The 110,132-nt window shown below is 40.5% G+C and overlaps 8 protein-coding genes and 2 long non-coding RNA genes across 15 annotated transcripts; 6 read left to right on the forward strand and 4 right to left on the reverse strand.

Annotated features, from left to right (window-relative positions):
* Positions 1 to 3,522: 3,522 nt before the first annotated feature.
* On the reverse strand, positions 3,523 to 8,266 carry LOC117401383 (uncharacterized). Of its 2 annotated transcripts, XR_004544339.3 has the most exons (4): positions 7,746 to 8,266; positions 6,666 to 6,738; positions 6,211 to 6,454; positions 3,523 to 5,434 (listed from the first exon to the last, which is right to left on the reverse strand). It is a non-coding gene; the product is annotated as an uncharacterized LOC117401383 (long non-coding RNA). The 2 variants fall into 2 exon arrangements; XR_009319848.1 differs by having other exon boundaries at positions 6,666 to 8,266.
* An 11,615-nt stretch (positions 8,267 to 19,881) lies between these two features.
* LOC117966162 (thromboxane A2 receptor-like) lies at positions 19,882 to 30,423 on the forward strand. 2 transcript variants are annotated; one of them, XM_034911693.2, is made up of 4 exons: positions 19,882 to 20,076; positions 24,233 to 24,300; positions 26,387 to 27,265; positions 28,995 to 30,423. In XM_034911693.2, exons 3-4 carry the CDS (start codon positions 26,465 to 26,467, stop codon positions 29,253 to 29,255), a joined length of 1,062 nt encoding a protein of 353 aa, XP_034767584.2. In that variant the 5' UTR covers positions 19,882 to 20,076; positions 24,233 to 24,300; positions 26,387 to 26,464; the 3' UTR covers positions 29,256 to 30,423. The 2 variants fall into 2 exon arrangements, with proteins under 2 accessions (XP_034767584.2, XP_034767583.2); XM_034911692.2 differs by lacking the exon at positions 24,233 to 24,300.
* Positions 30,424 to 32,068: 1,645 nt separating this feature from the next.
* Positions 32,069 to 47,429, reverse strand: LOC131721059 (PDZ domain-containing protein GIPC3-like). The gene is made up of 6 exons (XM_059014173.1): positions 47,119 to 47,429; positions 43,258 to 43,443; positions 42,710 to 42,890; positions 38,571 to 38,683; positions 37,744 to 37,825; positions 32,069 to 34,998 (listed from the first exon to the last, which is right to left on the reverse strand). The coding sequence occupies exons 1-6, from the start codon at positions 47,416 to 47,418 to the stop codon at positions 34,847 to 34,849; spliced, it is 1,014 nt and encodes a 337-aa protein (XP_058870156.1). The 5' UTR covers positions 47,419 to 47,429; the 3' UTR covers positions 32,069 to 34,846.
* Positions 47,430 to 50,488: 3,059 nt separating this feature from the next.
* LOC131696510 (GRAM domain-containing protein 2B-like) lies at positions 50,489 to 74,538 on the forward strand. Of its 2 annotated transcripts, none has more exons than XM_059014115.1 (13): positions 50,489 to 50,678; positions 66,307 to 66,444; positions 66,842 to 66,938; positions 67,126 to 67,201; positions 67,854 to 67,957; positions 68,051 to 68,149; positions 69,111 to 69,182; positions 69,518 to 69,589; positions 69,758 to 69,833; positions 70,349 to 70,441; positions 70,707 to 70,806; positions 71,406 to 71,513; positions 72,147 to 74,538. In XM_059014115.1, the coding sequence occupies exons 1-13, from the start codon at positions 50,587 to 50,589 to the stop codon at positions 72,160 to 72,162; spliced, it is 1,143 nt and encodes a 380-aa protein (XP_058870098.1). In that variant the 5' UTR covers positions 50,489 to 50,586; the 3' UTR covers positions 72,163 to 74,538. The 2 variants fall into 2 exon arrangements, with proteins under 2 accessions (XP_058870098.1, XP_058870099.1); XM_059014116.1 differs by lacking the exon at positions 50,489 to 50,678 and adding an exon at positions 60,374 to 60,503.
* Positions 74,539 to 79,962: 5,424 nt separating this feature from the next.
* On the reverse strand, positions 79,963 to 88,527 carry LOC117401195 (fizzy-related protein homolog). 2 transcript variants are annotated; one of them, XM_059013977.1, is made up of 14 exons: positions 88,389 to 88,527; positions 86,907 to 87,024; positions 86,309 to 86,434; positions 85,862 to 85,925; positions 85,463 to 85,593; positions 85,153 to 85,235; positions 84,592 to 84,775; positions 84,422 to 84,487; positions 84,142 to 84,244; positions 83,819 to 84,003; positions 83,252 to 83,485; positions 82,563 to 82,667; positions 82,276 to 82,368; positions 79,963 to 82,014 (listed from the first exon to the last, which is right to left on the reverse strand). In XM_059013977.1, exons 2-14 carry the CDS (start codon positions 86,973 to 86,975, stop codon positions 81,973 to 81,975), a joined length of 1,485 nt encoding a protein of 494 aa, XP_058869960.1. In that variant the 5' UTR covers positions 86,976 to 87,024; positions 88,389 to 88,527; the 3' UTR covers positions 79,963 to 81,972. The 2 variants fall into 2 exon arrangements, with proteins under 2 accessions (XP_058869960.1, XP_058869959.1); XM_059013976.1 differs by having other exon boundaries at positions 88,234 to 88,526.
* Positions 88,528 to 88,565: 38 nt separating this feature from the next.
* On the forward strand, positions 88,566 to 91,720 carry LOC117401343 (uncharacterized). Its single transcript, XM_034001947.3, has 2 exons — positions 88,566 to 89,115; positions 89,619 to 91,720. Exons 1-2 carry the CDS (start codon positions 88,951 to 88,953, stop codon positions 90,732 to 90,734), a joined length of 1,281 nt encoding a protein of 426 aa, XP_033857838.3. The 5' UTR covers positions 88,566 to 88,950; the 3' UTR covers positions 90,735 to 91,720.
* Positions 91,721 to 92,774: 1,054 nt separating this feature from the next.
* Positions 92,775 to 97,623, forward strand: LOC117401250 (deoxyhypusine hydroxylase). The gene is made up of 5 exons (XM_034001806.3): positions 92,775 to 93,075; positions 93,621 to 93,982; positions 94,449 to 94,525; positions 94,842 to 95,082; positions 95,752 to 97,623. Exons 2-5 carry the CDS (start codon positions 93,709 to 93,711, stop codon positions 96,069 to 96,071), a joined length of 912 nt encoding a protein of 303 aa, XP_033857697.3. The 5' UTR covers positions 92,775 to 93,075; positions 93,621 to 93,708; the 3' UTR covers positions 96,072 to 97,623.
* An 855-nt stretch (positions 97,624 to 98,478) lies between these two features.
* On the forward strand, positions 98,479 to 103,129 carry LOC117966186 (small integral membrane protein 44-like). 2 transcript variants are annotated; one of them, XR_004661640.2, is made up of 2 exons: positions 98,479 to 99,652; positions 102,708 to 103,129. XR_004661640.2 is itself a non-coding variant. In XM_059013978.1 (2 exons), exons 1-2 carry the CDS (start codon positions 101,175 to 101,177, stop codon positions 102,956 to 102,958), a joined length of 441 nt encoding a protein of 146 aa, XP_058869961.1. In that variant the 5' UTR covers positions 101,125 to 101,174; the 3' UTR covers positions 102,959 to 103,127. The 2 variants fall into 2 exon arrangements, 1 of the variants encoding a protein (XP_058869961.1); XM_059013978.1 differs by lacking the exon at positions 98,479 to 99,652 and adding an exon at positions 101,125 to 101,364 and having other exon boundaries at positions 102,708 to 103,127.
* A 226-nt stretch (positions 103,130 to 103,355) lies between these two features.
* Positions 103,356 to 105,228, reverse strand: LOC131721035 (uncharacterized). Its single transcript, XR_009319826.1, has 2 exons — positions 104,985 to 105,228; positions 103,356 to 104,790 (listed from the first exon to the last, which is right to left on the reverse strand). It is a non-coding gene; the product is annotated as an uncharacterized LOC131721035 (long non-coding RNA).
* LOC117966153 (small integral membrane protein 24-like) lies at positions 104,168 to 106,984 on the forward strand. The gene is made up of 3 exons (XM_034911642.2): positions 104,168 to 104,625; positions 105,446 to 105,581; positions 106,177 to 106,984. Exons 1-3 carry the CDS (start codon positions 104,559 to 104,561, stop codon positions 106,262 to 106,264), a joined length of 291 nt encoding a protein of 96 aa, XP_034767533.1. The 5' UTR covers positions 104,168 to 104,558; the 3' UTR covers positions 106,265 to 106,984.
* Positions 106,985 to 110,132: the final 3,148 nt, after the last annotated feature.

Raw genomic sequence — 110,132 nt, forward strand, 5'->3', positions numbered from 1 at the left:
TCTGCGACCTCAAAGGTCACGCTTTGAGAGGATTTTTTTTTTTTTTTTTTAAAGCGAGTCTATTTTCAGGCATATTAATAATGTTTGCTCAGAAGGTTAAGTAACAGAAATAGCTTTAGTTTATATTTTACAGTTTTTAAAAAAAGCTGGATATTCAACCCTTAAAAGACATCGTTAAAACAAGATTGTCTTTATGTTGATGTTTGTGTTTGTCAGTGGTTTGGGCAGAGATAATGGGATTGCATTCAATTGCATTAGCCATGTACCTGCAGTTATATCAATTCCCACAGCCTTGCAGCAGGGTCCTGTTAGCTTCAATAAGCTAAACGGGAGCAAATCAGAAGGAGGCTGGTGTTTAAATTGCCCTGCTGTGTGACGATTCCCACACAAGCCTTATCTCTCTGGCCAGAGAAGCTTTGCTTTACCACCTGCAGCCTGACAGAAAACCCTGCCTCCTCTGCCACTGCTCCCTGGTGCTGTAGTCTGAGAGCCAGGCCTATTGAGAAAGACGCCCCCATCTTACTCGGAGAAGACACTCTGATGGCGACGTCATGACAGAAGCCTTGTCATTGGTCCATTTGTTGAAATGCAGAACGCCAATCACAATGCTAATTCCATGAAGAACCCTACCTCACATATCTCGTAACCCTCCAGGAAGATTGAAATCAACATACACCACGCTGCCTCCCCCTTTAGTAAAGCGTGCATGTTGTATATCCTCGCTGTAGCGAATTTACTCTTCAGCCAACGCAAGCCCTGTTCTTGGGATAAACTTCGAAATCATTTAATTATTCAAGAACTCTACAAATTGCTTTAATCAATTCATCTCTGTAAAGCTGCATCAACTATTACAACATTGCTCTTTACGGGTGAGTGGTTTTAATCGGAGTGCTAGAGTAGAGAGAGTGGAAGCTAATGGATTTGCAATAGCCCGGGATGTAAATGTCACCTCTGTAATTATCAGAGTGATTATTGTTAACCAGCAAAGCTCTGTGCTTATCTGTCACCGGGACGCTTGGGAAGAAAACTAATTAATGGGAAATGAGAGGAGGCGGGCGAGTCAAAACCCTAAACATGTTCCTGAGACTTCAGTCAAGCAGCTAATCAATGTGTTGGGTTCAAGTGATGGCACGCCGAACGTGTTACTGGCGACTGCAGAGTTGCAGCGTTCGTTCCCTCAACCCGAATGGGGACGGGGTGAAAAAAATGTATTGGAAAAAAAAAAAGGATGTGGCTATGCTCGCGCCTGTCCATTCTACCAGTAACCTCTGACTGTAATATTAGAGCAGCACCAGCAACTCCCTACCTTCTCAGACCTTGTTGTAACTGCATACTTCAATAATTTGCACTGTACAATTGATAGGGTACCAGTACTGAGATCACAACAAAATACTTATGCTACCCATGCCAGTACAGAGCCATTCCACTACATTGCCACTGTAATATCCCAAAACAGCCATTTAAGAGCATTGAACAGATCTTCAAACTAATGTGGGGCTGTCACTTCATGGTTAAAATACTGTGGGGGGGGGGGGGGGGGGTTGTTGGGTGATTTTGGTTGAATTAAGCGTGTTTCCTAATTTCTATTCATTCCATCCCTCTGCTAAACAAACTAATTCACTACTTCTGTGCATTTCCTTTCCGCTCTCATTGAAGAGGAGATGGGAATGCTGGCAAGCCAAAGTGTCTCTGTAAACGCTAGCTGGCATCATCATCATTAGATCTAATCCAGCCCAAATGCTTGGCACATCTGTCTCTACAAAATGTTTGCTCGCTCACAGCTGTGTCTCCAACGCAGGGTTTATTTCAAGCCCCCTCCATGCTTCTTACGATTCAATGTGATGAATTAGGAAGGATTGCATTAGTCAGGTTTAATTTTATCCACTTGAAGTACCTCAAAAAAACAAATTAGCAACAAGCTTTCGCACATTGCACCGGCATGCTGGCAGTAGATTCCGTTGTCTTCTTTTGGGTTTTACGCAAAATAGCTGGTAAATTGAAAAGGCGATATTTATTTAAATATGACATATTAAAATGTGGAGCCCGGACTTAATTTACTAAGAAATATTACAATATTACTGCTTTGTACCAACATTAATGCTACCTAAGTCAGGGGTGGCCGAAGCTGGCTCTTCCACTCCTGGTCTTTGTTCCAGCCCTGTTCTAACTTGTTTAACTGAACCAATTAAACCCCCATCCAGACACTGAAGTAGTTCATTATATCACATTACCTGGAGTGGAATGGCCCTCCTGGACCGTGATTAGACACCCCTTACCTCCTGCCACTCAAAGGGACATATTCAAATAAAGCAGTTTATACCCAGTAGCACTGTACAAGCTCAACCTCTACCCATAAGTATATATTAACACTGATGTGATCTACTGAAAACTTGCCTGCCCCCTTGTGGACACTCCGGGCATTACCACAGCCCAGCAGCAGAGCTGGTGACTGCTGCACACAATTGGGGAAAGCTGTAGTAAAGTGCCAGGAGATGGATTCTAATAACATTCTGAGAACTTCCATTTATGGGATTACACTGCAAACACCAGATGACCCTTTAACTTTCAAATGCAGGCATGTGTTTGTTTGTAACATATGCCTGAAAGAGACGCTGGAGCCTGCAGTTGCATCAGCTGAGTACCAGACTCTTAAGTCTTAGCAGTGCCGTTTGCAGACCCCAACATTACCAGAAATAGCAACACAATGGAGTGGAGCGTATATTACACAGTAGTCTAGATATTGTAGCGGTACCACCATAACAGTATGGTACTGCACAGGGTTATAAAAATACTGTTAAAAAATTCTAGGTGCAATCCTCCCTGTATTTCATACCAGTACTGGTGTTCAGAATCTGTGCATTGCCACTGAAGAGCATTCGGGAAAGGTTACATTAAAATCATTCAAAATAAAAAGACATTCGTTAGAGGAAAGAAAAGGGTTACAGGTTTTCATGCCAGTCCCTTTGGAGTTTGTGCTGTTATAGCTGTTGTTTTTTTAGTGAGTGTGAGTGTGTGGGGGGGGGAGGTCATTACAGCTCATGGGATATATTCTTCACAGATCTCACTAAAAAACAACTAAAAAAGTGCGATTCAATTTCAGGATTTCACTGCTTTGTTCTGTTAATGATGGCGCTCTAGTGGAGATGAGAGATAACAGTAGATCTTGCAATTATTTTTAGGCTCAGCCCACCGCTACCACCCCTGCGCTGACTCGGGAGGGTCGAAGATGAACACACGCTGTCCTCCAAAGATGTGCCGTCAGCCGCCCGCTTCTTTACACACTGCAGACTCACCATGCAGCCGCCCAGACCTACAGCGTCGGAGGACAACGCAGCCTTGGGCAGCTTACAGGCCAGACCACAGGGGTCGCTGGTACGCGGTGAGCCGAGGATACCCTGGCCAACCAAGCTCTCCCTCCCTCCCCCCTTCCCCCTCCCCCCCCCACCCGGGCAGCGCTTGTCCAATTGCGCACCGATAGGAAATGCCAGTAAGACACACTGTTGTGAAAAATTCTTTCAAATATATATATATTATTTTTAATACAGCACAAAACATTGTAAACAGGTATTTCAGTTTATTATATAATAAGCCTGTACAGATATAAAAACAGATAACACCACAACATGCGGTTTTAATACATTGTATAATTTACAATGAATATAGAAATGTACTTTCAGTGCCACTTTTTTTTTCATGTGTATCAAAACATAATTTTTCCTACTTTGCATCCGGTTTTTAACGTGAGCGCTGCTCTTGTTGCCATGGCACCAGCAGTTCTCCGACCAGAACGGTCACTTCGCTTTAGGACTACCAGTTGTAATAAAACAGATCAAACACAAGCCAGTTTAAAAATAAATGAACACGGGTGCCTGAAAGGGTTCAATTTATGGGTATCAAATCGCAGCCTATGCAGAACAAAGTGAAGCACATTACACAAAGGAATGAAGAGCAAGCCGTTTTTACAGAAAACAGCTGGTCAGTCTGGTACCAGGCATCATTTTTATTTATTTGTTTATTTAGCAGACGCCTTTATCCAAGGCGACTTACAGAGACTAAGGTGTGTGAACTATGCATCAGACGGAGCACAAGGAGGTTAAGTGACTTGCTCAGAGTCACACAACGAGTCAGTGGCTGAGGAGGGATTTGAACCGGGGACCTCCTGGTTACAAGCCCTTTTCTTTAACCACTGGACCACACAGCCTCATAAAAATGCAAGCACCCTAGCACACCTGAGACCTACACAGGTGACATTTAGGGAATTGTTAGGTTTCACCATTTTAATTGATTTAAGGGGAACAGAAGAACTAGGTAGAGAACAGGTGCAGCTAATAACGTACAAGCATTACATTGCATAAACAGTGAAATAAAAGGTGCTTTCAAGTAAAAACAAAGGAAAACAAAACATGCCCGCTGTGGGTAAACATGTCAGGAGCTTCTCTCCCGTTCATGATTCAGGTGTAAATGAGACCTCCAGGGGGCTTGACTGAACCCATGCTAACTGCACAGGCAGTAAACCTCAACCTCAGCGCATTAGCAGCTCAAGATTAATAGGCGATAAAGACATTGTTAAGTAATGCAGAACCTCCTCTTTACAACCAGCGTTTATTTCTCAGCTCATTTAACTTTCAGCAGCTGGAGCACCCTGTTCTGTTTAGTCTGTGCTTGTCCTGCCTGATTCCTTGTGCTGGCGCTTCAAAGTCCCACAGCAGAGTTTACACTGCCATCTTGTGGTGCTTTGTGTGAATTGCACCCAGAGCTTAAAATAAAACACTGCTCTTTCCTTGCATAGAAGTGGAATTTGGACCCTGTTTCCTCCGTTGTTTTATGGAATTCACTCTTGCGCATCATTAAAATGGTTGTAGCGAACCAAATCATTGTGTTGCACTTTCATTCTCTGTACAGGTCTCAAATGTGCAGTTTTGAAAGATGAAAAAACGACAGCACTTGGTAAACAGTATCATCTCAGTGGGGTCTTCTTACTGGCTGCAAAGCACGTCAGTTATTAAAAGGAAGCAGCTGGTTGGTTCCTGACAGGAAAGAAGGTCCTGAAGGGGTGGAGACCGTTTCCCTGATGAACAGGACATTAATGGAATTCATTTTTTCAGTGAGATACAATCACTATAAGAAGATGATAGTTCTGTACATATTTCATGTCTCCCAATGTGTTTGCAGGGCTGGGTGCAGAAGGTATATCCTGGTGCTTGTGGCAATTGATGACATGTTATTGTTATTAATAGTGTTCTGAAAAAACAACTAGGTGGTTTACAGCAAAGTGAATACCTGGCATGGCTTCACTTTAGAATGGTAGCACAGGCCTGTTTGCATTCCAGGACCCCTAGTGCGGCTTCTATAGCTGTCCACTTCGTGCCTGAGTGAAACCGAACGCCATTTTGTTCGCTTCTTCCTCTCTAGGACTTCTTTGCAGCCCCCAAACCTATAAATGAAGCATCTTTTATTTTATTGTATTGTTATGACACCTCAAAAGCATATATCACACTTTTGGAACATCATTATAATTATTTCCCAGAAGAAATGAGAGAATTACTGGCAATGGCGACACAATGAGGCTGGAATCAATACTAGGGCTTCATACCACCGGGATGTTTTTGCAACATGACGATGCAGCTTTTATATATTACAGGGATTTCATGTAAATATTTAACTGGAAAGGTATTTGGTGTCAAAAATGACCATGTTCACATTCAGAATTTATAAGTGATAAAAAAAAAAATCAATAAATGAAGTCTGAAATAAATAACACCCATTATACTGTACAAACGAGTGTGGTCTCGTTTCTGTAATTTGATTGGGTACTAGGGTTATTTTTACTCCTTAGATTGTATTATTAGTCTTTTAATATGGCACAATACTTCAATATTCAAAACGAAAGAATATTCAACCATTCATTTAAATTCTGAACTTGAAAAACTCTTGTTCACCCCAGTTTCTATTATTCTGTCCAGCCCCTGTGTAAGTCCCATATTGGTTGTTTGCCTATGTAGTAAACATCACAGAGTTACAGGGGCTAGACTATTCCAACCCAAAGCAATCAGAACTCATCTCCCATGAGATTGCTGTTCGGAGAGCAGTGAGAGGAGTTTCTAGTGCACAGATGGACGGGTCACAGTCAGCACCTTTATAATGATCACCCCTGGAAACCTCTGCCTGTGCCTCAGCTGGACAGGAAACAAAACAGCCTCCACATCTCACCTTGTCTCCGCGGCTGTGGCTTGGGCGAGGTCCTCTGGCAGGCATCCTGACAACCACTGGAAGACGTCACTGGGCTGACATGTGACTCAATCATCCCTGCTATCGAACAGAATTGTAGCACAGGCCTGTTTGCATTCCAGGACCCCTAGTGTGGCTTCTATAGCTGTCCACTTCGTGCTTGAGTGAAACCGAATGCCATTTTGCTCGCTTCTTCCTCTTTAGGAATTCTTGGCAGCCCCCAAACCTATAAATGAAGCATCTTTTATTTTATAGGAATAAATAACAAAACTATGAAACCACAGCAACGGCAAGTGAATCTGTTTAACAGTCCTGCATACACAGCTTAGCCACTTTGCTGGGACTGGTAATCACAGCTTTGTGACATAGACTCCACAAGGTGCTGGAAGGTGATATGGATCTGGCAGATCCGTGAAAAAATAAATAAAAATAGTTACCTTTTCACAAAGGTCCCCATGCAGACTCACGGTTTATGGAGGTGCTGTCACTTATCGCTATCCTCGATGTCTTCTAGAAAAAACCAAAATGACAGGAAACAAAAACTAACAACATTATTTTGTGTTATAAGACAAAGCCGGAGTAGAGACATTGGAGTTTCCTGTAGTAATATGATCAAAGTTTAAACTGTCAGTTTGATGTATATATGTAGTCATCTGTTTAGTTTAAGGGCCCACCCATATCATATAATAACATTACAGGCTAAAAGAATGTAATCTATTCAGTTTTGAACAAAGAAGACTACGCAGCAATCTGATTCAAGCATTCAAAATCCTAAATCGTATTGACAATGTCGACCCAGGGGACTTTTTCGACCTGAAAAAATAAACAAGGACCAAGGGTTACAAATGGAGATTAGATAAAGGGGCATTCAAAATAGAAAATAGGGGACACTTTTTTTACACAGAGAATTGTGGGAGTCTGGAACCAACTCCCCAGTAATGTTGTTGAAGCTGACACCCTGGGATCCTTCAAGAAGCTGCTTGATGAGATTCTGGGATCAATAAGCTACTAACAACCAAACGAACAAGATGGGCCGAATGGCTTCCTCTTGTTTGGAAACTTTCTTATGTTCTTCTTATGTTCTTATTATAAGGTTTGGAATAAATACCCTAGCTGCAAGTTAACAAACGATTTGAAGAAAAAATATTCATTAACAAATATTAAACTAAGGATAACAAAAGCCATCGAATCGCTGAACCAGTACAACCACTGTACTATTGTCTGATAGTAATGTCCATAGAAAGTAATGTCATTGCCAGTAAATAGCCTTTACCTGTCAGTAAGAATCACATGACTTGCTAGAACTGCACTGGGCAGACCTGTTATTCAAGATAAGAAAGTTTGCAGCCAGATATAATTAATGTAGCTGGCAAACTCTTACACACGTTACCCATGGTAGAAGTATAGCAAAGAGTCTCATAATGAATAGTGAAAGGGTAATAAAGCACTGTTAAGCATGGCAAGGCCCAGAGAGGTATGGTAAAGCCATTAATATTATTATTAAATAAATAAACTACCATCTTTCCTTAGAACAAGGTGCGCTCCGTTTCTAATCCCGGTGTGTTTAAAGACCTCGTTTTCGCCCAGCTGTCTGCCTTTGTACGTGAACTTGTGTTTCCAGGACGTGACTCCCTTCCTCACCAACTTCATGCGGAGATCGCGCACCGTGTCCGACGCCCGTACCGAGACTGACACCGAGGTCCCGTCCTCTTCAGCGATCTCCACCGTCAAATTGTACTTGACCGTGCCGGATATTACCCTGCGAATGTGCTTCATACCTTTCGCCATCTCCCAAAATGTATTATTATTATTATTATTATTATTATTATTATTATTATTATTATTAAGGATACAAAACTATAAAACACGAATTGCGAGGTGCCGGTTCTCTGCCCAGTTAAAATGAAGTTATGGTAGATGATGCGTCTCTTATTAATTACATGTGATGCATGTATTCCGGTTTGCTGCACTGGCAGAACTGCATTTTTGTCATTCAGATGAGGTGACTCAAACGCCAAGACAATGGGCAGGACCTTTAATATTCAAACGCACAAGGGGGGTTTTATTGTACTGCCAGAAGCTGCACAAAAACGATTTTTCTCTCGAGTAAAAAATGTAATGTTCATTCTTCAACTCCTGTGCTAAACTTGTAGGCCTAGTGGCGGCGGTCCTTTGAAAGGAGGGGGGGGGGGCTGTGGGATCGGCAGTAGAATTTGTTCTGAATTGCTATTGGTTCTAGTCAGTCGGATAATACAAATGACAAAAAATTACAACTGACAACAATTGCGGGATTAATATGTGTGACACAAGGCAGCTTTACTACAGCATCGGGAAAACTGTTCAGTGCAACATTGTCAGATTTAAAAAAAAAAAAAAATCTGTTCATCTATGATTGATATGTACCCCTACGTTGTTTTTTTTAGTTTGTTTTCCTTAGAACACTTGCTAAAAGGTTAGTAGTAATCTCAACGATCGAAAAGATGTACAGTTTAGATTAATTAATTATAAATAAACATGTAACAAGGCAACAGAAGCTATAGTCCATTCAGCTGTGTTGGCATGACTTCCGTGGTGCATATAGCCGGTAAAGGAAAGCTGGAACGGACAAAGCTGTAGCCAGGACTGGCAGCACGCAGAGCAAGCTGTATAGTGTGTATCAGTCTCCTTCCCTCCCCCCGGTGCTGCAGTTATTACAGCGGTTATGAATTGTTTTACAGTTTTTTTTAATACTGTATTCGTTGTCAATTTTATAGAAGCATGGTAATAATGAACAGAACATTACAGTGCACACAATTGACTTCAACAGCAATAACCCTGGTAGCTGCAACGGATTGCCAGTGTATGCATATCGGTTCATAACGTTGTTTTGTATACCCTTTTCTGTAGGAAAACTGTGCAGATTGTATTGAACTGGAGCTGAAGCTCATTAAAGCTAGCATTATATCTTATTTTATGAATGCATTGCTTCATAGCAAAATTGCACCTATGTGCCCTGACTGCAGTATAATGCTGCTGGCAAGAAAGTTGGGTTTGTTTGCCAGGGCTTGGGTCGTTTTAATACTTGGACTATCTGTAATGAGGGTTTCTTACGAGAAACTGTTTGCTGTTTTTGCTCCAGGTGCTTTGCAAAGGAATTGTGTCCTTAGAAGGACATCGTTGTTGTAAGCTTGATTAAAGAAGGTTGCAAGGCTTTTATATGTGCTTGTTATTCTTCACTATCAGTTTTAATCTTTCCTTTAAAAAAAAAGCAGGAAATGGAAAAAAACTCTACACCAGAGCAAAAGGTTACTAAACTTTTTTTTTTTATGTATGCCTGTGCCCAATTATTTTACGCGTGTTTTTCTCCACAATTTAAAATGCCCATTCACGTTGTCTCGCCACAGCAATCCCCAACATCTGCTCAGGAGGACTGAAGGACAGTGGGTGACCTCCGATCCCTCCATCAAGCCAATTGCCTCTTTACAGCCCAGCAGGTGTCCTCTTGAGCAGACCGAGTGCCCGTTCTCCCAATGCTTTGACATGTTTGTGACTTTCCCAGCAAGATGTACTGTCCTGGAAAATGAAAATGCTACATTGCAAAAGCTATTCCTTCATGCTTTGCTCGTAGTAGAGGTCACAGCTGAAAACATCTACACCTGGCTCAAGATTTTAACAGGCAGGGCATTGACCTTCACATGGAACACAAGCTCAGATCGTAGCTTCTACTACATTTCTGAACTAGCTACAGTGTTCCAGAGCCTCTGAGTTTCTATACATACTTAACTGCAACCATGCTGTAAGCGACATCAAAGGGTTCAAGCTTCATGGCAAGTGAATTTATTCTGGAACCCTTTGAAATGAACTGCTTGGCAAAGACAAAGAAAAAAAAAGCCATTTGGCAGAACCTGTAAGAAAGTGTTATGTGCAGAGGTCACAATAAATCTAGTTTGAAGAGCACAACAAACTTAATTTGACATCCTGAATCCCTCCCAGTAAGACAACAAATCATTGTGTTGAGAAATCTAGCATTTCTCACCTTGCTAAGCAGATGCAGATGCTGTTTAGTTTGATAGATGAAACAAAAACTAATCACAAGCTTTCAAGACGTCTTGATCCTTCTCTTCGTCGATCAGCTGTTTAGTTTATAAGTTCATATTTCACGTCTACCATTGTGTTAAACTTGAATAATTTATTTTGGTCCTATCTGAACCAAATCCGATAAATAGTTTCATCCCAGTTGGGAATGACACCCACATTTTTTTTCACACAGGAAAATATTGCTCCATATGATAATGACTATTACAGATAACTTTTTTTTCCAAAACTATTTCTTTATGATATGTGTATCCTGGGAAAAACATATCTCTTTGTCATAATCAGCCTGACAAATCCAAGCTTCAGTTTCCTATTATAAGGCACAGTGCCTCATAATCATGTTCATTTTCACACTGCAATAAAAGCGGTACATGTTGACTGTATTCTTCCATCACACACTTTGTTGAATCCATTCCGTCAATGATACACCACCAGTATCCCACACTCTCCTGCAGTATTGTGAGGTTCCGCAATTAAAGCAGATTAGAAACTAATTCTGGATTAGCATGGTTTACTCCACAGATGCAGTATCATAAACTGCTATACACTTTGGACTGTCAAAATACCCAAAGTGCATCGCAGTTTATGATACTGCATCTGTGGAGTAAACCATGCTAATCCAGAATAAGATGTACTTAGTTAAACCTGTGTACTGTACTTTCCCCAAAGGTGTCCATTACTTTAAAATACTCAATAGCGCTAAACATAGAGATGCTAAAAGAAACCTAAATACATTTAATGAGAAACATTAATATCTGGGGAATACATTTCTCCAGAGAGAGAGAGAGAGAGAGAGAGAGACAGAGAATTTCTCTTAAGGCTGTCTGTTTATAGATCTGTGGTAAGACAGGACCACAGTTTGGCGCGGTAATGCTTGTAGACACTGTGACAGAAATACAATTATTCTTGGTAGTAAATCTCCCTCCCAACCTGTGCTAAGCAGTGACAACAGAGTACCTTGGACGGGCTGGCCTGACAATTCTTTCCCAGGGTTCAAGGGAAGTCGTCCAGCTAGAAAGGAGGCGGAACTCCTGTGCATTAACTCATCGACCCGGAAGGGAAACGAGATGGCAGTCGCGGATTGGAGGGGCGGTTGCACTCGTTTACCAAGGGGTCATGTGTGACGGCATAAAAGGGGACGGAGAGACGCAATCTGCTCCTTCGCTTTGGTTTGTGATTTGAACCTGAAAGGACCCGTGAGAGACCCAGCGATAAAACCTGAGTGTTTTGTTTGTTTGACTATAATTGTCTTGTTTGTTATTATTAGACGGCTAACACGGTCCGGAGCTGTCGCCAAGGGCCAGCACAAAACCCGGAACAGCACTTTTGTCAGGCATAAACTCGTATCACGCACCCAGGACTGGTGACCGTGTTTGTTTATTGTGAGAAAGATACGTGTGTTTATTAATTGGGACTGTAACCCATTTATTTATTCCAGTGCATTACACATTGTTGTGAATTGCCTGGAGTTATTGTTTGGTTACCAGACCAGGATTATAATTAAAAACACTTTCCAACTGGATTACAACCCTCTGCCTTAATTACGCACTGCATCACTCCTGCACCTGCACATAATCATCCACTTTGCCACCGCACACATACTGCATTCCTGAAAACTTACAGTAAGAGCACCTCCAAGTGATTCCATCTGCACTTCATTTTGTTTTGCTTCTTTGTTCAGACGCACAATCCTGCAATCCTTTTAGGACAGTAGCACTGGCGTATGCTGGTCGGAGCTGCTGGTTTGCTGGTTTTCAGACAGTCATACTGGTTTGGGATTAAGTCCAAGAAATAAACAGGTCTATTCAAGTCGCTGTTTGTTTTCTGCTCTCCTAAATAAGATAACTGATATTTCTTTCCCGTAAGTTGTTCTTAAGCAAGTATGGCACATTAGAGCAAGTCAAACATCATTGGCAATAACTTTACAGGGAAAGCGGTGACTCTGTGACTCATTTTGTAATCCTCACCTGCAAGGAAAAATATAATACAAACCTTAAAGCTAGTGTGCACTTCCATCTACTGTGCCTTGTTCATAGGGGGTTTCTGGCAACCTTGAGCCATGCATGACAAAACACCAACTGCTTCGCATTATGCCTCATTACTAGAAATATAACTTAATGTTCCAATAGCACCCTAATAAAAATATGCTGCTCAACCACAAGGAGTATGGCGAGGGTGCTGGCCAGAAAACCTGCGAGGCTCTATCCCAGATCAGCACGTACCACTTATTATTTGATTATTATTTATTTATTTATTTATTTATTAGCTATTTTTGTATAAAACAGGGATGGAAATGATCTGTGTCTCTCAGCGGATACCCACACAGTAACAGAACACCCTGTTACAATCCTATTGCTGTTGTAATGGCCCGTGTACCCTAATCCTGCCACCATAATCAAAGCTGTGTTTGTTTGCACACTGATATACCAGAACCGCTGCTCTACAGAAAATAATGAGGGAGCTGCACCTAAAACACCTAATATGGACAATGTGATCCATTACATGTACTTCAATCCAACCTGCTTGTCAAATGATAAATATGGTCTTTGGTTTTTGTATAGCACTTGCTGTGTGAAATAAACCATTCAGTCTGACTATGAAAACCAGATGATGAGCATAAAAGAACAGCTTGTGTTCCAGCTGCTGGGACACATGGCATCCTGTAAATGGATTTTGATTTTCAGAAATGAATACGCCAGCGACAGGAACATTTCTCAGAACTAAAACGGGTTCTCACCCGAAGGATGGAGCACAGAGAGGTTAAGAGACTTGCTCAGGGTCACACACAGCGAATCAGCGCCTGAGCTGGGATTTGAACCTCCTGGTATCAAGTCTTTTTCTCTAACCACGTCGGTATGTGGCAAATACCTTTAAAATGGACAACCCCGACAACTTAAAAAGCAACATGGTCCAGCTCTGAAATACCTCCGTTATCCTAATTAGTGTGCTCTTATTATGTGTGTTCGTTTGGTATATCTGTCAATAGTGCTCTGAAATACAGCTGGTAAATCAGAGCGTCCATATTACCCACAATGCTCTGCTCTTCGATGACGTAAGAAATACATCAGTAATATTATTATTATTATTATTATTTATTTCTTAGCAGACGCCCTTATCCAGGGCGACTTACAATCGTAAGCAAAAACATTTCAAGCGTTACAATACAAGTAATACAATAAGAGCAAGAAATACAATAACTTTTGTTCAAGTAAAGTACAAGTTTGACAAACCACAATTCAATAATACAGCAGGTAATAGTGATAGTTACATCAGGATATGATTAAATAGTGATAGTTACATCAGGATGTGATTAAATACAAAGTACTACAGGTTAAAAACTTGGCAGATTACAGTATTCTGAAGTACAGGATTAAATGCAGTAAAATAGGGGCTGATAAGAGCAAAATAAAGCACATTTACATGAAGGGTGATAGTGTCCCAGGATACAAACAGAGGAGTTCTACAGGTGCTCTTCGGGAGCCAGTGGAGCGAGCGGAGTAGTGGAGTAGCGTGGGCGAAGCGAGGCTGAGAGAACACCAGGCGGGCAGCAGAGTTCTGGATGAGCTGGAGCGGACGGGTGGCGGACGCAGGGAGGCCAGCCAGGAGGGAGTTGCAGTAGTCTAGGCGGGAGAGTACCAGGGCCTGGACCAGGAGCTGGGTAGCATAGTTGGTGAGGAAGGGTCGGATTCTTCGGATGTTGCTCAGAAAGAACCGGCAAGTGCGTGCCAGAGTGGAGATGTGCTGGGAATAAGAGAGGCAGGGGTCCAGGGTGACTCCAAGGTTCTTAGCTGAGGAAGAGGGAGAGAGTGTGGTAGATTCCAGAGGAACAGAGATGGAGAGATCAGAGGAGGGAAAGAAAAGGAGGTCAGATTTAGAGAGGTTGAGTTTGAGGTGATGCGAGTGCATCCAGGAGGAAATAGCAGACAGACAGGTAGAGATACGGGAGGAGATGGTGGAGTCAGAGGTGGGGAAGGAGAGGAAAATCTGAGCATCATCAGCATAGAAATGGTATGAGAAACCATAGGATGCGATGAGGGGGCCCAGGGAGCGGGTGTAGAGAGAGAACAGGAGAGGACCCAAGACTGACCCTTGGGGGACTCCAGTTAAGAGAGGGTGAGGTGTGGAGGTTGCTCCACGCCAGGTTACCTGGTAAGTGCGGTTGGAGAGGTAGGAGGAGAACCAGGCCAGAGCAGTGCCAGAGATCCCCAGGTCAGCAAGAGATGATAGTAGAGTAGAGTGATCAACAGTGTCAAAGGCAGCAGAGAGGTCGAGGAGAATTAGGACAGAGGAGAGAGAGGCAGCTCGGGCACATTTAAGTGAGTTGGTGACAGACAGGAGGGCGGTTTCAGTAGAGTGAGCAGAGCGGAAGCCAGATTGGAGAGGGTCAAGCAGAGAGTGGTTGGACAGGAAAGCAGAGAGCTGGCGGTGTACAGTCCGCTCGAGGGTTTTGGAGAGGAAGGGTAGGAGGGAGACAGGACAGTAGCTCTGGAGGGAGGTGGGGTCGAGGGTAGGTTTTTTGAGGAGGGGAGTGATCGAGGCTTTTTTGAAGGCAGAGGGGAAGATACCAGAAAGTAGAGAGGTGTTGAGGAGGGAGGAGATGAAGGGGAGTAGAGCAGGAGCAGCAGCTTGAAAGAGGTGAGTGGGGAGGGGGTCCAAGGCACACGTGGTGGGTTTGTGACCCTGGAGCTGGGAGGAGAGGTCAGAGTCTGAGAGGGGCAAGAAGGTGGAGAAGGAGGGTGAGTTAGTAGGGGTTGCAGTGGGTGTAGGAGTTGGAGCGGGAGGGGGTGCGGGGGAGGGAGAGGTGTTAAAGAGTTTGCGGATATCTGAAATTTTAGAAGAGAAGAAGGAGGCAAAGTCATCAGGGGAGATAGAGGAGGGAGGAGGAGGGGGGGAGGGTTTAGGAGGGAGGAGAAGGTAGAGAATAGTTTACGTGGGTTGTTAGTGGAGGCTTGGATTACAGATTGGAAATAAGCACATTTAGCAGAGGAGAGAGTAGAGGAGAAGGAGGAGAGGAGAGTGCGGTAAAGGTCTAGGGCAGCAGGGAGTTTGGTTCTCTTCCATTTCTTTTCAGCAGATCGCAGTGTGATTCTTGCCGAGCGGAGCGCAGAGGAGAGCCAGGGATGGGGAGGGGAGGGGCGAGCAGGACGGGAGGTGAGGGGACAGAGGGAGTCGAGGGAGGAGGTGAGTGAGGAGAAGAGGGTGGAGGTAGCAGAGTCTACGGAGAGTTGTGAGAAGGAGTCGATAGGAGGGAGGTGAGAGAGAGCAGTGGAGGCAAGGACAGAGGGGGAAAGAGAGCGGAGGTTACGGCGAGAGGTGACAGTGGGGGTAGGAGGAGCAGGGAGAGGGGGGAGAGACAGAGAAAAAGAGATGAAATAGTGATCAGAGAGGTCCAGGGGGGTGACAGAGAGGGGGGAGGGGCAGCAGGCCCTGGAGAAGGTGAGGTCCAGTTGACGGCCAGCTTTGTGGGTAGGAGGGGACGGAGAGAGACAGAAGTCGAAGGAGTGCAGGAGAGGGAGGAATCCAGCAGAGTGGCTGGGGTTGGAGAGATGGATGTTGAAGTCACCCAACAGGACAGTCGGGGTAGACAGGGAGGGGAGGGAGGAGAGTAGATAGTCGAGTTCATCCAGAAAGTGAGTGAGAGGCCCAGGGGGGCGGTACAGAACAATGAGCAGGAGTTGACAGGGAAAGGTTAGTTGGACTGCATGAAATTCAAAGGTACTGACAGAGAGTGAGATGAGATCGGAGGGGACAGAAAAGAGTAAGGAGGGAGAGAGGAGAAGACCCGTCCCACCTCCCCGTCCAGTGAGACGCGGGGTATGGGACAGGACGTAGAGAGAGGACAGGGCAGCAGGAGTAACAGTGTTATCAGGGGACAGCCAGGTTTCAGTGAGAGCAAGGAAATCGAGCGAGAGGTGGGAGGCAAAGGCAGAGATGAAATCAGCTTTGTTAGCAGAAGAGTGACAGTTCCAGAGTGCACCAGAGAGTGTGCGGGAGGGGGGGAGAGGCAGAGAAATTAGGTTAGAGGGGTTGGAGGAGCAGTAGCGGAGGGAGGGCAGAGGACGAGGACGGGAGGACAGAACAGGGATGTGAGAGACAGTCATAGCAGGACAAAAGGCACAGTGGGAGCAGTAGGGTGGAGGGTACAGACCTGACTAGTAGATAGCTTCTTCTAGAGCCCCGTTAGGTTTGGATCTATTGGAACAGCGTCTCAGTGCAGGCCTCCCCTCGCTGGACTCCCACTCCCCAATATACTGAAATACCACGGTAGAGAGTAACAGCGTACTAGCGGTATCAGCAGAGAAGGAAGAGACCATGGTTAATATATATATATATATATATATGGTTACATTATTTGTTTACTAAAATTCACAATAAATCGAATGACTGACTAGTCCAGATGATTACCAATACTGTATTAACATTCAAATTCTAGGAGTCATTCTAACAGGATACGTATGCAGCATGGGCATCAAATATTTAGAGCCCAGGAATAAGCAGAATGGGTTATTTACCTCTCAACTCAATCTGTTTACCCTGTGCTTGGCAGATTTGCTTTTCCTGGAAGCATGAAATATTCACAGAGTTGTCATATCTGCTGAGCTAGTCTCTTAATCTCCAGCTGTAACATTAAATATTTAGAGAGTCAATTATAAGAGCCTTGTAGCTCCTTTCCATATAATGTGTAAGTGTTTTCCTACAGCATATCAGTATTGCATAGGCACCCAGTGAAAACAATAAAAAAAAACATTGTGTTGCAACAGGTAAGGAATTCAATATTTGGGAGAACTGTGTAAATTATTCTCTTAATCTATAATGTGTTAATAAAGCATTTAAAATTTCACCCGGGGGACTGGAGCTGGCAGGTTTGGATTTTGCACAGCTGTGGAATAAAGAATCTAAACTTAGAATCTCGGTCTCCTGGAATGTGCAGATCTACTGCATGCACATACATGGCCACGCAGATACAGTAATATACTGTATACAGGCTACAGTTACATGTAGAATACCAGTTTATAGTAGGTCATGTTTTTTTTTTTTTTTTTTTTTTTTTTTTTTTAAATCCCTGGCTTGTGGCCATTGCTTTCTAAAAAAAAAAACACCCTTTTTAATATTAGCCCAGTGAGGATGCTTTTAATTAGAGTAAGACATGCAGGATCACAATTATGCTCGTGCCAAGTAGTCAATTATTTGGAATTAGTGGGAAGGTTAAAAAAAAAAAAAAAAGCCTTATCCTTTCATCCACCCACCTACAAAGACGACACGCACGCACGCAAAAAAAACAGTAAAGCCACACTCAAAAGAGTTGAAAAGGGGGACAGTTCTGTACCAAACTGAAAAAATACTGAAAAACTTTTATTTGTTCTCTTCAACTTTGACTTCTAGTCCAACCCCTTTGCGAGGGATAAATAAGTGCAATAGCTTTGCGCTCGGTAGGAATGTTGGCATACGTTTTATTTTTTAAAATGTTTATCTCAGCTGTAAAAACAAATATCGGCCAGTCCGGACCCCTCGGAATGCCCGGGACAAAATCCCTGGTTGCCTCCCACCCCCACCCCAGTGAGAAGCACTGCTCCAAATATTTGACATATGACCCATTCTGTCATTCCACTCAGCGGTAAATGTCTCTCACTGACTACGTCTTTATAAAAGTTTTAATATGAGCATTATTTAATATGGGTTGAGTGCCGTCTATAGCCGGGGGGCCTTCCTGTCTGCTTGCCATTCTTTCCGTGATTCAAAATTAATTTGACATGATTGTTGTAATTCCTCCCTTGCATCTAATAAAGTACTACTTTAGGAAATGTTATCCTTATATCCTCATTTGTGTTTCTGAGTGCACATTAACGGGGGTACTCAAAAGTAAACATTTGTTGTTAGTTTAATGAAAGGCTTTTGCAACTACCATAGTAAATATTTCAGCTTGTTTCACCTGTAATAGAACGTCCACAGGCTACGTTAGATTTGCATAAATAAATGTTTAGAAGTTTACTTTGGGAAGAAGGGAACGCCAACCTCCCCTAACTCCCCCACTTGCCCCCGCCGTCATAATGCAATGACGTCACTCCACCTCCCCCAATAGCCACGCCCCCTTTCCCCCCAATTCCCCCTTGGTTATTCACGGGGGGGCCATTGCCCTCCAACAGCCGGCCATATAATGTGACCTCAACCACATGTATCCCATGTGTCTCGAACCCTGCACGTCGGCCCCTTTGTGCAATTTTGCTGCTTTGCATCAATTTTAGGGCATCCAACTTCAGTTTTCAGAAGGTTGCTTAGCGTTATGAGATGAACAAATATTACTTAATCAATAATAATGTGGTAATAGAGGCGTTCATTTCTGCAGTACCTTTACAAGGCAGTGCCATTATTAAAGGTGAAACAACTTCCATCGTAAATATTTTTCATGCACAATTTACAATTGAGCTTGGTTATAAAGCAGCATCGGACATGCTTTTCAACGTCCAATCCTGGTAAACTTCAAAGCTTTGACAGCTTCCTTTCTTTCTTTCTTTCTTTCTTTCTTAGCAGACGCCCTTGTCCAGGGCGACTTACAGTCGTAAACAAAAATACATTTCAAGAATCACAGTACAAGTAATAATACAATTAAGAGCAAGATAAATACAATGACTTGAAAGAAAAATAAGCGGGAGTGTTAATACGAGACCAGTGCTGGAGCCGAATCAAAACTTTGACAACCCGCTAATCGCACTTAACAAAACTGTATTTAATAGCGGTTTTTTGCATCTTATTTCTTCTACTCATAAATAGAAAAACGCTATTAAATACAGTTTTGTTAAGTGCGATTAGTGGGTTGTCAAAGTTTTGATTTAAAAGAGGCCTCGCTGGCGCTGCATACCTCACTTCTTATCCAAATGCTATAAATTAAACTCAGCATAACAAAAGAACGCCAAATAAAGCGCTTCACGCTGAGTTAACAATCTGACATCACAGAGTTGTGGCACCGCTGGTCGCTTGTCTGAAAGGCATTGGGCATTTCTTATTAGATGTTGATTAACTTCTTGGGACTGTAGGTTACATTGATTGGTTTTTCCATGTTGTGTTATTTATATCTTTAGTGGGGTTAGCTGTGTAACTAGTATATCCACCCATCTGTCTGTCTGTCTATATGTGTGTATATATATATGTGTGTGTGTGTGTGTGTGTGCGTGTGTAAACCGATCACACCGGAGAACAGGTTCTGTACTTTTAAAAAGGATATTTTGAAATATCGTTTTACTTGAACTGCCTAATAATGTGTCACACTCTTTGTACTGTATTTGCATTACCAATTTTTATTAGATGAGAGTAGGCCTACTAGATGTCCTGCTGTGTGTGGTGACAGTTATTGTGTTAGGGGGGTCCTACACATACTTTTTGGCAATACGCTTTGCTCGTTAAAATTGTCCTCAATTACTATTTCCGACCTCCCACCATCGTGCATACTTGAGTTTTGGAGAACGAGGATAAGCACTTTGTAGAGCTATAACTGAACCCACCCCTGAGAGAGAGAGAGAGAGAGAGAGAGAGAGAGAGAGAGAGAGAGAGAGAGAGAGAGAGAGAGAGAGAGAGAGAGAGAGAGAGAGAGAGAGAGAGAGAGAGAGGTGGACCCCAGAGATAGTGGAAGAGCAAAACTCAACTGAAATGTAAGGGACTTCAAAATCAGATAAAAGCGTCGCTTCATTAACCTATTTCTCGGCGCTGCTTTTTCACTGTTGCTTGAAAAAAGGCACAACTCTTACTCTCCGAAAAAAAAGAAAGAAAGAGGAAGAAAAGGTACGTTTTCTTAAATTACAAAATAAAGTAGACAGCATATACACAAGTAAAGCGCTACAGCTTTAGAACACGCGTGTTGTTGTTTTATTTACTGCTAATGTAAAAAGTATTTTATGAACACAAATGGACTTTGAGTGCGTGACAAGGTGACACAAAGCAGGCTCACACGAGAAATAAAACACGAGTTTAACCGTGCGTAAGCAGCCAGGGTTTAGCGGGTGTTTGTGGTTGTATTGCTTCAGCTGGGGCATGCTGACTATGGTATCCTTTTACAGTATGTGTAACTTACTAGCACATTGTCTATTTTATTACAGTCAGCATTTGAGTCCGTTAGTCCACGAAATAATATTCAGCTTTTTTTTGGTTGAAATTAATTCAAATTCTTTACAATTGCATTGGCATTGTCAGAATGAACTAAGCTAAGCAACTCGAGTAGCTGTTATAATAATACAGGTATGTCTATATATAATGTGAATGTGTATACAACATATTATTCGGTATAGTGTATCTTTATGTCAAACTTAAATATGTAACATAGCTATATTAACACGTATGTGTGTTATTAGATGGAACTCCATGTTGCATGCATCGGCACGTACAGCAGCGTATGCTTTACAGGTTATGGGATATAATGGTTAAACATTTGGTTTTGATGTGTAATAATGGCTAAACACTCCACTACTAATATTTATAGAACGTTCTTGTAAACGAATTTGCAATTGAATGTACTTCTGCAAAGGGAACGCAGTAGAATATAAATTGAATATATTTCACATTCCTCTGCTCAGCAATGTAGCGGCTGAAATTTAAAGGCTGAAAATCGAAACATAGCTGAGGAACGCTCGACGCCACATTTCCGAGTTTAAAAAAAAGAGAGAATTTACTGACATTTAAGTTATTTTTAATAAGAATTACAGTGTACCAAAAAATGAAAAAAAAAATTAATAAATAATAAATAAACATTGATGAAAGCATGTGAATGTATTCAAAAACATCAAACACACACACACAAAAAGGTCATAAAACCGTATTAAGTGTCTGATTACAAAATGTGAACCCGAGGTCTTTACCTCAGCTTCCTAATTAGGTTATCTGAACCCGATCTTTGCAATTTAGCCAGGCGCCATACTAAGCTTTGTGCTCTGTAATGAAAGCGTAATGCTAAGCATGCATTTACAAATCGCGTCAAGGAAGGGTAATTGCAACTTCTGTATTACCAGTTACACTCCTAACTGCTCAATCAAACAGCCAATCTTACTGTTAACGCGTTTCTCAGTTGTGAATACACGAACAGAGGCGCTGGAACAATTTTTATAGTGGGGATGCTGAAAGCCATTGAACAGAACTGTAACCCCTGTTTATGATGGAAGCCATGCAAAGCCACCAGCACCCCTAGTTCCAGCGCCCCTGTACACTAATGGCTTAACAGGCATCAATTTTTGGAGTAGAAAAGTCTTGGTAAAACACCTCAAATCAGATGCCCTGCTTACACAGTAACGCTATAAAAGGAACATCTGGCAGTCAATAGCCAACAAACTATTGCCCCCTGACGTGACAGGTTTAAAATACTTTTGAAACAGTTCCTCTCGGATTGAAAACAGACCGCCAGGTTAAAACATGTGGGGCGTTTTAGGATTTACTGGAAATGCCTAGTCATTAGGTTTATTTTACCATGTGCTCATAAGGTACTGATTTCTATAATGTGTAAACCAAAAAATAATCCTGTTATCCATTAGTATAAATTCAATTCTGCCAGCTAGACTGCTACAGTACATGTCTAGTGTATCAGATAATAGTTCTTAAAGGGATATTAAGTTACTGTCCAGCTACTGTCTAAACATTATATTTGCCTAGCTTTTGATAATGTTTAAACGTTTATTATTATTATTTATTATTGTTATTTATTTCTTAGCAGACGCCCTTATCCAGGGCGACTGGAATCTGTAAAGTCTGTGTAGACTGAAAGTAAACAGTGTAAACGAACCAGATTAGAAGTTTCATTGAGCCTCACACATCACCAGATTCAGGAATTTGACTTTCTCAGGAGATGAAACAGCCTCGTGCTTCAGATTACGGAGGTGACCGTCTGGTGGGGATCAAAGACTGGCCCCTTGAAGGTGGAAGCCAACCTTTTGATGCTCCCCTCCTGGCATGCTTCTGTCAAACTCTAGTGGTTGACCCTCTGAAGTTTGGGTAAGGCATTCATGCAATGAATGTCGACCCCCACGCGTGATAAAAACTACCTGGCTTTTTAATACTATTTTGTTTAAGAAAGGAAAAGCCATCCAATATCTTACCAAACCAGAAATAAACATGTCAGATATTTAACTTACGGGACTTTGAAGTACTCTTAATGTTTTTGTTTTTGTACTTTTTCTAACTAACATCTTGACTCCCAATTAGCACCAGTCTTGATGACAAGTGATATACAGGGCCTGTGAAAGCAGCTGTTGCGATTGTAATTGGTGTTTTTTTTTCATTTCAGACTCGCTTTGAGAATCAAACCTTGTGTTTTTAAACATACTCCGATGGAAGAGAAATATATACAAATAGAATAATGTTTTCCAATACAGATTTCTAAATAGATCACACACAAAAACAAAACAATGAATAACAGATAGAAAAAAGAGATCGGCAAACGAGGTAATAAATCCTCAATAATCAACACATCAAGAACGTCCATTATTCACAAGCAAGCAACTAAATCTGTAGATTATTCACAGTACCCTTTAAGTGCAACTGAAAGCATGCAAGTGCATAGTAATATAATACATTAAGCTCCAGATAGGGCACCAGAGTGATTCATTGACCGTTTATTTATGGTCAATAATTGGTTATCATATTAACTGTTGTAAAACAGCAATTTTCTACTGCATCAATAAAATACAGATTATTATGTTTAGTTTCTGTTAGCATATAATAGATTTCTAAATAGTTGTGCAGTTTTCTTTGGCTTTGAAAAGATTGGAGGGTCTGGGAAAATAAACAAACTGTATCATAGCAATAGACTGTGTGTAATCTGAGAAAAATGTACAGTATGTCTGTATCATCGGACAGGAGAAAAGTTAATAGAGACATGTCACGTTTTACAGGATGTTACCTTATACAGCAAGCACATGTTTTTTAAAATATCTTTGCTGGTAAGTCCTGTAAAATTGGATCACAAAAACAAAAGCAACAAGAGCAGCTGGAAGTTCTAGCCCTTTGGTTTATATTTATTAGACCGTTGTGCCAACACACAATAAGAAGCGACATAATAATAATAATAATAATAATAATAATAATAATAATAATAATAATAATAATAATAATAATAATAATTCAATTAGAATAGCACACTGTCATTATAAATTCAAAGGCTTCTAGAAATCAGCAGTACATGAATCTCCTCATCTTTCCAATAAATAAAAAAAAAATGAGCTAATTCTCGTAACACGTTGAACCAACCCTAATAATGAGTTAACAGCCTATAAAGTATAACAGTTAATCCGATAACAGTCAATCCGTTTAACAAATCCACAGCAATGAAAACACACACGACACCACTTGTTTGATTTTTTGTAGTAGCTGGATATTTTACATTTAGCATGACAGCTGCCAGCAGCATACACCTGGTAGATAAGACTCCACCTGTTCATTATTATAAGGTGTCATGTAAGGGTACTAGTCTTTGGGCTGTATGAAAAGTGCTGTGTTTAAAAGTCCTTCCCTCCTTTACGAGATAATGCATCTGTCAAGCAATTCTGTGTTTATTGAACACAGCTGTGTGACTCTGATCTGAATATTGGTTAAAACAAATAACAAATAAGCTCACCACACTCTGTGTAAATAAGTCTCATAGCCTCCACTTGTATCATTTCCAGCTGTGTCCTCTGTCACAAGTGTGGGTTGGGGTTCATTTCGTCAAATCTGTTTAAGATTGTCTCAGTCGTTTTCCTCCTAATCCATCAGCCCCATCTTCAGAACAGTCCTTAAGCCCTGGGATGAGTCTGGTTGCTCTGTGCTGGACTCACTCCAACGATACACAATGTAACCCCAATTGAACACTTTATTCCAAGTGCAGTCTCACCACTGCAGCGTTATACAAACCATAACCTCCTTTGATTTATACTTTACACTTTTGACCATATAACTTTGCATTCTGTTTGCCTTTCAGACTGCTTCCCCACACGTTCGTGCTGCTGACAGCAATGAGTTTATCACAGCACAAAGACGCTTCTCAATGTGAGCCTGTTCAAATTCTCCTCATTTAAGAAGAACATAAGAACATAAGAAAGTTTACAAAAGAACATAAGAACATCAGAAAGTTTCCAAACGAGAGGAGGCCCCATTCAGCCCATCTTGCTCGTTTGGTTGTTAGTAGCTTATTGATCCCAGAATCTCATCAAGCAGCTTCTTGAAGGATCCCAGGGTGTCAGCTTCAACAACATTACTGGGGAGTTGGTTCCAGACCCTCACAATTCTCTGTGTGCAAAAGTGCCTCCTATTTTTTTTATTTGATATTTTTATTTGATATTTGAATCCTGCATTTTTGTGACAGGTTGTATATACCAGGCTACAATAGCATTCGTCACCAAGACATAGAACAGCATTCGTTGAAAAAAACAAAAAAACATTGTGTTTAGTTTAACAAAACGCAGCGTGATTACGGAGCAGTAACTTTTCACAATATTTATTTCCTGAATGATTTCATTCATGTTTGAATCCTTACGAATTCTCAAGGGAAGAGGATGCCAGGAAAGTAAACACAATTTCAGAACGATTCCTTCTGTTTCTAGTTTCCTGTTTAGAAAAAAATACCCTGAACCAAGGCTGGGTGGACCAGTCATGCCCTATTGATGTTATCTTCTTTCTGAGCATTTGCCCCAGTACAATTATTATTATTTGTTTATTTAGCAGACGCCTTTATCCAAGGCGACTTACAGAGACTAGGGTGTGTGAACTATGCATCAGCTGTAGAGTCACTTACAATTACGTCTCACCCGAAAGACAGAGCACATGGAGGTTAAGTGACTTGCTCAGGGTCACACAATGAGTCAGTGGCTGAGGTGGGATTTGAATCGGCGACCTTCTGGTTACAAGCCCGTTTCTTTAACCACTGGACCACACAGCCTCCTAATTATTAACAACTTGACATAAATGACTTGTGCCACTTAGACCTTCATCCCAGTGCCTATATAATATGTGATCATCACGTTTTCAGTGCAGTGACTGGCAGTCATTTGATTTCACATGGTGTCGATTGCACATTACTTAGGTATAATACGCAGCAATATACAAAGTGTGGCCACCGTGCTCCGCAAGCAAGCGTCTTAACCACAATGCAAAAGAGCCGGGGCTCGTCTGCGTTCGTGGTTTGAGAGCTTGTAGCCTCATCACACTGTCAGGGGACAGAATCCGTAACGGCCGTGTATCACGCAGCACTGCCCGTTACACACAGAAAAGGGAGTTGGAGAGATTTTCTCTCTGGGTGTGGTACAATAAAGCAGCTGCACACTGTATGGAATTATATGCATGAGAAAGCAACCTGTACACAGAAACCAAGATAAGCTTAGTATAGTTTCAAGTTCACTAATGAGGCAGTCAGGCCCTTGGTTTGCATTTTGAGTAGTTAAATATATTGCATCCTGTTATTCATTTCAACCTAATTACACATGAACGACGATAGCCCCCAATTTCTGTTATTTTTGTAGTGCTTTATTAATGCAGCTTTTGTTTGTGTAGTTCAACTGCAGAGTGTTACAAACATTCAAGTTATGGGCAGAGGAAATGTTTTTGCTAATCAGTGATTTCTCATGAAGTACAGTAATTAACCCTAAAGTGCCTGCATCCTGGCCTGTCAGTGGACATTACAATGCATGTTTATTCCATGTTTGCAAGGCAGGCTTTGTTTAGTAGGTTAAAGGGTACATAAGGACCTTTTATTTTATTGTGTTACATGTTCCCATGTGTTGCTACAACTGTTTACGTAAGGTGTATGTATTGTTTTATTTATTTATTTTTTTACCACTTTTTAAACTTTTAAATTGCATTCCCTGCCTCAAGATAGCTTCCCATGTACCTGCATGGACCCCTAATAACTACATTTCCCATCATCCTCATGCTCACATACGTGGTGTGATGGGAAATGCACACACCTTATGTAAACAGTTGTAGCAACGTATGGGAACATGTAACACAATAAAATAAATAGATCCTTATGTACCCTTTAATGCCTCTGTTTTCTCAGACCTCATTAAAAGATGTTTCTAGTTTTCTGTTGGAGTGTTATTATAAATATAAATGTGAATCTCATGTTTTTGTTTTTCAGATTAACCCGTGCAAAAGACTTGGTGTTATTTCCCTTTTTTTTTCAACTTTTTAAAAATAAGACCTGGATTCTTCAGTCATGGATGGATATACCTCTTTAAACAACACTACTTCAGGCCTCTGTTTCTCCACCAGGTTTCCTCCCATAGTCAGATTGAACAATACCATCACTTCCCATTTGTTCTCCACCATCTTCTCCGGCCTCGGCCTCACCTCCAACTTCTTTGCTTTCTGCGTGCTCCTGGGAGCCTACCGGAGAACCCAGAGCCGCTCTCGCTCCTCCTTCCTCATCTTCCTCTGCGGCCTGGTGGTCACTGATTTTGCCGGTCTGCTGGTGACAGGCTCCATTGTCCTCACCTACCATTACAATGAATTCATCTGGGAAGAGGTGGATCCCAACTGCCACCTTTGCAACTTCATGGGCTTGTCCATGGTCTTCTTTGGGCTTTGTCCATTGCTGTTGGGAGCCACCATGGCCATCGAGCGGTTCATGGGGATTAACAGACCCTTCTCCAGGTCCTCCAACATGTCCAAACGGCGGGCCTTGTGCACCGTGCTTTTGGTCCTGGCGTTTGCTTGCTTCATCGGGATCTTGCCCATCATGGGTTTGGGCCACTACAAGCTGCAGTACCCAAAGTCCTGGTGTTTTTTCAGCATCACACCAGAGCCTGTGGACCAGGTGTTCTCCTTGATCTTCTCCCTGGTGGGGCTGCTCTCCATCGTCGTGTCCATCCTCCTCAACACCGTCAGCGTGGTGACGCTCTTCAAGGTGTGCTGCGATCGGGAGTCCGTGCAGCGCAGGAGGGACCACGAGGTGGAGATGATGGTCCAGCTGTTGGGCATTATGGTCATCGCTTCAGTCTGCTGGTGTCCACTATTGGTAAGTTCCCCCTTATGAGATCTCTTAAATACAAAAGGTGCTGTTCTTAGATACTTGCACATCATGGCAATACCAGTCAGCAGAGTATAGGGCCACCGTGGACAGCACTGATCACACATAATAAGGATGCAAGGCGTTGAAATTATTCCGAAGGGATACACCATGCAGATTGCTGTTAAGAAGATGGGGGTTCTGCATTACAGAATTGCATGAAAGCTGCATTTATTTGCATAACGAACTTAGAAGGGCGTACACAAATAATTAAGGATATTTATTTATTCCTGTGCTCAGAGTTTAGATTCAGTTATGACAGCAAAATATCCAGCCAAAATATCTCTGTAAACAATTTTGTTGTTGTAGTAAATATTCATCTAAACATCCTGTTCAGCTGAAGTGCTTGAACTTGTGTAGCAGTGGGGGAGCAGGTTAAAAAAGTTCACAAGTCAAATGAGTGGAATGTGTGTCCTTCAGAACACCTCACAAACAACCACCACGCAACAAGGATTTAGCTTAGACAGCTAAAGACAGAACTGCAGGATCGGGCAGTAGGATATAAATGGTGTATTTTAGTGCTCGGAAACCACTAGGATATACAGTTTCATAACATACACCATGCCCTATCGTATGATCGTGTAAAAATGCATTTGAATTACCGAATGCATTGAGAAAGTTGGCTGAGTTTTGTTTCTGAATATAACCATCAAAGCCTTGGTGCACAAGACTGTGTCAGCTGTTTATATTTCCTTCCTGATCATATAAGGTCCTCCGTCCACATCATTCCTGTGCCTGAGCCATGCTGATAACACTGGGGCTGGAGTTTATCTGCTAGCTGGACAGAACAGGAGGAACAGGAAAACAGCATTATGTCCTGCTCTGTTGCTAGATATCCTTCAGAACTAAAACAACCACACTCATTCCCAGAGCATACTTTACTATACTGTGCTGCAGGGACTTCTAACTGTAAAATGCTTCCCATATAGGAGCCTCAGTCTGCCTGCTAGACAGAAGGTTCTGGGTTTTATAACCAGCTGTTTAATAAATGAGCACTGTACCGGGGGGGGGGTGAGAGCAGGCTTATCCTCTATGCCTTCCAGTGAAATGAGCTTTGGTAGTCTCAGCTTAACCCTATTAGGCATTTGCCCACATAATGAAACCACCACACATTTCAGTACAATTGGCATAGAGTGAAGACCAATGGCAGGGGGTTCCGTGGCCAGAATCGAGGTGCTCTTGCAGACAATACTTCTATCATGCTTTGTACAAAGCCTTATCATGTTCTCTTTGTTCTTTACCATGCTTGCCTATGCTGAGATGCAATGCTTAATACCTTGGTAGACCTTCATTAAACTCCTACAAGGTATACTGCAATTCTGACAACTGCAGGCATCCTCCGCTCTCAGGAAATCTCATTTGTTGCTAAACTTGCACCCACACTCCCGGGGTTTTCCCGGTTTCTACAAACTAACTGCAGCTGTTCTGTAAGGGATAAACCAATTATAACTGTAGAAAACTGAAAAGCAAGGAGCAGTTTGATTACCGATTGTTCAAAGTGCAGTTCAGTTTACACAACTAGGAATGGAGCATCCCACTTCAAATATACACCAAAGGTTAAGGTTAAAAATGTTGCACTGGAGAAAGTCAGCCGAGCCCACAATGTTTTTAAACAAGCCCGATGAAATTAAGTTTTCCAGTTCAGTAACCTCCACCGTTGCTCTCTACTTCCCTGCAGATCTTCGTTGCCCAAACAGCAGCGTCGAACAAGTCGACGGTTTCCAACAAGACAATGCAGGTGAACCTTCTGATCTACATCCGGCTCGTCACCTGGAACCAGATCCTCGACCCCTGGGTGTACATCCTGTTTCGGAGGGCTGTCCTGAGGAGGGTGTACCCCGATCTGGGAAGGACCCGGGCCTCCATCATGAGCATGTACCCCATGATGACCACGTCGCTGCGGAGAAAGCTGACACGCGTGGAGTCCATGCGTCCCTGAGGGAGCAGGTCTCAAACAAAGCACTATGGACAAGCGTGACGGTGATCTTACCAAAACGGGCCGAGAAAACCGTCCAGCTGAAGCCCCTGGCATCATCAAAGTGTAACGCTTTTCTGCTTCTGTGAATACGTTCCATCAAATGAACAATAACCTCTGTGCATCAGTACAAGCGCCCAGAACCTATTGAAATGATACTGTGAAGGAACATGCCGTAAATGCATAAGTAACAAAGGCTTTAGCTGATTACATATGAAGCCTGTCTGTCTGCCTTAAAGAAAGATCCCTCCGTGTGTGGTAAAGTTAATTGGAATTCATACTCGTTAAACCCTGCAATTAGGGACGGGAGCACCACTGTGCTGGTGTAGTATGGGTTACAGAACTGGGTCTGGGCAGCAGAAATTCTTTAGTTAACTGCAGTAACTCTGGAGGGGAATGCTGAACAACATGTGGGGGAAACCACTTGTGATAGTTAGTTTAAAGTATTGCAGGCAATTGGATTAGTGGATAGGAAATTACCTCCACCGTATGTGAGTTTGGATACATAATGATTGTATCAATCAAAGATGTGAAATTCCCTGATGTACAGCGGTAAAGGGTTAGGCTATTGTTTTGTTTTGTTTTTTTTGTGAAATAAAAGCGACACTGCAGTTCACCAGTGAATGTCAAGAGCAGCCACATAACCACAATCGTAAAAACCTGCGAGATCCATTTTTCAAATGAAGAACAAGAAAAATCGACATGCGTCCTTATTGCTGCCTTGTGTTGTAAATACTCTTTGTGGAGACACGGTGTCCTGGCTTTTTCTTCTAGATGGACATCTGTTTCTGATTTGATGTTGTTTCGTATTCCTTGTATACAAAGACAGTGTTGATATGTATTAAGAAACAAATGGCATTTCTGTGTAGGTTGATCCCATATATCACGAGTCTCAAACCCTGGTCTTGGAGAGCTACAGGGTCTTCTGGTTTACATTTCAACCGAGCTCTCAGTTACTGTAAAGACAGCTAGCAAACCTGCAGGATTGGGGCTCTCCAGGACCTGGGTTGGGGACCCCTGCCATATATACTTAAACACACGACATATAAAGAAAACAAATTGCTGGTATAATTTGTTATTATTAAAAAAAACATTTTTTTTTTACAAATAAACCCAGTTTGTATGAATAAAATGCGTGTCCTGGATTCAGTTACATGGCTCTTTCAGTAGCTCATCTGCAAAAGATCTAGTGGTTTCTATTAATGTGGTCAGTACAAACAGCTGAAGAAACAGTGAACCAATTAAAATCAGCGTCTAAAACTTTTGATCAAGATTGTTTTACTTTTAGTCATTGTTCGGCGTTACTTGAAATAAAACGAATTCATGAAAACTGAATTAGAAAAGTGCAGCATTTGGAAGATAAATAATGACCGTCTTTACGTTCAAACAGTGGCTCACTTTAAGTCATTTTTTTAAACATGATTTACTTCTATTATCTTCAGTATTAAGGCCACCCCCTGCAGTTGTAAACGTATCAAACCTCTGCTCAATTACCTCGCTAATAAGACCAACTCACAGTAAACTACCAACCCTGTGAAAACTTAGATGCATCATCATGTGACTCATTGTCACATTGCAGTTAGAAAAAAACACACCAGAAAACTTAAAGCAGTCTGCATTGCTAAAACAGGTAACGTCAAGGCAAAATGCTTGAAGTATTAAACTTTAAGAGGTACCATTTGGTTGGTCCCTTTACTGGACCCAGTAGAGCAGTGTCACTGCTCCGTTATGAACCAAGGCTCTGAAGTCTCATCTGGGAGTACATGCGAGTATCTGCCTTTGATCACACAACAGAGCTGTCCAAAGAGAACATCTCTGGCTGCTTCTTCATATCACACGTTTAGATGGAAATCTGAAGTCTTGTTGGGGTGATTTGCCTCTGCCTTTTGTACCGGACGCAAACATTTGGGCCCTAGGCGTTTCATAACACACAGTTTATATTTCAGCCTCCAAGAAGAGTTCATATGTATTGCTAGCTGTTGTACTGTACACAATGATGCATTGTAAAACATTCTCCTAAGGAAATACGTGGCAAGTTACCAGTGCCAGCCATCTGTTATTTTTCACTGTATAAAACTCTTAAACGTAAAATGAATGAATAAATAAATAAATAAATAAATAAAATCATGAATATGATCCTGTGGCAGGGCAACAGCCCAAAATTCAAATAATGTGTGTGTATATATATAAATATATAGGTTCAAATGTGGCTGGTCCCTTAATTGAATGATTGATGGTTAATTAGGCGTTTGAGAAGATGTTTGTGTGTGCGACTGTGTTCTGTGGATATTCTGTATTGGTCAGTGAAGGCGACTGCCCAGTTTGACTTCAATGTGTCTTTAGTATTGTTTTGTTTAAACTCTTTTTTTTAACCCTTGCCCTTGTTTATTTGTGTTCTGTTTGTGTATTAAAGTCCAGTTACGTGCTTAACTGCAGCTTTTCCTGACTCATTGAGTCTTATTTCTGATGCTGTCCTGCTACAGATGCCAATGATGGGAAAACGAGAATCTTTGACCGAGAACATCCGGCATTCAACAGATACAAGCTGCATTGATTGAACGCTTTAAATATCATTTAGGGCTATGCAAGGCACACACACACAAAAAAAAGCTTTCTGTCTGGAATAAACTGTGAATATGTTTTTAAACATCAATTTTAGGCCCATTGATAGTCCCTAATCAACACAAACACACAGTTACATAATTAAACGTATTTAAAGAAAACAAATTAACTGGTATTTTGTTTTATTGGAAGATGTCCAACGTTGGTTTCGGGCATGTGATGAATGAAGACAGAGTGTACAGTCTTTTAAGAAGAAGAAAAAAAAAACACAATTATCCAACCTCGCTGCAACATCTTGCTTTCGTTAAGGTCCTGTGGGATCCAGAGGCTTGCACTGCGAGCGGCAACGAGAGAAAGAGGAACAGAGCCAGTCCAGCTCATAAACTCAGTCCACAAGTAATGAGATGAAGAAACAATGCATCATATTAGTGTTTTTATTACCAACGCAACAGAAGCCAAACAAAACAGGTCTTCATACAGAATAGCAGTTAGGCTGTTAGACTGACAGATACCACAGTCTTGTTTCACGAGGAACATAATTTATTAGGAGTTAATGATTTAACCAGAGACGTATTATAAACCTCAGCTTGCAGCCTGGTTCTTTGTGCCTAATGTATGTGCATTGCTTACTCGTTTTATAACTTTACATGGCTTACGCCTTTCAAAACAATTAAAGAATAGTTCAGGGTACAAGTTTGATGCAACACTCAAAACCAACACAGAGGGTTTACAGTAACTGCATTGATCTCATGCAGCAAATATCACATACAACCTTAATCAGCAAGCTTACAAGAAACTTTTATTGAGTATAGCACTTTGGATTATATAAAGAATGGGCCACCAAGATGGAAATACTTTCTGAAAACAACTGTTTGGCTTTTCGAATGAAAAAGATGGTCGGTTACACAAGAAATGTAGGAAATTTCATACATAAAGTATGATTGAACTGGAGGTCAAGTCTGTATATTTAGCAGGACCAGGTCAATAAATGTATAAAACAAAATAAGAAATAAATAGAACACACTAAAAGCTAAAACCACAGCAAAAAATAAACACAAATAAACAAATCAGTACCAAGAGCCTTCATTTCATTTCAAATTCAGGCACAAGAATAGTTGTACTTTTTAAATATATTTACTGTATATAAGATGTAATAGAAAACAATGCAGATTTCTTTCCTGGAGGAAACACAGTTGCTTCTGGTCCTCAAAGCGTTGACAGCTGGACATTCTCAATACATCAGCACTTCAGCATGGAGTGTCTAGTGAACTGCACTTTAAAGGAGGGTGTGTTGACGTGGGAAAATGAAAAAACAACATACAATCTAATCCGCAAGAAAATGATTGCTTAAAGTTAAAGAACATGAGTGCCTTAATATTACAAATGCCATTTGTGGGGGGCTCCCGAGTGGCGCATCCAGTAAAGGCGCTCCTCGCAGGATGTGCCCTATAGCCTGGAGATCGCAGGTTCGAATCCAGGCTATGTCACAGCTGACCGTGACCGGGAGTTCCTAGGGGGCGGCGCACAATTGGCTGAGCGGGGGGGTTGCGAGCGGTGAGCCGGGGATACAGATAATAATTGGGCATGCTAAATTGGGGTGAAAACCGGGGTAAAATAATTGGCGACGACTAAATTTTTAGAAAAAAAAAAAAAAAATGCCATTTGTGGGGCTCCCGAGTGGCACATCCGCTAAAGGCACTCCGCATGGACTGCGCTATAGCCTGGAGGTCGTCGGTTCGAGTCCAGGCTATTCCACTGCCGGGACATCCCAGGGGGTGGCGCACAATTGGCCAAGCCCCGCCCTGGGGGGGGGGGTTAGGTCAGCCAGGGTGTCCTCAGCTCACCGCGCACCAGACCCTTGCCTGTAAGCTGCCCGGAGCTGCGTTGTCCTCCGACACTGTAGCTCTGGGTTTGGCTGCATGGCAGGCCTGCAGAGTGAAAAGAAGCGGTCGGCTGACGGCACACGCTTCGGAGGACAGCGTGTGTTCGTCTTCGCCGCTCCCGAATCAGCGCAGGGGTGGTAGCGGTGAGCTGAGCCTAAAATACAATTGCCATTTGTACTTGTAATGGAAAAAAAGACTTCACTACATACCTTACTTAACCCATTACGTGCCATTGTCATCATTTTTTTGCAGCATTTGTAATTGGCATCTTCCTGTTATTTAAATTTTCTCTTTAACTAGATTGTTATGATAACGTACTCTAATTTTGTTAACCGTAAAAGTTAATTGTATCAAATTATGTAAATACAGCATGTGATTTTTTCAAAGAAAAATTAATTTGGTACTTATCATAAAGCCATCAATACAAGTTCCAAACCATTATTTAAAAAAACAACAGCAGGATTGTAATATTAAAAGGGGTTACAAAACTTGTTTCTAAATGATTTTGTAAGGTGTTCAGATACCCCAGCTTTGGGCACAGGGTTTCAGAGACAGTATCTGAATATCTCCTTGTGGACTCAAATAAGGGCCCACAAAGTTTTGCTACATTTCTTCAAGGAAAAAATTCGGTGTGACAATGGTATTTCTCTAACTTTTCTGTAAGACAATTTCAAATAAACCTCCAATATATCAATCAATACGGGCTTTGAAACTGTCCACATTCCTAACATCTTCCTAGCGGTGGAATGGGATGTAGGTCGTTAAATGTGTGCCTATCAGTGCGGCACACAACGGATTATTCGATAATCCTGATCAAGCTCTCTAAAACTAATTCACCATTCCAGGTGAAACAAGTGAAGAGACGGCTGCTTGGGTTTGTGTGGATTGCTGTTCTCCACAGAGTCTAAGAAAGCAGCGATCCACACAAACCCAAGCAGCTGCTTCTTCACATGTTTCACTCTGAATGGGAGCCCAATCAACACCAATGACCCTGAACTGATTGCCAGCGCCTGTGGAGAGTGTGAAAAATCAGTTTGCGTAGCACGACTTTGTTAAAACGCTAATATGTTGGCTGAAATAGTGTCCGGTGCTGCAGATTTCCTGTCCCCCCTAAATCCCCCCGTTCCTGACGTCTCCTATCGCCCCCCAGACATCAAAGAGGAACACGTCTGGAAAGGCGAAGTCCCCCAGAACTGAATCCAGCGCCTGTGCAAAGTCATCAGGCGTCGTCTTGTCCTTCCCTGCTTCCACTATTGTGGCAGCTGAAAGAGAAATATATACAAAAAAAAAAATTACTCTTGTGAGCTTACAGCATTGCCAATAGCAAAGAATGATTAGAGCTGGCAAAATGTCGGGACCAACATTTGTTTTATTTTTAAGTTGCACTTGATTTCTTAGCAACAGTTAAGTAACATTTTGTTAAAACTCAAAATCTTCTACGTTAGATACTAAAATAACAAGATACACAGGGGTAGATTTTCGAATGCTTTTTACCCGAAATTCTTTTTTTTTATGATTGAAAAAAAAACAAAACACCAATTAAAATTCTAAAACTAAAAATAAGCAACATACTAATTTACAAGCCCTACGTTAAAAACCGGAGTTGTTCAGTTCTGGAATGGTAACATTATTGCGCTTGTCTTTATGACACAGTTGAGCTAATGTGTGAGGATTTGGAGTAAACCACTCTGTGAATCTAACCCACAGTCTTTGCCATGTTGTTTCGCATTATTAGATGGGGATAAATATGAAAAGAGAATATTGTTTAAAGATGGCGTTCACATTAAAATCATGAATGCAAAGTAGACCTAAATAATTAGCAAAACTGCACCAACAAAGGATTCGATATGCATGGAAAAAATAACGTTGCAATAATAATAGACATGCTAATTTCTGGGCATTGATGGGACTGTTCCACGAGAATCACAGCTAATGGAAATCTTCACTATGTATTATTAATCAGTATTAACTCAGCTTGTAATAAAGACCCGTGCCAGGGCTCTTTAAGCATCACCATACCAAGCACTGCATAGTTTTCCCTTTTGTAGTCCTACAACAGCCTCACTAATTTACAGGGTTTTTCCACTCCTGAGTGCTAACGCGGACCACACTGGCACCACAGCGTGCAAGCATAGGTGAGCTGAATGACCTTTCCCCCGTTCTTGAATTTCTTATGTTCTTATGTTACATATCCAGATTGTTTAAGGACTGTGTGATTTACTGTTGCCAGGAAAACAAGCGACACATCCATGCAATTACAAATCATGCAAATGCTTTTCTGGTTTCCCATCGCCAAGGTCTCGGGTCTGTCGTTTCTCAGCACAGAAATGTTCTTCAAAGCATTCCTTTCGAAGGCTGTCCTTCACGAAAACAGCATTGCAATTCTCCTGCAGAAAACTAAATGTCTTGTGGGAATTTTAGAATGCAAGGTCAGATATTTGTCAACACAATCAGAGACAGTTTTGGTAAACTTACGATGAATTACGATGAGCTTCTGATTGAATGCAGGATATTTTACACGACAAACCGCAGACAGGAATGAATATAGCAATTAATATAGGAATGAATATAATATTAATATATACTCCACTATACAACCAGGAGAAAACAAAACCTGAACGGACAGGAGTGGATTTGAACTGCTCAAGTTATATCAAATAGTGTAATTAACAAAATATTTCCACTAGGTGGTGCCAGAAAATATAATTTATACCTAGTACTGTATCTACATAGGGTGGGCCACAATGACCTATTACAGTCATATGAGGGTAGCATGCAAATGGATGCAGAGCTGTGAACCACACTGTAGTATAGTGCACAGCGGCACAACACAAAATAATATGGAAAACGTTGAGGTGAAATTTGAGCTTTAGCCACATGTGGCTAGTTTCACTTCATCTCAATCACACACAGTAGCTGCCAAAGCCAGTTTGATGTCATGTTATTCTGGGAGCTCACTTCCTGCCATAGCTGTCATGCATCATATCTGTTGATACTCACTGTCCAAACGGATGCTTCTACAGCTACTCTGAAGACCCGCCCCCCTAGCATTCTCTAGGGACACTTCTGCAAAAAGGGTTGTTGAGGCTTTCAAACTCCCGGAAGACAAAAAGCATGCCTCTGGAAATGGAAACGTTGACAGGGAGAGAGCTGGACAGCTGCTTTCTTAATCTACAGGTGGATCTTTCGTGCTCTACTAAAGGCGTGCGCGCTTGTACCAGCCGCAAAAACTATTAACCAACAATTTTCAATAGGGACCTTATAACTGAGTCACAAACAACTGTACCGCCAAAGAAACATTTTGTTTTTTTCTGTGCCATTCTACAAAAGAGAAGTTTCCAGAATGTGTCCCTTTACCCTTTCTGCATGGGACAGTGGACATGTGCTTAATTCTGACTCCACCCCAATGCCAGTACCCCTCAAGGCAAAGAACGGGAACAGTCCCCCTGAGACATGCTTTTTACAAAAAAGGAGCTCTGCTCATTGGATGAGGTGCACTTAAAAACAAAGCCATAATCTAATAGCCCTGACGGTTATGATGTTATGCATACTTAGTTGCCGTAACATAGTCTACTTATTTTTCTTTCTTTAAAGCGTGTCCTGGTCTGCGTTTCTTCAGCTCACTTGTCCCCTGCTCTTCTAAACTAAACAAGATGTTAGTAGCGTTAATAAACAGCCTCATTCATCAGTGTGCTGTGGCACTTCTCCAATGTATTTTGTTGATGAAGAAACCTTTGTTTGAATTATAAAGAGTACAGCCACTTAAAATAAACCATGAGCGCATACCACAGGCAACAGCTGAAACAATCTCATGCACATAAGGCTGGTTTCACAGATGATCTAATTAAGGTACAAAGGACAAGGAAGATTTAGAGAATTGTATAACTTGGAGTAACAGAAGCCAGAGAGAAGGGAAAAAAGGGCATGATACAAATCCGACCCAAAGATGGAGCTAGAAAGCAAAGGTTTTCTTTTTCCATTTTGAGACGCTTGTCTTTTTTCCTCACCCAGCTCCACGTCTCTGATCCCCATGTAGCTCTCCAACAGGTCGTCCACCTTCCTGGCGGCTCGTTCTTCAAACTCGCTAGGCTGCAAGGGTGAAACAACAGCTCTTAATGACACAACATTAAAGTGTATGAGCCCGTTCCGTGTATTATGCGTGTTCTGCATAATTCCCAATGTTTGGTTTCTGCTTGGAATATTATTTGCCATTCTTACTAACTATTCCAGCAAACACTGCTTCTGAAAAGACTCCTCTAGCTGGGGAAGCATATCAGTGTTGCACAGCCTGCAGAGCACAATGCTTCACCTACAGGCTGCAGTGCACAGCGCAACACTAATACGCTTCCCAACCTCCCCACCAATCAGCCAGTCGGTAAGCTTGGCAAATAATCAACTAATCAGAAACAGAGAACCATACAGAACACACATAAGAGGATTTTAAACAGATTTTAAATATTTGGAAAAAATGTGATTAAAGTACTCTATTAAGTCACACTCAGTCAATCAAACCCCTGTTCCTGAAGATGGTCTCACACACAGAAAAAACATTAACAATTTTTCAATGGAAGGTTCGACCCTGTCCTGAACTAAATCAAAGCACACCTTCAGCTATACTTTCTAATCACGTCTCTTACAGCGCAAGGCCACTTGCACACAAGTACAGGGTGAAATCTTTGATGTCCACAAATACAGCAATTCCTACATTGTACCACCTGAAGGTCCCACATTGCCAATAAGGAGAGTAGTGACCCAGATTGCTTTGGCTCCTGAGATCTGGCAGGATCTGTCTCCTGATGTCCACACTCAACTGTGAGAGGGGAAGGGTACTTACTGCTTCCTGCACTGTTGCCAACCCTTTGGATCTCAGCCGCAGAGTTTCTCTGCCGCTGCCCATCCTCCCTTCTCCAGCTGACTTTGTAGACTTGGTCCTCAGGCCGATCATATCTGCCGACAGCAGCGTGGATTTTAAACACAGAGAACATGAGACCCGACACATGAGCAGTGCCGATCATTTTATAAACCCCAAGACAGTTTGAAGTTTCTGATGAGCTACGACTGTACTGATCAGGTTCCTGTTCAGACAAAAATAATAATGCTGAGAGGAGGTCGATACCTTCAGGGGTTCATTTATACTGTGTGATGTGCGCAAATGAACTTCAATGGTGCCCACTACAGGCATGCTTTTTATTGTGTCCGATAGATAAACAGAAAGTTTGGATATTCTCCAAGCCAAGCGACATTATGCCAGCTATGTATGCTTCTCATCTCCCAGTGCCACGGGTTGTTAGTCTATGAGCATTGGCATACACACACAGGAGGCTGTGTGGTCCAGTGGTTAAAGAAAAGGGCTTGTAACCAGGAGGTCCCCGGTTCAAATCCCACCTCAGCCACTGACTCATTGTGGCACCCTGAGCAAGTCACTTAACCTTCTTGTGCTCCGTCTTTTGGGCGAGACGTAGTTGTAAGTGACTTTGCAGCTGATGCATAGTTCACACACCCTAGTCTCTGTAAGTTGCCTTGGATAAAAGCGTCTGCTAAATAAACAAATAATAATAATAATAACATACATAAGGTATTATGTAAGGAAGTACAGTGATGCACAAAGGCCTGGCACTGGTTTGAAAAAAAAAAAAAATTCAGTATATTTTCCTCACAGAAAAATCCTTTTGTTTTTTCCCCTCAACCAACCCCATGAAAAGCTCACATGCAACATTTGCAAGGTCAAGTTTACCCTTTAGACATTTATCCAATTAGAGAGAAACCGCATCATCCATTAAGGCTGGGATGACTCATATTGCCATGGAAAAGAAAAATCACAAAGAGTGGGTGATTCAGATTTGTCACAAACACCCATTTAAGACTGGACGTCGATTTCATAATACATAATGCAATCCAATTTTGGATGTGGTGCAAACCGCCTAGTCTCCGGTTCCCTGCATCATACTTCTAATGCTATGTTTCCACAGGATGTGTTCCTAATAAAAGGTCCCTTGAGACCTGCTGGAAATCCTTCCTAATTTCAACATCCTCTGCAGCCATCATCTTCCCTGCATCGATTCGATCGGTTCAGGGTGTTTTTTTTCCTATCAAACAGCGTCCCTATGATTTTGTAACCAAGGCAATGCCATGCCTGGCAGAGTGTACTTAACCAGATTCATCCTCAGATATCCTGTTATCTTAATTATAAATGCAACACAACATTTCAAATTTTATCGTCGTAGGAAGTGTGAAATGAGCAATAAAAGCAGCAGGGACAGGTTTTCCTCAGGCAGCACTGCAGTGTATTTATGACGTTCAATCAATCACTCTTGACATGACCTAAACAAACCACAGACCATCTGAAGACTGAAATATAGGATTTATTTATTTAGTCTTTTGATTAAATAAATAAAGGTCACTTTTTGTCTGCCTGAAACTCCGCATAGCTCTACAATCCTAGTGCAGAATAGTCAAGCTGAAGACTAAAACCTCGCAGGCTGTGGCAGAGTGAACAATAGGGAACAGGTTGCTCTCAGAATGCTCAGGGAATTAGGGAAAATCTGGTCAATGAAATGAGCTTCTTTTAGACTCAGTGGGTCCCAACTTTCTCTTAAGATTGGTACCGATATTGACAGGAATGTAATAACAGTGACGAGCAACACAGCTCTCCTGAAGAAGTATGTTTAACAAGTGGACTCAAATATTTATAGAAGGTATAAACTTTGGACTGCTACAACCGTTTTTTTAAGCCAGATCTTAAGATCTGAAGGCTGATTTACTGCAAAAAAACCCCATCCAGTTCAACTTCTGACACATGTGTATATGTTAAGGTTATTCTGCTTATCCATCTCTAAAAATCGCAAGTACTGCTGGAATAGGGTTGTCTGTGTATTACACCAGCTGGGTCATACAAACTAGGACAAAGTTAAAGGAACTGTCAAAATACACAATCCGCCACGTGGTAAATACATTACTCAATATTATTGCAGCTGTGGGATAAGGAGAACTCTACATGGTTCTGGTCTGAGACGACCAGTAAAGTTTATAATAAGCCTCAGAACTTCCAGGAATATAATGGTCTCGATTTCTGGCACCTGATCATTCCATTAACACTTAAGAAAGAGGACTGAGTGCGGGACAAGGGAAATACTTTGACCGGGTCTTTCCTGAGCAGGTCACGTATACATCAGTAAGGAGCTCATCACAGTGTAAGTGGCCAGATGGTTTAAGAAATCAAACTAAAACATTGCATGCATCATTCAGGGTTAATCACCTTGGGGGGGGGTCTCCTATTTCACAATTGAGGGAAAACCGAAAAGGAAAAGAATCGCTTGGAAGAGATCCTGTTTGTCATTTCCCCCCTAGGCAAGAAGAAATCAATCACTTTGTAGAAACTAGAACTAGCTGAACAACAACCAAACGCAACGCATGTCTTTCCTCATTAAAAACACATCTTTACTCACAGCAATGGTAATACGACAGCAATACGGCGGAACTAATACCATCACCCTGCAAGTTATTCTCGCGGTATTTAAAGTTACTGTAGTTCTAGCTCGTGTTTATTTGGTTAAGGTAAACATGCGGTAATGTGGAATGCATTTTGTTAAAGATGCTGAGAGAATGCCACAATGTGATGCGGCCTTTCCCTAATCATATTGGCAATCTTCTAAACATTATGTCATTAATGTCAGATTCAACAACAGCAGAGAGACAGGGAGAGAGCAGGGTTTGCGGTAAATAGAGAATATAGATTGAATACAGGTAAGGAACGAAGACTCCTATTGCATAGCAGTTTCACCCTTCCCAGGTTTTACTACAAGCTTCATTAGCCCCAGTGTATAGATAACAAGCTCGGGTGTGTCTTACTAAACTCCTAGTAAAACCAGGAACGGATCAAACCGCTATGGAATCCCTGTAGTATTCACTCCTGTTCCATTTTTCATTATAAAAATATATCTGTTTAATATTTTTTCAATGTTTTTTTTTTAAGCACATTAAGTCTATAAATGGTAATAAGGATATGCAAGTCATCAGCTTACATTTGTTATAAAGATTAAAGACAAAAAACTTGGACAGAAGGCCTGATTTTATCTCCAATGTTTGGAAATAAAACAAAGTATCTGAAGACGTCTGATTGAATAGGAGAAGATTTTTTGCTTGTACCTATGCAACGGAAATCACTTTGGTTCAATCTTTCTACTGTTTAGACACTTATTTGAATCGCTTTCTTTTATTAATGCCCTGACACAGCAGTGGCCTGCAATTACCGGAAATATAACTTTATTTCAGCTTAATTTACGAGAAGACAAAGTGTGTTACAGTAAGTTCTATTTTTAAAAGGAAGTGCGGTCCAACCTGCCCTTCCTTCTAAAGCACACACTTGTTTTCACTTCCAGGAATTTTCTTTCCTGGCGTGGACTCTGTTCAGTGGCATAGTAACTGATTGGTGCCACCTTCTGGACAACCTATAGACTGCATTCTCTAGCATGCAGCTTCACAGCCTTAGTGTTTGTCTTTAAATCTGTTTTGCTTATATATATATACTTACTATATACTGAAAATATACTATACTGTATTTTTATAATATACATTTGCACACTACTGTACATACCCTGGATAAATTATAAAGTAAAAGCCACAAAAAAAGACACCTAAATATTCAAGAAAAAGGGGACCTGACAATTATTAGGCTTATACAATAAAGATAGTTGATTATCAGAGCTGAGACCTGCACAGTATAATTCTTTCACCTGACAGCTACTCAACAGAAGCAGCAGGGGGAGCCCTTGTCCAGTATTGCACAGCCCATTCAGTCTGCACAGCACTGGGCACGTTTGTGTTCCTGTCATGATGTTATGGGGGCATGGTTATTTCTTTCTTTTAATGATTCCAGCTTGATGTATATCAGAAAACGCTTGGTTAAGTATTTGCTTTTTTAAAAAAAAAAAAAAAATTTTGCCCGATATGCATTATGATTATCAAAACACTCACCAAAGGCTTTCTTCGGTTCCACTAAGCGCAGGGTGAAAGGCGTTGCTTTCGGTAACTCCTTTAACATCTTGGCAACCTCGTAATGTCTGCAGCCCACTATGCTCTGGTCGTTGATCGCCTCAATGTGATCGCCAACACAGACTGTCTTCAGATGGTCTATAATGCTGCCTTCCTTTATCCTCTGGGTGTGGAGGGGGGGGGGGGTGATAATACCACAGAAACTTAAAACAATTACACTCTAACTCCAGCCCATAATAATTAGCAGCATGAGTTTTAACAACTTTTGAAGATGACACAGCAGGCTAATTCACCAGCCTCTTGTGTCTTATCGCATCGCATCCACAGTCGTCAGGTCTTTTCCTAAACCACCTTACCTAAGTTAACATAAGTCAGTCCGAGATTACTGCTAATCAGGGTCTGTGAAACCAGCCATAGCGACTGCTCATATAATACAAATACAGCAGAAGTAGTAAGAAAGTTTCTAATAATGTGGCACATTGCTGAAACCCAGGGTATGACCAGTTGAGAGAAGCGCCCCCTGCCTGTACCTTGATGAAGGCGTACCCCGTGCCGTTGTCAGTGATGGTCAGTCCCAGCGCGTCCTCACTCTTGGTCACCTCCACCTCCTTGGTCTCTCCCCTCACATGGGCGAAGATGAAGTCCTCCAGCCCAATCTGGCCACCCAGGAGCTTCTGCATGTCCACCTTGTGAGAGTTCAGGGTGCAGAACAGGATCTGAAGGGGGAAGAGAGCAGGAAGATGGAATCAGGGATACACACGCATAGCAATACAGGCTCAGAGGCAAGACATATCTGCTGCACCAGCACATGATTCACCAATCCATACATGGGATTTAGAATTGGCATGAACACTAATCTCATTCAGGAATCACCTTTACTCCTGTAAAGCCCTGTGCAAGAAACTCTGTAGCATACTGTGACATAAAAAAGCCAGCATGCTCACATGCAATACATTTTGCGTTTTGCGTTTAGTATTCTGCGCAAGGAATGAAGTTACATAAGTATGGTTTTACTCCATACAAAAATACAGGAGCGTTACTGGGTTTAACAAAAAAATAAATAAATAAATAGCCATCCATTATTAATGATCATTTGATCTTATTTTTTGTGTACAAAGCAGTCCATCAGGGCTACCGTAAGTATACTATACTGTGACCTGCACCGCGTGCTATTGGGCCATCAGTGCAGTAGGTCTCAACTCTGACCTGCTCCGTTCCCCTTGCTTCTAACCCTTAGCTGGTTCACTTAACTAATTTAGGGAAGCCACTGTGTTAAGGTGTCGTTCCACCCTTTATATTCACATTGCGCAAGTTGTCGGTTTCTGCCAATGCATTTTCTGTTTCCCAGATTGCACAATGCTACAGTTGTGCCTGTAGACCCACTATAACAGGCTCTTTTGGTTCTTCTTTTAAATGCATGTATTAACCCTGTAATGCCCAAGCATTTCTGAAATGAGAAAAGCTACCTTATTTATGTAACTAGACAACACATAATATACTGCATGTGAAAAGTTCTGTCTTGTGAGGCTGAATTTAAAAATCTAGAGGGGTGGCTGAGCATTGCATCACGTGTGACACAGCAATGGGCATTGCAGGGTGCTGTTCACCTTTTGCAGTGGATATCTGGGCACACTGTATTATTGCTAGACAAAAAATGGTTGGAAGTTAAGGGGTTAAATACATTCTCATCATGTAATGACACCAATAGAAATTCCAGCCCTTCTCCCTTTCAAAACAGCAGCTGAAGCCACATTCGTTATTAAATGATGCACTGTTTGCACAGACAGTTCCAAGAACACATCGTCAGCACCAGACATGTTCTACATCCTACTGTGCAGCTTCATGATATATGGGATCATAATTCACAAAGTTATACTGTAGTTCTGAGTGTCTGAATCTACCCACGTTGCACGCTGTATATTGTGTGTTACTAACCTGGTTGAAGAGCTAGGTCTGAATATAGTAGACCCTTGCTAACCGAACCCCAGTCGTCCAAACTGACCAGCAGTGTGGAGTAGTGGTTAGGGCTCTGGACTCTTGACCGGAGGGTCGTGGGTTCAATCCCCAGTGGGGGACACTGCTGTTGTACCCTTGAGCAAGGTACTTTACCTAGATTGCTCCAGTAAAAACCCAACTGTATAAATGGGTAATTGTATGTAAAAATAATGTGATATCTGTATAATGTGAAATAATGTATAATGTGACATCTTGTAACAATTGTAAGTCGCCCTGGATAAGGGTGTCTGCTAAGAAATAAATAATAATAATAATAATAATAATAATAATAATCATGATAGCAGTTTGAAACATTTAAATATTACTACAAAAAGTGACCAGCACATGTATAATCTACAGTGCAGGTAATCATTTGAACTTAAAACAAATGACTAGAAAATGAGCTGTCCATCCTTCTTGGCTAAAAAAAAAAGCCACTCCAATGAGTAGAGATTTATTATGAAGTCAAACAAACCAATAAATTCAACCTCAATATGCTGCATTGGACTGGACTCCCTTCCACCTGAGATCACAGATTGTCTGTGTTGTTTCATTAAAACCCTTAAATGGCATAACCTAGCTCAGAGCAAGCTAAGAGGATATTCAAAATTACAAAAACTTTTTTTCCCCTAAAAGTTTATTGTACAGATTTTTTTCATGAAATATGAGTTACAGTAGTAATGTATCAAAAAATAAAACAACGTATTTTCAGTATGGGACAGACAGATCTAAGATAAATCCGGTTCCAATAAAACATGTTTTATTGGTTCCTGTACAGTTTAAAAGTTAACTCATATTTACACCAAAAGGTACAACTGCAATTTAAATCAACAAAGATTTACAGCCTTTACAGTAAAGGAAAGCTAAAAATGAACCGATTTCATAATGCATGACTATAAAAAAATGTTACTGCTACACAACGAGCTTTGGGCATTAAAAAGCTCCAGCTGGCCAGCCTGCTGAAATCAGAGACTATCCAGGTACCCAGTGTCACTAACTGGCCCAGATGGTGAATTTTCTGACCCAGTAGGACTCAGCTATTCTGGGAACAGTCAGTACTGTTATTAACAGTCAGACAGGAAGTGGAGAGAAACATCCTGCCACCACATTCACATTCACTGCCACCCAAGTTTAAAACACAAAGTGATATTCTATACAGTGTGCTGCCCTAGATAGAGCTTCTTTGATTCTTAAACCATACTTGTATAGTTATAGGATTTCTGCAGCTGTAGCATTGTGTAATACTGTATTTTAATTAATCTATAACCTCCACGGAGTTCATTTTAATAAAACCTGGGCTTGCATTCACTGTATAATTAACATGTTGAATTATTGAAAACAGCTTTTACATATGTAAGCGGGCTGCTATCTTGTTAGCCCATGTTTTTTAAAAAAATCATCTATTCCTGTCAATTAAAAAACACCAAATGGAGATTTTGGTATTCCGGTTGTGAGCATTAAGAAAGCTTTAAGAAATAATTTTTGGAAAGCAAGCTAATTTGGCTGACAAAAGGGACAGTCCACAAGGCTTTCTGATAAAGTATAGTGCACAGCAAGTAAACCTGCGCCAAGGAATACATTATTGTACAACTGAACCTAATTGTGGAACACAGCAGCTTTTACCAGGATAGTTTCTGTGCATCTAACTTTTCAAGTGGCCCTAGCAACAGTGATCAGGCAGGAAGCGTGCTGTTAGAAATTGCAAACAGAACGACATAAATAAAACATTATATGAACAAAGTGGCTTGGGAGCAGTTAGAACCGGGTGCTATAATTGCGAGCTCTCTATATATTAATAGTAAGGCAATTGTGTTTTAAAAGTGCTGTTCCTGAGTTTTCCGTTTTTAGCAGTGCCTAGCGTTATTATAACTAGGACAAGCCTGAAAGCGAGCTGCTGCTTCACAGTACTGCATCATAAATAAAGAAAGAGGGGAAGCAGAGAACGAAAGAAAGCTTCACTGAGAAGGATGGATTGTTTAAGGGTTCCTTGAAACAGTTTTGTAAATACCATTGTAATATTACTGTGCTGTCCTAAAAGAACCGTCAGCAGAACACATCATAACTAGTTACGGTAGCACAGTTCACGTGTAACATATATGATCCAGAACTTCATCAAAATTCCAAGGCAGAACTCCAGACAAACATTTCAGCTAGCACCTCCTTCTGTAGCTGAAACGATTGCCTACTTGACTTGGTTCCTTACCTTGGAACGTATGCTGCATACTGGTATCAATATGGCCAATGAATTGGTCCACACCATTGTTATGTCATAAAACTAAAGTAATCTAACAATACCTCTGTGCCTGCCCTAGCGCTACCATTGCTCCATAGCGTCAATTCTGGAATCGGTTGCCGAGAACAGAAACACACAGATAAAGCATTGTGATGCTAGTTACCTCTGAAGGAGAGATGTCAAAAACCTCTGCGATCTTGGCGTACAGCTCCTTGACATTGGTGAAGCCCTCGATGCGTCCCGTAGGGCTGCCATGGGCGAGCTGGGTGTGGAAGACCAGCCTTGGCCTGGTACATGGAGGAGGAGGTGGAGGATACGGTGGAGGCTCTGGGGCCGGGGCCCTTTCCCCTGACCCCTGGACCTGGACCTGGGGGCTCATAGGGGGATGATCTTGGGATGATCCGTTCAGCATCGGCTCCAACTGCCCTGGTGCTCCCTGCTTCCTCCTAGACCCCTGCAGCATCCTGCCTCGGTGGAAAACAAAACTGCCAGCCAGCCCGCCTGCCTGCCTGCTGAATTAATGATGAACCCCAAGCAGGTAAGGGGATACAGCGTAGCGTGATCCTTGCAAGATGAAACCCAACACCTGGAGAGCAGGTGATCTTGTTTGTGTTATTTGAGATCCGGAGCAGAATTCTTCACAGCCAACAGAAGCATACACGTTGCAAGAACAATGCCGCACTGCATGGTAATAATGATAACCCCAAACACTGTCAGTCCCAGCAGTCAATCCTCAAGTTTAATTTCTAAGAGTATTGTTAAAAGAAGCCAACAAGAGACTGGGAGAATTGCATGGCTATATATTTCAGTGTTTAAAAAACTCACGAAAGGACAAGGGTGTATAAGACGGGAATTTTTGCCTACAAGTGAAATATTTACTGTGAAAGTTAGTTCACCTTTAATGAAACTCCCATAGGATCCATTTGCTTTGTATTGACACAGTCTTAGTGCCCCCCCCCCCCCCATGTGTATTGAATCATTGTGCAATGTGAGCACCATCTTTGAACAGCTTCAGTCTTCTGTATGACATTTAACATTATGAGAAGGGATACACATTAAAAGCTGATGTGATTTAAAGATGGCACACACATAAAAAAAGTAGAACAAATTAAAATAAAACTTAAAATTAGCAAAACTGCACAAGTGAACCTACATAGGATTCCATAAACGCACATAAAACAGAACTAGACAATAGGCCAGGTCATTTCTATAAATATATCCTATGGTAGTTCCGATAAAGGATTCTTGTCCATTGTGCATTGTGCCCCATAGACCAGTGCTTATACTAGGGAGCACCCCCAAAAACAGACAATAAAATCTCAAAGGTTTTTAAATGCATCATTTGTATAGTCCAACTACTCCATTGGGAATTTAAAATATGTTAAAGAATTTACCAGTTGTCTTTCCACACCGGTACAAAGGGTCTTGTACTTCTAGACACTCATGGTCAACCTCCCATGCAGAAAGGAGGTTTCTACACCAAAAACAACACATTTTAAAGAGAGAAAATAAAATACCGTGCATACAATGATCTAAATACACACATCAAGTTATTGTGTCACGTTGTTACACAAGCCCCTAGCTTTGCCTTCTTTAAAAGCACAACAGCGACAGTTATGAACCCTCTAACATGTTTTATTCAAACCCGAGCTAGGCTTTCCGGATAAGCGACTCCGCGTGATGAAGGTCTTCTGTCAGAGGAAGTTTGCCTAGTTCTTTCAAGCGTGATTTCAGGATGATAGAATATGAAACCATTGCAACACGACACCCACATCATCCCTCTGGCTCTGCTCTCCAGATCGGATGCTCGCTGTCTCTTGAGTAAATATCAGGTGGATGCCTGGGATATTCCCTGTGGAAGCGCTTCACCCACTGTACTGACCCCTGCGTTACTGTGATGTCACTCCACTCACCTGTAAAACTCTGACCTGCAATATAGTTATTTCCACTTTTACAGCTGCTTGAAAACTACCGCTACAATTTACGTGCATCATGACAGGTTAGAAAGTGGAAACTTTACTCCTCGGTTTTTAATCTCTGCTATCTTTTTGATCGCTGGACCAACCAAAACTTAACTGACTGCTTTTGAACTGAAGGCTAATGTTAAAGGTGCCCTAAATTAATTTTATTCCTCTTCATTTGCATGTGTCTTCTATATTAAAAGGACCAGGGCTTTTTACTTACACAGGGATGGGAATATGACTCCCATTGCATAGCAGTCTGATACATTCCTGGTTTTACTAGGTGTATAAGACACCCCTGAGCTTACCTACTGTATACACTGTGGCTAATCAAGCTTGTAGTAAAACCTGGAATGGGTGAAACTGCTATGCAATAGGAGTCTTATTTCCATCCCTGTCTACAAGTAACAGAGGAAATTAAAATATTTCCTATGGCAGTTGTTTCATCTTGAATGGAACTTCCACAGGGTAAATTTACAGATATGAACTGGTCTATTGCCACAGTCATTATTATTTATTTCTTAGCAGACACCCTTATCCAGGGCGACTTACAATTGTTACAAGATATCACATTATTTTTACATACAATTCCCCATTTATACAGTTGGGTTTTTACTGGAGCAATCTAGATAAAGTACCTTGCTCAAGGGTACAGCAGCAGTGTCCCCCACCTAGGATTGAACCCACTACCCTCCGGTCAAGAGTCCAGAGCCCTAACCACTACTCCACACTGCTGCTCTATATTTCCCAACCCCCATTTGTACAAATTTAAAATATTCATCACGTTTCATAAGGCTAAACATACTGAAGGCATGGCCCAAGCAAGTCAAAAATGCTGTGCTTACGTCAACTGTTTTAACTCTCGAACACAATGTTTTTCAGTATCGCAGGAGTTGGCCTGACTGTACGAAGGTTCACTTGAGACTCACTTCATTACATGGGGCTTCTCATCTACAGATTCCTGTGGAAGTCAGTCTGCAAGGTCATGCATTCTGGATAAACCACACAGAATCTCATGACACACTTTGTATAGTTCTGCTTCCCACTTGTTGGGCACTATATATATATAAGACCATTGTTTTCTGTGGGACTGTACAAAAAAAAAAAATACCAAATAGAATACCAATAATTGCGGTGGCAATAACCACGATGTTGGAACAATGGTTCCTTTGTGTGCATTTATATTTTATTGTGCTGCACACATTTCATTTTTACTGTTCATTTCCGGTGCCGGCAATATAATAAGCAAACATACGAAATTAGTGTTTAAAAAATAATAAATACAACTTAAGTACGGTATTTGGTGGTTTGATAAATGTTTAACAGATTGAATGCTGCACACACAAATCGCTCTTATTGAGCCTTTGAAGTTCCACCGTGAAAACCGCATCTTGAAATCTAACAGCTCTGGACGCAAAACTATTTGGTTTTTTTTTACGGCTCTGTTCTCTTTAAAACTACACGTAGGCGTGACAAGTAGGATTTTCCCAGCCTGTGGCGTGACTTGTTCTACACGCAACGTTTTCTGCTATTGGTAGTTTCCTTTGGTCTGATTCAAGCTCATTTCCATATTTAGCTTCAATGAAAGGGAAAAAAAACCAAAAAACTCAACAGGCAGCTGAACTAGTCCCCTTCACGTCCACTTCGCGTAAAATAACGACCCGAGAAGGATGTTTGAGAGCAAGAAAGAAACGTTCAAGTTACTCCTGAGGAAAATAGACGCGAAAGCGGCACACAAAATGAAACACATCCTTTATGAAAGGTACAGTCTGAATATTTCTTACTGCTTCTAAACCGTTGTAATACGGACAGCGCGTTATTTTTCAGTTGTTGTGTGTTATTTTATTTATTTATTTATTTATTTGTAGTGGTAAATCGTTTCTGTGTTGCAATTTCGAACTGTTCAATAGACCTAACGACAATTCTGTACACGATCATGCGTTTTGTGCTTATCTTATTGCATTGTATGTCAACTAGAATACGATTTCCTGGAAATTTAAGGTAAATTCCATATGTGATTCTTACATCACTTCATTGCAAACGCTTATGACCATTAATACTACACAATGATGTTGAGTGTTCGTTTTTAAAAGTGATCCAATATTACCGTTTGATCTTTTTTTTTAATTGACATGTATACAGCAGTCAGAGATCTCCTACTGCATTGACAACTGGTCCAACTTCATAGCTTAATCAATCATATACATTGATGTCATTGAATACAGTACCTAACCTAGTCATATTACACTCATGGTGTGGGTTTGCTGTACACCCAATACGAGTTACTTTAAAATTGAGTCACTGTATTGTTGCATGGAACTGTTGGTAACATTAGTTTAGGCATCCCTGATAAGTGATTATAAACCATCTATAAACATGTTGTTCATTATGCTATTACCAATTATAGCATATGATTAGAAATGGTACTGTTATTTCTATACTTTTGCCATTGTTTTGTGTTTGCTATTGTTTATAATCAGTTATAAGGGATATAGTCTGTCTGCCGGTCTTTTCAGGTCTGTTTGTCTTTCTGTGCCTGTCTGTCTGTATGTCTGTTTCACCAATACCCACAGTGACAACACCAGTGTGCCAGGTTACCTGGCCTTTCCCTCGTGATTAAAGCCTTTCCCCAGGTATAGCTGAGCAGGCCGGTCTGGGGGAGGTGCAGTGAAAGATGTCTGTCTGCACTCCAGTGTCATTTTGTCAGGTATAGCTGACCCAGGAAGTAGTCGTGCGGCAGTTAAAGGTCACGTTGTGTTATTATCTTTAATCTTGTATTATTATTATTTTTTTTATTTTGATCTCGACACTGAATAAGAGCGCGATCGATCCCCGGCTGCCGCAGAACTTCCAGTTTACATTTTAAACGGCTTGTCTCTTTCAATGCCGTGCAGCACAGTTTGGCCCCGTTGGGTATAAAATCCGAGCTGTGCTGTCTGAGACCGGTCAGCTCAGCTATACTGGGGACAGGCAGTGTAAACGAGACATTGTGCTGGTGCTGAAATCCTCTGAGAAGGGGATATAGTGGAGGCGGTAGCACATACAGTACACACGTCACACTTCACATATTAACATGCTTCAGGAGAATCTGAACCAGTAATCATGACACTTGGTGTTCTTGACGTTCTTGTGAAGGTCACATGCTGGCGTTATATGATGGTATCAGTTTGTCTGACGTGCTCAAGAGAGGACAGCCCGTTTACACAAACATATGGTATTTCTAATATTGTGTCCAGGCCCATGGATATGGATTAGTTCCGAACATACTTTGGTGTGAAATTGCAAGTGACTGTGAAACCCTGCAGGTTCATACAATTAAAGGGAAGCGTGCTCAACAAGACCTTTATATCTCTGAGGCGAGACCGCTGCTGCAGTTCGTTTGCCACATGGGAATGACTTTTTAAAGAAAAACAAAGTCATGTCACTTCCCTTTACCCTGAGCACACAGACCATTTCAAATAGGGCTGCGCTCTGTTGAATCCAGCAGACCCAAGGGACCGACCATAAAAGGTAGCAGAGGGGGGAGGTTTTTGGGGACCAGGGGGGGGGGGAGATGGAGAGAGGTCGAAGCTTGTCAAAGGACAGTCACCTTTGAACTGCATCTGCAAATATCTCTTTTTTTTTCTGGGCCCTGTTCCATTTTTTCAGATAAAGTAGCTGTAATCCAAATTAATCTAACCATGAATATCAGCTGCCCAGTGGTTCTTTTAAACAGACATGCAGCATACCAATTTGAGGAAGTGGGGTGGGTTTGCAAAGGGCTGTTTTTCACTCTTATTATATGGTTCCTTAAGAGTTATTTTTGTGCACCACTCTGTTGAAACAAACCTAAATACTACGGTGTGCTATTTGGAGTTCTTAAAAACAGCTGTATGGGACTGTAGTTCCTGTAATGAAGGGGTAGTCTCTAGTCTCTGCCAAACGCATTATAAAGACTTGGAGTTTAGCTGATGTGGCAGATTACGCACAGCATAAATTCAGTGGTTTTCCTCAAACAGTGTGTTTTACTGCAAGTCCAAAAAGAAACATGTAAAAACAAACATTCCAAGTCAATGCAGTGAACACTAAAACAAGCCGTAGACTCAACTGAATGAATTAAAAAAAAAAAAAAAAAAAACTTTGCTCAACTTGCAGAAAAAAGAAAAATAAAGTCTTTTATTATTGAAGGTTACAATTGTGCAGCGGTGCTCTGTGCTGCACATAGGATACTGGAATTTTTGACAAATAATTAACAGCGATTGGTTAATTGCTTCTTTGAAGTTTATAATAAGCTTTGTATATTTTATTCCACTGTCTTACTGCGGTGTGTAGGGATACTTTTAGCTTCTCGTGAAGGATTATAAACGGCTTTTTAAAAAAAGTTAATATATAACTTCAAGGTTGTGTTCCTGTGTTATCTTCACAGCTGGTGGATATGAAAGACTATTTATGACCTTTTCTATCAGTGTGCTACTAAAGGGAAATGGCAAGATGTGTGAGGGCGCTATGTGACTCTGAGACCAGAAGTACTGTATAATATAGAAGTGAACTTTTACTGTGTGCTTGTTACTTTGTTTAAATACTTAATCTGGGAGCTGAATCACAAGAATACAAAATGAACAACAGGTCTGGTTTACAACTGATAGAGTGTTTTCCAGGACAGACAATTCGCCTCGGTCACATTTTGCTACTTAAATTGAGAGAAGGCAATTCACAAAAAGACCACTGTACATTTTAAAAGAAGCACACAGCCACACTGTGTTATACAGCCCTTAATCACCTTTAAATACAATATTGCAACCTAATACAGTAACTGACCCCATTGTCCACTATAATAAATAGTGAAATATTGAAAACGGTGAATTAGTGAAGAGCCCTTTCCAGTAAAGTATAATACTTGTACAATGTACCATTAACCTGGTCTGAATGTGAATTAACCACATTGCTGAGTCATGAAATAACATAGCATTGTGTTTAAAACGGGTTTCATGGCATGAGAGAATGGCAACACCTACTCTTTCTAAATCAGTATTACTGCTGGGGTCCTAATCCGGTGCTTGGACTGCCTTTGTATAGGTGCTGGTTATGTTTCCATTCAGTCATGTATAGAAGACTGTTGATGCCAGATGTCCATGTTTGTGGTTTGTCTTTATCAGAAGTAAGGGTCAGGGTTTCAGGTGCTTTGGTCCTCCACATCCTTTCACTCTCACCTGCCACACAAAATAGTTTTGGTTCCATTTTTATGGCCTCATAAAGTGCCTTGTAATGTTTCAAATCATTCTAGACACCTACACACACACACACACAGGCTCTTGTGGTTTATGGAGTCACCTGAACCCCTCGGTGCAATTACAGCCTTGTAATTCACTGCAGCCCATCAATTATTCTATATCTAATGTTAAACATGCCATATAGCAGAAAGAGGGCTTGGTGCTGTTGAGTTTATAAGTGTGAAAAACATTTTGATATCATGGGTTGCCTGGGGAGATGATGTGCTACCGTGGGCACTATTCTCAAGGCTGAATTCCACTAGTCTGAAATGGAGTTGTGCTTCTTTCAAACTGTAGGAGGCACTGTTTGAACATATTAAACCGCAAGCACTGCTGCCGGGGGCCGGCTTTACCATTGTGTCTTTACGTTTGCAGGAGATGTGTGATTGTGTATAATTGTACCATGTTTAGTTTCCTATCCGTGTGTCTATTTTATAATGCATACATGTTTGCTTTTTCAGTTAAGGGCAACTTCTCGCACTCCATAGGGTTCACACAGACTGTTTTAATTTAAAAAAATTTACCATCTTTGGCCATGGCCATTGGATACAAGATGCTCTCCTATGGGTGCTGGTCGTCTTCTAGAGTGCATTTGTAACACACATGTTACCAGGGGCTTGATTGTTCAGAATCTTGTTAGTATTTCAGTACTCTGCCTAAACCCCAGGACTGGATGCAGGGCCAGTGCAGTGAATCAGTGTCGTCCGGACTGCCCGAGCTGCCCCTCCACCCGCATTGTGCCGTGCATTTCCAACACCAGTATACTCCAGGCGTAGGTGCAAGTTACTAATATTTCCATGACACAAAGTACAAAAGCTGAAAAACAAACGTCTTGACTTCCAAGAACTGGGCGTGCACAGTAAAACTGAAAGTTAAGGAAATGAAAGTTATATCAGGAGGAGCCACCATCAACAGGTTTACACATTCCTCTGCGGTTCAGCCGATTTACTGTCTGTCAGTCAGTAGCTCACACCACTGTAGGTGCCTTTGTGCTACCTCTGACCCTATAGAAATGACTTTGCCATAAAAATGGCAGGGCTGCACTGCGTGACACCAGCACGGTTTCCTGTGCGTTTGTAAGCCCACTCGGAATGTGGGATAAACGCATTTTAATATCAAGCTGTTTAAAAATCTCTCTTTAAATGCTATGGTGTTGGCTGGGCCGATGTAACCAGTTTAGGGGTAGATGTACCAAGATGGGCCAGTCGCAGCGCAAACATACCGCAGGTTGCATTTTCGTTATGACAGTATCGTTAGTAAAATCAAATGAATAACTAGCGTGCTTTTTTTTTGTACGTTAGCCTACTAGTAACTCAAAATAAATCATGCTGCTGCATTGTACACATTGGTGTACAATGTGAATAAAAGATTATTTTACTGGCTTTAGTGAAAATTAGGTACTTGGGTACCATTGAGCACAACTGGCAACGCACGAGAAAAATCAGACTGCCAGCAACAATTGTGACTGTTTAAAACATGCTTTCAAAAGTTCTTAACAGTTTGATGCACTTGTAAGTGTCGCAATTGCCCTCAGCTTTAGTACATCTCATTTCAATATTTTTGATCCCTCATTTGCACTCTCATCTCCACCCTGTTTTTGCGAATTTCTGCAGGAGCGCCCAGAACTACATATTCATTTAAGGCTAAAGCGCAGATAAGAACTGCGGCTCAATGATCAATTTAAATTTAACTGCAGCTAAATGATAATGATAAGTGATACATTTGTTAAAATGATGCTAACAGTGTTGCGTTTGGTTAGTACATTTCACGCTACATGGTTTGCATGTGGTTTGCAACATTGCGACAGACGCAACACTTTAGCACATCTACCCCTTAATGTTTTATTAACTTGTAAATGTATCATCACCTGACTTTGGACTTTACTGCGTGTAAAGTGGAAGCAATTCAAAACAAAAAACGTAACGAGACACAAACACACACGCACACTCTCTCTCTCAAGCATCTTACGAATGTATAGTTTATATATTTTAGTCTGTATTCCAAGAACAGTTAATCCCCAGTTCTGGATGTGAATACCTTTGACGATACAGTTGATCACCCGCCACACAAGAGCTTCAGATTCTCAGACATCATCCTATTGCAATGTTGCCTCCAACTTTTGTCACGCGTTTAGAAATGATCTCTGCCTCGTTCTGAGAAACTGCAGTCCTTCCATTCGCTGCTCTACTAGAAAATCCTTTCTTGGTTAGACTATTTGCTACCGGGATACCCTTTTTTAAATGTATATGTCTTGTTCCAAGAGCTCTTTTTTAAACAGCAGAGACTTAAGAATTGGGCTCCACGTACTTCAATGCATGATTTGTGCTTTATTATTCTGATCTGTGGTTTACTGTTTTTGCCTAAGGGACCCAATTTCTTATTGAATATCCGACAGGCAATAATCTACACCAGGGCTTCTCAAACCCGGTCCTGGGGACCCCCATGTGTCTTCTGGTTTTCATTCCAGCCTAGCTCTCAATTACTCAACCCTTAATTGAACTAACCATTTACTTAGTTAGATCTTTTTACTTGTTTCCAGCGCTTACACAGTAGCAGATTTCAAGTTAGCTGTAACATTTTAAATCTGCATCTTTCATTGATCAATGAATGTTTGAAGCTCGCAAAATGTTTTACTAGCTATGCTTTTATTATGGTTGTAATCTAAATGCTGGTGGTCCACATGATCATTAAATTTGACTTAATAAAAGAATGACGCATTTGTTATGATTTTGTGTGCCAGTCTTTTCCCCATGTTTGGGCTCACCTGTGCGCATATAGCAGGAAAAGATAAGGTACTCTGGTAACATCATTCCCCATTCCCTTTGTAGCTTATCATGGAAAAACAAACAGTAAAACTACCTTTACAAGGACACTATCACCCAATTACTGCATTGCACCACACAGAGGGAGCAGGAGATTGGAAATTTAGAATGTTTAGGAAAAAATGAGATTGCAGTTGCTGGCAAGATCACAGGGTCCCTTAGACCACAGGAATGGGCCACTTTAGTCTTGCAGAATCGTTGTAATACAGGTCAAGTAGTTCGTTTAATTTAACAATTAAGGACAGGGTTGAAACAAAGACCTGACCTGACCCTGCCCCTGCCATAGACTGTTGTTCTTTTTATTTGCATGCAACGCAACATAATCAGGATGAACTCAATAGTTGCAGTTTGCCCTGGAGAGGAATCCTTCGTAAACAGGAACCCAAAATGATTTACTCTTTTACCTGCAATGTTTTCAGATGCTCGTAGGTTGGTATCCAGCATGGAGGGGGTTACACGCAGGTGGTTGAAATATATGAAGGCCACAAACTTTTCTGGTTAAACAAGTATGCTCGCCAATCAGATTGCTTTGTGTGAAGTTTAATTCAATCTTAAAAAACATTTTACAAATTCCTTAATATTAGGACCTTTTAAATGGGTATAGCGTACCTGTCTTGAATCTAAATTAAGACTTACAACATTTGTTATATATAAATGAAGATCTATATATATATATATATATATATATATATATATATATATATATATATATAATGTTCCTTCTTTTATATATAGGTGAATTTACCTGCGTTGATTGTAAAGACAATAGCTATTCATCATAGAACGCCATCCCTGAGCTTGATATAAAACTTCTCGTCAAAACGTTTGTCAAAGAATTCTCTTTCAGTTACACGACACATTGTAACTGTTTTTTTTTAATACAGTTCTGGATGATAAGATTGTGGAGTGTGTAAGAAGGTGACAGTTTAGGTCCAGTCTTCAGTACACCCGCTGCTCCTCATGTTATGGGGAAAATGTACTATTTGATTAGCTTTTGAACATCCTGTACAAAAATATACTGCAATACCTATCCGGTCATTTTCTGAACACGTTTCAATACTATAGAATACCCATAGTACTGTTTTGGAATAATAATGCTTTTTGTAGTATTATATATTATATCATTGACTGCATCCCACAGTCACTGTGTTAAAAGACAGAAGTCTTTTGGGCAGTTTGCCATGTCTTGTGACTCGTCAATCCATGTTGCGCAATTCAGGACCTTTACTTAGATATATATATAGATACTGTGCATACCTATATTATTTTCCATTGCCTGATAAAGATGTCGCAAACCTGTTCTCTGGATTGTTCTCTTTCATCCACCCCTCACAGTAAGAATGTCAGGAATCGCTGTAGAAATCGAGGGACTACAGTACGCCAGAGCAGAGGAAATGGAAAATTACATGTTCTGTCTCTGGGCATTTGAAATATGGGTTTTGATTCCAAGGTAAAATAAAAAATAAATAAATTGCGAAAGGCTTGACTAAATAAGACTTCGACCAAAACACTGGTCTATTTCCTTCTAGTTTTCTTACCTATCGTCCGCACTGAAAGAAAAACCATATGCCACATGTTTAACTACAGTTGTGGAGTGTTTCATGTAAATACGATAGATAATCTTTCTTGTATATATTTTGAAATGAGACTTAACTGACGTGTTTTTCCTCAGTTTTCACTTCTCACCTGAAGAGACCTTTGTGGTCTCGAAAGCTAGTTGATCACCAACAAAATACTTCTTGATTTTCAAATAAAACCAGTCCCTTTTTATTGATGTTGAAATTGAGGCCTGTTACAGTATATATCCACATTACACTTGGCGCTACAAACCTGTGACCTGGAATTGTACCATTTAAGAAGCCTGTTGTTATATTGCCCACAAAGGCTGTCTCTCCAAACACTCAATTAAATTCAGTCCTAGCAATTTAAAACTCTTCTCGTTATTTGTCAGACAGAAAACCTGGTCTTTCCAGTATCTCCACCTCCAAGAGCATAGACAATAGCAGAAACATCGCTGCTAAGTTTATGCAATACGCAGTCTCATGATGAAATAAGTTAGCAAGACTTTAACGCTAAGCATGAACAGAAGATAATGGCAGATTCAGTATTTTCATCAAATAAGATGGAAAATTGCCAACCAGTCCCTGTCAAAATTGTTTACTATCGAAGTTGTTTCATCTTTAGTGGAACTAACAAATACTTGCAGAAATGTCATACTTTGATGTGGCTCAGATCCTGTGTAGGTCGACTTGTGAATTTTTGCCCATTTTAAGGTTGTTTTTTCCTACTTTTTGAACAATTTTTTAAATTGAGCAGCAAATGATATATTCCTTTTAATATCATCTTTCAATATTTATCACATCTCATGAGGTCAAACACATGTTGTTTAAAAATGGTGCTTCTATATCAAATATTTCATTATTCATGTTGCAATAACACGCAGCATTTAGACTTGTGCTGCATATGATAGCCTTATTGTCCGAAGCTATTGTTGTTTGGGGATTCACAGTATTTAATTTTGACAGTCTGTTTGCGTGTTATATTTCATTTAAATGATTTACCATGCAACATCTTGCCCATTCTCTCTTCTGCATTGTGCACTCATCATTCATATTTTGCACTGAAAAGCTGACTGTCGGTTTTAGATGGACTTTGGTAGTTATTGCAGCTTTTCTGTACTGCTCGACCAGCAAAACAACAAGATTATTTATTATAAATGATTAGATAATGCTTGTAAAATAACATGCACCCCCGAAGTGTCAGAAGTATTTAGGTAAATAACATACGCACTTAGTTTCACAGCTTCTGGTTAACTTGCAGGGGAGGCTGGTTGTATTCTGGGTTTAGTTTCAAGTCCCGTAGCTTTGTGCCTCACTGTAACTACAGATGCAAAATGTGTTTGCCTATCGACTTAACATAAATATGTGGGCTTCTATCTCATACTCCACTTAATTTCCTAAAAAAGTTCAAACATGTTCAATTTCATTTTACCCTTTTATACTGGAAATTTTTAGTAACCAAAGCCTTAAAGCGCTGTTACTTTCTTATGGTTACATTAATGTGGATGTGTAAAATGGAAAAGATTTTCGAGGAGTATTGTTTAAATAACCTTAAGCCGAGGAAACACGAAGCCACAGAGTGGAACTTTGTGTTTCAGGAGACTGCACGGCACACCAGGGGAGACTTGGGGTTTCATACAGCAAACTCAAACTAGGTCTCCTGGAACCAGGTTTCAAGCCACTGCTCTTACATCACTCCAGGACAGTGATTAATGGACCATGCTTACATAAGCGTGTGCTGAGGTGGCACACTTTTGTTTCACTCTTTGGCAGACCTTTGATCCCAACTGCTGCGGAGTGTAAAGACGTTTCCCATCCTAGCTCGCCTCTCTCATTGCTCCTGTGTCAGTCCCAATGTTAGCAGCATGGATAAAGGCAGATTCCCAAGGTTTCGGTACAGCTCTTTGGATATCCCACACTCTGTTTTAGTCGAGGAGTTGGATGAAACTGCAGAGCAGTAAGTATTTCAGGTTTTTTTTTTTTTTTTTTTTTTTTTTCTTGCCTGTCCTTTCGCCGGGACTTTTGTTTAAACAACAAAACAGTGGACAGCTAGATGTTTATTTATCAGGTTTAGTCATTTTTGTTAATCAGATCGAAGGGGGGCTACAATAATAACTAACTGAATAAATGCTTTTTTCAGTTATTATAAAAGTAACTCTCTGGTGCTCAAGTTTAAGGTCCTACGAGCTATATTCATTCAACTTTATCTGGAGAGAATTGTTTTGGAAAATTAAAAGAGTCGTATGGAAATAAATTGATAAATTAGGCTCTGTGTGTCAAAACATTGTGATTTATTTAGTATTTTGTGTGTGTATATGTGTGTGTGTGTGTGTGTGTGTGTGTGTGTGTATGTGTGTGTATATATATATATATATATATATATATATATATATATATAGGTTTGATAAGCATTGTGCAAGCATTACATGGTGATGCATAACACTTTCCACATCCAAGTGTTATACAGGTCAGCCGTTTTGAGAAAGCCGGTAGCATTATCAGCCTAAACAAATAACGAAGCAAAGCCTGTGAAAGAACAGTAATTTATCACCAGTTTGCTTTAGAGTGGCAGTGGCTGAAAGAATATTTATCTTGAATATAAAAAATTGTTACTGGCATGGTGGTAACCAACATAAAAACTCAACACACACACACACACACACACACAGTCACAGTCTAAACACATTATACCAACACCATACACTACAGAGAGACAGAAAGGCACGTACAAGTGTACGTTCTCAAAGTTACAATTATAATCTAGTCTTATGCATGTAAAAAAAAGAGAAAGAAACAAACAATGCTAATTGTTTAAATGGGGAATTAACACATCTTTAAAAAAAAAAAAAAGTATGTCTAGTGTTTAGTGTCCAACGACACAACTGTTAAGAAAACAGTAAAACATCCATATGTAATCCATCCTGCTCGGCCATCAGCCGATGCTGCATTATCCAAGTTATATTGCATAGCCAATCTAAAGTCCTTTGTCAGTCTACACGCTTACAGTCATAAAGGAGTAACAGTCAGTGGTGACTTTACAAAGGTGCCTGCCTGTGTTGTGTAAAAATAAGACCCTGTTGAACCATTCTATCAGTAGCTCTTCTACCACTGCCCCTAAGCACAGACAGTCATAGAGTCAAGCATGTGATTCTGTTATGTGACATTATTCTACCTTGACCTTTTTGGATTAATTGAATCTGTGTATGTGAAGTAATTGCATCTTATCTGTGAGGCTATCAATGCATAATAGACAAGGCTGTTTAATATGATGTTGACCTTGCTCGGTGCGCTGGCAATGGCAGGGCTATATGGATTACCTCATAAAATGAATTGAACCTGTCGTGGCCTTGTTCACCCGTGCTTCTTGTGCAATACAACCATGGACTTTTTTTTTCTTTTCTTGTCTCCCTTTTTAACATTATGATCTTGCTCCCTCGTATTTATATTTTCAGCTATTGCGTGTAGCAAGTTATGGACGAACTCCCCCGCATTGACAAAGATGTACTCCACAGCCACCTTTTTACCAAAGTGATCGTCAACGGTTTTGTAATGGAATCGCAAGAGCTGCTGCAGTGCCACATTGGTAGAATGGCACCACAGTGGCTTTAGACTTGCCAATGGAAAGAACCAATCCACATTGTTAATCGCATACCTTCCCAGATTAGTACCAGAAAATCCATCCATAACTAACAAAAACGACAAGGGTCATTCTATCAAGCAGACCAAATCCTGCTGTGTCCTCTATTTGTGGTGGATGATAAACCACCTGTGATTGAGATAATGGTGCTGGTGTGAATACAGAAGAGCCAGGAAACTCACACCCCACAAGCTTTGAATGTGGTCCAAGGTGGTAAAATGCCTAATAGTGAGGGTCTTTGACCTAATTTTTCTCATTGGGGGGATGAACATTTGGTGCACTGTTTCAATAAGACATAGCTGGAGGCAGTTACCACGCCTGCTTAAATAAAGAAGTGATGTAAAATGACGTGGTTAGCGTGCAAACAAAAACCTGTCTGGACTCCTTACAACAGGGCCAGAGTTTAGAAGCAGTGACAAACGAATTTCACTGTGTTTGTGCTTGGGGGACCTCCCTCTTAGACGGTCAGTCGAATCTGTGGTTTGCATTACCATCCAACGAAGACTACACTGAGATCCCCAAACGAATTTCCCTGCTAAATCAGTTGCAATGCTAGAAACCAGAAAAGACTTCAGAACAAACATTTTGAACAGTTTAAACTGCTGATCAAAAACAAGTCAATTAAATGCCCAGTGTACTGGATTGCTCATGGTTAAGAAGCTGCAGGATTTTGTTTCCTGTAAGTACCTCCACCATCGCATCCTCTTTGCAGAGCTTTGAAAGCTAATGTGAGGGGAGGGGAGATCTGGAGCCCCCTTCATGTCGTCTGGAAGACCTACAAGCACTTCAAGAGAATAAGCGATTTTAGCAGCAGCATCCTGGGGGAGTGGTAGCGGTTCTATTTTACTTGTCGACTCGCAGTCTTTCATTGCAGAGGCTTGTATTTTGAGAAATCGGAAACCATCAGGCTTTGTGTGCTGTGAGAAAAGTCACCGTAGCTGGCAGCAAAAACCTCAAGTGATAAATCTACAGACATCTAGTTCCGGTTGAACTGTGGGAACTGATGTGTTAGCATGCTGCACTCGTTTCTGATAAACTGAATGAATTTATTAAAACGTTTCGCCGAGATTCCTTCATATGCCATTGGAAAACATTTACTTCACTTGATCCTGCCGTTACGATAGAACATAAATCTCACGTCATCGATAATGTATCTTGAACAATTGCGTGATCATGTCCCTCAATTATTGCAAACCACAGAAGAGAGTTGGAGGTCGTGCATACACGGGAAAAGTCCATGTAAATCTTGCAAATGCAAGTGATATCTAAAAAGATGTATCAGTAGTAATTACTGGAGACAACGATGCAGTTGCACTGGTGTATGCTTGCCTTAACATTTTGCGTTTTAAAAAAAAACTCTGTATAAAGAAAATGCTGTTAAATGATACAAAAGATGAAAATAACTTTCTTAATATGAATTGCTGGGCTCCTCCGCATGCCTTAGTTGTTTCTAACTGCAATCACGAATAGTTTGTTTCCTCTTCTGGAACAAAATATACTGCAACTTTGCTCTAGTGGGAAAGCGTAATACAGGAACTGTCACATTCTGTTCTTTTCCTGGGTATTTTAATCCTCAATAATAAAACCACAGTAATGGTGTCAATGCAGGCAAAGCAGAATTAAGTTACAAGTGCCCAATATTTGGTAGTTTTAAAACTTGCTGGCTTTCAGGGATGTTGGGTTATTATCATTTAAAGGCAGTTTAAGTTGCAGACATTAAAGGCTCCCGTCTCTAAAGTATTCATGCTATTCTGTCACAACACTAAACAGGTTTGATCCAGCCTTGACCAGAAACAGCTGGGTTATGGTAAACACATGCAAGAGCTCTGGTTGCTTAGGGTTCAAGAACAACAATTTAAGAGGCTTTGCTAAACGACCACACATGATGAATACAGTTTCATGAATATATTTATGTAAGGTAGATGGGACACTTTTTTTTTTTTTAAATAAAATTAATTTAAAAAGCAGTGTTCTGTGAAAACGACAATCGTTGTCTGTATTGTTCAAAAACAATCAAAGCAATTTGCATCCCGTCATTATAGCGTGGAAGCTATGTAGTTAGGTGGTCATTTGTGTAGGTGTGGTGTGCAAGGAGGTGCATTTTGTAGTTTTGAAACACATTTTTTTGTATACCATTTCTATATGGGAAATTACCTTTTAAACATGTTTTGTTTGCTTTTGAATTTTTAATCTATAATTATTCTAAACACATACCACTGGTTCTAATCCAGGGATGGAAATAAGACCCATTGCAGGTTTTAATACAAGCTTCATTAGCTCCAGTGTATAGATAACAAGCTCAGGTGTGTCTTATTAAACTCATGGGGGTGAGTTTTCAAGTTTCAAATCCTGAACTTGGTCCAAAAGCTTCTGTCAAACCTGATTGGTGCGGTGTGAATTGAAAGCCCCGCCCCTCTCAAGGACGGCCCATTGATTACAGCATAAGAAAAACTCCAAAGGGAAGTGAAGTCAGATACACTGAGTCAACAGAGAGGCTGCTTGGACAGCAGAAACACATTTCTGACGATTTGAGGTAAATATACAGGAGTTTGCTTTGATCACTATAGAATTCTCTTTATTTTATATGAAAGCTAGAAGTTTAATATTTAGCATGTTACTTTATACAGTATTACCTGTATTCACTTGTAAGGAGTTATGTACAATTATGGGTCACATTAAAATACGTGCTTGTTTATGATGCTGTTTAGTTCGTATTGCACACCACACAACCAAACACATGTATACTGTATGTGGCAGTCAATAGAAATCCACAGGTTTGGTTTACACATATCTGGGTTTCAATTACTGAGCCTTATTATCAACTGTTACCAGTCGCTGGATAGGTAGTTAATGTAGGTACACAGAAAGATATTATTAATACTGTGACACGGTACTGTCGGAGTAGTAGAGACACGGTAGTATGTGCAATGGTTCTGTGTTTTGTAACTGAAGTCATTGTTCTTGTAATGAAATAATCTAAGCTGTAGTGCAGCAGGATGAGCCAGACTGCAGGTGCCGCTTCCTCTGTGACCACACTCCATTAAACAGGTCAGGTCACATCTAGCGGAGTTCAAAAGGTCTCACTGCTTATTTCCTCCGCAGTAAAAACCCAAAGAGAGAAACAACGCACAATGAATTGCTCTGAAATGATATCCTACTTCAAACGGAATAGGAGAGGAACAATCGTATCATTATATTTATACCGATAACTTGAAACAGACACCGCAATCTGTAATATTTCGGTAGACCATTAGTATCAACTGCTAGTATCAACTACGGTATATAGCCTGGCCCTGTGTACACTGCAAAGCAGATTGGGTCAGCTGAGTTGGTTCACATTATTATAGGATTGGTATAGAATGAGGAAAAGATAACTGGCAGGCACACAGGTAGCCCCTTACTCCACATGATGCTGTGTATATTATATAGAGCTTGTGTCCCCTTCCTCACGATCAAAGGCAGTGTGTGTCTACCTGCAGTCTAATGAATGGGTCTTGAAATATGTGATTCGCAGTGGTGGTTTTGAATACACGCTTCTACCATTAAAGTTTCACCTGTTAACAAAATAACCCAGCCTTAATAATCAGTTCATCTTACAACGTCGTATTGTTAAGAGATTTTTTTTTTTCTTGCTGTGTTAAATCAAGGTAATTGTGAGATTTTGTATTAGACTCATTTTGATGTACAAACCCTAGCTTTGAAGTGGAAATGTAAAGAATCAAGTCATTTCTTGTATTCAGTTGGCATATCAAACCCATAGGGGAATGGGAGTTCAGTTTTATTTCATACAGTCCTAGAATTGCAGTTTTAGTTAACTGCCTACACAAGCCTTCAGTACTGCTGTGTTTAGGAGTGCCATACAAAAGCATCTAAATTAACCCTGACATCACAGGGAGAGGTTTATTATTGTCACAAAGGGCTAATACCACTCCTTGCATTTGGTAAATTCAATTGAGTAAAAACAGGAACCAAATATTCATTATCAAAAAGGTTGTCAATGTTATGTTAGAACTTGAGGACATCAGTCAAGCGTTTCCCCGTCCAGAACTCCAGTCCTGGTTGTAAAAAGCTATTGCTGAATACGTTGCTCTGTAGTATTCAATTGTTGTTCTTTTTCTCCTAGCTCTCAGGTGGAAAGCAAAGTGAACTCTGAGAAACTCAAGAAGGAGAAGAAGAAGATGGGGCTGCAGAAGAAATCACAGAGTCTGGAGGAAGCCCAGCTGGCAATCCAGCACAGAGACAAGCACCAGCCCCTCAACAGGTATCCTTATTTAGTCATTTAGCAGACGCTTTTATCCAAAACAACTTAGAGACTAGGGGGTTGAACTATGCATCACAACTGCTGCTGCAGAGTTACTTGTTTTACATCTCATTCGAAGGACGGACCACAAGGAGGTTAAGTGACTTGCTCAGGGTCACACAAAGTGACCTCCTGGTAACAAGCCCCTTACTTAACCACTGGACCACCAAGGTATAAACCGATACCAAAATCTTCTGGTGCACTTACAGCTTTTTATATTTGTATGTGCGTGTTACGGATGAAAAACAAGAGACTCCATTCTTGATTTTAACCAGATTTAACCACATGAACTATGACATGCAAGTGTCCCAGGACAGAAGGGGGATAACCGTACATATCTGGCTTTGTGTTCTCACAGATCTCAGACCTTTGATTTAGCGTCTACTAAAAATGACGAGCAAGAGAAAAGCCTGGAGAGGAAGGGGTCCCTCACCAGCAGTCCGAGTAAAAGCAGTGTAAGTGCTATGAACAGAATTTTGATCTTTTGATTTAACATCATGTAATCAAAGAAACTACAAAATGAGACTGCAAAAGTCTACTGGAATAGTAGTAGTATTTCATGTTCGATTTCAAAATGTTCTTCAGTTTGTACACCTTACTGTCCCCACACATTAAAATATTCTCTGCGTTATTATTTTGCAGCAGAGTTATTCAAAGCACAACAAATCCTTCCACAAGCTGTTCAGAGAGATTCCTGAAGAGGAGCCACTAATGAACAGTACGTTTGCTTTTACTTATTTATATAGCATAAGGTTTGTAACAAAAATGTTAGAAGATCTGCAGGATTTATTGTGTTAAAAAAAAAAATACATAGCATTATTTTAAAGGAATTTATTTACCCATTGAGATACTGCAATTGCAAACAAAGGGTTAGAGATTAGAAGGACCTGCTGATTCAGTTCCTACGCACTTGTACTGTACGATTACCACAAGCCCACTCGCTACACCTACGCACATTCACACCAAGCGAACAGCAGAGTTACATATTAGAATTCTAGAGTACCATTCTATATGCCCTTTTATATACAATAGAAAGGGGATCGACTTTGTATGCCTAGTGTACACATTTTTAGCACAGTGTAGCCTTGTAAATTGACATTTTTAGAGCACTACAAATTGAAATGGCTACTGTACTGTAAACACTAAATCAGATGTACTCATGACTACCTATGTGCGAACACTGTGAGGATAACAGAAATCCTGTCTGAGCATCTCCAGCAAAATGATCAAACAACAGACGCCTTCAGCGGAGTTTATTACTTTTTGACTACAGTAGGATGCCACTAAAGTGAAACTTGCCCTCTGCCAGAGGGACAGTAACTATAAGGCTGATGAGAAATCATTTCTAACCCGCATCTCCGCCTGTCTAGGTTTCACCTGCGCTCTGCAGAAGGAGATCCTGTACCATGGCAAGATGTATGTGTCCAACAACTACATCTGTTTCTATTCCTCTGTGCTCCTCAAAGAAACCAAGGTGGGTGCCCGGTTACCTTGCCTGTACTGGGAAAAGAGCACATTCTTCACCTTGATCTCCCTCCCACGTGGGCTAACACACGCTGTTTTCCAGGTGGTGATCCCAGTGTCATCTGTAGCAATCCTGAAGAAACAGAACACAGCCCTCGTGGTGCCCAACGCACTGTCCATCCGCACCACCGATGGAGAAAAGGCAAGGATCATATTACTGCAGCGCAATGCAGCAGTGTGGAATAGTGGTTAGGGCTCTGGACTCTTGACCGGAGGGTCGTGGGTTCAGTCCCAGGTGGGGGATACTGCTGCTGTACCCTTGAGCAAGGTACTTTACCTAGATTGCTCCAGTAAAAACCCAACTGTAAGAATGGGTAATTGTATGCAAAAATAATGTGTAAAAAATAATGTAATTGTATGTAAAAATAATGTGGTATCTTGTAACAATTGTAAGTTGCCCTGGATAAGGGTGTCTGCTAAGAAATAAATAAATAATAATAATAATAATAATTTCTAAGCCTTCATTCAACCTGGTTAAATTAGAGAAATCGTTTTCATTTCTGTTACAATTGGTTTTAAAAAAAACATGGAATTGTACTGGCCAGATGTATTAGACTTCAGTAAAATCAGTAGCCATATATCTATCCCCTTCAGTCACTGTGTGTATAATTGTATCACATGAAGTTTCCTATCTCTGTATCTACTTTATAATGCATATATGTTTTTGTTTTCAAAGTTTTGACAGGGCAGCTTCTCGCACTCCACAGAGTTCACACAAACGGTTTTAAAATTAAAAATAAAAAAAATAAAAAAATGACATTTTTAAATCTTGAGCGAAGCGGGTCAAGGCATTACAGATATCCGTACTATGATATAGAATTGATGCATCCTATATACATTTCTCTTTTATAACTTGGGTGCCCAGTTTTAAATGTATGCCAACTCTGTGGGACATGAGAAGATGCCCTGCCAAGTTTGTGTGCATTATAAAGTACAGCACAGATAGGAAACTTAACGTGGTACCATGATACCCACAATAACCACAGGGAATACGGGTTGATGCTACACACACTGTACATTATATTAATAGGAAACTTCATTCAGGCTGGTTCGATTGAACTATATCCTGTTCATACTAACGTGTCTGTCTCTGTCCTTTACAGTTTATTTTTGTGTCTTTGCGAACACGAGACGTAACTTTCAAGCTCCTGAAGTCAATCTGCAATCCCTCAGAGGTAAGTCTCTATACATAGGCTGGGATTCCACTTTATTCATTGTGCATCATTATTAGCAACATCTTAAACTGAGGGAACATGGCACCACTGGTGTGCCGTGCAGGGGCCTGAAACCTAGTCTCCTGAAACCAAGTTCCAAGCCACAAAGTGTCTTCGTGTTCCCTCAGCTTTAGAAGTACCAAGTAACACAAGTAAAACTTCATTAAGTCAGTTTCTTCTTGTTGAATGAATTCCCAAAAAAAGAGACCCCATCCACTTACAGCTGTATTCTATCTACGATATAAATGTTTGTTAACAAATGCAAATTAATTCCTAGTTCCATTCTTCTATTGCAGGATGCCAGTGCAAACAGCAGCCCGGTGTTTTCCTCTGCAGAGACAAGTTTTGACACTCCAGGGAAACACTTGGTAAAGAAAAACACACAGGCCTCATTGATTTCCAGATTTTTAGCCAGTTGGAAGCTACTGTAAAAAAATGTTATCGGAGTTTCCTGTAAAATCTAACTTGAGTTCAGCTGACTGCGAACACAAGCTGTACTGTGTATCTGTTTTCTAAATGAAACCTCTTCATCACAGAACTCCAGTCAGTCCAGCTTGGACCAGGAGCAGGAAACGCAGCCGGATTCCCTGGGGACTCCGAAGCACAGCAAAGGTGATTTATTAAAAAAAAAGAATGTAATTACATTTAAAAAGTGAAAGTGAAAAAAGTACTGTACTGCAATTTATCAGTCTACCAAAACAGTTTTTTCTTTTATCCTCAAAACTATTTGCTGTGTCTCTCCCTGCCAAATGAGTGCCACACTCTTCAGCATTCATTTCAGCCTATAGAACACGTGCCCCTTTACAAGCTGGAATCAGACCATTTTTGGTCTGTCTAAACAGGTTATACAGCAGCTGTTCTTCCTTGGTTTCCTATATTCACAGCACTGGGTTGGTTTTGCATGTATATGGCTTCCAGATTTACCTTTATCAGTAGCCAATAAAGGTTTACGGTCACAGCAAGCTTTGGCACTGCGTTATCATTATGTAAAAGTGACAGAACGATAAGCAGTGTAGCCTTGCAATATGACTTGACCTTTTTTTCACCCCAAGCTGTCGGCCAGGATATTAGCAGTAAACACCTAATTAAACATTTCAACAATTAACCACTAATTATCTGATTTACAGATCCATCACAGCAATTGAATACAATCCATTCGCAACTCAACAGTGAGGACAAGGGGGAGGATCAGACAGACAGGGCAGTGGAACAGCAAGCAGGTACTTTCCAAATTATTTTTTATGTCACCCTATGGGGTGGAATAGCCTCACCTCACATTTACAAGCAGTGGTATTAATGTAGTTCACACTATGAAGAAAATATTGCTTCCCATAAAATAAATGATCAGTTTTAAATATGCAGTGTAACTTACCAGCTTTAAACAAAATGCACAACTACATGTGCAAGCAATGGCAAGTTGAATGTCAGCAATTTAAATTATTCAGCGTTTTCCAATGCACTTTTTTTTGTGTGTGTGATTTGCAGCCGATTCCTGGGTGTGGACAATCACTCGGAAAGTGAACTCGTACATCATGCCGCACGAATCCAACTCCATCAACATGCTGCTTATCATCTACCTGCTACTGTAAGCACACAATATATTGAACACTTAAAATAAGAAGGGAGCGAAGTAGGTCTTACTTCATGGTAGGCATCATCAAACTCAAGCAAAACGCAGGACAAACCTCAAGACCACACATTGTGAAATAAAGAACAAACCCCTACTGGCATGTAGAATGGAGCTTGCAATGCATACAATACAATCAGTGTAAACGAGATTGCTGTAGCGAGGTTTACTCATCATCCCCCAGTTTCACAAGTTGCGGATGGCCCATCACAGCACTCAGTGGTCTCCATTGTTATAGGTGTTGTATGTATCCCACCCAACATTTATACATAGTTATAGGTGTTGCATGTACTCCACCCAACGTAAACTACTTAAAACAAGCCTTGTTGAAATGTTTTACCTAATAGATGGTGCTATTACACATGCAATAGTGCTAGGTTTAAGAAATACTACAAGAAACTAAGACATGCCAACATTTCAGCTAGAAGTCTTTTTTTTCCCCAATGTCACAAAGACATCGTATAGCATTGACCATTGCTGGCAATGCCAATGGTTTTTCATGCAGACACACTGGTGAGACTGGGCTCAATCTCTGTGTCTGTGCCTCCTCATCACAGGGTGGTTGTTCTTCTCCTGTCCTCTGGGTATATCGGGCTCCGGATACTGGCACTGGAGCAGCAGTTGACTTCCATGGGTGCCTGGCCTGACGTCTCTATGCACAGCGGGTAAGCGTTTACAAAAGGGACCCTCTTTATTGGTGTCGGCTGCTGTTTTTCATTGTAACTGCTGAATAACAAAGAGTGTGATAACTCTGTGCTGTTATTTAACAGTAGAAAAAAAAAAAAATCAGCAGTAACCTTTTATTATAGTTTATGTTATTTTTCCAAACTCTTAGGACAATCTTAGGGTACATACAGCCCTTCCTATAGTTCACAAAAATGAATCCAATAAGACACCCGGTATATTGACATGCTGGTTAACTGGGCCCAGGAGTCTCTTCATGCTTCGCTGTTCAGCAAACCTGGCTCCACACTTTGACATTGGAGCTTCACTCCATTACAGGATTTCAGTTCAGTATCGGTAGGTTTGGTGTGTGAATGAGAGCTTACTTAAACCAATCTCTAATCCCCTAGCTTTCTTTATCTGGCAATACTATGCCAAGTTGTTTCAGCGGCAGAGCAAAACACACCCACGACTGAGAAATAAAAATATGTAGATTGTTTTATTTTTCAATTCCTGTCAAAGGAAGGGCGCTGGCCGATCTCAATACAGATACTGCTGTTTAACTTTAGAACAAATGTGAACTAGTCTACAGAATAACGCAGTGAATAACCCCAAGCCTTTCCTCCTGCTCGCAGGTACAAGGATGCCTAACCGCTTCGCATTGCAGACGTCCTGTCGTCTGGATTGATCAAAGCCCTCGCTGGCTCAAGCCCTCTCGGGGAGATGCGAGTGGAACTCTGCTGCTCAGACTGCGACGGAGGAGAATGAATCCTCAATGCTATCGTGTCCACGCATCTTGTAATTTGAATGACAGTTAACAGCGGAGAGGCAGAGGTTCAAGCCACACACCAGGGATTGTTTGCGCTACCTACCAGTACCTGAAGAAGCGGCTTGCTAGCTCGCAGGTATCCTTTTAGGCCAGTGCAAAAACCCAAAGCCAAAACTGCTGGAAAAGATGACCTGACAATCGGAAGTTCATTGAAGCACTCCTGTGAATGATCGTAAAGGCATATTTTGAAGAAACCTTTTCAATGCATCCTGGCCGATCCACTTTTTTTACAGCATTACTGTATGTTGGGAAAGCTAACAGAGGTGATGCCATGTTTACAAACTGTGAATTAACAGTGCAATATTCCTACTATATCAGGACTTCCTTGGGTCTTAACAATATTTTTTGGGGGGTATTACATTTCTAGCATTACGTACTTTGTAGCTTTTTTACTTGATGCAACATCAGGAATAATGTTTAAATTTGTAACAGCATTACCTACATCAGTAAACCGGTTCTTTTTGTAAAGTACAGTTTGTATATATTATTATTACTTATTTCTTAGCAGACGCCCTTATCCAGGGCGACTTACAATCATTACAAGATATCACGTTATACATTATTTCACATTATACAGATCACATTATTTTTACATACAATTACCCATTTATACAGTTGGGTTTTTACTGGAGCAATCTAGGTAAAGTACCTTGCTCAAGGGTACAACAGCAGTGTCCCCCACCGGGGATTGAACCCACGACCCTCCGGTCAAGAGTCCAGAGCCCTAACCACTACTCCACACTGCTGACACCTGATTGATCATACAAAGTGCCAGGGGAATGTACATTATAATTTATTTTTTTGGATCCTGATCTATTGAATTGTTTGTTATGAAACAATATTCTGTTAACCTCTTAGGACACAGTGAAGAAACTGCTTATAGTGCTCAATTGTCCCTCGTACAAGAAGTGATGTCACAAAGCAAAATGTGAAAATAGAACTCTATATTCCCATTGCAAGTTAGCTCTGAGACACTCACAAAGGCAATTCTATACCAAGCAGTGAATCCTACAGGGTGAAAGAGGCAGTACAAGTTTACTGAACAAAAAAAACACAATTATTTAAGTACAAGAGCAGCAAGTCCAGGATTTGACAGCAAGCTGTTTTAAAAACTGGAACACAAAAAAAAAAAAAAAAAAAGTAAGGTCAGCTAGTTATCATACTCTACATTTAAATGCAGAGCAAGCAACGTGCACAGTAGGATCGCAGCAACAACCATCTGCTTTCTAACTTATGGATGATCGGTGTTTAGATTTTGTGGAAATTTTGAATTCCAGTATCTCTCCCCTCTGTGTTTATTTTTCTTGCTTTAACCTTTAATATAAGGCATTCAGGCTTTTACTATTTTGTAATGGAGGTTGCAATAAGGGAACCAATTGCGCATGCATATGTAAACCCATATATCCTTTATATGTAGTTTTTAAAGACTGCACCAGTATGTATTTTAAACTCAGTATTAACTTTACAACATACCTCAGCACAAGTAGCTTTTTTCTCAATGTCAATCAAACAGTGCTTTAACTTTTGGTGAAAAGGAAAACGTTATTAAAGCCAATCTCGTCTACAAAGCCGTATTACTGAACTTCTGTACACCTCCAATGGGGGTTTAATCAAGTTCCTCAGGAATGTATTGTTCTTATTGCATGGAATGGTAAGACTTTTTTTGTTATGTAGCCAAGTGTAGAATAACGAAAATGGACTTGGCATAAAACAAACATTCAAATGAATAATGGGTGTTTGGATATCATTGTAACACAATTGTGTTACACTGAAGAAATCATTAGCAGCAATATCAGCAATGGCAACACAGTGGATCTGGATGAGATGTTGCAGCCTTACTGTTCTGGTAGTGGGACACTGCAATGGATTTGTATAGACCTGCGCTATCAGTAAGCCAATACGAACATGGAACAAAGACAAGCACAACAAGTTCTGTGTTGCCTTATTTACACTCCAAACACCGCAAGTTGTTTTTTTTTGTATGAATTTCTACTGGATAATGTTATTTAATTATCTGTGATGCTGCGAACTGTTTTGCTTATTGAAGTAACCTAAATGCAGAGTTAATTATTTGTATTTTTGCACAATTTCTTTTTTTCTGTGTTTTATTTTTGTTGATCTTTTTGAAAGGTTCATTTATTGTATGGTTGGTATATTTGTGTGCGCTTCTTTGTCAATAAATGTTTAATTGTATTGGTTATCGAGTTGGTTGACCTTTTTTTTAAAATGAGATGCGTTTTAAATTCAGAAGTGTTGAAATCAGCAAGGCGTTACACTGATTGGCAATTTAAACAGAAATTAATAATTAAACAAACTTCACTAAAATGCTAATTTTCAGGGACACAATGTATTACATCTGCATTAGAATCTGCCCAGGGCACTGTGGTAAACATACTTCCTTTGCAAAAGCGTCATGAGATATTCAAGCTGCTACACTTATCTTCATTTAAATGGTTATGTAACATCCTGTTTGCAAGCTTTCCGAGAAGTTCTGTAGCTTCTTACCGAGCAATTAAATGCCAGGGCTGAACACCCTTCCTCGTTCCATTCAAACCATGTGCCCACATCTACTCTACACACAGAGAGAGAGCAGGAGGGACTCGCTTAAAGCGGAGGGGAAAAAAAGATAAACTCTAAATCTGAGCAACAGGACCCAGGAGGGCTATCAAGCAGGAAACCACCAAATTGCCTTAGGGACACACGGGCAAACTAATAACTGGAAATTCAAGCCGTTAGGATTTTTCCTCTATCCCTTAGTCTACTGGCTCACAATTGTGGTCATGTCTCAGCATGTTTAGATTGACTGTACCTTGTAATTTGTGGAGTTGGATAAGCCAAATAGCCTGTATTAATTTTCCATGTTCCATTGTTTAAAGACCATTCATAAAATAGAAGCTGCAGTTAGAGAAAAAAATTCTTGGCAATCGTTGATCGTTGCATTCAAACAAATGTATTATTTGGTCTACTTCCAAATTACATCATTCCAAAAGTGCAAAAAAAAAAAAAAAAAGAGGTCTTCATTTACCACTAGCTTCAAATGCACTGTTCCTGTTGGTTTATTCTACTTCCAAATTACATCATTCCAAAAGTGCAAAAAAAAAAAAAGAAAGGTCTTCATTTACCACTAGCTTCAAATGCACTGTTCCTGTTGGTTTATTCTACTTCCAAATTACATCATTCCAAAAGTGCAAAAAAAAAAAAAAAAGAGGTCTTCATTTACCACTAGCTTCAAATGCACTGTTCCTGTTGGTTTATTCTACTTCCAAATTACATCATTCCAAAAGTGCAAAAAAAAAAAAAGAAAGGTCTTCATTTACCACTAGCTTCAAATGCACTGTTCCTGTTGGTTTATTCTACTTCCAAATTACATCATTCCAAAAGTGCAAAAAAAAAAAAAAAAGAGGTCTTCATTTACCACTAGCTTCAAATGCACTGTTCCTGTTGGTTTATTCTACTTCCAAATTACATCATTCCAAAAGTGCAAAAAAAAAAAAGAAAAGGTCTTCATTTACCACTAGCTTCAAATGCACTGTTCCTGTTGGTTTATTCTACTTCCAAATTACATCATTCCAAAAGTGCAAAAAAAAAAAAGAAAAGGTCTTCATTTACCACTAGCTTCAAATGCACTGTTCCTGTTGGTTTATTCTACTTCCAAATTACATCATTCCAAAAGTGCAAAAAAAAAAAAAAAAAGGTCTTCATTTACCACTAGCTTCAAATGCACTGTTCCTGTTGGTTTATTCTACTTCCAAATTACATCATTCCAAAAGTGCAAAAAAAAAAAAAAAAAGGTCTTCATTTACCACTAGCTTCAAATGCACTGTTCCTGTTGGTTTATTCTACTTCCAAATTACATCATTCCAAAAGTGCAAAAAAAAAAAAGAAAAGGTCTTCATTTACCACTAGCTTCAAATGCACTGTTCCTGTTGGTTTATTCTACTTCCAAATTACATCATTCCAAAAGTGCAAAAAAAAAAAAAAAAAAGAGGTCTTCATTTACCACTAGCTTCAAATGCACTGTTCCTGTTGGTTTATTCTACTTCCAAATTACATCATTCCAAAAGTGCAAAAAAAAAAAAAAAAAGGTCTTCATTTACCACTAGCTTCAAATGCACTGTTCCTGTTGGTTTATTCTACTTCCAAATTACATCATTCCAAAAGTGCAAAAAAAAAAAAAAAAAAGAGGTCTTCATTTACCACTAGCTTCAAATGCACTGTTACTGTTGGTTTATTCTACTTCCAAATTACATCATTCCAAAAAAAAAAAAGAAAAGAGGTCTTCATTTACCACTAGCTTCAAATGCACTGTTACTGTTGGTTTATTCTACTTCCAAATTACATCATTCCAAAAGTGCAAAAAAAAAAAAGAAAGAGGTCTTCATTTACCACTAGCTTCAAATGCACTGTTACTGTTGGTTTATTCTACTTCCAAATTACATCATTCCAAAAGTGCAAAAAAAAAAAAAAAAAAGAGGTCTTCATTTACCACTAGCTTCAAATGCACTGTTCCTGTTGGTTTATTCTACTTCCAAATTACATCATTCCAAAAGTGCAAAAAAAAAAAAAAAAAGGTCTTCATTTACCACTAGCTTCAAATGCACTGTTCCTGTTGGTTTATTCTACTTCCAAATTACATCATTCCAAAAGTGCAAAAAAAAAAAAGAAAGAGGTCTTCATTTACCACTAGCTTCAAATGCACTGTTCCTGTTGGTTTATTCTACTTCCAAATTACATCATTCCAAAAGTGCAAAAAAAAAAAAAAAAAGGTCTTCATTTACCACTAGCTTCAAATGCACTGTTCCTGTTGGTTTATTCTACTTCCAAATTACATCATTCCAAAAGTGCAAAAAAAAAAAAAAAAAGGTCTTCATTTACCACTAGCTTCAAATGCACTGTTCCTGTTGGTTTATTCTACTTCCAAATTACATCATTCCAAAAGTGCAAAAAAAAAAAAAAAAAGGTCTTCATTTACCACTAGCTTCAAATGCACTGTTCCTGTTGGTTTATTCTACTTCCAAATTACATCATTCCAAAAGTGCAAAAAAAAAAAAAAAAAAGAGGTCTTCATTTACCACTAGCTTCAAATGCACTGTTACTGTTGGTTTATTCTACTTCCAAATTACATCATTCCAAAAAAAAAAAAGAAAAGAGGTCTTCATTTACCACTAGCTTCAAATGCACTGTTACTGTTGGTTTATTCTACTTCCAAATTACATCATTCCAAAAGTGCAAAAAAAAAAAAGAAAGAGGTCTTCATTTACCACTAGCTTCAAATGCACTGTTACTGTTGGTTTATTCTACTTCCAAATTACATCATTCCAAAAGTGCAAAAAAAAAAAAAAAAAAGAGGTCTTCATTTACCACTAGCTTCAAATGCACTGTTCCTGTTGGTTTATTCTACTTCCAAATTACATCATTCCAAAAGTGCAAAAAAAAAAAAAAAAAGGTCTTCATTTACCACTAGCTTCAAATGCACTGTTCCTGTTGGTTTATTCTACTTCCAAATTACATCATTCCAAAAGTGCAAAAAAAAAAAAGAAAGAGGTCTTCATTTACCACTAGCTTCAAATGCACTGTTCCTGTTGGTTTATTCTACTTCCAAATTACATCATTCCAAAAGTGCAAAAAAAAAAAAAAAAAGGTCTTCATTTACCACTAGCTTCAAATGCACTGTTCCTGTTGGTTTATTCTACTTCCAAATTACATCATTCCAAAAGTGCAAAAAAAAAAAAAAAAAGGTCTTCATTTACCACTAGCTTCAAATGCACTGTTCCTGTTGGTTTATTCTACTTCCAAATTACATCATTCCAAAAGTGCAAAAAAAAAAAAAAAAAGGTCTTCATTTACCACTAGCTTCAAATGCACTGTTCCTGTTGGTTTATTCTACTTCCAAATTACATCATTCCAAAAGTGCAAAAAAAAAAAAAAAAAAAGGTCTTCATTTACCACTAGCTTCAAATGCACTGTTCCTGTTGGTTTATTCTACTTCCAAATTACATCATTCCAAAAGTGCAAAAAAAAAAAAAAAAAAAGGTCTTCATTTACCACTAGCTTCAAATGCACTGTTCCTGTTGGTTTATTCTACTTCCAAATTACATCATTCCAAAAGTGCAAAAAAAAAAAAAAAAAGGTCTTCATTTACCACTAGCTTCAAATGCACTGTTCCTGTTGGTTTATTCTACTTCCAAATTACATCATTCCAAAAGTGCAAAAAAAAAAAAAAAAAGGTCTTCATTTACCACTAGCTTCAAATGCACTGTTCCTGTTGGTTTATTCTACTTCCAAATTACATCATTCCAAAAGTGCAAAAAAAAAAAAAAAAAGGTCTTCATTTACCACTAGCTTCAAATGCACTGTTCCTGTTGGTTTATTCTACTTCCAAATTACATCATTCCAAAAGTGCAAAAAAAAAAAAAAAAAGGTCTTCATTTACCACTAGCTTCAAATGCACTGTTCCTGTTGGTTTATTCTACTTCCAAATTACATCATTCCAAAAGTGCAAAAAAAAAAAAAAAAAGGTCTTCATTTACCACTAGCTTCAAATGCACTGTTCCTGTTGGTTTATTCTACTTCCAAATTACATCATTCCAAAAGTGCAAAAAAAAAAAAAAAAAGGTCTTCATTTACCACTAGCTTCAAATGCACTGTTCCTGTTGGTTTATTCTACTTCCAAATTACATCATTCCAAAAGTGCAAAAAAAAAAAAAAAAAGGTCTTCATTTACCACTAGCTTCAAATGCACTGTTCCTGTTGGTTTATTCTACTTCCAAATTACATCATTCCAAAAGTGCAAAAAAAAAAAAGAAAAGGTCTTCATTTACCACTAGCTTCAAATGCACTGTTCCTGTTGGTTTATTCTTTTCCCCATAGTTTTCTTTATTTAGACTGATCCGTTTCCTCATTCCAAGAGAAGGAATTGGAGATGATGAGTGTACTGGTGGAAAGCTACACGGTTCTAATGAGGGTTTTTTAAAAGACGGATTGCCAACATAATAAAAGGCCAGGTATGAAAAATGCAATTAGATGCTCGAAGCTTTCAGTCAGTCACAGTACGATTACAACCTAGGGGACTGAGAATTTAAAAGGGACTGACTTGGTGGCTGCTATGTTGAACCACTAGAAGAGTTTACAATTTACATGTAAAAGAGACTGTAATTATAAAATGACCTAATTAATAAAGAGTCAATTGCAACTGCCCAGTTAAAAAACATTTAATCCTGCACTGGTGTTGTACACCCTCTAGTGGTTAGATTTAGTGGTCTCTCCCTACACTTTGAAATGCTGATTGCCTGGCCCACAAATTAACAGCCAGATCTGCTCTTGTGCACCATCTAATGGGCTATTTGACAAACTGACAGATCTGGTATTCCTTGCTTTGAAAGTTCCGATTACACTTAACAGAGCAACATTACACAGATGTATAAGGCAATAACCATTTTAAAATATGCAGGACAGGTCGCCACACCTTATATAAACTGAGGTCCCGGCATCGCCTAGATTCTTTAGTGGAAAAAAAAAAAAAAAAAAACGCACACACACACACAATACCGAGGGCACAACCTGCCTTTTTATACGCTCACACCAGGAGTTGTGTGGTGGATATAAAAACACAAGACACAAAATAAGTTGGAATAACAGTTTTAATGTCTGGATACTGTTTTACAATTTTTACTGCACTTATATACAACTTTTACACAGCACATGTGGTCTACCGGGTCACAATCTAGATTGTTATAAACTCTTTGAATATTCCGTTCCAAACATTCTTTAAGCTGTACAAGTTGGCAGTTTTGGTTAATGTGGATGAAACGAAAGAGGAGTGCAGACCACAGACTCACACCTTACCTCTCGCAGGGTTTAGTATTTTTTTTTCTACCAAATAAACAATTGGTATCACACTCAGTTACTCTGTTGAAAGACTTCCACTACAGAAATAAATACAGCATTCACTCCAACAGTCAGATGCCACATGCCATACATAAAATAGAACAAAACAACAACACATATGGCCCATTATAAGGTTTTAAGAACTTGAATCATGCAATAGGTGTTAAAGTGGGATGTTTTGAAATCAGCACTATTTCTACAGGGTCTCGTTACCACAAAACACGTACTCAAATAGAAGGCCCGCATACAAAGTTTGCATTTTAGAAAAATCTTGACTTGAACATCTGCATGCATTATGAAAATCAGTGATGGCATTGCACCTTAGATTTCATATCTTTTTAAATGAATACTAGATGGCAGTCTAGGTGCGATACACACAAAAATAAATCCCATCACAGTATTAAAAAAAGAGTTTGCATTTAGAACAAACTTTAAATTTACAACTTCTGTTTCAATTACTTTTTTTTTTTTTTAAATACAAATGCAACCGTTTTGATATTTGCTGACTGCAGCAATGTTTGAGCTGATGTTTCTCCCAGCATCACTGAAACCTGTTGCAGTCAAAAAAAAAAAAAAAAAAAAAATGCTACCAGCTTTTAAAGACAAAAAACGGAATGGAAATGTAACATTCAGAAAGCAACAGGCTCCAGTACTGCAAGTCCCTTCAGGCAGTTTGGGAACCACAACCAATGACATGTGAACACAAACACCAGAACAGCAGCAACGATTCAAAAAGCTAGAAAGTGTAGAAACAGTGACATGTGTAAAAGTTAAAGCGTGTTTATAAAACACAAAATCTAAATAACTGGACCACAAAAATAGGGATTCTTGGAACCAAAACGGTTTCTTTGGGGTGGGTTTGTTTTGAGTGCTTTGTAATGTTGTTAGACCACTACCTGCGTATACAATTTCAAAGAAAGACTGAGACCGCCTTGCACTTGACGGTTTGCCAAAAAATAAGCCACAAAGTAAAAATCAATTGGACCACAATATTCACTTGGGCAGGTCTTCTGTTCTGAATACTTATCTTGTGTGTCTGATACCGGATATCTGTGCCTTTTTAAAATTCACCAAGATCAACTATTTACAAAAACCAACTCAAAACTGTCCTGGGCAAGAGAGACAAGACACGGAGCACACTTACAGCAGAGCAAGCGATGGAAGAGGTGCATTCACTACCTTATCAAGACACTGATGGCCAAACAGTCCCAGCCCCCATGTTTCTATTAAAAGTGCTTTTCTGTTAACTGAATCCTGCATTGAAAATTATTTAATCACAGGCTTCAAAACTGGGAATGCTAAACAAAAAATGTCCTAAGAAACATCATGTTTATAGTTTGAACTTAAAAACCCTTTTTTGTTTAAAAATAAACTGTCATTGGATCGGCTCTCCATGATGTACTTTGACATTCAGAATATTTAGCAATATAAATAAACAAACATTTTCTTTTCTTGATTTTAAAGAATCAATACCATTTTTTTGTACACCTTTGTACATTATAAAACTATAATCATGTCTGTTATTTTTAATTTTCATCCCAAACCTGATTTAAACACCAGTCCTGAAACAGTCTTTTGTAAACAAACGAAACGCAAATGAAACTAAGTCCTTGACTGGCTTTTTCTATTTTTTTTCTCCTTGCAAAAGGAAAAGCTACAGAAATACAGAGAGAGCGAGTCATGCATGTGGTTTTTTCCCCCCTGTTGTGTTCCCAGTAAAGTCTTTTGCATTGTTCTGTCCAGTTTTATCGTATTCTGGTGAAGAGGTTTAAAACAGATACAGATTCCTGCCAATACAAAAAAAAAAAAAGTTGTTAAGACTTGCAAGTTTATTTAAACAGTAAATCCACTGAAAATGCAGCCCCTTATTCTGTCAAATTCGATGCGTTTCATTCTCATCGACCCTCTCAGACACACCATTCTAAACTCCCTGTACTGGCTCCTGAATTCTCAAAGCAGACATGTGATAAGAGACTTCATGAAAAGCACTCAATCAATAACCATGGACAGCACTGACTCAATGACCATCTCTTGTGATATTTCCATACCTTTGTTGAGCGTGTTTTGCTAAATACGTTCCAGAACCTCAGTGTTTCATCCCCTGCTCCCGTTACTATTGCTTCCCCATCTGGAGACATTGCCTGGGAAATAAGAAAGGTGCAAGTTATACTTTAAATATTGGCAAGAAAGAAAAAAAAACACATCAAAGCAGATATTCTGCATTACATGTTTCAATAACACTGGGATCCGATACCCCAAATTCTTTACAAAGATCCCCAATACAAGAACCAGAGGGGAGAGACAAATACGCAGTGTACACAGGAATAGCTCTTACCAGGTACAGGACTCTGTACGAGTGCCCGGTGAGCTTGGCAACTTGTGTTAATGAAGGGTATTTCCACACCAGGATCTGGTTTTGAGAATAGCCATGTGTGCTCACCTGCATAAGGAAACAGACAGGATAAGGAAAGAAAACGGGTCAGGGTAAATAGGAAAGAACCACCCAATCGAGCAATAAACTACACAAAAAAGAAGTGTGTCTCTTCACACGTTAATTACTGTAAGATAATATACGAGAGCTTGAGAATAATAAATCAATGTATGCAGGGCTGCGTCAAAAGCCAAAAGTGTTGCACTGCCCTATAGAATTAAATAATTTTGCTTCGAATGAAACCTGTTCAACAATGTTACGTTAACATATTTTCTAGTTTTCCCATATACGAAATGAAAAAAATGACAAATTTAAAAATGTGACATTTCAAAATCTAACATGAAATACTATACTACTATTCTGGCTTTCGCTAGACTTTTGAGGATTCATTTTTGTTAAATATGCAAGACGCTAAATGATGTTAAATAAAAGATCTAAATAATGTTAATAGTTTTTTTTTTAAATTTAATTATATCTCAATCATAGGATTCTAGGTGATGCTAAACTTGATCATAGCTTATATTGGAAATCATTTACACAAACGCCTATGCATGTTAGGAGGATGATGTCTGAGGGAGTGTGTGTGTACGTACCAGTTCGTTGGCGTGTTTGGACCAGGCTAGGTTGCAGACCTGGGAGCCCGTGTCTATGCACTGCAGGGGCTGCCCAGTCAGGGTGTTCCAGAAGCGGATGCAGCGATCAGCGGTGCCCCCGCCAGAGGCCAGGAGCCCGTGCTGGTGTGGGGACCACGCGATAGCCTTCACTGCAGCCAGGTGCTCTGTGTACTGCTGCACGGGGATCGTACTGGAGTGGTTCCACACTAGCAACTGGACAATGGAAACAGACAGACAGTCAGCACAGGAATGCATTCAAGATCAGCTTTCTAAAAGCAGACCATTTACATAAAAAAACACTCCAAAAGATCACAGTATCTTAAAGAAGTGATAACCAAAATATCTGATCTTTAGTTATTACTGTTCAGTTATTTCACTGTGCAGAGAATCTTTTGGTCTTTCAGGATATGCAAATATTTCAAATTCAAGACTATATAAACTGCTGCATCCGTTCTGCAAGGTCACGTGATCGGATTGCAGATAGACCACTGTAGAGAGTTTGAACTTGAACACACAAGTTTACAAAAGCAAGCAGAAGAGCCCCACCTTGTTGTCATTGCCTCCAGAGGCGAGGAGCTGGTGGTCGGTGCTCCACTTCAAGCCGCACACCTCCTGCCTGTGTCCTTGCAGCCGGCGCTCTGACTGCAGCGGGGGCGTACGGATATCCCGCTGCAGAATCATCCGGTCCCGACTGCCAGAGGAGAGCTGGTCCGCGTTCCAGGCCAGAGCACCTGGGGAGAGGAAAGAGAGGCCGGGGGGGGGGGGGGGGGGGGGTTGAAATATATATATATATATATTTAGAGAAATGAAGTTGACCGCCAATACATCTAGGGCGTTTGATTCACCGGACAGATCCCAGGTGAACTCACCCACTCGAGCAGTGTGCCCTTCCAAGGTTGAGGTCTTCTTTCCAGCTGCTGCGTCCCAGATCTGTACAAAGCCCTTGTGGGTTCCAACAGCAACCAGATTCCCCTGAAACAAGCACCCGCCGTTAAAGTCAGCTTAGCGTTCTCTGACCATTATGGTTAGGTAATTACATTACCATCAAATCAATACCATTCTAGACCAAGGGAAGAATTGGAATTCCATGTAATTTGCTTTCAAAAAGACTATCTATCTATCTATCTCTCCGCTAAGTATTCCACTTACTCTTTCCGACCAGCCAACAGACGTAACTGAATCTCCTTCCACTGACAGATCGCAAAGACGGGTCACCTGAAAAACACCACAGATCTCAAGTTAAAACACATTGACATTTATACCAAGGCACTTCACAAACAAGTCACCAGTTACAGAATCAAATTCCAGGGAGTTCTCACCTGGCTGGTGCAAGCACTCCACAGGTAGACGCAGGTGCCCAGCCCCACACTGAGCACGTTGAGTGACGACCAGTCCACCAGGTTTAGATAGAAGTCGTCCTGGAGCTCTGGGGCGTCAAGCACTTTAAATGGGATCTTAGAAATCTTCCGCGTTGGCTTTCGCGGGGACCTTAACAGTTTCTGGCTATTAAAACAGACATTTAAAATATGTAAGCAATACAAACAGTGTATACTTAATAACATATGACTATTCTGTGCCACTGTATTTTATATATCAACCCAAATGCTGCATGTGATGACCTTTACAATTCAAAAGTGGAACCTTGTTAGGTTGAAAATCTGTTTATTTCCATGACACAATTCAGTTAACCTGCGAATTCTAAATGAACACACAAATGCCGTAAACCCCCATGACATTAAAATAAAAAATGGGTGGGAGGTGCTTTAGCCATACAGGTAGGTGTTTTACCCAATCAGGTAAGTTTTTAGTAAGGCATTGAGGTTGAACTACCTACAAGAAGGAGTTCATTCCCAGGCGGGGTTACTTACTGCACGTCTTACCTCTTACTGCTAACAGGGGATAAGGAGTAGGGTGATACGTCATTTCCATCATCCGGACTGGAGCGCTTGGCACTGAGGGAGTACTGGACAACACAAAAGAAAAAACACAGGATGTTATTTCCAGCAGAACTAATTCAGCCTGCATTAGGTCATCATGGTCCCATAAGAATGAAGCGATGCAGTACAGATGTTACATGAGCGGTTCAAATAGGTTTAAGAAACAACACCACATTCTTTCAGCGTCTTGCTGTGCCTGCGGCGTTTCTGTTGCAAACGAGAAGCCCGGTTAAATGAAGCTTGAAATACTTACACTGAAAAGGCTTCTCTTCTCTGGGGTGGAGGGCTGTAACCTCCGGTCTTCTGTCTGGGGGTCTTGCACCTTCTCAATCCCAGCCCCCAGCAACTCGTTCTTCAACAAGGCAGAATAGGCAAGACCATCCGCTGGGGGGAAGAAAAAAAAACAAAAAAACAAAAAAACCTATTGGCTATTTTCACATTGTGGCTTGGAACTTGGTTTCAGGTCAGTGCATGGCACAGCAGTGGAGACTTGGTGTTTGATGCAGCAAAGTTGCCTCAAACTAGGTCTCCCAGGGGTCTCCTGGGACCAGGTTTCAAGACAGCTTCTGAAAGTGGCTTTGTGTTCCCTCAGCTTTACACCTGAAAGAGCATTGAACAGCCCAAGGTGTCTGTCTGAATGAATGATAATTACCTTTGCTGTTATCAGCTGTTGCATCCTTTGTTTTTCTGTTCTGACTGGGGGACTTCTCATTTTCCTAAACACAAAACCCAGATACTGTCAGGAGGGCTACGCTTAGCACAAGCTAACTAAACCAAAAAACGAACATGTTGAGATGCGGAGCTGTTTAAAACGAGCCGACAGCACAGAACTTTCACATCATCCTGCAGCTGCTTGAAAAGACTGGACTCAAGGAAAGTCATGCAAGCTCCAAACATTTAACACGATTCTCAAGTAAAACTGGCACCACTGCTGTGACAGGATACAAATAAAACGCAATCTTACAACACTAGTGAGGAACAATTCCAGAAAAGTAAAGCAACAGAGTTTCCGTGCTAGTTTTCTATGACGCGTGGGAATGTGGTTCAGGCTCTCCATGCTGTTTGCATGTTTGTTTTTTCTTGCTTGGTTGCCACTCACATTTATTCTGTGGAAGTTGATGCTCCAGTTTGCCCCTGCCCTGGCGGGGATGAATCTGTCTCCGTGTTTACTGGGGGAGGACATGGGCGAGTTTGTGGGGGTCAGGGTCCGTCTGACTTCTGGAGTCTAAAAGCACATGGAAACAAAGCAGTGACGCAATCTGTGACACAGAACTAAATGACTGATTCACTTGGAAATCAGGAGCAGAAGCCGGACATAACTAAACTTTAAAATTTAAATCCGGGACTTTACAAAAAAAGACCAAAACACTTACTTATATCTACAGGATGAATCTAGTGTACTTGGGAGAAAATGGACCAAGTGTCCTACGTTACTAATAAAGAATCCTTGATCTTATCTCCTTGTACACTCAATGCACTCTTTACCTATTCATTTTCACTGGGGTTTTTGTATTCAAGACCGGACAAGTTACGGATGCTTCCAGATGAACAGTGTCATAACTATGGGCCATTCAAGGAACAGACTTCACTGAAGGTGTTAGTCATTAAGCAAGGCACATCTCTCTTCAGAACAATGTCTTGCACTCGTATTGAGAGTGTATTAATACACATTACATAATAAATCCCAGTGCACTTACACAGGGGCTGGCGTTCTCATTGTGAATGTTAATCTGCCGAAGGAGACGTCGCTCATAGTCCTGGTCCATCTTGGAAGAGAAGCGGAAGAAAGCTTTTGGCCCAGCAACAAGAAGTTACCTGAAATGTAACAGATCATAAAAAAAAAAGTTAAGATCCACCCAGTCAGCACAGTGCATTTTTGAAATGATTTTTATTTTTACACATCAAGGTTTACTGGACATTATATCATTAGAATTGAGCTTTGTTTCAACTGTAAAAATAATTAATTCAAACCATAACAAATGAGTTTGACAATCTGATTATGTCTGAAGGAACAACATTGAAATCCCATACCAGAGAGGAATTCAGCTATATTAGTGTTCTCCCCAGAAGTCAGGTGCAGTTCGAATGCCCATCCTGCTGATACTCCTGGCCCCTGACCTCCTGTTATGACCCTGCTTGTCTGACCCTGACCTTGCCTCTGGTCCTCTGCTTTCATACAAGCAACTCATTTGTATCTCCCCACCCTAGCTCAATACAATTACCCTCTTTCTTCACCCATTTTGTTTAAATGTGTAAAGCACCTTGGTTAAAGGCGCTATAAAAATAAATAAATACAAAATACATACAATCTACTTAAATATCAACTCTATTCACGATGCTCCCTTCAGTCAAACTTCATGTAGGTTAAGAGCCTGATCAGCTATATAACCTTAAGCATCACTGCTGTTGCCCTGGTTCTTTGCAAATACACCATCACAATCTAGGCACGTATCCTAATTTATGCAAACACATGCCAACGTATTCACAGTTCAAAGAAGTTCTGGAACTGTTCAGACATGGTAGAAATCTCAAAACACCAAATCTCACGCCCCAATAATACATTTTACACTAGCACAGGTTCTGACCATTTTTATCCAGCTGGTTAAAACAGGTTTAACACTAACAAAAGCTTTTTGTTGTCCTTGAAATAAGCAGCATTCTGCACAAAAGAAGCTACAGTACTAGCAGCCCTGCTTAACAGGAGCCAGCTGTCAGCATATCATCGTCAAGAGACCGTTGGGGTCTGCAAATACTCATCCCGATTAATCTCCAGTCTAAACTACATGTCTTCTTTAGCAGTTTAGACAAGCCCACAACATCACAAACATTCACATCTAGTATTATCCAAACCAATTTTGCTACGACGCCCAACCATGTCAAAAGCTCTCAATTTTAAACCGTTTCTCTTTGAAAGATGACTCGTCACCCCAGCGCACATTTTGAAAATATATATATATATATATATATATATATATATATATATATATATATATATATAAAACTCACTATGAAATAAATACGTACCAGTTCAAAACAAACGTAAATGGGCCGTGCAATGGTATATTGTTACCCGCAGCAGAGGGGGGTGGGGCGGTTTGATTTCTCAAATCTCTCAAGTTTCACACTGCTTAATCTCGCTGATGTTCGACAAACAAATAAAAATTAAAAAAAACACATGCCTTCCTGACCGCTGTCGAATTCGCGTTTGTGTTTTAAATAAAATCACAAATTTGACTTCTCGATCTCTCCCAATATGGCTGACAGCGAGACAGGATTTATAATACCTCCCCCCCGCGCGCAGCACTCTGGGAGGCAGAAGTGACGTCAAACTTTTTGAATCAATACAAAAATAAAAAAGGGGACGTTGTCATAGAAACCGAGGTGGCCGTTACCAAGGTTTAAGTCAGAGATTGTGAATAGTTTTTGTTTGTTTTAAAATTAAAAATTGTCTCCATGTCTCTCAAGCACACGTTAGCAGCTCCCCAAAAGTATGTTTCAAATGTAAGCTAAATATAAAATAGAAAGCAATTGCCAACACAATTGTCGTCGGTCCTCCGAAGACCAAATTCAGCATCTTAAAAAAAAACAGGATTTGGAAAGCAGTAAACGAGTATCGTTAGAGGGAGCCCTTCTGCCATGACTTCGTTCATTCAAGCCTCAAGGATGTTTCCCGTGTCTCTGGACTCGATTGACTTCCCTTGGCTGCGGCGCTTTCCTGTGTGTGTTTAGTTTCTTCAGAAAATGGCTGGTGAAGAGGCTTTGCAGCCTGCCATGTTCATGTTATTGTACATGCTGATGAAAAGAAGGAGTGATATTAACAATGCTAACGTTCAGAGACGCAATGAAATACAAAGGCGAGTGAGGCACAGGCAGTACTTCTTTCAGAGGCAAAGGAGAATACTTATGGTAATTATTATTATTATTTGAACAGTAAATAACTAGCACCGTACTTGTACATCAGTGATAACATCAACACAAAAGGTGTGCATTCATTTATAGAAAAAAAAAAAAAAATCGCTTCGTTGCAAATGTCAAGCTGCTACAGAGTGCTGAAGAGTCCGTAATGCTCTGTTTAACAGATTTATTTAGCTAAAAATGCCAAACAAAATGCCACCCAGGTTAGTTCAAGTAGCCGTGTTGTAATTTTTGAATATTGTTTTTGTTCAGTACGAAAATTCATTTTAACACCACACATCCTGATCAGATTTGCAAAGCTTTTACTCCAGTCCGGTGCAGATCCTGTTTTCCTACAAGGAATAAAAGACAACATCTCCGCTGTCAATAATACAACACAAACACAAGTGTATTTAAGAACTTTTATGTGCAACTATTGCACTGATGTTATTATTTATATATTCAACACTAGTATTGCAATGCCTTCCCTATAGTATTTTCTCGGGTGATTTCAGATGCTGATCGCACGCAGCAGTAGGTGCACCTGTTGCTGCCGGACGCGAGCCTGGACCAACATCCAGAGCACCGATTGGTGGGAGCGGGTGGTGATGAACGAGTTTGAGCCCTGCGATTGGCTGGAGAAGTTCCGCATGTCCAAGGACACCTTCTTCTTCATCTGTAACAAACTGAAGCCCAAACTGGCCCGGCAGGACACCCACTTCCGTCCTGCGCTGCCCCTGGAGAAGCGCGTGGCCGTGGCTTTGTGGCGTCTTGCCACCAACGTTGAGTACCGAACCATCAGTGTTCTGTTCGGGGTGGGGCGCTCCACTGTTTGTAAGTGTGTCCGAGACGTGTGCCACGCCATTGTGTCCCTTCTGAAGCCCCTCTATCTGCAGGAGCCCAGCGAACATGAGTTTGAAGACATGGCCCGCCTTTTCAATAATCGCTGGGGGTTCCCTCACTGTGTGGGAGCTGTTGACAGCCTCCACCTCTCCATCATCGCTCCTCCGCAGTACACCGTTGACTACTGGAACAGCAAGTGCTGGCACTCGGTCGTGCTCCAAGGGGTGGTCAACGGGCTGGGACAGTTCTGGGACGTCTGTGCGGGTATGCCAGGTAGCACCGAAGACGTCACCATCCTCCAAAACTCCACTTTGTGGGGCACTGCCTCCGAAGGGGGGCTGTCCCCCGAGCCGCCCAAGCAGTTCATGGGCAGGCCCTTGAAGTATTTCCTCCTGGGTGATGCGGCTTACCCTCTCCAAAGCTGGCTGCTCAAGCCGTACCCGGAGTCCAGTGACCTGACACCCCGGCAGCTGAAGTTTAATTACCGACTGAACCGCGCCCGCAGCGTGATCGAGAACGCTTTCCTGCGACTCAAGGCGCGCTGGCAGTGCCTGCACAAGCGCAACGACTGCAGCTTGGATCTGGTGCCCACCATGATCCTGGCCTGCTGCATCCTGCACAACATGTGCGAGGTGCACAGCGACACCTTCAACGAGGAGTGGCTGGAGGCTATCAGTCAGGCTGACTTCCCCCAGCCCTGCGACATCGTCCCAGAGAACACAGACGACCCAGAGGCGGAGGAGGTCCGCTCCCTGTTATGCGATTATTTCCAGCAACAGCAAGAGTAGGGAGTGAGCAGTGAGGCTGTCAAAAGCTACTCCACTGCCCCTTCTCAAATGCGTTCTGGTTGAGCACCGTGCTCGTTTCCATAGACGCCAGTAAAAGCTTTCATAAAAAAAAATATATATATATATTTATGATTTTGACCCTTGGCAGCTACTGTATTGAGCCGTGCTGTGTGCTCAACCAGCCTGCCCTAGGAATGCTTTACTGCCATTCTTCACACTGGGACCTGAACCAAGCTTCTCAATTCAGATTGTGACCGTGAATAAAATGGTCACAAGAACAGTGCCCCCTGTTTACTTCATTGCCCCCTTTTTGTGCCCACCTTTTTTTGGGGGGATCATTTTTGTCAGTGTTATGAAACTAGAGATAACTTGTTTCACTGATTGTGTATATTCTAGCAGTGATTTATAATGCTATTAGATGTCTAGTTTTGTATATACTCAGTTGTATGGTTGCAATTTCACTGCAACTTTATTTTGTACTTTTGTTTTTAACTTTATACTGTAAATCATTTTTACAAATCTAAAGGCGTTTGTGCATGTGTGCAGTTCTGTAACCTAGTGTTGTCACATGCATTTAATTGTTTAAATAAATCTTCAATGCAGTGCTATTAATTTTGTCAGAAATTGTTGGTGTAGTTGTTTCTGGATTTGTCCCCCAAGTAATCCTCAGGCTAATACATAGAACTCCTACCACCCTGGCTGAAGGAGCAAGCTCAGCTCACCTGAGACAGTGGTAGCTTTGCAGCCGGGAAGCTGTGAGTTCAGATCACGAGATCCCATGAACATTGTTATCGGTACTTTCCGCTTGCATAAGTGCTTGACCCCATTCAAATTCAGCTTCTATTACGAGCAATCCGCTTTGGATAACATTAAGAGGATGTCTAGTTACTGCTGGATCTGCAGTGTATTAATAAACTCTGCTGTGAAGCACAAACGCTGTAAGCCTGTAAAGTGATTGCTGTTTGTAAATTATTTTGAAGATCCTGTTTAATTATTGATTCTTGATCCTGCCTTTCAGGGATTACAACTTAAAAAAGTGTTGTATGCATGTATAACGCTGCTGTGTGATTGTGTAGAAACACACACACACACATTTGCATTCAGATTTTTTGGGGGGCTCATAACATTCACATTAACTGAGCCACAGCAACGTAGAATGTTACATTGATTCCTAAGCCCAGCAGAAATACAGCTATACACACACACACACACACACACACGACGTGGTGGTCAAGTGGTTAAAGAAAGGGTCTTGACAGGTTCAATCCCAGCTCAGCCACTGACTCACTGCGTGTGACCCTGAGCAAGTCATTTAACCTCTTTGTGCTCCGTCCTTCAGATGAGACGTAAAACAAACGAGGTCCTATTGTAAGTGACTCACTCAGTGTCGCACACAGTGAGTGAGTCAGTGGCTGAGCTGGGATCACAGCCGTTGTGGTGATGCATAGTTCACCCCCAAGTCTCTGTAAGTCGCTTTGGATAAAAACGTCTGCTAAATAAAAATAATGACAATAAACAATAACACACAACTAGGTGCCACTGCAATTCCTCACTAAACTGTTTTGCATACATTTATTTCAAGATGATTAACTAATCAGGATTATTATTCAGTTTTCACTGATATTTGTCAGTAAGGGGGTCTCAGTGAAGCAATCAACGCACCTGCCGTTCTATCCTTAAAACATTGATTTTGTGGAGCACCTGCATTTCTGCCGAAACGTGCTCCACCCCAATATCCGTGACCATGTCACTGTTTGGGGCGATAATATGCTCACCAACAAAGACGCACAGTTCATTATTGTTATTTCATAAATCTAAATTTAACTCCAATCTCTAAGATTTATACAACTCAGCAATGGAAAAAAAATATACAATTTAATTTAAAACCTGGTATAAAAAAGGGGAAGGAAAGGATGCGAAAAGGATAAGAAAAAAAAGATTTTTAGTCTGCAGTACGCATTTTTTATTATTATTTCAATTATAGCAATGTTAGGTTACGCCACGTTTTACGTGTTCTTGCGCCACATGAATGGAACGCATAGTACGAATACGTAGAACGCACTTCTGCAAAGACCCCATGAGACTAAACCAAATGCGCGGGGGTGAAGAAAAATAGGAATTTCATCAATCAAAAAGCACAATCAACAATATACTATACACTGATCTATGTTGTTTGTATATCGTACGCATGGATTCACACACGTTTCTGAGGTGGCATTAAAATAAAACCCAAACGGCGATTTGTCTCTGTTTCCCCCTCTTCGTGGAATGGTTGATCCTGTACCGGCTGCGTGTTAGTAAAGATGGCTGTGAACCGTGGGTTGCATGTGTGCTATTAAGTGTAAGTCGATTCATTTTAATTATTCGTTTCAAATTGGAAATGTTATTCATATTTAGCTTTTAACGACAGCTGTATAATACTTATTCACCTCTTGTATACACGTCTGAAACCGTTTATAAATAAGTTATTCTGTCTTGTGAAAGTTATCTTATATTCCAAAACCATTTCAACTATGATCAAACCGATCATTAAAGTTTCCATAACCCTGATGGCTGTATTGAATGAGATGGCGATACCGATATCAAGGAAAATAAAATGTGCATGCTAAATATTCTTTAGCTGTATATGTTTTCTTAAAGATAAATTACTATCTAAACGAAATGACAAAATTCTTTATCGTGAAAATAACCATATATAAATACAGCCATATATATACACGACATATATGGCTGTATTTATATTCTTAGGAGAGTACTAAGTTTGCAAACACAACAGTAACACCAAATTCGTTTTTCAATAAAATAAACGCATTTATCAACCCCCACATTGATTTGAGCTTCCTTTAAAATGTTTATGGTGCTAAATGTCTTTTGCTTCCTTTGCAGACTGAATATCTGCTTCTGTTTTCATGAAAAAAAAGACACGTACCAAATAGTTGAGAGGAGTTAAACGAACCGCACAACACAAACGCAAATGACTAGTGACAAGGAAATTGAAGCCGTTGGCAAAACGCTGGTGGACGCGAAGCAGTCTCTGAAAGCTCGTTTTCGGGCTCTCTTCACCCTGAGGAACCTCGGGGGCAAGGCAGCCATAGACTGGATAAGCCAGGCGTTCAGTGACGACTCTGCTCTCCTGAAACATGAGCTGGCTTTCTGCTTGGGGCAGATGCAGGATGAATATGCAATTCCAGTGCTGATCAAAGTGCTTGAAGATACAAACCAAGAGCCAATGGTTAGACACGAAGCAGGTGCGTGTAGCTCTATGACCTCTTGGACTAAAGCTGAGGGAACACAAAGCCACTTTTTCACGAACGTTTCAGGAGACCACCGGGAGACCTAGTTTGAGGTAACTTTGCTTTATCAAACCCCAAGTCTCCACTGGTGTGCCATGCAGGGGCCTGAAACCTAGACTCCAGAACCACGTTCCAAGCCACAAAGTGACTTTGTGTTCCCTCGGCTTTATCCTTACTTTTACATCTTCCCCTTCACCAGGAACTGTTACTTTCCAACACACTGATCCTTGTAGCTTTATTGCTTGCCATCGTTAATCTCCACACCACTTGTTCTGGTATGTAGTTGCCGGAGGCTTCGCAGATAATTGTTGCTTGGTTTTAGACAGACAACCCTGTTAAAACAGCCACCAGCATTCAATTGGAAATCAAGGAAGCCACTGACAGTGTATTTATAACTTTGAAAATGTTTTTGTTCTTTTAGGGGAAGCGTTAGGAGCCATCGGAAACCCCAAAGTGGTGGATGTACTGAAGCGTTACTCTGAGGATCCGGTGATAGAGGTTAGGATATTGCTTTTTCATATTCTTACTGGGATTGGGAGGGGGGGTCCATACATTTACCAGAGATACAGTCCGTATTCAACGGAGATTAAGATTTTTTTTTTTTGATCAGTCTAGTGTATTCAGAACGTCTAGGGAAGTTTAAAGCGCATTTCAAGAAAGTGTTTGTTTCAAACCCCTTTTTAACTGGTTTAGTTAACTTAGTTTAATTATCGTTGATTGAACAGCACCATAGAAAAGGGACGGTGTATTTTTGTGATTGAAGTGCTTGTAGGCGAAGGTGCTAAAGAGTTGTTGTTGTTCCTCCTCCCTCGAGGTTGCTGAGACCTGTCAGTTGGCGCTGAGTAGAATTGAATGGCTGAGCAGCGCTTCGGAGCAGTGTGGAGATGAGAACCCCTATTTATCTGTGGACCCCGCACCGCCAGCCCAGGAGAAGGACGTCCAGAAACTGAGAGCCAGGCTCCTGGGCGAGGACCTGCCTCTCTTTGAGCGCTACCGCGCCATGTTCGCCCTCCGGAACCTGGGCACAGAGGAGGCTGTGCTCTCCCTGGCAGATGGTACAACGACAAGCTTTAACTGCTTGCATTTACTGCTTAAAGAATTGCTAACTAATGCTTTAATGAATCTTTTGGTTTTGTAAATATTCCAAATACAGACCATGCTATATAAACTGCTGCATCCTGGTGTCTTTGCTGTACATCACATGGTAGGATTGTCAGCTGCTGTACGCCAATTTTGAACTGTTATTAGGAACAGGAATCAGCAGCACTTTTTTAGTGTCTCTGAAATATCTGCATATGCCAAATTAAACTACCAAAAAAATAAGCATAAAGCCAAAAGATATTCAGCAGAAGCAAAGGGATGGCAGTGATAACGTTACCTTTTTTTTTTTTTTTGGAAATTAATTTTTTGATTTGTTGTGTTGGATCACATTTTGTATTTAATTTTTTTTTTGCTTGCAAAGAACACAGACTGTAATAGCAATAGTTTATTTTTAAGAAGTGTAAGCATTGCACTGTAATTCAACACACAAATGCAAAAAAAATGATGTTAGCCCTCTTATCAAAGTCTGTCTGATGTGCTGTTTTGCCCATTGTGAGTGAAACAAGCCAGGGAGATGCAGTCTGTATCTACCAGGATATAGGACAGGGGTTCAGTTCCACTACAAATCAATCAGCCAACAATGGGAGACACACAGGAGTTGATGTTTAACCTTTTCCTTTAAGGTCTGCAGTGTGGCAGCGCCCTGTTCCGCCACGAGATCGGTTACGTCCTGGGGCAGATGCAGCACGAGGCCAGTGTGCCCCAGCTGAGCGCGGCTCTGGCCAGGCAGGAGGAGAACGCCATGGTGAGGCACGAGTGCGCGGAGGCGCTGGGCTCCATCGGAAAGGAGTCCTGTCTGCAAGCACTGCGCACCTTCCTGGGTGATGAGGAGAGGGTGGTGCAGGAGAGCTGTGAGGTGGCCCTCGACATGCACGAGTATGAGAACAGCGACCAGTTCCAGTATGCAGACGGGATACTCAAACTGCAGGGGGCGCAATCATGAAATGACTGACTGACACGGAAGTTTTTGATTGCACACTGATCTCCTGTTCCGTAACAGTTTCAATCTAGCTAACACGAATTCGCACTACAGCTATGAGGCCCAAATTCTTTCTGCCTTTTTTTTTTCATTCTGTCTGTTTTTTACATTTAAAAAATAAGAGTAATTTATTTATAAACAATATAAGTATGCAGCAGATAGTAAAATCAAGATAAATAATTATACTGCCACACAGCAGGTCTGTTGTTACAGATGGGTGAAATCTAACTGTTGTTGGTTCTATGTTAAAAAGAATTGGTGGGGATAAAAAAGGCATATATGTAGCCTTGCTCTATATATATATATATGTATGTAATTAGTCAGATTTTGTTTCATTCATTTTCCCATGCTTTCTTGTAGTTCATTATACATCATAGCTCTATCCGATAATGCCCACCTGACCACCAGAAGTGATTGCATCTTGAATGCACATGTACTTCATATGGGATTAAGCCAGTGTTAAATAAAAGATGGTGGGCGGTGAACATATCTTCTTCAGTCTTACCATGTGACGCCATTAAGCTGTCTCCCTCTCAATTCTTTAAGCCCTGTGCCAAGAGGAGGAACATAGAAATGAGTTTGTGAATCCACAGTGCGTTTAGAGTGAAAACATTGGCAGTGTATTTTTTATTTGTAAGATTAGGTTACCTGCTTTTGTACGGGTTGGTTACAGAGTAGCCCACTTTGCAGTGCTGCTGTGGAAGAGGCAGTGTTTACAGCAGAGCAGTACATGAAGTAGGAGGCACCATGTGACTGCAGACTCCTACTCGCTGCTTGTTCATTATGTGCAGTAACAAGCATTAGAATGATTCATGTAGAATATCATTTATGAGATAAAGCATCTTAACCTGAAGAGAGCTTTCTCATTAGGAGTCATTTCTGACAATTTCTGTCAATTCTGACAATTTCTGTCATCGACCCCTGAAGGGGAGAGGAAGTGGAGAAAAGAATAGCTGCAAACTTCTCAAATAATTTCGCCGTTTATCAAAACCTTTTCATGGATGGCATCTTTGTCAGCAATACACTTACGAAGGCACTTGCCAGACTGTGAGATCTGAAAGTTTCTGTTGAAATGTTCTCACTCTTGCTGCCATCAACAGAAGTTGCTCGTGTGGCCAGGCCTTAAGGATACGATCATTTCTCTTTGCCTGTGTTATAACCATATCAGCAATGCATTTAATAAATAGAAACAGACAGCCAGCCAACAGAGCGGGATTAGGAGCAGGGAGGGATAGAGGATCATGAGCAGAAAGTATTAACCATAACGAGAAGTCTACGAATAAGCTGTGCAGCATTCAACAAACCTCTACTGAGACAGAGAGAGAGAGAGAGAGTGTAGCGGATCTGAAAACATAATCAACAGAACAATGCATCCGATCATGCTTGGAATTTGCGTGGTAAACATAACCATGACCATCACGTACTGGTCATTCATCCTGGCAGAAGTCATTTCGAAAGGAGGAAAGGTTGAGGAGGAGAAAAAACCTAACCCAGCTTAAAAAAAAACCCCCAAACATCTGAAATATGCCAATAGACTAGCAAGCCTTGCTCTCAGTGCTTCTAACTAGTTATGTACAGTCCACAGCTGCTGCAGTTAATGTGCGGGCTGTATGCTGATAGCAGCCCCTAAAAGAGACCTGTGGGCACCGGTGTTTTATTTATTAGAATCCTTCGCCTAGAGAAACCATTTTTTCTTGCATTTTTTTTGTCTCGATCGTAACGGATGTCCAGTAATCCAAAATATTGGACTTTGAGCAATTGCACCCATTTTGTGTTTTTTATTTGTTGGTGGTTGTCTATCATGAAGATTTAAAGACCAGGAAAACTGAGATAGAGAAAGCTGGATGGATCACAAAAACGGTCTGCGGTTGGAATCAAACACACCCTGTTCTTCTCAAGACAAAGTGTCCAGCAGTTACAAGGTAAAGTGTCTCTGGACTATGCAAAAATGGCAAAGGTCGCAGAAGTCCTGCTATTTTCAATATTAAAATAATAAATGATATGACGTTTGAGGGCAGTAAGATGGTACGAAGACAGGTGGCTAGAAGTATGATCTTCAGTTTATAAAAAATAACATTATAAAAAGCAGGTCTTACTCAACAAGAGTAGGGTTAGTGGGCACAAATGAAAGATGAAAAGCTAATTTTAAGGCATTCTAATAAATACATTTCGGAACTAAATGTTGTTCTGAGTTTCTTTGATCACCTACTGCTTTAATGTACAGTACAAAAGAGGGCTGAAGTCAGTGAACTACCTTGCAATGCTGCTGTAGAATAACCTAAACTATCAGTGTCTTTATCAGAGTTTCAGTACAGTGAATGCACAACCCCTTATAACACTATATATATATATATATATATATATATATATATATATATATATATATATATATATATATATATATATATTCTGGCATCACTGTATCTCAGATCCTTGCCACAGTTACAGCATTTGCCCACGAGATGGCACTGTTTACTATATGAAACCATAGTACAGCATAAGCATTGTAAAGCCTACAGAGGTATGGCATATTAAATATATATATATATATATATATATATATATATATATATATATATATATATATATATAAAAACCATGATAAACTAGGGTAAATGCATAGCCTAACCAGGAAAAGCACTGGAAAACTGCAAATTTACTGTAGTAAACCTATGCAAGGGACACCACCTTTAACTTTCTCTGGTGAGCTGGGGTCAGGCTTGGAGTTGGGAATTGGAGCACATATTTACTCGCTTCTTAATTTAGGAGTGTCACCAAAAAAATAAAATAATTCCCCATCAGCATCAGTACATTGCTGGCTTAAGCTGCAGCCTTCACCTCAAATGACCGTCTTTTCTTTCTGTAGGACAGTCTTAATGTGAATTAAATCATTATATGACACGTGTATCAGTTCTGTACAAATGTTGCAGACAGGGTGACGCCTGAGTCCCGAGGAAGATTAGGAGCAGACCGGTCAGCAATATAACGATCACTGTAATTCTTTGGGAGTTAGGCATTAGCAGGGCTTTGAAGAGTCTGATTAATCTGCAGGGAGGTAACAGTTCAGGTGCCTCACAGAAATAAGCAAAACTCACCTGACTGCAGCAATGGAAGGAGTGGAGTTAGCAATGCTGTCTATATGTGTTCTCAACACCACAATGACCCTGATGTACTGGAAATTCATAGTGGGGATCATTCTAAAAAAGCCAGAGCCGTCAACAGTCAATCCTGCCTAATCTATTCAAAAGAAATGACCGTGATGTCAGGAACAAGTTGAATTGCTTTCCAGTTCTCTCTTAGCTTGTTAGTTTAGCCGGCACTATTTACAGCGGTTGTTTTTTTGTTGTTTGTTTTTCTGGGGGGGCAGGTTTGAGGTGGGGTGGGGGCTAACCTTATGAAACCTCAAAATTGAACATTATATCCTCTGATCAATCTGGAAAATCCTTGTGAGAAAAGGAAACAGCATGGATGGGAAACTGGTTGCTGTTGGCTTCAAGTACAGCAAAATTCTTCCGAAGGCAAAGTGATGCTTCCACAATTTGAAGGTAACGTGGCTTTAGGATATGGGCAAGCGTGGGGGGGTGGGGGGAGTGATATTTTGGGAAATATGGTAGTAGTTATTTTTGAAGACCTCCATTTGAACACTGCATTTATTGAATCATAATGAACTGTTTTGCCGAGTCACATTGAATAGTTTCTATGAAACCTGGTGTTCTGCACAGAGTAACAAATACTACAGCAGGGCTGTATAATGCCTTTCTAGTTACAGTAACGCGTTTATTTTTCTATTAAACACGGTATGGCTCACAGCAAGCTGTTGTGGATTGCTGCTTGGTTCTGATGACTACCAAATATGTTGTATACTGTTTAAATATATGAAATAATACCTACAGTTATATTTACAGGCAGCAGTAGAAACATGTATTTTTAGTTGCATTAAGGCTTCACTAAAGCAGGATGTTTGCGTGTCTGTCTGCAGCTATCTTTAGAAACCCACTGCATAGCGCAAAATAACAAGTGTTGATAAAACAAGGTGCTTTTTAAATAAAAAATCTAAATGCTAAAATTCTAGGTGATGCAAAACTTCTGGCCATCGCTGATAGGTATTGCGTTGATTCCAATAATAACATTTATTTTCCACACTTTGAGAGTCTGAGACACCGCACATGTAGAACACATTGTAATGTTTAAGAAAGATGTAAACTTTCTTAAACAGTTTTACTTACATGAACAGTTTATACTCTATGTCAGAACATTTCAATACTGTACAGCCAAATACATGTTGACCTCTGGACCTTTTGCTCCTGGTCTGTGGAACTCCCTTCCAAGGTCTATCAGGAACTCAGAGTCTGTCTATGTTTAAATCGCAACGCAAGACTCGTTTTGTATTGTTGTATGTATTTTTTAAAATGTAAAGCCTGTGCTTTTATTTGTAGTGCTATTTAGTGCATTAATAACGAAAGTTTCAGAAGCTTGCCCCCCCCCCCCCCCCCCCCCCAATCCGATTATTTCCTGTCTGGAACTTTTCAAAGTGGTGATAAACAGGCGTGCTAGGAAGGAGTGAAGTATGTTTCATGAGGGCTTAAGGGAGTGACAGGGGGTACATTCGTCAAAATATCTACTGTTGGTCTTGCTGTGGTAAAAGCAATAGACCTAAGATAACTGTGGTTTCAATCCCGGTTCACCTTGGATAAGTCGCTTGACCTTTTGCAGCTTTAGTTCAGCAAGCTGTCACAATTATGAGAAGCAAGATCCTGGGAGGCAGCTTGTGAGACCAGCTAATGCAATAGCAATAATAATAATAATAATAATAATAATAATAATAATAATAATAATAATAATAATAATAATAATAATAATAATAATAATAATAATAATAATAATAATAATAATAATAATAATAATAATAATAATAATAATACTTTCAAAGCTGACAAAAAGGATTCCTTTATATTAGGCACACTTCATTTGGAAATTCAACTGAAAAAAAAAAATCTCAAAAGTGAAAAATCCGATCCGCGTACAAGACTGATAGAGACTTCTCAGACAAGCTGTCTTTTATAAAGAATGGACGAAGAACTAGACCCTGAAGCGGAAGAGTACAAGGTTGTATTTGAAGATTACAAGCCCCCCTCTCGGGACGCAATCTACCTGCCCAATTATATCACCTACCTGGTGATCGCTGCGGCGATCGTCATTACTGTGTTGTACGCCATTATCGGCCATCTAATCAAGGATCTTATACACGATTTAACAGGTATGTCTGAGTGAGTGAACTGCTAGCTGTCGATTATCAGGCTGCTGCCTCAGAGACTGCAGTGCTCTTCTGTTGATAGGCTGTGCTATGCTTATTAAATGACAGGACTTTCTCTCAATGCTGTGAGGATGTCACTGTGCACAGAACCGATTGCACTTCAAGGTAATTAAAAAGCCTTTATGTTTGGGAGTACAGTTGGCGCTTTTGTGATTTTTCAGGTGGAGAATTCCTCCTGTTGTGACAGAAATCATTTACAGCTTGTCTTTGCAGTCCCTGTGCCTGCACATTAAGAGACTCCCTCTCCCAATGTATTATCTCACAGCGCAGTCTAGCTGTATGGTTTGGAGGGAAACCACCTGTGGAATTTACTAACACAAATTGTTTTGTTGAATTGTTTTAAATTACGTTTTCAGTTTTAGGAAAAGGTGACTGAGCAGAACGAATTATAATCTATAGATGAATTGTGTGTTTGGAGTTTACTGGGTTTGTCAGTACTGCTGCGCTGGACACCCTCAGCAGGCTTGGCAGCTTGGCTTTCTTCAGACACATGTAGTGACTGTACAGGTTGTTTTAACTAGATTAAAAGAGTCTATCCGTGGATTAGAAGAGCCACATTTAAGTGGCTTGGATTTGAGACCATTAGCAGCAACGAAAAGCTAAGCTGAGCAGGTATGCTGCCAATAACACTGGAACACAGTGACAGAACTCACTCCTTCATTTCAACACAGAGGAGCATATTTTCAAAGAGATGACTTTAATGAAACACACACACACACACATATATACACACACACACACACAAACACACACACACACACACACACACACGCACACACACACACACACACAGACAGAAAAATAAAGGAACATAAATGGATAAATAGACTCAACACCAGGATGCCTGAAGGCTTCAATAGAAAGGAATATAGATCATTACATCATTACCTATGTAATAAATGACATCACAAACACATTCATAGATTTAAATAGAGTGTAGTTACCATGGCAGCAAAAGATCATAGGTGCCTCCACTGTTTGTTTTCAAACACATGTTCCCTTGACAAAGACATGTCAACCACAAACCTCTGAAAAGATGTCTTACCATTCAACCCAAGAGCTCTCTCTCGCTAGTTGAGAGTCAAGTACCTGCTTGTCTTCCAAACTCACATCAGAGTTATTAACTCATCAGTCCCAAGAAGGAGACCCATTACAGAAATCAGGGGCCAGGCTGCAGCTGGGGAAAGCACGCTATCCATCCAAGAGGTGTGGATTTTATGGTTCAGTTTGTAAAAAAGCTCAATAAATAATGGCATGTTGTTTTGTTATTTTCTTGTGTTCCACAGACACGCTGTTTGGACCGGATCCAGATCACACAAAGACACCGATCAGAAGAAACAGTGACAGGTTCGGGGAGGAGTGGACGCTGAAAAGCAATGACGGGGATGGCGCCGATGATGATGCGCGTTTGTACTTTGAGAGGAATAAGGAAATCCCGATTATCCGGGTGATATATGAAGATATGGAGCCACGGCATTCGCGATCCGGTCCGCGGGTGATGTTTGGGAAGCCTGTGGATAATTCATCTGTGTTCTAGCTAAAATATTATTAATGCTTCAAGTTGTCAGGCACATTTAATAATTACACATAATCCAATATATGTATATATATATTCAGGGCAATCAGAAAGTAAGTTTACACATCAACACACCATATCATTGATGTGGTAAACTTACTTTCTAATCACCCTGTATATATATATATATATATATATATATATATATATATATATATATATACATATATATATACACATATATATACACAATATTACATTTTTTTTAATTGATATTTTATTTGAACCCACCTTAAGCAATGCAGACGGGACCACAAAATGTTAACAACTGATATACCATTGCACACATCTCACAGTGAATTCGTTCTTATAACTGTGTAACAAATATATATTGTAAGTATTTTCATTATTATTGATCTTAATCACCGCCCCCCCCCCCCCCCCCCCCCAACAAAAACTAATGATGACAAAGAGCCAGAATAGGGAGTATCAGGTTTAAATACCAAATGTGTAGCTTTAATACATTATGGTTGCTTAGCGATTTGCATCTTAATAAAATACATTTGGAACTAAATACTGTTTATTTCTTCTTCTTCGACCGTGTGTGAGTAAAAAAAAAAAAAGAAGAACAAGGAAGATAACATGTGCTGGGCCATATTCATAAAAAAAATCATTCGAGTTTATTATTATTATTATTTTAAAAAAATGAAGAACAAGGAAGATAACATGTGCTGGGCCATATTCATAAAAAAATCATTCAAGTTTATTATTATTATTATTTAAAAAAAATGAAGAACAAGGAAGATAACATGTGCTGGGCCATATTCATAAAAAAATCATTCAAGTTTATTATTATTATTATTTAAAAAAAAATGAAGAACAAGGAAGATAACATGTGCTGGGCCATATTCATAAAAAAATCATTCTAGTTTTTTTTTTTTTATTATTTAAAAAAAATGAAGAACAAGGAAGATAACATGTGCTGGGCCATATTCATAAAAAAATCATTCTAGTTTTTTTTTTTTATTATTTTAAAAAAATGAAGAACAAGGAAGATAACATGTGCTGGGCCATATTCATAAAAAAAATCATTCGAGTTTTTTTTTTTTTTATTTAAAAAAAATGACTGCGCTCTTCAAAATCCAAATCAGTTCTCAGTAAGTGCAAAAGTCCCACACATATCGTGAAAAGAGTCTCAGTGAACATGCACACTAACACTCCAACAGATAACGAGTCAGATAAGAGACTCCTGTGAATGTGGAAATGTAAAAGTGCTGGAAGTTGATGTTTGCAGTTCATGAACCTGGGTTGAAGTTCATTTCCACTGTTGTGTTTAGAAAGATTAAAAACATTCCTTTAAAAAAAGTACTTTTATGAACGGGGTCCAGTATCTGCCGCTAGGGTTCAATTATACTGGGAAGATTTCCAAAAGGTAATAGGTTTGCATTTTGTTTTTTCAAATGCACAGAAGAGAAAGTCAAACGTATGTAACTTACGTAAGCAGATATTTCACCAGCTTAGTCACTTCTCAGTTTATCTCTGTAGTACTTTGATCTCGGAGGATCTCATGTGGTAAAACACTGAGCCCTGCCTGCCAGTGTATCTTAAGACACGCAGCAAAATGGTTCTTCCTCTTCGCTCCCTGGCCTGCTTCCTTCTCCTGGTTTCAGCAGCTGCAGCCCAGCAAGGTAAGTGCAGCTGTTCCGCAGGACCTCCCTCCCAGGTTTTGCTAGGGCAGCCTCAGCGGTTTTCATTGTCCAGACTGGAGTTTTCAACAGCAGCTGCTGATCTGTATTGACTCAACCTTGGACTTGAAAGCCCCAGACTCAAGTAAATGCACGCTATGACTCCGGCTGTAAATGTTTAAAAGAAAACAAAAAGAAATCACAAACAGCGTAGTAGTGTTTTAGTAAATGTTTAACGAAAAATGTTTTAATGCAGATCTTTTTTTCAAAATCTTTCACTAGTTAGAGAATCTCGATGCATTGCAAGCCACTGGAATCGAACACTTGTCTGTGTGAAAATGACACCGCTGTCATTACATTACCTGTGAAAGGGTAGCGTGGCGGCCCAGGCTGGCTAGCGGTGGGAATAGCAGAAGCAGGAGTCCAGAGATTGCAGTTAGCCGTTTTATTTACAACAAAACAACTAAACAAAAAAAAGCAAAAATGGGCAGAGCTGTAACGGTGAGACTAACACAACAGGAGAGCAACCTGCTGCTTGGGGCGTGTACAACACCAGTGAACTAAGCTAACCTGGGGACTGCCAGCTCGCCAAAACAGCCTTTTATTCTCGCATGGCTAGCTTGTCTGGCAGCGGGAGGGGGCGCAGATACTATGCGGTGATGCACTGACTTCAACACAGACGTGTGAATGAAATCACCAGCACCACACGCGATACTGTATATATACAAGTCTACACATGCAGGGCGTCTGCCCCTGGGCTGCAGTTACGATGCTGCCTCGATTGCCACTCTTTTAACCCTCATGGTATTCCTATATCTTTCAGCTGGGAGAGTGAGCGAATCCACGTCAGGTACGAAGACTCTGCAGCCCTGGTTAGTGGGGCTCATTGCAGTGGTGGGGTTCCTGTTCATTGTCTTCACCCTGCTGATCGTTAAGAGACTCTTCTTCCAGAACGATAAGTAAGCAGCACATCAGTTCAGAGGGATCACAGCTGTAACACTGAATGCACACAGTGCTGTAACAGTTAATGAGCTTTAGAAACGTAAGATTGACAGGAGGGGCAACCCTCCAATGCTCAATCAATTAGCATGCCAGATTTAAATGCAGCCAGCAGCCCTTTAAATGATAGATTTGAACACCAAACTGTAAGAATATTAAACACTATCATTTAAACACAAGAGGCTGTGGATTAAAGTTCAGAATTGCTCGAATGTTTTATAGCATTGCACATTGAACTCTGTCAGCTGATGTTTAATAATCAGACTGACGTTTACGATTGGAAAGATAAACTTGCATGGCTTATTGAATCATAGACCAAAAAAAAAAAAAATTAAAAATGCTGTTGTCCACCAGGGGTCAGTATATACCTTAAATAAGTGAACATTTCAAAAAAGTATTGTAAATTTATTGTTTCTATGTAATGTGGTCAATAGGTTCCATATCCATGTGGCTTTTAACCCTTTCCGATGCTGCACATTATCCAGTGAATAATGGGGCTGTGTGATTTGAGAATCGCTGTGACCGCTGAGTCCGATCTTTCTTCTGTTGTTACAGACCTGAAGGAGATGATGAAAGCAGCATAGATGGACATGACAACCTGAACCTGCAGTTAGAGGAGGCCGGGAAGGTCAGCTCCCTTTAACTGGGACACAGAGCCAGTGTGTGTGAACTGTGCGTTCTCCACCATGGCGTTCTGGAGCAATTAACTTCCTGAATCTGAGATGTGCTCCGTGAAATTTAGACTGGAGCATTTGAACTTGTCTTGATTTATACCACTGCTGAGCTTCATAATGAACCTTGCTATCACTGCGAGCTTCGAAATTATAAGGTGCAGGTGCAGCGTTATACCATTCAAATCAGTGACGTAGCTAGGGGGTGGGTTTAAAGGTTTGAACCCCTGTCCCCCCGAAATTAATTATTCAACTATGTGGGACAAAAAAAATATCAGCCATAAAATCTTGATCCATCACCAGGGGAAATTTCAATTTTTTCCTGTTTTTTGTTATTCATTCATTTGTAGAGTTTATGGTTTCTAAAATAAATGATATAATTGAAGAATATTGTACCACCAGTACCTTATTAAATTATCACATGATAAATGATCCGAAAGGTATTATCCCACACTTCATATTTTCTTTAAACCATTAAGTGCCATTGTCCTCATTTGAGGACAGGCTACTTTGTAATTTTTTTAAGCATTTTTAACTAGCATCTACCTGATATTGAAAATGTTTAATTAGATTGTTATAACTTACTCTAATTTTGCTAACGGTAAACGTTAAATCTAAATGTAAAGTATCAAATTACGTAAATAAGCCTGTTTTAGTTTTTTTTTTCAAATTAAAAATAATTTGGTACTTCATGGGTTGTAATAATATTATTTAATTTATGTATTTTTTAAAAAGGCCCTCAGCGCACACCCTTCTCACACCACAAGATGTCGCCCAAGACCTTTCTCTGAATCTTTGAGCACCTATACTGTAATATTTTTCGATGAGACAGGGCCACAACTAAATAAACATAGTAGGATGATCACAAACGTGTGTAAAATGTGACTGTAACCCTGTGTGACAGTAGCTGCTCAAACCTTTTTAAACTGTAGACACTCCATCAGCCACAACTGTCCAAATCCGCACACAAGCCCCTTCTTTGTAAGGATCTTTGTAATATACTGTGCATTGGAAATCACAGTAGTGACTCCGGTCTAGTTAGACTAAAGGGTGGAGGCTCAGTTATATCAGTCCTATAAAGATCTATTGTCAAAGTGGACAAGGTTTTTGGTCAAGCAAGGTATCCTGCTGTCCGACACTCACTTGCAGCCGTAGAAGCTTATAATCTCTACAGCAAACTCTATCCAAGGAGAATCAGGATCCAACAGGATAGTCATCAATCACTAGAAAAGTAACTGATAAACTGAAAACTCACTACTTTAATAAGCAGATACAACGTTCTTCAGACAGGTAGAAATAGCCAGGTAGACTGGAGCAGTCACGGACAGTATTTTCACCATTGTCCCATGAAACTGAAACATATAAAGGCAAAACTTCCAGCAGATAGATGTGCACTAATGAAGCTGAACCATTCTTGTACGTTTTGAAGAAGTTTTGAAGAAGTTTTGGGTGAAACAGACGAAAACTATTTGAAAACATTTGCTGCTTGTGCCACTCAGTTTTAACCACCGCTGTTACCAAGCAACCTGCTGGCAAAAGCCTTGTGTAACTGACAGCCAACTAAAGCAATAGGGACTCCCTTCTCCCTCCCTCCCTCCCCCCTCCCCTGTCCCCCCTACCTCCCTCCCTCCCTCCCTCCCTTCTCCCTCCCCCCTCCCTGCCTCCCTCTCTCACTGTTGGATTCTTCTGAAAAGGAAGTTTCCTGACATTCCGGCAGCAGTGTAGTCTGTCCACCTGGCAACAGAACTAAGATCTGTCTACACACAACTAGATACCAGACAGTCAGCCAGAGTCCCAGTCTGTGCCAGCTTCAGTGGCTGAAAATACCAGCACACGGATAACGCATTCCAAGAAGCTGGCGACGGCCAGAGTTCACTCGCAGGTTCCCCACCTCTTCAATGAGCAGGAAAGCTGTTATACCAAGATATAGCCTTCCGTCGTTCAGCAAATGAGTATCGTGAGAAGATACTGACTTCACTAGTTATGTGCACTCCCTGAACGCAGTCTTTCACCCAGTCCTGCAACTATATGTTTTTCAGAATAAGGTGGTAACAAAGTGCTAGAGCCTTAAGTGATGTGAGTAGGGATAGCCAATCAGTAACTCAGAATGAACCCCTTAATAAGGTACACAAGGAATTGAGAGGCCGTTCAAAATGTTTTTACAGGATAATTAAAAACTTGGTGACTCACCTGGTAAAGGCACACCGGTGTGGAGTGCGGGCCGGGCTGTGTCAGTGTGGCTCGAATCCTGCTCCTGCTGAATCTTGCCTGGGTGCCCACAGGAAGTGTTGCTATGGTCTTGAAGTTCCTGCATGGTTTGGGAGGGTAGTTGCCTGGGCCTAATTTGCTTCGTTCAAAAAATCTAATGAAACAGCCGGGACAGACTGTTGCCATCCCTGATCTAAGTTTCAAAACTGGAGTTATTTATTTTAAGGATACAACTATAAGAGTGTGAAGTAACGTTTCGGCTAGCACCTTCTTCAGCATGCTAATCAGTTATTACACTGAAGAAGGTGTAATAACGTATTTGACCTCATTCTGATGGAGCGTTTAGAACTGTCTTTAGAAAAGGAAAGATACAAACTTTACACTAGAAAAGAAAATCATCATGATTCTGTCAATGTGCAAAACCAGCGGATTTGTGGAGATAGTCTCTCAGGAGCTCCGATGGCAAGGGAACTCGGAGTGTCAGATTTGGAAAAAGTTTCTTTAGCAATGGGCTCCAGAGCATCTCTGTCCGGTAGATATTAATTTCACAAGAGGGTATCCAGTGCTGATGTCTATGGGATGATTGATTCACGTGAAACAAGAGATTCAGAAAATTAACAACTTTTAAAAAGTTAATATCGAGGCGGCTACATTGACTTTTGAACCAGCGCAAATGTCTGCAAAAAAAGAAATTGGAAGTAAATAAACTGGGAATGCTACTGTGGTGCATTCCGCTATGATGTAGATGCTTTTCAAAGCCAAGATTGACTTGCCAAGTGTAAAGAGCTTTATACTGCATGTGTGGTTCTGACTAGAAAACTGAAGAGTGGCATGTGTAAGGGAACCCTGACATGTGGATACTCTGCTCATCCTAAACAGTGATTGGAGCTGGAGCTGCAAGCCTTTGAGATAGTGTGGAGGTCTCTGTCCAAGACAGGGAGGAACAGCACAGACCAGGGCTGGCCAAAGCTGGCCCTTCCACTCCTGGTCTTTGTTCCAACCCTGTTCTAAATTGTTTACACCTCCATCCAGACCCTGAAATCATCTTGTTTTACCTGTAAAACCCGGAGTGGAATGGCCCTCCAGGACCGGGATTGGACACACCTGGTGTAGACATTTTTCCATCCCTACAGTCAGGACCTTTTGTGCATCAACCACAGTGGCTGCTGCACTCCAAATAGCCGGAAAGCTTGTTCAAAAAACTCAAACAGTACCCGGATTCTGCACCATGCCAATGCAGATACCAGGTGGCTCTGGTGCTAGGAGGAGGAAGGGAGGCGCTTCAAGCAGTAGAAGCATCTAGCAAAGCATGACACATGTTTAATCCAATCAGTGCATTTGAATAGGGATCCTCAGTTGGCCTTTTGAAATGTCTGGAAGTTTCAACTTGAATGGGTTAACAGTAGTGTTTTATGTCCAGTAGGAATCCAGTTTTTACAGCTGCTGAAGGAAAAGGTCTGTGATGATAGGCAATGGGCCAGGGGAGGTTCAGGAATGACTGGCTCTCATGTGTTTTTATAGCTGGTAGAGAACAGGTTACTTATCCTTCATGAAAACACAGAAGGGGACCTTTCTTTCCCACCAGCAACATTTGTTTAGCCAGCCGGGCAACCTGGGGCAAGGGAAGGGTGC

This window comes from Acipenser ruthenus, chromosome 47, assembly GCF_902713425.1.
Source record: "Acipenser ruthenus chromosome 47, fAciRut3.2 maternal haplotype, whole genome shotgun sequence".
Taxonomy (NCBI): domain Eukaryota; kingdom Metazoa; phylum Chordata; class Actinopteri; order Acipenseriformes; family Acipenseridae; genus Acipenser; species Acipenser ruthenus.

What these genes read in the sequence shown, in the direction of transcription:
- LOC117966162 (XM_034911693.2), top strand. Translation starts at nt 26,465, where the DNA reads ATGGATGGATATACCTCTTTAAACAACACTACTTCAGGCCTCTGTTTC. An exon ending in TCTGCTGGTGTCCACTATTG is followed by an intron (nt 27,266 to 28,994) that starts GTAAGTTCCCCC and finishes ACTTCCCTGCAG; the next exon opens with ATCTTCGTTGCCCAAACAGC.
- LOC131721059 (XM_059014173.1), bottom strand. Translation starts at nt 47,418, where the DNA reads ATGCTGCAGGGGTCTAGGAGGAAGCAGGGAGCACCAGGGCAGTTGGAG. An exon ending in GGAACCGAAGAAAGCCTTTG is followed by an intron (nt 38,684 to 42,709) that starts GTGAGTGTTTTG and finishes TGCTGTCGGCAG; the next exon opens with ATATGATCGGCCTGAGGACC. An exon ending in GATCAGAGACGTGGAGCTGG is followed by an intron (nt 34,999 to 37,743) that starts GTGAGGAAAAAA and finishes TTTCTCTTTCAG; the next exon opens with CTGCCACAATAGTGGAAGCA.
- LOC131696510 (XM_059014115.1), top strand. Translation starts at nt 50,587, where the DNA reads ATGTTTGAGAGCAAGAAAGAAACGTTCAAGTTACTCCTGAGGAAAATA. An exon ending in AAGCACCAGCCCCTCAACAG is followed by an intron (nt 66,445 to 66,841) that starts GTATCCTTATTT and finishes GTGTTCTCACAG; the next exon opens with ATCTCAGACCTTTGATTTAG. An exon ending in AGAGGAGCCACTAATGAACA is followed by an intron (nt 67,202 to 67,853) that starts GTACGTTTGCTT and finishes CCGCCTGTCTAG; the next exon opens with GTTTCACCTGCGCTCTGCAG.
- LOC117401195 (XM_059013977.1), bottom strand. Translation starts at nt 86,975, where the DNA reads ATGGACCAGGACTATGAGCGACGTCTCCTTCGGCAGATTAACATTCAC. An exon ending in AGGGCACACTGCTCGAGTGG is followed by an intron (nt 84,004 to 84,141) that starts GTGAGTTCACCT and finishes TCCTCTCCCCAG; the next exon opens with GTGCTCTGGCCTGGAACGCG. An exon ending in CTGGAGGCAATGACAACAAG is followed by an intron (nt 83,486 to 83,818) that starts GTGGGGCTCTTC and finishes TCCATTGTCCAG; the next exon opens with TTGCTAGTGTGGAACCACTC.
- LOC117401343 (XM_034001947.3), top strand. Translation starts at nt 88,951, where the DNA reads ATGGCTGGTGAAGAGGCTTTGCAGCCTGCCATGTTCATGTTATTGTAC. An exon ending in GGCAAAGGAGAATACTTATG is followed by an intron (nt 89,116 to 89,618) that starts GTAATTATTATT and finishes GGGTGATTTCAG; the next exon opens with ATGCTGATCGCACGCAGCAG.
- LOC117401250 (XM_034001806.3), top strand. Translation starts at nt 93,709, where the DNA reads ATGACTAGTGACAAGGAAATTGAAGCCGTTGGCAAAACGCTGGTGGAC. An exon ending in AATGGTTAGACACGAAGCAG is followed by an intron (nt 93,983 to 94,448) that starts GTGCGTGTAGCT and finishes TTGTTCTTTTAG; the next exon opens with GGGAAGCGTTAGGAGCCATC. An exon ending in CTGAGGATCCGGTGATAGAG is followed by an intron (nt 94,526 to 94,841) that starts GTTAGGATATTG and finishes TCCTCCCTCGAG; the next exon opens with GTTGCTGAGACCTGTCAGTT.
- LOC117966186 (XM_059013978.1), top strand. Translation starts at nt 101,175, where the DNA reads ATGGACGAAGAACTAGACCCTGAAGCGGAAGAGTACAAGGTTGTATTT. An exon ending in TCTTATACACGATTTAACAG is followed by an intron (nt 101,365 to 102,707) that starts GTATGTCTGAGT and finishes TGTGTTCCACAG; the next exon opens with ACACGCTGTTTGGACCGGAT.
- LOC117966153 (XM_034911642.2), top strand. Translation starts at nt 104,559, where the DNA reads ATGGTTCTTCCTCTTCGCTCCCTGGCCTGCTTCCTTCTCCTGGTTTCA. An exon ending in AGCAGCTGCAGCCCAGCAAG is followed by an intron (nt 104,626 to 105,445) that starts GTAAGTGCAGCT and finishes TATATCTTTCAG; the next exon opens with CTGGGAGAGTGAGCGAATCC. An exon ending in CTCTTCTTCCAGAACGATAA is followed by an intron (nt 105,582 to 106,176) that starts GTAAGCAGCACA and finishes CTGTTGTTACAG; the next exon opens with ACCTGAAGGAGATGATGAAA.